This window comes from Mesoplodon bidens (assembly GCF_964165515.1).
Source record: "Mesoplodon bidens genome assembly, chromosome: 6".
NCBI classification, from domain to species: domain Eukaryota; kingdom Metazoa; phylum Chordata; class Mammalia; order Artiodactyla; family Ziphiidae; genus Mesoplodon; species Mesoplodon bidens.
Window position 1 is genome coordinate 71458619 of NC_138162.1, and position 136694 is coordinate 71595312.

A 136694-nucleotide genomic window follows, 5' to 3' on the forward strand; every position below is an offset into this window, starting at 1 on the left:
AAGCTCAGAGGTTGGGTAACTCGCTCACGATCCTACAACTATATAAGAACTCTCATCTGTGCATATTGATTTCCATGAGGTATGACAGGAAAGATACCCTAAAATTAATGGAGACTAACCAACTCTTTGAGTCTGGCCTCTCTGTTGGAATCATCTTCCAGCTCAGCTGAATTCCCCAGGCACTTCGCCTGTGGCCTGTGGCACCGAGCGCATGGAGCGCCCCCGCCCCGCGTCAACCAGAGATGGAGTAGGAGTAATTGAGAATGGAAGGCTCCGGGCGAGGAGCAGCTGTAGTCGGCCGAGGGCCTGAGGAGGGGGTAGGGAAAGGGGGAGGGGGGCGGGGTCTACCCCCGCCCCCGCCCTTCCGTTCACTCCCATTGGCCGAGCGTTTCCTGGCCGTATCCCACTGCCCACCCCCAGAACGACGCTTAAAGTGTGCGAAGCAGGTGCCTCGAGTGGAGTAACAACTTTGCGAGCGTGTCCGGGCTCTGCGCGGCACCCATTCATTGCCTCTGACCATCCATCCGTCCCTTCGGTTATCCAGCGGGGAGGGGCTCCAGCCACCCTGGGGCAGCCGCCACCCAGGGGACCGCGACCAGAAGAGGAGCCGAAAGCGTAGCTGACCCTCGCCGGCCTGGCAGGGGACGGTGACCACCACCATGCAGACGTGCGCCAGGGCCTGGGGGCTGCGTCTGGGTTGCAGAGTCGGGGGCGGCCGCCGCCTGACTGGAGGCGCGGGGCCTCGTTGGGCGCCGCGGGGCCGTGACAGCAGTAGCGGCGGCGGGGATAGCGGCGGGGCTGGGGCCTCGCGCCTCCTCGAGCGTCTCCTGCCCAGACACGACGACTTTGCTAGGAGGCATATCGGCCCCGGGGACAAAGACCAGAGGGAGATGCTACAGGCCCTGGGGCTGGCGGTAAGGACCCCAACCCGGCCCTCAGAGGCCTCACCCTGCGCCGCCCGGGTTCTGCCCGTACGGCCTCCCGGCCCCGCCAGAGCTCTGCTTCGCTCCGCGGGGGACCCGCACCCTGGCCCGGGGCCCCTGGTGTGGGAGCGAGCACGCGTGCTCGGTCCGCGTGCCCCAGCCTGCTCCCACCAGGTTACTTTCTCCTCCACCCGCTCTTCGCGCCTCAAAACCGTATATTTTTCAACCTAAGTCGCCCTGCAGATGAGCTCTCACTTTGCAAGAGAAGGACCTCCTGATTTATCCGATTATCTCCGGCTGCCCACTGAAATCCAACCCGGAGTGGTCGAATCCCTACCCCGACTTATTAGTTTTTTTCTCTAGTGATGTTTGGTTTGTTCAAAGTTGTTCTTTTTAAAAAGAAACCCTAATTAGACAATTTAAATGAAGTTTCCCACAAGCCTTTGTAGATGCAAAATACAGAGGTGACTTTTAACTGAGAAGCAATTTCCTCTGCCTTTAGTGTTCACGGACTTGCGTTTTAATTTTAGAGCATTGATGAACTGATCGAGAAGACCGTCCCCGCCAGCATCCGCTTGAAAAGACCCTTGAAAATGGATGACCCAGTCTGTAAGTGACCGGGAGACTCCGCTTGCTCTGGCCTATTTGTCTTCTGTGGTCTTTGAAAGTCCAGCTGTGGGTTAGGATTGCTCAGGAGGGAGAATGTTTATGAAAATAAATCAGCATTGGGTACCACACGGGGATGGAAGAGGGTGGAATAATTCAGTTCTTTATCTCAGCGAGGAGACAGCAAACTTCCCAGGGGAAGGCAGTGCACAAACACGTGTAGAGGACTCCCAACTTTCCAGGCACCTGTCCCAGGCCATGGTTCTCCCATCCTTTGGCTTGAGAGGTGTTATCACTTCTCTGCAGATCAGGAACTCAGAAAGGAAAAGGAATTGCCTACAGTCATGCAAACAGGGAAGTGACAAAAATAGGAAACCCAGACATCTGGCCTCCTACCCCAAGGTTCTTTATACCACAGTAGCTTCAGATTGTTCTCTCTCACATCCAAATTTTACTATTTATACCGACTGAAAGGCAGCAGTACTTTTAAAACCTGAATGATTTTTATAGAGAAACAGAAATAAGATTCATGCTTGATTAAGAAATCTTAGTTTACCCATAGACTCTCTTAGAATTTTATTATTTATTTATTTTTATTATTTATTTATTTATTAAAAAATTCAAACAGAAAGGGATTTTATTTTATATTTAAAATATTTTTAATGGTCTGAAGATTATTTGACTTCCATGGACTGAGCAAGAATCCACAAAAAAATTAAAGGTAAATAGGCAGAGCTGAAGAGCTTTTTTTTTTTTTATAAACAGGAAAGAATTCTCATGGTTTTGAATCATAAAAATGCTATCTCTTACTTCTGGAGTCAAGTGAAGAGAAGACAATTGGTTTGTTTTAGGTTTTAGAACAGAAAGGGTATGTGGAAGGCAAGCTTTATTTTGTTTTAAAGTATACAACTTGAGGTATGAAGCAGGTCCAGCTCCAGCTGGCTGATGCTGTAACTCAGGGTGTGCTGAGGGCTGCTCCTTTGTTAGTTTCAAATCTGAACCATTTCCCCTGACGGCAAGGACCTTGTTCATGGAAGAAAATGCGTGCTTATCATCTAATTGAACTGATTGAGACTTGGGGATAGCTGGAAGCCTTATCTATTTCAGCTTTAGGAAATCAGAATCCTGATTAATTGAATGTTTAGAGTGAAGAGTTATATATTTTTGAAGCAAGACATCGGTGAATATTTGAACAAGTAAATGCCCTCCTGAGACTTTCGAAGTCAGGACATGTTAGGTCAGCCCTTTTACCATATACTCTAAAATAAAATGTTCCTGAAGAACATTAGCGTCTAGGAGCCATGTGAAAGCCATCTAGCCTTTTTTAGTTCAGGTGCTTGTTTCCAGCTGACTAATTTGAACCTTGGGGGATTCCATTTCTCCTCCTCTCCTCTTTAGAAGCAGATTTCTGATAAGTAATTTGCAATTTAAGTGTAAACTTTAAACCCAGCTTCTGTGAGACTTGGGGCTGGTTCCATCTGGTTAGTCTGAGGTGACTCAGAAAATATTGCACAGTCAGGAGTCCCCCCTTGCCCTGAAGTGGGCTGGCTCACCAGCAAAGCTACTTGGAGGTGAGCTAGGGGCGGAACTGGGGGGGAGGGGGAGGTGGTGGTGGGTGGCACAGAAGGCATCAGTGTTTTCCTCTGAGGTGTGCACATGTCATGGGTAATGAATGTGTTCCACGTGAGGAGAGCAAATTGGTACAGGTAACCTCTAGCAGAGGCATTTTCATTTAACAGTGGAGCAGCATTATCCAAACTTGGTTTCACGTGAATGCTGAATGCCTGTGTTCTACTGTAGTCAGAGGAATTCTACACCAAATATTTGTTCAATGCATACAGAGAAAACTAATAAGAGCTAGTTAGATGAGTCTTAAATCCCTCACTGCTGAGGCAAAGGAAGATTGTGAGAGCTGTAAGCATCATGGAGATACTTGGGTTAGTTCTTACGCATAACTGTATAATCTCAAATCTTTATGTAGTGCTTACCATGTACTGGGCACTTTAAAAAGTGTATTTCATGTATTAATTTAATCCTTATTACAACCCGGAGGGGTAACTACCATTAACAACTCTGTTTTAAAGATGAAGAAACCATGGCATACAGAGGGTAAGAATCCTGCTCAAGGTCACCACTGGTAAGCTGTGAAGGCAGAATTCATCCCACACAGACCAGCTGCTGTTCACACTCCAGCCATCAGTCTACATTGTCTTCGTTGTGTCCTCTGCAAGGGGGGTGGGTGTATAAAGTAGAAAACTCCTGTCCTGACTCTTCCAAAGCATCCAGCTTATCGGTATGCACAAGGCCAATCACACTGGAATCACTCTGCTGTTTGCCAACTGCCCTAGTGGAAATGCAGCGTCAGGCTGAGAGCACAGGTGTGAGGACACTCAGGCCCGCTGCCAGGGCGAGGGAAGGTATGACAAAAGTTCAGGACTAGGGCTGGGTATCGAAGGGTGAGTAGTTATGCTCTGCTGGACAAGGCTGGGGGAACCTGCTGGAGCTAAAGGGACCAGCTTATACAGGACAGAGTGGCCTGACAGAGTCAGGGAGGTACAGACGGTTCAGCTGTCCTGCAGGATGCTCCCCCTCCCCTTGGACACTTCAGGAAGTGCCTTGAAAGAATACTTTCATCATTAGTTGGCTTCACAGTAAGCCATACTTTAGAGAAACAAGCAAAGATATTCAGTTCAAAACCCTATCAGATTCATCTAGTCAAGTGCATTCTCCATCCCTCACTGACACACACAAAGAACAAAAAAACTAGAAGGATATAATGTCAGTGGGAACATTTGTTTCTCTGGATGGTGCCATTATAGATGATTTTAGATTTCTTTTTATTCCTTTGCTTTTTCTGGATTTTCTACAATAACTATGTATTTATTTTGTTATTAATACAAAATTTAAATACTTTATGAACCATGCCAATCACTTTCGGCTATGATATGCCTCTCTGTATAGTATTTTCAGTGAAGCCATCTCAAGTGAACCAGACTGAACTAGCCTGTAACTTCACAGAAGCAGGGTTTAAAGTTTACACAAAATTGCACATTGCTTATTGTGAGCATGCTTAGGAAGAGAGAGGAGACACTAAACCCTTTAATGTTCAAGTTATTCAACCAGAACTGAGCGGCTGAGCTGTCAGAATGAGACTTTTGATGGTCTTGTGAGAACTTAATGTTCTAAGAGATAGTGTTTAGAGTGATTTTAATAAATGGTTAATGGAGGGCAGTGAGCAGAGGGAGGAGGTGTTGTGTAACGCAGCGGCAGGTGGTGACTGTCACCCAGGTGGGGTTGGGCACTCTTCCTTTTTTTTTTTTTTTGACTGTTGGGTCTTCGTTGCTGCATACAGGCTTTCTCTAGTTGCAGCGAGCAGAGGCTGCTCTTCGTTGTGGTGCACGAGCTTCTCATTGCGGTGGCTTCTCTTGTTGAAGAGCACGGGCTCTAGGTGTGCGGGCTTCAGCAGTTGCAGCACACGGGCTCAGTAGTTGGGGCACATGGGCCCTAGAGCTCATGGGCTTCAGTAGTTGTGGTGTGTGGGCTCAGTGGTTGCAGTGCACAGGCTCAGTAGTTGCGGCTCATGGGCTCTAGAGTGCAGGCTCAGTAGTTGTGGCACATGCTGTTAGTTGCTCTGCAGCATATAGGATCTTCCCAGACCAGGTATTGAACCCGTGTCCCCTGCATTGGCAGGCAGATTCTTAACCACTGCGCCACCAGGGAAGTCCATGGGCACTCTTCTGAACTGACCCCAAGGACACCTACAGAGCAGTTGTTCCCCTGGCTGTGGACGCCAGTTATCTTTCAGCTGGATTAAGTCTATTGTGAGGTGCAACCTGTAAACTCTTAAGTCTGTGACAAATCTCTCCTTTGGCCATTCCTAGCTCCTTCAGTTCCCAGCACATATGAAATATTATTTCATCTTTAGGATAATTCCAATGGATTTTCATTATACAACTGTGGAAATAAATAAAGACCAGCCAAATGAGAAAAGCAAAGGCTGTTTATTCTGAACTTGCTCCAGGAGTCAGCCTTTTGTTTTGCAGAGGAGTGGGAAGACCTCATAGTGAAATAAAGGAAAGGCTTCAGGTGTGCCCTGCTGGCCTGGGCAAGTACGTTGGCCTGGGCAAGTACGTGGGCCAATTAAAGCAGGGCTTCCTATGTGATTGGTTAGGGGTGCTTGTTTGGCTTTGGTTGGTCCTAAATTGGAAGCAAGGACCAGGAGTAGGGAAGCTGTCAGTTATTAATCAAGTCCTGGCCTTTTGGGCCAATTGTTATAGAAGTTATCATTCATTTTCCTCCATTGTCACTGGAGATAGCAAAAGATGGCTTTCTGCAAGTCTGATCTGTAGCAGGCTGAGTTCAGAGGTGGTTTATTGTAGATAAGGGGGTTGGTTTCCTGATTAGGTTGCTGCAGGTTGTGGGTGAAAGTTCTGTGGTCTGGCTATTCCTTATTTATATGTTTAGACTCTCACAGCAGTCTGTTGTCCTTATATTTTTATCATAAATTCTTGTTAGGCAGACCCCTGCTGATCTGACTGATACCTTGGACAGTCAACCTATTGCCTAAATTGTAAGTGTCTATGGCTGTTTACTAAGGAACTGTGAGGATAAATGTATGTAAAAACAGTCACTATCCTCAAGGAGCTTACATCTTAACATAAATTGATTCAGAAAGTTAAAGTGTCCAAGATGTCATAAGAAACATGAATAAAATGCTGTGAGTGTACAGAAGTGATGTGAAATTGGATAGAAAAACAGGGATTTCTGAAAACAATGTGAAAAGTTGAAGTATCTCTTTTCCTGTTAGAAACAAAGACAAAATCTTTACATTGACTATGTTTTCTTTGTGTGTAAATATGTTATTATAAGAAGGGAAAAATTCAAAAAGGCAGCTCCTTCATTGAGAAAAAGAAAATGGCAAAATGCAATGTGTGAAGCATAATTACGGAATTATTTGAGTATTGTTATAGTCTCATCCTGGATGGAATCTTAATAGAATAGTTATGCTGTCAATGATTTGGGGGATTCTGGAGTGTTTTCCAACACCACCGAGCAGCCAACTGGTTGTCCTACAATTTAACTCACTTCTGATACTGTCTACCTGCATATAGCATCAGAGCTCACAGATTAAGTCCCCCAAAACTGCCCCCACTTCAGATGCCAGTTACAAGTTAGGGTTGTCACCTGGGCTTCTGACCAACAAGCTATAAATTGGACCCCCTCCTCTGGTTCAATTAATTTTCTAGAGCAGCTCACAGAACACTAACATTTCCTTACATTTACTAGTTTATTATAAAGGATATTATAAGAGATACAGGTGAACACCCAAATGAAGAGGTACAGAGGGTAGGGTCTGGAAGTGTCCCGAGCACAGGAGCTTTAGTCCCCAAGGAACTGGGGTGGACCACTTTCCTAGCACAGGGATGTATTAGCCCAGAAGCTCATCAAATCTGCTGTTTTTATAGAGCTTATCCTGCAACCCGTCGCCCCTTCCTTTTCCCAGAGGTCAGTTGGTGGGCCTGAAAGTTCCAGCCCTCTAATCACTTGGTTATTTGCTGACCAGCCCCATCCTGAGGCTATTTAGGGACCCCACCCTTATCACTTTATTAGCAGATACTCAGGTGTGCTCAAAAGGACTTGAGTATGAATAACACAAGATACTCTTGTCACTCAGGAAATACCAAAGACCAGAGATATTTCTTATTATACTACAGGGGTATTTCAGAAAAATATGTGGTGGTATATCCCGATAAAAGTGGAGAGGTGAAAATATTTATTTTAAAAGAGGTGAATCCTAAAATAAATTGTGATCAGTTTTTTCCCCTTCCTTTTGAAACTAGAACACCAAACGAGAAATCTCCGTCTTTGTAAAGTATCATTTTTAAGCATTAACATGTTTTGAACTATCAGTCTAAATAAGGACGTAAACTGAAACAAGCTCAAATTACCAGAAATTTGAGTTTATTTGGGAATAGCAGAGGAATTGCAATTTAGGAGACGTGCTGTAGAAGCTGCAAACAAGGTATTGAGGGTCTGGGGCAGGTTGTGTTTGTGGGCAGGGAGCACAAAGAGAAGAACATCCAGCCAGAACCCAGCCAGTTCATTGGCTTGAGTATGGAGAGATTCTTGGTGGATGTTCATTGGTCTGGAGATAAGTCTCAGTCTTCTGTAAATCAGGCGTTTACAGGAAATCAGTCTCTCAGTTCTTAAGTTCCGTTCTTCTGAGGGAGCATGTGTGAGAGTCTCCATTTCATATCCTTGGGTTCCATTTTTTTTTTTAATAGTCCTTTTTCTGCTGATAGCACCTTATCTTCATTTGGCTTAATGAGTCCCATCCTTTTCCTCTTCAACTTTTATGTTTCTGCTATCTCAAATTGTTCCTTTTTTTTTTTTTGTGGACAGGCCACGTGGCTTGTGGGATCTGAGTTCCCTGACCAGGGATTGAACCTGGGCCACAGCAGTGGCCACCAGGGAACTCCCCTTGGGTTCCATTTTGGATTGAAATCCTTTCACAGGACTTGCTTATTTTTTGACATGCAAGGATACAAACATGCTGACATATGGTGATGAGGGGCCAAATAGGTCATGTGATTGAGACAAATAACGTAAAATGTAAAACAACTTTTTTCTCTTCATTTTGTTAAAGGATCATGGAATTCATCCAGCACCATCAAAGATTTTATGTAAATGGAATTCTTTAACAATATTTTTAAAAATTGGCACTTTTTTGGCAAAGTTACTGTATCAGTTATCTCTTGCTTTGTAAGAAATTACTACAAAACTGTGGCTTAAAACAACAATGAACATTTATTATCCTCACAGTTTCCGTGGGTCAAGAATCCAGGAGCAACTCAGCTAGGTGGTTCTGGCTGAGTCACTCATGAGGTTGTGGTCGCACATTGGTGGATGCTCAACCAGGGCTGGAGGAGCCACTTCCAAGGTGGCTCATAAACATGGCTGGCAAGTTGGTGCTGGCTGTTAGCGGGAGGCCCCGGTGCCTATCCACAGACTGCTTGAGTGTCCTCACAGCATGGCAGCTGGATTCCTGCAGAGCCAGTGATTCAGGAGAGAAGGAAAGCCAGGCAGAAACTATTCTTTTTATGACCTAGTCTTGGAAGTTCTATAGTATCATTTAGATCATATGCTGTTCATAAGAGTGAGGCACTAAGACTGGCCCAAATTCAAGGGAAGGGGAATTAGTTTACACCTTTTGAAGGGAGGAGTGTAAACAAGATTGCACATATAATTTTTTTTAATAGACGTTCCTTTTTAGAGCAGTTTTAGGTTCACAGCAACATTGAGCAGAAAGTACAGAGAATTCCCCTATACCCCTTGCCTCCACCTATGCACAGCCTCCCTCATTATCAACATCCCCCACCAGAGGGGTACATTTGTTACCACTGATGAACCTACGTTGATACATCATCATCACCCAGAGTCCGTAGTGTACATTAGGGCTCACTCTTGGTGTTGTACATTCTGTGGGTTTGAACAAGTGTATAATGACATGTATCCACCATTATAGTAGCATACAGGGTGTTTTCACTGCCCTAAAAATCTTGTGCATAGATATTTTTAAAACTACCACATTCATCTAAATTAGCATATACTTGCTATCATAAATTATAATGAATTTTATCTAACTTTTAAAAGTATTCAATGCTATCAAAATAAAATATACTATGCTTTAAATATGATATTGCTCTTGAGGACTATTGAGGTACATAGGGCCATTTGCCCATACACTAAATGCCCCAACCTACTCCCCTTTGTCACCATTGGGTTATAAGCCACTATCACCAAATCTATGCCCCAGCCTACTCCCCTTTGTCACCATTGGGTTATAAGCCACTATCACCAAATCTATGTCTACAGCCTCCTCCATCTACTTTCATTCCTTGAGAGACTTCAGTAGAAAATACAATACTGCTTTAGGCACTGAGGGTGCAAGAATCAGGAAGTAAAGGGTGATAAAGATATGGTCCCTGACTGTAGGTTAAAACTGATAGGGAGATAGATACTGAATAGCTCCTTAGGTTTGCAAATAGGATGAATGATTTAGCTGAGGTTATGGCATGAGCAGAGGCTTGGAAGTGTGGACATGCCTCAAATAACCTAGCATGGTTATTTGAGGATGGTGAGTAGACCATGTGTGTAGAATACTGAGCTGCAGAGAGGTATGGATGTATGGAGGGCCCAAAGCCATGATAAAGGATTTGTTTTCCTCTACTTAATGGGGAGACATTAGCAGTTATTACAGAGGGAAGTGACATATTCAAACTGTGTTTTGCAGAGTGCCACTGAGATAGAGGCAAGGAGACCAGCTGGGAGATTGTTGGAGATTTTATTTATTTATTTTATTTTGGGCTGCCTTGGGTCTTCGTTGCTGCGCGAAGGCTTTCTCTAGTTGCGGTAAGCGGAGGCTACTCTTCGTTGCACAGCACAGGCTCTAGGCACGCGGGCTTCAGTAGTTGTGGCTTGTGGGCTCAGTAGTTGTGCCTCACAGGCTCTAGAGCGCAGGCTCAGTAGTTGTGGCGCACGGGCTTAGTTGCTCCGCACGGGCTTAGTTGCTCTGTGGCATGTGGGATCTTTCTGGACCAGGGCTCGAACCCATGTCCCCTGCATTGACAGGCGGATTCTTAACCACTGTGCCACCAGGGAAGCCCTGTTGGAGATTTTAGAGGTGAGATTTTAAATGTGTCTACCAGGAAGCAGTCACCAAGATGATATTAGATATGTAAGAGTGGGAGCATTGAGAAGGCAGGGGAGCCTTTAGACTGTGATGCAGGTCTGACCCTGGTGGAGGGGAGAAGGATGGAAGAATTGGGTAAGAAGAATCATAGACTGCAGCACAGATCTAAAAAGTTTTGGTCAGACTGAGCAGAGTCCTTGAAGCAAAGTCACCCATCAGAGGAGTCCCACATCTTACAGGAATGGGTCTGCATTAGTTCTTCTGCTGGGCTTAGTATCAATAATTGCCTGGGAGCAGCCTGTGGGAAGTATGGTTGTGGTACAAACATGGTGGTCGGTCCAGAGAGGCAGCAGGTAGGACTGTCAGTCAGTTTCCAGGCTGAGTGTCTTGGGGTGATGGAGATGTCATTAACAGAGAGCAAACAGGGAGAAGAGGAGGGTCCTAGAGGAAGACGAGATCATGGGTGTTGTTTGAGCAGAACTGAATTTGAGGTACTCAGGAACATGCATTTGAAAAAGCTGAATCAGTAGCTGGAAATAACGCGTCTAGAGCTCAAGAGAGAGATTAGAGATGGAGTTGCAGATTTAGTGAGTCTTCTGAATGAATTAATGAGAATGAGTGAGATTTCCTATGGATGGAGTGTCCGGAAGAAAGTGGAAACCAGGATATTGGGAAATAGAGCATGGAAAAGGACACAGGTAGGGCAGCCTGAGATGAAGTAATCCAAGAGGCCAGAGGATACATTTTAAGTCAGGGGTTTGTGGACCTCATTATCATATTCTGGACCTTTCTTAGGCATAAGAGAGAAGAAAGTCCACATGATGACATAAGGACACTCCAAGGTGGGAGGAGTTTAGGGGCTGCCTGTCTGATGATCTAAGTGAGAGGCAGGAAGGGTGAGACTGAGCATTAGAAAAGCGAGAAAGTGATCGTCTGGGTAGTGAGGGGCCTAGATCACCCTGCATGGAAGACCTGCTGAGATGTAATGGCTTGAATCTGTAAGGTTTGCTAGGATCCCCTCACCCAGCATCATTTAGTGACCTGGGAGCAGGAACAGAGAAATGGGGTGCCTGAGTTTAGCTTAGTTTGAGGATTGGTAAAGTCAAGGGGCCAAGGACTTCAAGGTCCACACAGGCTGGCTGGGGTGGGAGACAGGTGAGGCAGTCCCATCCGTCCACATTGGGATGGGAGCTCAGTGAGCACCTCATGGGAATGGGCGTGGGGGGCCTGACCTGCTACACCTCTGAGTCAGCTCGGGAGCCTGAAGGGGGGTGGCCCACAATGAGGTTGTGTGCTGCTTGCAGGAGGGTGAGTGTTCTGGCTTCTATTCCTCATGTCCTCTTTTCACCCCACCGAATGGCACTGTGCTTTGCTTTTAGAAATCTCTGTTATATGATGTGTGAAGAACTTTGATCTCATTTTGACTGCTCAGGTTTGTTTTACTTGTTAAACCTGAAGTATTTTAATAAAAATGCAAACTGGGAATTTTAGTAAGGATTCTCAATGTCCATATCATCCAATCTACTAACTGATTAAACAATAAGGAAACAAAAGTTTGGAGAACATGAAATTATTGTAGGCACTGTATTATTTCACAGAACTTGCTTAATAGCTGCAAGTTTCCCTTTAGAAATGTTTCTCTGAAGCTCATGCCTTTAGGGATGTGAGAACAGTTTGCACATTGATTTGTCATTGTGGATTCTGTGATAGGTGAGTTATTGTGAATATTGAGCTAACTATATGTGGGAGTTTAGGGGAATTTCCATTCACTTGTATTTTCTGAGCACCTAGTATGTACCTAGCAACCACTATGCCCCTGTCCACAAAGAGATTATAATTTAGTTGGTGAGATTCTGGGCTGGATTACAAATTTCTCCATATGCCTGTACTCCTTTGATCTATAAAAATTCTCTCTTTCCTGCAAACGTGTTAAATTGTTTGAGTTGGAGTCAATACATATTTGTCCCTTCTTGTTCTTGCTCTGCTGGCCATGACAAGCTACTCACAGGGCAGCAAAGAGGAAAAACAAACACTCCAGGACTTCCACTCTGATTCTCATTTCAAATTGACCATTTGGCCTGCTTACGTAGGTCAACTGGTGTTCCAGGTAAATAATATGAGTTGTAATGTTTCTCTGTACACTTCTTTTGTAAATGTTTACAGATGGAATGAAAAGGGGCGGCTGACGAGGTCTCCCACAGAAAGTAGTGTGACCCAAGTCCCAGAAGTAAATAACAGACATGTCCCCACTACCCCGCCATGGGATGCTCTTCTGGCTTTTCTACAGCTGCTATAAAGATCTTGAACCTGTATATCTCTTGGGTGAGCAGGCAGAGCTCTAGAGACTGCTCACTCCTGTGGAGACGAGGGACCATGGAGCCATCAGAAACACGGATTGGACGTGCCTTGGCCCCTCTCGGCTGGAAGTGCCTGGCCAGGGGTTCTAATTCCCGAGATTCATGAGGGGCTGGGTGAGCTGGGGTATTAATTGGCTGAGCAAGAAGATGGGAAAGAGCCTGGCAGGATTAGGGTTGGGGGGCCAGAGCCCCAGGTCAGGGCTGTGTGGTGCTGCCCAGACCACATCCTGACGCATGGGGTGGGCGCCCCTCTGCCAGTCTTGAAGCATTTTCAATTCAAAGAGTTTCCATGTCATTATTCTGCAGTAACGAGCTTATAGGTTGGTTTGCCTTCCTGGACTGAACAAATTCTATAATTCAGCCGACTGTGGTTGTGAAACCCTCCTTTACTAGGGAAAGAAACTTGACAAATAAGAGGGAGTAGGGTTTAATGGGCTGGGTAAGTGGGGTTAAGCCATGCTTAAGCCCACTTATTTATGGGGGAGGGAGAGAGGTGCTGCAAATGATTAGACGAAGTTAGAAAAAGGCTACACATTAGGATGGAGTTTGTAGGCAAATTCTGGCTTCCACTCAAGAAATCAGAAAATCCTGATATATGCTATCATCCATGGTTTGTTTATCTTGAGACCCCGGACCCCACGCCATGGTTCCTGAGCAGCTTTGGCAAGAAAAATGCTAAAACAGTCTCTGTCCTCACATTCTAGCCCCAGCTCTTCCCTTCAGCCTCTGGCAGAAAAAGCCCTTTCTGGGAAATTCAAATACGAGTTTGTTGGTTTTCAGTCCTGATGATTTCCTTGGAGTCCTTTTCTGAGAATCTTGCAAAGCACATGAAAGGCAGGGAGTGGGAGGGGGGCTCTGTTGCTGGTTGAGTGGCTGCTCCATGCTGGGTGTTGCTGGGCTGCCTGGAAAATGCTCTGTGGACAGCCAGCCACTGTGGGGACAGCAGATGTCCGCACCCATGTATTTCACAAGCAGGATTTTGTTCTGGGTGTAACATTTTAACTCAATTTAAATATTTTGAATAAATAACACAGGCATATTATCCAAAATTCAAAAGCATGAAAAGGTATACAGGGTAAGCAAGACCCCTTCTCACTTATCAGTTTCTTAAGAATCATCCCAGAGATATTCTGTTAATATACAACATATCCATATATATTTATTTTTTAATATAAATGGTAGAATAATATATACTCTGTGGAAACTTAGGCATAATATTTTTAGATTGTCAGAAAAGCAAAAGCAAAGCATGGATACATTTTTCCATATAATTGTGGCAAAAAAAAATTGTGTTTGGGAATGGGTTAAGGGTGGAGAACAGTGTGTGTGTGTGTGTGTGTGTGTGTGTGTTGGGGTGTAGCAGGTATCTTGACCCATTAGCCTGCCTGTTTATTCTAATAACATTCTCCTAGTTCTTGTCCAAGTTCACATGTATGGGAAATTAAAACCTAGGTAGGCCTAGAAATTTAACAGCTAAATCAGCTTATTCCTACCAGAAAGTACATTTGGGGAAGTGGTTGGTACAGAATTCTCCTTGACGTTTTAGGTGCAAGTGACAAGGGAGTTACTATTGGAAAGGCTCTTATATGGAATTATGTAAGGAGGAAGCATTCATTCTGAATTCTGAGAAGCAGGAACATTGTGAGACCCACCTGTAGTTTCTTAGGGAATGGTGCCCAGGTCACTGAACTCTGTTCTTGGTACATTAGGACCAGGACGTTATGCAACGTGCTGAGGTAGAGGAATAAACAAGGTCAGAAGCAGGTACTTATTCCACAAGAAAAGAACCGCTTAGATCGCTAAAGGATTGAGGGCTTTCATGGCTGGGAGGACACAGTAAAGCAAGGTCTGGCTGCTCTTTGAGGCTGTAGGCAGATGTCTGGAGAATGACAGTTTGTCTCCAAGTGTTTTGTTATTTATTTATTTATTTTATTGAAGTATAGTTGATTTGCAATGTTGTGTTAGTTTCTGGTTTACAGCAAAGTGATTCAGATATATATATATATATATATATATAGTTTTTCATATTTTGTATATATGTATATCTATCTATCTATCTATCTAGATATAGTTTTTTTATATTCTTTTCCATTATGGTTTCTTACAGAATATTGAATATAGTCCCCTGTACTATACAGTAGGACCTTGTTGTTTATCCATCCAAGTGTTTTTTAATGGACATTCCCTTTCTCATTCTGTCTCATTTCCTCCCTGGTTTGTTTCATTGTCCTTCATATTCAGGAAGATAGTTACTGGAATTGGGCCTGTTAACAGGAGGAAGCTGTTTTTGTCAAGTTGGAAGGACAAGAGTGAGGAATGTGCACTGCTGTGGGGCTCACTCTGGGGGGAAGCTGATCATTTTCCTCTCTCCTCTTTGTTCACACAGCTTTCCTGGGGCTGTGCTACCCAGGGTTTGGATGACACAATTGCCTTTTTAAAATGCTTCTCTTACTACGTAGGTGGAAAAGACTGCCACTTTGGACTTAAGGATCCCACACTATTTCTCTACAAAGGCATTCTTTTCCAAGGGAGAAAGGAATCTAAATCTATTGTGAAGTACATTGGGGATATTGCATGGTTAGGATTTGGGCTTTTATTTAGACCAATCATGCCCCAAAACTTGCTCTTAGAGACTGCTTCTGCTATGTTCCATTTCAGAGAGGTTCAGCGGTAGACCTCTGATTGTGGACTTTTCCCTCTTCTCCCCTTTTCTCCATGTCCATTGGATCTTGGCATTATTTAACATAGTAACTCAAACTCTGGGCTCCTAAATGTACTAGGTTGGCTCTTCTGCTGATTGGACCAAAGTCAGATTTCATTAGTAGGTATGAGAAATGGTGACCAGTGAACAAACATTAGAAATAATCCAGACACTCACTAAGTTGTGTTTTTGGGGAGTGTTTTTATTAAGTGTGACTGGTAAAGCCTGAGGTCTAGATTTTTTAAAATTTATTTATTTTTATTGACATATAGTTGATTTACAATGCATCAGGTATAAAGTGATTCAGTTATATACATATAACTGAATTATTTTACATTATAGGTTATTAGAAGACACTGAATATAGTTCCTTGTGCTATATAGTAGGTCCTTGTTGTTTATCTATTTATATATAGTAATGTGTATCTGTTAATCCCAAATTCCTGATTTATCCCCCCTTCCCCTTTCCCTTTTGGTAACTATAAGTTTGTCTCCTGTGTCTGTGAGTCTATTTCTATTCTGTAAATAAGTTCATTTGTATCATTTTTTAGATTCCACATATAACTGATATCATGTGGTATTTGTCTTTCTCTTTCTGACTTCACTTAGTATGATAATCTCTAGGTGAGGTCTTGATTTTATCACAGTAAGAAGCAGTTTAACTCTCTGTTCTTCAAGTCACAGACTGTCTTGACTTCTAGGTTGTCATGATGAGCAATGGATGAGTGAATGGTAAAGGTTTCTCAGACCATTATAACTTTCAGAAGCATGGCCAAGTACCTACCCTACTCTTGATGGGTCATGAGCGTCCATTAGCTTGGTGTACAGAGGACTACTCACTCTGTTAACTCACTTTGTTCCCAATAGAATGTAAAATTGGTTGTCAAGACCAGGTTATGATGAGGGCCAATCAGGGAATACAGTTGTCCCTCAGTATCCAGGAGGGATTGGCTTCAGGCGCCCCCTTACCCCCACCCTCCACCATACCAAAATCCTTGGATGCTCAAGTCCCTTATATAAAATGGTGCAGCATTTGCATATAACCTACGCACAATCTCCCCATATACTTTAAATCATCCCTAGATTACTTATAATACCTAATACAATGTAAATGCTGTGTAAATAGTTTTAATACAAGGTAAATTCTATGTAAATAGTTGTAAATACAATGTAAATGATATGTAAATAGTTGCCAACACTGGCAAATTCAAGTTTTGCTTTTTGGAACTTTATGAAAATTTTTTTTCTGAATATTTTTGATTCTTGGTTGAAATCCACATATTTGGAAGCTGTGGGTCCTGGAGGGCCTGCTCTATTTGTATTAGCTCTATCTGGGTAGGGGCAGAGCCCACAGGTGCTTGGAAAATTTGGTCCCATAGGGACTAGAGTATATCTGTTATAGGATTATTTGGTTGCACTGGGTCTTAGTTGCAGCAGGCAGGCTCCATATAGGTGGCATGCGAACTCTTAGTTGTGGCATGAATGTGGAATCTAGTTCCCTGAGCAGGGATTGAATCCTGGCCCCCTGCATTGGGAGCATGGAGTCTTAACCACTGCACCACCAGGGAAGTCTCCTCTGTTACAGGATTAAAAACTTGTGTGTCTCAAGTTTGAACATTTTTATGCTTCTGGGTCTTATCTATAATTATTTTTTTTGCTCTTCTTTTATGCTAATTGGCCTTTAAATTTTTTCAAGTGTTTTATCCAAGTGTGTAGGATGTTGGCAACTATGAGGGATGATGATATGTATTGATATATGGACACCCTGAACTGATGTGGGATGTGGCAGTGGGCTCCTGGCTAGTCTGCAGTGGTGAAGGCAGATGGACAGGATAGGCTGCAGAATGGGTGAGAAAGGAACTGGGCTCTAACTGAGGCTCTTTCACTGGGCACACGAACTTGTACTAACATCCTCAGCCCTGCTGGGAGGTATGAGAGAATGGGTTTTCTTGCAAAAGGAAGAATCAGGTTCCCCCACCATTCTAGTTGAGAGTTTAGGGTCTCCAGATAAATATCAACATCTCTCCTAGCAGTCACTGATGTTTTATGTACTTGTTTAGGTACCTGGGGTTAGGACTTAAACGTATCTCTTTAGAGGATACAGTTTAACCCTTTAACTCATAACACTCCCTGGACCAACTCCCTCCTGGACTATTGTGCTGGCCTCTTCCATATCCCCCTGTTTCCAGAGTCTCCTCTCTGACCTATCCACACTACCAATAGAATTATCTTTCTGTAATATAGAAAAAAAATCATATTACTCAATACTCTGTGACTCTCAAAGGTTAAACTCTTAATTTGACAAAGTCCTTCAAAGACTGTTCTCATTTGAGAGCTGGACCTTTTGTCCTCATGGCATAATATGGAACAGGGACCTGTCCCTCTTGCACAGGATCTTAATTGAAGCTGGCCTTGCTGAATTGGGTGCGAGCCAGGCACTGCTAATTTCCCCTCCTACTGGGCTTCTTAATCACTCTGCCCTAAGAAGACTTTGGGAAGTGATTGGATTTCTTGCATGATTGTTCCTAAGGATGCTGTACTTGCGTATCTCCTAAGATATTGTTTTATTGTACTTTCACCTATAGTTCCTAAATCTTCTGTGGAAGAAGGCAAGATTGTCCATCATAAGGCAGTAGGGTTGTATTTACTCATGAAACCGATACTTGTAAACTGATACTTAATCCTCTCTTTTGTTAGCCTAGTCTGGCAAAATGACACATCTCTTGTGAATTTATTTACTGTGAAAGCAAGTGGGGTGGGAGGGTAGGATGGAAGGTGACAGTGTTTTCAATGAAGATAAAGAGGGATTAATGAGAATAGCAGTCACAGAGTTCAGTAGAATTAAAACATTGTGAAGCATCTTCCTAGCCAGTTTGCCATTTTAGAGATTGCTGTACCTAGATTTGTAACAATAAAATCAATCAGTTCCAAGATTTAGTGGCTGAGTCCCTAATTTTTTTTTTTGTGGCTATGTCGGGTTTTTGTTGAGGCACGTGGGATCTTTTGTTGTGGCACGTGGGCTTCTCTCTAGTTGTGGTGTGCGGGTTTTCTGTCTCTAGTTGTGGCGCATGGGCTCTGTAGTTGTGGTGCACAGGGTCCAGAGCATGTGGGCTCTGTAGTTTGTGGCTCGTGGGCTCTAGTTGAGGCGCTCAGGCTCAGTAGTTGTGGTATGCGGGCTTACTTGCCCCGTGGCATGTGGGATCTTAGTCCCCCAACCAGGAATTGAACCTGCATCCCCTGCATTGGAAGGTGGATTCTTTACCACTGGACCACCAGGGAAGTCCCTGAGTCTGTAAGACCTTAAAGGGGGCAGACATTTGCCTAAGTAGTTAAATCTCAGTTAAATTTTAGTAGCATGATCTAACTATATGCAGAGGGGCAGAGAAAGAACCAGGTAAGGTCATTTGTATCTAGAAAGTATCTTTCAGTATAAGTGCTATACATGTAGCAGATCGAAATCCGGCCCATTCAGGAAAGTGTGGAAGATGGAGTTAGGCTGGGTAGCTAATTTAAAACCGTGTAGCCTTAGGTGAGTGGTTCTCTTCAAGCCTTAGTTTCCAAAGCGATGTGGAAAGCATTTGGTACAGTTCCTGGCAAAGAGGAAGTGCTCAAAGTGTCAGATGCTTTTATTACATGCATGACCCCAAACAGGGTCTCATCTGCATCCGAGTACTTTTATAATTCCTCCTAATTACTTAGTTCCCTAATGAAAATGCTGGTTAAGACTTTCCTGGTGGTCCAGTGGTGAAGAATCCGCCTTCCAGTACAGGGGACGCAGGTTCATCCCTGGTCAGGGAACTAAGATCCCACACGCCGCAGGGCAACTAAGCCCGGACCCCACAACTATTGAGCTCACGCGCCTCAATGAGAGAGCCCTTGTGCCGCAAACAACATAGCCCATGCGCCCTGGAGCCCGCACGCCACAACTAGGGAGAAGCCTGAGTGCCACAACTAGAGAAAAGCCCATGCGCCACAACAAAGAGCCTGGGCACTGTAACGAAAGATCCCGCATGCCTCATGCCTCAACGAAAATACCATGTGCTGCAACTAAGACCCTGACGCAGCCAAAAAAAAAAACCAAAAGGGGAAAAAATAAGGAAAATAAATAAATATAAAAAAAAACCCTGCATGTGGGTCTTTTATTATAACTTATATTTTCTTGGTTGGGTGAAGGGCCTTTTATAAGTAGCCCTTTCAGTGACACACAGGAAAAAGTGTCAGAATTAGCATGGCAATTTTAGAGAAAAATGTACATCATGTGTTATTTAACACATACCAACTATTGGTATAAGGCAATTTAAAAGGGAAAACAGGGCTTCCCTGGTGGCGCAGTGGTTGAGAGTCCGCCTGCCGATGCAGGGGACACGGGTTCGTGCCCTGGTCTGGGAAGATCCCACATGCCGCTGAGCAGCTGGGCCCGTGAGCCATGGCTGCTGAGCTTGCGCGTCCGGAGCCTGTGCTCCGCAACGGGAGAGGCCACAACAGTGAGAGGCCGGCGTACCGCCAAAAAAAAAAAAAAAAAAAAAGGGTAAACAGGGCTTCCCTGGTGGTGCAGTGGTTGAGAATCCGCCTGCCAATGCAGGGGACACGGGTTCGAGCCCTGGTCCGGGAAGATCCCACATGCCGCAGAGCAGCTAAGCCTGTGTGCCACAACTACTGAGCCTGTGCTCGAGAGCCCACGAGCCACAACTACTGAAGCCTGCGCGCCTAGAGCCTGTGCTCCGCAACAAGAGAAGCCACCACAGTGAGAAGCCCGTGCGCTGCAACGAAGAGAAGCCCCGCTCTCTGCAACTAGAGAAAGCCCATGTGCAGCAATAGAGACCCAACGCGGCCAAAAATAAATAAAATAAATTAACCCCCCCCAAAAAAATGAATAAAAGGAAAAATATTTTACCAGGAGCAGAATTTTTATTTGGTGTAAATAAAACATGTGAAGGGAACAGAAGAAAACTGGAATGAGGCAGGTGTCAAAACTGGGAAATTCTGACAAAGCCAAAAAAAGAAGAGCCAAAAAAAATTATGAGGAACCAACCTTGAGGAGTAACTGAGTGCTGTTTGGGGATTTTTCAGGTTCCTGCATCTAGTACTTAGTGTTGCTGAGAGGATGATTCTTATATTTTCCATATAGCTGTTCTCCTTATGTCAATATTCAAACAAAACTAGGGCTTTAAACTATAACTAGAGTTCTCTTTTGAGACATTTTCTCTCTGTAACATATCTCTCTTTCCCACAATCAGGTGAAAATGAAATCCTTGCAACTCTGCATGCCATTTCCAGCAAGAACCAGATCTGGAGATCATATATTGGCATGGGCTATTATAACTGCTCAGTGCCACAGACAATTTTGCGGAACTTACTGGAGAACTCAGGATGGTAATGTATTTCTTGATGAAAAGCAGGAGTGCTGTGACTTGATTTGCATGACTCTTTCTGTGTCCCTACCCCCCAAAGCCTCAGAACTTGCCCACTGACACCCATACTCTAGTGCTATCCCTAACCTGCAGGAACCTACCTGGCTTTCTCTGGCTTGGGAGATTTCCTTATTCAAATGTAGAGGACTTAGAAGCTTCTTTCCACTTTTATTCCCATAAAATAATCCAGAGCTCAAAATTGTGGATGCTGGGCATCTCTTCTTCTTGCTGACTCCATGTTTGTTCTCAGTGAGCATTTTTGAGCAAGATATCAAACCTGCAGGTGGGCAGATTCAGGGCTTTATTCTTTGGAGACACTAGGATTTTAGGCTGTCTGAGATTATACTCAGTGAGTCAAAATCTTGGTCCATTGTCGTCTCTCAGGATTTTAGGAGCTACAGTTAATTATACCCCCCTCCCCTGCCCGCTGCCCCAAACCAATATTCTGGGCTTATGACCAACTGAAAAAAGAAGACATTGTATCAGGTAGATGGAGATGAAAATGTTAGCTTTATTACTTAGCACTTTGTAGAGAAAGAGAGAACATGTGTATTCTGTGAACAGGCTCTTCTAGAAACCATCAAAGACAAGGCTGAGCTGTTAATGCTGTTACTTGTTCTGCCTCCACCTCACCTATCAGGTAACTCATTCCTAGTCCTCTAGGGGGTGGGGTAGGGGGTGTTCTTGTCCCTGCCCACTCTGGCTGCCACAGGTTGCACAAAATGAAAATGTTTCTCCTGCACTTGAGAAAAACTTCCATGCTATCTTGCTTTTCCATTCCTGTTTGCTGTATGGTAGAAAGAAGGAAACAGAGGTTCACGTCCTAGTATACACTAAACAAGAAAACACTTTGGGTACTTCTTAACGGGCAAAGACCATGGCTTCAAAGGTGCCTGAGAGCAGATCAGAGCAACTGCCTCTTCTGCCCACTGGGAAATACTGTCTGACTATGGAGGAGGAAAGATGGGGACTCCTGGGCCTTTCTTTCTCTTGTTTTTGGATCAGTGCCATTGTATACACCAGCATCTTTGAATTGAAACTTTATTTCAACGGATAACCTTATCTCCAAAGGAATGTGTGCACTTACCATCTCTAGCATAGAAACAAACCAAGCCTGGGAAGGCTTTGATACTTCCTGGGTGATTTTTTTTTTTTTTTTTTTAACTTGGTTGGTGTACAAGGTAAATTTAATAGGACCATTATTATGCAAGGACAGAGTAAGTGATTGCCTCTGCAATTCAAAGGTATTTATAGCAAGATGCAGAGACTATCTTTTAGGTTAGCATATAGACAAAAAGTCAACTTTAGTAAAGGGAATGTGGACCCCCCCATGGGAAAGCACGGAATTGCCTCCTTTGAAATACTAAGTACATGCTCCACAGCAATATATCTTAAGCATTTGCTGAACAGTTCACATCTGTTTTAAAAATAGGTGTTATTTAATAAAATTCTGTCAGAGTTAATTTGAATCAAGTGACCAAAATTCTCATTTCAGTATAATCGCCTCATATAAGAAGCTGTCCACCTGCCATCCTATGACAGACTATTGAGACATCTGTTAGTCCATTTTTTTCCTCAAAAACAGAAGTAAGGGGCTTCCCTGGTGGCGCAGTGGTTGAGAGTCTGCCTGCTGATGCAGGGGACACAGGTTTGTGCCCCGGTCCGGGAAGATCCCACATGCCGCGGAGCAGCTGGGCCCGTGAGCCATGGCCACTGAGCCTGCGCGTCCTGAGCCTGTGCTCCTCAACGGGAGAGGCCACAACAGTGAGAGGCCAGAGTACCGCAAAAACAAAAACAAAAACAAAAAACCACACAAAAAAAGAGAAGTAAGTGCCTGCCTGAGAAGACTCAAAGCTACCCCCCAAATTTACTGTTTGTTCTAGTCAACTCCTGAAGATGGGGTCCGTTGTCTCCCAGTTTCTGTGGTTGGGTAGGAGCCTAACTTCTATGAGCACCAGTTAGCAAACCCAGATGGGTTTCATGTGGACGGCCCCCTTCCTGTTTTTGTAAATTTTCATTTCCCAGACTCTACTGAGTCCCTGCTCATTCTCCTCCCCACTCCCTCATTCTCCCTTTAAAACATCTAGTCACCTCTAAAACACACACACACACACACACACAAACACACAGAAATATGCAGCCCCATCTAAGATTACAAATTTTGACAATTTTGACATTTTAGAGAGTAAACCTGATACCCTACGTAATTTTAAACTTTGCACAAAGCATTCTTAGAACTAGGAATAGAGGTACTGTTTTGACTACTTACCATATGTGAACTTACACTCTGAACTTACACTCTGTTTGAACTTACACTCAAACAGACATAGCGGTTTCTGTGTGTTTGAGTCTGTGAGTGAATATGTGTTGGGCCGTCAGCACAGCGGGCCTTCATCTGGTGCCTAAAGCCCAGACCTGTAGGTCTGAGGACCAAGGCATGTGTGTAGCTCAGGGCATAGGTTAGACTGGGTGGGAAGCACAGCGCCTTTGCATCTTTTGTCTGCTTTTGCATAAGTGCAGAGGTAGTCCTGGTTGGTGAGGGTATTTGTCCTAGATGCAGTGATTCACGTCCCTCATTATAGAAGCCAGATCTCTTGGCCTAATCACTCCTGCATTGCTTTTGGTTTCAATATGCTCCATTTCTTTATTAATAGGAGAACAGGAATGAACTGTCAAAGAAGTAGTTTTTCTGCTTTGTGTGTGTGTGTGTGAACGCGTGTGGAGGTATTTGTATTGCTGAGGGCTTCTTTTCCCCTGGGGTATTGGTAAAAGTTTGGATGGTAAACTCCAAGTTTGATTTCAAAAGCAAATGGCCTGTCTCCTTCTTACAAAACAAGCCTCCTAAGTACATGAACGGGCTGCAGCATTCCAGCCGTCTGAATACTGGCCAGCTGTCTTCACTCTTGGTGGCCGCACAGAATATTCACCATATTGCTTCCTGGCTGTGAGTGGATATGTTCATTTACTTTAGGATCCGCCAGAGTTTTGAGAGGGAGACAGTGTTGTTCTTTGCTTTTCAGTTCTGGTTTTGGGGTGCATTTTAAGTTTTGTTCTTTGCATTCTCCGAAAGCTGATCTGAAACAGAGGGTGACGCTGGCCCTTGCCAGCCCTGATAGAGAGGGCTGTGCACATGAGCTTGGGTAGACTTCACATTATCACCCTTCTGAATGGTTGCCATAGAGATGGAACCAACAAATTCCGGTGACGTGAGGTGAAAATAAATGGGTAACATAGCCTCCAGAGAATACAAACATTTGGGCTCTTACAAGAAGACTTACATTAGGCCTAGAATATATTTTATGGCGTCTACTTTTTGAAATTTTCGATTGCTAATAATATCAGTTAACTAATATCAAAACACATTTCCCTTGTGACTATTTCTGTTTTGTGTAATGTTGGCACTGGGATTAAATGAGAGAATCTCATGAATGTTTGTCTTCCTGCAACTCCCCCACGCCTTTTTTGGTTAAAATCGTAGAGAATACTGATTATTTTGGAATAAATGTTAATGCCATGTTGAATATATCATGCATCCTTTTTGAGCGGAACAGAATGCCTTCTTGGATATGCAGATACTTTTTGGTTTTTAATATTAAAATATATCTAGAAACAGAAATCAATTGAGTTAAATATCAGTTGGAACATAGAAATTGTAGATTACAGACATTTTCTTGATCACTGTTTTGCCTGAGGCAACTAAACCCTTTTATTCAGGATGGCAGGCCCTGTGCTAGCATTTTTCTCCTGAAATGAGGGTTTATTTAGTATCTCCAGGCTTGAGACTCACCAGTCCATCTCCATTAATAGTTGATTTTTAAGACCATTTATGTCTATTAGTGTAAAAAAAAAAGTGTGGATTATAAAAGAAGTTTACAAGTAAAAGAAGTAGGATCATGTATTTGTCATCTTTGCAAGAAAAGTTTTAAAGCTCTCTCCTTTTAGCAGTGCTAATTAGCATCAGCCTAAGCTTGGACTTTGAGCAAGGAGAGAAAGGCTGAACGAAGGAGGGGGAATATTAAATCCCAAAGTCTGTGAGCAAAGGAAGAGCATGGTCTCAGGTATGAAGGACTGTGTTTGGGAGGTTTGGGGCTGTTTCTTGCAGGTAACTGGGGAGCCATCCCCATTTGAGCAGGAAAGTCAAACACATACATTTGCACCAGAAATATTAGATAATTTCCTATTTTAATCACTGTGCTAGGCTAGTAAGGCATCAAAGGGGTGGATATAGGACTTCGGAAGGAAGACTAATGGCAATTGGTCATCATTTGGGCCTAAAAATATCTGGAGTTTTTACCTTGAGAATTGGCATGATAGTGGTAACTTTGAAGGAATAAGAATATTTAAGAAAAGAAACTTACCTTCTTTGGCGATCTGGTTGGAGGAAGGATAGGGAATGTGATGCTGACATGGGATGTGATGAATTTCCAGAAAGAAATTGTTTCCAAGTAGAAATATCTAATAATATCTGAATAGAAGTTTGAATAAATCCTTTGGAAGAAGTCTATGAGTGTTTAAAAAAAAACTTCTAAGATGGGAACAGAGGATAAATCTTTTTCAAAACAACCAGCATTTGGGAAGGACTTTACCATTTCCAAAATGCTTTATGTATGTTAATTGGACTTGAGTGTTAAGATAATATCTGATATGGGTGATGTTATCTCCGTTGATGGCCAAGAGGAATTGGCAGGGAGAGGTTTAGTGACTTGTCCCAGTTCACAGGTAATAAATTAGAGAATTTAGGTTGACACCCAGAGCTTCTTAATACTTAGCATTGGTGAAGATACAGGGAAACCTGTGAATCACTGTATTACTTAAGGGAATACAGAATGGTGTGAACTGTCTAGAGAAAAACATGGCATATGTACCGAAAGATTTGAAATTGATTATCGTACACCTTATGATCTGAAATTCCATATCTGAGGATTTATCCTAAGGAAATAATACAAATAAGGATGTTCACTGTTATGCTATTTCTAATATTTAAAAACCAAAAGTGATATTCAACTTGAGGGGAATTTATCCTAAGGAAATAATACAAAGATAGGAATCTAGGAATTTATCCTAAGGAAATAATGCAAAGATAAGGATGTTCACTGTTATGCTATTTCTAATATTTAAAAAACAAAAGTAATGTTCAACTTGAGGGGACTTGTTAAATAAATTATGATAAATGATTTAATAACACATAATCAAATGCATATTTCTGAATAATATTTAAAGTTATTAGAAATTGTCCATGGAATAATGTTAACAGAAAAAAAATCGAGACGCAACTTTATACAGAGTGCCATCTTACTTTGAAGTATAAATATGATTGTGATGTCAAAAAGAGACTGAAATTAATTAACCTGATTGTGGTAGTCATTTCACAAAGTATACGTATATCAAAGCATCATGTTGTGCACTTTTAATATACACAGTTTTGTGAATTATACTTCAGTAAAGCTAGAGAAAAAAAAGAGTGTATATAGAAAAGTCACAAATTAACAAGAAAAGGGGCAAACAACACAACAGAAAAATGAGCAGAAGAAGAAAAAGAAAAAAAGACTGAAAAGAAATGTACCTAAATGTTAACTATTGTTATCTTGGAGTTCTGGGATTATGGGTGATTTTATTTTCTCAGTAGTTATCTCAATTTTCCAACTTTTTACAAAGAGCATGCATCACATAATCAGCAAAAAAAGGTTGTAAATATGTTCCTGACACACAGAAGATGGTTAATAAATGGTAGCCAATGTCTTTAAAATTTAGAACATATAATAAAAAGAAAGTAAAAATTATGGTTAATCTTGCCACCCAGAGAAGATAACTGTTTACATTTTGGTTCACATTTTTACAAATTTACAAAAATAGGATTGTAGTATTTTACATTTTACTTTTTAAATTAATGTATCATGAGCATCTTCTGTGTCAGAAAATATTTTTACATATCATTTTCACAATCCATAGTATTATATGCATATTGTCTAATTTATTTAATCATTTTCCTTTTAATAGAGAGTTTGTTGCTCATTTTTCAACATTCTGTTCAGTGCTGTGATGAATTCTTTGGATGAACTAGCTGATACATATGCATGCTTATTTGTGTATGTGTGTGTATAAGTTTGTGTGTCTGTCCATATGCCAAATAATGATTTGAGTAAAATGAAAATTTCATGTTAGCCAGGCTATCTAAGCATGTGTCTTTGTGGTGGCAGACTATGCTGTGTATGAAGATCTTATCTGATCTGAGGTCACAGTGGCCCCTTGCCTGTGCCTTTTGTGCGCCATTTCTGCTTAGATTCCCTTTCTACTTAGTCTGCGTTATGTATTATGTGCTTCATTTATTCCAGTTCACCACCTGCTTAGAATTTGGCAAACTGATTTACAGTTGCTAAGCCAGGCTGTTCAAGGAATTAATTGAAGCAAAAACATACTCTGCTGTACAAACACACACACACACAACTATACCAATGAAAGTTTCAGGGAAATTATTTCGAAGTCTTGACATTGTACTGCTTGGTAAAGCAATCTCCCTGACTCTATTCCCCTTCAAAGGTAAGAAGACATTGATTTCAAAGCCTTCAGAAAAGAAAAAAGAAAAAAAAAAGGTGGAAATATCCTGAACGTGATTACCAGATCAGGAGAGAAAGGAAAAGGGGTTGAAAAAAATTTTTTTTCCTAATACTCTTCAGGCTTGGAAGAACGAAAACAATAGAGATATGAAACAGCGTTACTCTCATGTGGGAGCCTAGACCCCAATCTGACACACTTTGGTAGTACAGTAATGGATTCTTGGTGAAAAGATAGAAGCTCTTTCCAAGTGCTCAGCCACCCTCTCTCCTCTTATTTTATTTTCTTTAAAATATTTATCACTCTGAAATGATCTTATGTATTTTTTATCTCTTTTTCCCCACTACAATATATTTTCCTTGAGATCAGGGACTGTTACCCATCTTGCTTATGATGTGCCACCAGAACTTATCATAGTTTTTGGCACTTGGTAGACATGCAGTAAATATTTGTAGGATGAGTGAATGAATGAAGGGCTGAAAAAGTGATGAAGTCACTAAGTGGGTTAACTCTCATACCTAAAGACACATTTTTGGCTAATAACTGGAGGATTTTAAGGTTAGAATTCATGTCTATGCTGCCTTCTAACCATTAGTATTCTTGAATTTTGATAGGTATGGAGTTTACTTCCACAGACTTTTAATAACTGGATAGTGACAATTCTTTTTTTTTTTGGCTGTGCCACACGTCTTGTGGGATCCTAGTTCCCTGACCAGGGATTGAACCCGGGCCCTTGGCAGTGAAAGTGCGGAATCCCAACCACTGGACCGCCAGGGAATTCCCGACAATTCTTAAATAGACATCTATTAATTTTTTAGGAGCACATAGAACTTCTGGTTAGTATAAACAAAGCTCCTCTCCCCCAAAACCAAAAGTTTCAAGTATTAGATATTAGATTCTTGGATACTTTTCTGTTGTGAACCATGGTTGTGGTGAGCTTTTTTTTTTATTTATTTATAATACCATAGGCAGTCTCAAGTGGATTTTAAGAGCCAACTTACAATACAACGTACTTATGATAAGATCATTAAAATAGAAATGTAAGATTAAGTAATTTAGAGGGATAGAAAAGTAAGTACTGATTATCCCCAAAGGATAATATTGTTACTATGATTTAATGCTGAGCTTCCTTACAAAAGACAAAAAGGAAGCTTATTGTTGTATTATATGATTCTCAAGAGAGGCAAACTTAATTTTCAGATACTGAATTCTATAATGAAGATATTTCATGAGCTTTTTCTGAATAGTGGATGCACAGTTTGGACATAGTGTTTTGGGTCCCTTACAGGATCACCCAGTATACTCCGTACCAGCCAGAGGTGTCTCAGGGGAGACTGGAGAGTTTACTCAATTACCAGACCATGGTGTGTGACATCACAGGCATGGACATGGCTAATGCATCCCTGCTGGATGAGGCCACCGCGGCTGCAGAGGCAATGCAGCTCTGCCACAGGTGAGAGGCCCAGCATGAGATTCCCTCAGGGGGAGGGACGTCTTCCAGTCTCACAACTGCTGTGCAGGCGGGGGTTTCCCTGCTCTGGTCAGTACCCAGTGACTTTGTCCCTCTTTCCCTCTCTCTCTCTCTTTCTCTTCCCCACCCCCTCTTTCTGTCTATCACACACATACACACACATTTGTGTCTATGAGATATGTTGTATCAGTATCATTATACCAGTTAGTTGAGGTAACAAACAGATGTGAAATATAGTGCATTTAAAAAGCCACTGCTGTTTATTGTTTAACATTATGTAAGAAAGACATTTTGCTCTTCACATACATAATGGTAAGTTCAGGAATGTTACAGCAACTCCGAGATAGTATCAAGGACCAATGCCCCTCTCTCTTTGCCATCTGTAATGCGAGGCTTTCATCCTGTAGACTGAAGAAAAACATACAACCTAAAAGTTGCAGGTTAAGTTTTATTTGGGGATCTTACTAAGGATGAGAGCCCCAGAGACAGTCTCTCACACAGCTCTGAGGAACTGCCCTGAAGGGGTCAGGGAGGAGCCAGAACATGTAGGAGGTTTTTGCTGGAAAAAAACCATGCAGTCGAACATCCAAAGATTACTGCTAATCACAAAGAACAGACATCTCAGGTTAATGTTAGTGCTTTTCAATATATGGGAAGATGCTAGAGTTTGGGCTCCTTGAAATTATTCCTTAGAAATGCATCTTAACTATCTTGGGCCAGTCTCCAAAGCAAATAATACTTCCTGTTTTTCTCCATCCTGAATTCCTCTCAGGGTGCACCATCAGTGGGCAGCTGCAGTGGCTAATGGCTTGATCCTTGTAGAACTGGGATGGTGGGCAACATTTTTTGTTTACCGCAATGGCAGACCACAGTCCCGTCCACAGCCCTCCTGGTCACAAGATGACTGCTGGAGCTCTAGCCATGACGCCTGCATTCAGGAAGAAGTAAAGGGTACTTCTAGCGAAATAAGCTCTCTTTAAATAGTGTTTTGGAAGCCTCCACTCAACAATTTACTTATGCTTCATTGACCACCCCTACCTACAAGTGACCTGGGGAAATGCAGTTTTTGTCAGATGGGCACATTGCTGCCCCCTACATATTGGGGTTCTGTTACTATGGGTGACAGAATGGATATTGGGTAGGAACTAGCAATCTGCAATGTAATACGTAAATAAGTATCACCCTATTTTATGAAGAATATTCTTCTCAGGTTGTATTTAATGTTTTATAGCTTGTTTTCTTTTTCTATTTAACAATATTTTGTGAACATTTCCCCATTTCTTTAGTCAGCTTTCTAAACTGTGGCTTTTATTGGCTACATAGCAATATTCATTTGCATGGAAGTACCACAATTTATGTAACCTCACCTCTATTGTTATACATTGTTTGTTCCCATTTTTCACTGTTATTAATGGTATTTTTGTGCATCTGTAGGATAAATCTTTGTCAAAAGTTCTGATTATTTCCTGAGGATGCATTTCTAGAAGTAGAATTGCCGGGTCATGGTTAACTTTGGTTAATATTTAGTTAATAATCGTTCTCCAGCTCCTCACCTCCTTTTGTTCTTTGCCTTGAGAATACCTTTGACTTTACCTTCCAGGTAGAATTCTCATGTACATGGTCATCTGGTAGGGAAATCTGCCCATATTGATGATGTGTCTGTCTGAGGTTTTGGGGGGCTGGCCCTAGTCGACTGACTGGGTGACTGCAGTGTCTAACGGCTTGATCCTTGTGGAATTGGCGGGCAACATTCTTTGTTTACACTCTGAATGCCCATGTAAGTCTCTTTCTTGGCTTCCGCAGACTTGAGGGGTGGTTAAATTGATTCTGGTACCAATTCCAGTCAGGGAGGGGGGTTCCTCTCACACTGGAAAACAAACGAACAAACATCTGCTAGTGTCTGAGAATTCAGCTCAATCCTGACACCATCTACCTGGAGATAGCATCAGATTCCACAGGTCAAGGGCTCAGTTTTATAAAACTGCACCCCACCTCTCCGCCCCTGCCCTACTTAAGCTGCAAGTCGCAAGCCCAGGTTGTTGCTTGTGCCTCTGACCAACTGGCTATAGATTGGGGTTCCAACAACCCCCTCCAACTCAGGATGCCATTCTCAAGTACAGGTTGTTACCTGTATTCAATCGACTGGAGTTTTCATGACCCCCTCCTCAGAGCAGCACACAGAACTCAAAGAAACATTTTACTTACTAGAACGAGTTTATTATCAAATGATATAACTCAGGAACAGCCAGACAGAAGGGATGCATAGGGGCTGGGTATGTTGAAAGGGCTCAGAGCTTCCACGCTCCCTCAGAGATCCCCATTCTTCCCAAATCTCCTCACGTTCACCCGTCCAGAAGCTCTCCAAATCCTACCCTTTGGGTTTTTTATGGAGGCTTCATTACATAGACACAATTGATTAAATCTTGGCCATTGGCAATTGATTCAGCCTCCAGCCCCTCTTCCTTCTCTGGAGCTCAGGGTGTAGAACTGAAAGTTCCAACTCTCTAATCACACGCTTGGCTCCTTTAGCAACCAGCCCCCATTCCTCTGAGGGATGCAAAAGTCACCTCATTAACATTACAAATGACACCTTGATCACTTTTCACACTTAGAAAATTCCAATGGTTTTGGGAGCTGTGAGCCAGGAACTGTGGACAAAGACCAAATATATATGAGAAGTATATCTTGGTCATCTGAATGATCAAATATTTATTTCCTGTAAATCACAGTGTTGCAGTTGTGAACCTTGAACTCACTGGGCAGATATGGAGACCTCTAAGTTCCAGGCCCTTCTGCTTCCCAAGCAGTCCCAGGGGTGGGTTCAGGCTCTTCTTCCTGTCATCTTAGGGACAGCGGGAAAGGAATGCCGTTCCTAGTCTATTTTCAGCTTTTCACTCCTTTTCACCTTCTCTCTTCCTCATCCACCTTCTCGCTGCTCTCCCATCCCCCACCTCCATCCCCTTTTTCTGAGTAAGAGCTTTCATCTCACACTTGCAGAAGCTGAGACCTTTGTAGTTGATGGGTCAGGGGTTCCCTCCTGAACTTAATAGAGTCTCGGGACTACGCCCACTCTGCAAGTGCTTGATTTGCTTCCTCTCTCTTAATTCTCATACCTTCCATCCTGCATTTAATTTTACCCTTGAGAAGCAGCCTTGTGTTTCTTATCTTTAGGAAATGTTTTCTTCAATAGCAGTGTTTTTGTTTCCATCCGAGGTCATTTAGGCTTAGATAGCTCTTCTCTCCAGAGTTATTTAGATATAGACTTTGAAGAGCTTTGTGCATTGGACAGTTAATTTTGTATCTCCCAACTCTACTTACTCTATTGAATTTATGCTTATTATAAGAATAATACCTGTTCATAGTGGAAAATTTCAAATAGTAGAGAAGGATATAATGACAAGTAAAACCTTGCTGTTTCTCAGTCCCATTCCATTGAGAAACTTGCCGTTAACTGGTCATGTGGATCTTTCTTTTTATACAATATACTTGTATCCTCCACTCATTTCTTTTTACCCAGATGCGCTTGTGATACACAAAATGTTATGCATCCCCATCAGTTTTGTTTCCTGGAACTATGGACTGTTAGAGAACTTCCTGAATTTGGGTCTTAGACCCAATGCAGTTCCTTTCATAGCTGTGTGGCACCTGCACGTATCACAACCTATCTGAGTTCTTCTCTGCTTCCTTTGAATGAGGACACTCGGTTTGGATAATCTCTAAATGCTCTTTTGGCAATAAACTTCTCAGATGATTTTATCTAGAAGACTTAGTTTTTTGTTCCTACTCACACCTAATCACTACCCTTTTCTTTCTTTTTCCTCATAGTATATTTTTAAAAATTTAAACCAGTTTAAGATTGATTTTGCTAAATAGGGTTAAAATGGGAATTGGATTTCAGCGAAATTCTAATCAGGAAATGTCACTGTTAGTTATTAATGACTCATTATTTTTTATCCTATGCTCAGACTTCCTTAAGTACCATCTTTGCTTTGCATTCTTAGAAGATACTCTGATTTCTTTAATGTTCATGTTCGAATTGTGATTTTTCTTTTCAACAGACACAACAAGAGGAGGAAGTTTTTTGTTGACCCTCGTTGCCACTCGCAGACGATAGCTGTCGTCCAGACTCGAGCCAAGTAATTAATTTTATTTGTATTTTGAACTCAGGGATAATATTATGCTCATCTCTGCTGTTTCTTCCTCTAATTTCCAAACTGACTGGAGTTGAACCTGGTTTGAGCTGGGGTTACTGAATTTTACTTTCCCTCCCACTTTCTTCCCATGACCTCACTGGTAAGTAAGATGTGTCAGAATTTAGGAAAAAATACACAGTGGGTTTGGTCGCCTTTGCTTTATATTTTACAAAAAGAACACATTGTTTTGTGTTTTTTTTAAAAAAAAAGAAAATTAAGAATATTAAAATAGTTTCAACAGTGTTTGGAAAGTTTGAAAAGCACAGGGTAAAAATGGAACTCTCACACAACTGTTATGATTTTGTATATATTCCTGCAAACATGGCCCATAGGGAATCCACATAATACCTAGTTTAGTATGATGTAGATGAAAGCATATTATATATTTTAAGTGCTCTAATCAGATAAAACAAACACAGCACAACTACCACATGTGGGTGTGTTTATTTGCTTTCTCCTTGTAAAAGCCTTTCCCCCATCCCATACCACCATTCCTTCAGAAGTGGTTTTCTGACATATGATAGGAATTAGGTAGTTTCAGGAACCTAAGGAAGGTCTTCTTCCTTGTCTTACTGAGGTTTTCCATTCACCTGAGACCTATCCAAGGTCAAAGTGGCAATGGCTGTGTAGTTACAGGTAGTGGTTGTTTAGCCCTAGGAAGGCATGTTTCTGCTCTTGTCTCAGGCACAGGTTCTGACAGGAAGGCGGGAGGGGAGGTGCTAACAGTGGCTGCAGGTGAGCTGGTGTGAAGCACAGTTACCACTGAAGGGCTGGGTGTGGGATGGGGTGTGTGCGTGTTGGGATAGGGTAGGGGGTGGTGGCACTGAGGAAGGACACAGCATACGCATGCTCTATCGTGGAAAAGAAACTGTAGATGATTTGACTTTCCCTGTAAACCAAAAGCATGGTGGTTCTTTGTCTTCTGTCTTTTCAGGTATGCTGGAGTCCTCATTGAGCTGAAGTTACCCCATGAAATGGACTTCAGTGGAAAAGATGTCAGTGGAGCGCTGTTCCAGTACCCAGACACCGAGGGGAAGGTGGAAGACTTCACGGAGCTCGTGGAGAGAGCCCATCAGGCTGGGGTAGGCAAACCTTTCCTTGTGGGGGGTCCATGGAGGTGTGTCTCAACTTTGAATTATTATTGTTACTCTTTTTAGCATGATTTTTAAAAACTTTTATTTAATTTCTTTTTGGCTGTGTTGGGGCTTCGTTGCTGCACATGGGCTTTCTCTAGTTGCGGCGAGCGGGAGCTACTCTTTGTTGCGGTGCAAGGGCTTTCATTGCGGTGGCTTCTCTTGTGCGGAGCACAGGCTCTAGGCGCACAGGCTTCAGTAGCTGTGGCTCTCCGGCTCTAGAGCGCAGGCTCAGTAGTTGTGGCGCACGGGCTTAGTTGCTCTGCGGCATGTGGGATCTTTCTGGACCAGGGCTCGAACCCATGTCCCCTGCATTAGCAGGTGGATTCTTAACCCCTGCGCCACCAGGGAAGCCCTATTATTGTTACTCTTTTTGGTGTGTTTTAATTTCCACACCTTTATTGCTTGGTAAGGTAAAACTGCCTCCTTCCGACCTCCTTTTTTCAAGTTTGTTTTCTTCACTGGTTCCTGGCACATAGTAAGCACTCAGTAAATATTTTAAATGAATGAATGAGTAAATAAATTTCACAGGATACAAACCAACTCTGCCAGTCTGCCTATAATGGAGATAATTTGCTATCCTTCCACTGGTCTCAGGGAAGGTCACAACCTTATCCATTTTCTCTTGTTTCCTTTCTAGAGCTTGGCCTGCTGTGCTACTGACCTTCTAGCTCTGTGTATCCTGAGGCCTCCCGGAGAATTTGGGGTGGACGTTACCCTGGGCAGCTCACAGAGATTTGGGGTGCCTCTGGGCTATGGCGGACCACATGCAGCCTTTTTTGCTGTCAGAGAAAGTTTGGTGAGGATGATGCCTGGAAGAATGGTGGGGGTAACAAGGTAAAGCAGCTCATGTTTCTACCCTTTTATTGTGGTTATGGTTTTCCCTGATCCTTCTCTTGATCACAAAAGTTGTTGATTTCTCTTTGAATTTAACTGGGCCATTTTGGGTTGAATTTAACTGGGCCATTTTGGGTCGATTAAGGAAATGTAAACATAGAGTCAGAAGAGAGAATGTATTTGGGGTATGAATGTTTGGGGTATCAATGCCCTACCTACTCCCCAACCCCATCCCAACACACACACACACACACACACACACCACACACCCCCGCCCCCCCATTATTCCATACCTGGCCCTTCTCAAATGCCATGTACCTCTCCTCGAATGCCATGAATTTGTGCATATTTGGAAAGGTATGTGTACAATTTATAGCATATTTGTATTGAAGTCATAGAAAGGAATTTTAGATTGATGAAAGTCTTGAGAGACTGAATATTTTAAGTGTGTTTTATATCTAACTAGTTTCTTTCTCAAAAGTATTAACATGCCACATGGCTATGTAAAGACAAGTGCAATAAGAGATTACCATGCATACATTGGGTGTGACCTACCTTATTTCCTAGAGGCCTGCCCTTTGGCCATTTGAGTAATTTCCAAATGTACTTCTTTGAGTGCTTCTCATTGATGAAAATCCTCGGGTTAAGAATTGAGATGAATGCCATGATTATTACTGTGGAACTTTAGCATACTGTTTTGGTTTTTTTTTTTTGGTTTTTTTTTGTTTGTTTTTTTGAGATACACGGGCCTCTCACTGTTGTGGCCTCTCCCATTGTGGAGCACAGGCTCCAGATGCGCAGGCTCAGCGGCCATGGCTCACGGGCCCAGCCGCTCCACGGCATGTGGGATCCTCCCGGACCGGGGCACGAACCCGCGTCCCCTGCATCAGCAGGTGGACTCTCAACCACTGCGCCACCAGGGAAGCCCTAGCATACTGTTTTTGACCTTTCATAAAGCTGGGCTATTAATGTAAATGAAGAGTCTGAATTAGTGAATGATGTGCTGGTGATGAGAGGTTCTGAAATACTTTCACTTTGTCACATGATAGCAAAAGGCACTTTGCTTTTTAATGTAAAAAATAATAGTTTCGGGCCTCCCTGGTGGCGCAGTGGTTGAGAGTCCGCCTGCCGATGCAGGGGATACGGGTTCGTGCCCCGGTCCGGGAGGATCCCACATGCCGCGGAGCGGCTGGGCCCGTGAGCCATGGCCGCTGAGCCTGCGCATCTGGAGCCTGTGCTCCGCAACGGGAGAGGCCACAACAGTGAGAGGCCCGCATACCACAAAAAAAAAAAAAAATAATAGTTTCTTTAAGTATTCTTACATTACATTTTCGTTCAATGATGTCTCTTCACCAGATGAGATGAGACAGAGGGTTTTCTAATTTAAAAGGGTTTCATATATCAGTTATCATCTTCTGATTTTTGTATTTTACTTCTTATCTTTCTGGAAAGTGGACCTGAGAGTTTGATGAAATAAAGGCTAAGACTGCTGAATCTTTGTGGTTATCTAGATTTTTAATTGTATTAAGAAAGGAGAAATTTTATTAGAGACAAGTGTTAGGTTGTTAACATCCTTTATTTATAGCCATATAGTTGCTTTAGATTTCTAGTATAGAAATCCTGTTTCCTTTGTCAGGTATTTCCCTTTTCTCTGAGTCTGCCAAGAAGCTCTGAGTGAAGTTTATTCCTCAATTACCATCATTTTATTAGGCTTGGTGATTCCTGGAAAATTGTCTTTTAAAGTTCCCAGCTTATTGTATATATCTCAGTGCCTCAAATCCTCAAATTACAAACTGAAAATTAACAGTCCCCTTTAGAAGAAGATGGTTTGGAAATTGTTTCTTTATGGCCTTGCACCTAAGTAACTTTGCTGAATTGACTTAAAGGTGGGAAGGAAAGAAGCAGTTCTGTTTATGGCAACTCCTGGTGCTATGATGATCTGTACTAACCGGATGTTTTATTCTTGGTCCAGAGATGCCAGTGGAAAAGAAGTGTATCGTCTTGCTCTTCAAACCAGGGAGCAACACATCCGGAGAGACAAGGCTACCAGCAACATCTGTACAGCTCAGGTAGATCACATACCTGACCTGCTCAATGAATGTCTTACAGTCTATAGCAATGAGCTACTTGTTCATTTACTGAGTTGTTGCTTCATTCATCACTGAGCAGGGTGCACACCAAAAATGTCAAGATCTTGTTGGTAGAGAAGCCTTGTGGTCTTGTCAGAACGCCAATACAATGTATTTTACTGTGGCTCCATGTATGCATACCCTTCACCCGTTAGGGTCTCTGGCCTTCTTGGCCACAGGGCAGGTCCATTATGGGTGGTGACTGGGGCACCTTCTCTTAGAGCTGAGATGGAGGCCCTCCAGGTTAGTGTGAGGAAGGCAAGGTGAAGGTGCTTGAGGTGACTGTACTGAGGGGATAGTCCAGATTGGCCAGCCGGTGGTGGCCATGGGGTACTCTTACTGGGAACTCATGAGAGACATTTCTGCAATGTATGGGATAAAAGAGAAGGAGTTACCTGAACATTGCCCAAGGTCTCAGGTTAGAGGGAGCAGTGTTTTCTGACATCCAGCCAGTTCCTAGGATCAGGTGGAGGACCACTCCTGAGCATATAATCCATTCTCGGTTCTCTTCCATTAGGGGTCAGGGAAAGGGAGAGATCTCACAGATAGCTCAGTAGGCAGTGCAGTGTTCTTCCCCTCAGGGCATTGGCTCACAGCACCACTGCCAGCTTTTAGAAAGCCTCTCCAGGGAGGGAGTAGACGATAAGGTCTTCCTATACTTTACTCCATATCCATTGGTCGTTGAAATAGTTTCCTCAGTTGGTTTTCCTGTATTATTTTTTTTGTCTCAGGGAGGTGGCTGCTTTTCAGGGAAGAGCTCCTCTAGTATCGCAGGAAGGAGCCAGTTGTCACAAGCTTGTCCTCTGTTGACAGCAAATTGATCTTTATGTGATGCCTTTACTTTCTGTAGTTTACCTTTCATTTGTTGAATTCCCTGCTTACATATCTTCCCTTCCTCTGCTGCTTTCTGCTCATGTTCTTCCAGAACCTGTCTCTCTGATCATAAGTGCACTAAGGGCTTTCTGCTTCAAGGTTTGAATTAATTTTCCAGGTTAACTTGGGCTATCTACAATGAGCAAAAGTTACATTTCTACTTCTTTTTTCCTTCCAGTTCATGGATAGCTGATATTTCATTATTTAACTTGGATCGTAAGAGGTCTCTGTTTTTCAGCAATGAATAACATGATGTTTGCCCTAGAGACAGTCATACCCTGTCTTCTCTGATTTTCACTTTCTTATTCTGGAGATTTTCTAACTCTCCATTGTCTATTTCATCTCATGTGTTTCTTCTCATAACTGGTTGCATGAAACAATTGCTTGTGACGCCAGTGTCATTTTCTTTGTAGGCCTATAATTATTCTCTTTTGTTCAGAGATGACTGATATTTTTTAAGCGGCTCCTTGAGCACTCTATGTCATTACTCCAGCCTTCTTCTTGTAGCACCTCTTCCATGTTCTTCTCAAGGCTGCCCCATTCCTCTTGAGTGTTGTAGGGTCCACACTGGACTTCTCTTAGTTTTGCATCACGGATGGTGCAGAACTTTTTTTTTTTTAATCTCTGAAAATGCATTACTGAATTCTGTAAAAAAAATCTTTCTGTAAACCTGTGACATTTCTACAGGTGTCTGAATTTGCATCATGTCTTCTTCTTTATATTCTCTTATTTCTCAACTTCTACCCCAAGCTTTCATTAGCTTTTTCTAAAGTCCAGGGGTATTGATGTATAATTTACATTTCATTAGCTCTTTTATTGGGATATAACTCTCCATATAATTCACCCATTTAAAGTACACCGTTCAATGGTTGATAGTATTTTCACGAAGTTGTGTAACCATCACCAGCATTTCATTTCTGGATATTTTCATCACCCCTAAAAGAAACTTGTTCCCATTAAACAGTCACTTCCTATCCTTCTCCCCTCCCTTCAGCCCCTGGTGACCACTTATCTCCTTTCTGTCTCTATGGATTTGCCTGTTCTGGATATTTCATATAAATGAGATCATACAATATGTGGCCTTTTGTGCCTGGTTTCTTTCATTTGAGATAATGTTTTCAAGGTTCATCCACGTTGTAGAATTGGGAAGGAAAAAAATTTTTTTCGTCTAACCTTCTAGGTTCTTTTAGCTGATCTAAGAATTAAATTGGTATGAGACAGATTAACAGGAGAAAATAACATTTTATACATACATACAGGATCCCCACATATATGAGAGGCTCAGAGACCCCACATACATGAGAGGTTAAAGGACAGAAAAGTAAATAAGGTTATACATGTCATCCTGGGCTAAGGAATGGGATAGGGGCCAGGTGCTTCCAAGCATGGGAGGGCCATTCACTGGATGATAAGAAGAAGAACAAGATGTTTGGTAATTAGTTGTTTGGTCTGCCATATAGATGGGGCCACTTAGATAAAATTTATCTTTGGTAATAACTCCTTTTCTGGGAAAAATCCTCAATATAAATTCTTCTGGGCAGTTAAGGGAGGAGCAGTAGTTTCTCTTGAGCCCAGAAGGTCTCCATTGCCTGAACTCAAAATAATCCACATGCTAAAGTGACACATCTTAGGGAGGCCTGTTTGGAACCCCTACAGTATCATGAATCAATACTTCATTCTTTTTTATGGCTGAAGAATATCCCATTGTATGGATATATCATATTTTGTTAATCCATTCATCAATTGATGGGCATTTAGGTTGCTTCCACTTTGGGGTACTTTGAATAAGGCTGCTATGCACATTTGTGTATAAGTTTTTGTGGGGACATATATTTTCAGTTCTCTTGGGTATATTCCTAGAAATAGAATTTCTGGGTCGTTGGTAACTCTATGTTGAGCTATTTGAGGAACTTCCAGACTCTTTTCTGAAGTGGCTGCACCATTTTACATTCCCTCCACCAATATATGAGGGTTCTAATTTCTCCACATTTTCACCTCTACTTGTTATTGTTCCTCTTTTTGGTTATAGGTGTCCTAGTGGGTGTGAAGTGGTATCTCACTGTGGGATTGATTTGCAGTTACCTAATAACTAATGTTTTGAGCATCCTTTCATGATTCACTTTTTAAAAAAAATAAATTTATTTATTTTATTTATTTATTTTTGGCTGCGTTGGGTCTTCATTGCTGCACGCGGGCTTTCTCTAGTTGCGGCGAGCGGGGACTACTCTTCGTTGCGGCACACGGGCTTTTCATCGTGGTGGCTTCTCTTGTTGCGGAGCACGGGCTCTAGGTGCGTGGGCTTCAGTAGTTGTGGCACGTGGGCTCAGTAGTTGTGGCTTGCGGGCTCTAGAGCGTGGGCTCAGTAGTTGTGGTGCACGGGCTCGTGGGATCTTCCTGGACCAGGGCTCAAACCCGTGTCCCCTGCATTGGCAGGTGGATTCTTAGCCACTGCGCCACCAGGGAAGTCCCCATGATTCACTTTTGATTACTTTAAGTATCCTAATTATGTTGTTTGTCAGATTATCAAAGAAATCTGAATCTTCTTGGTCTCTCTGTTTCTCTGAACTTCCTTTGATATTCTAATGCCTTACCAAGATTTCTAAAAGTGACTTCATACTTTTCATTAATTTGTTGGTCAGTTGGTTGATATAGTCTCCTGTTTGTAGAAAGAATGATCTCTAGTTTAAAAAGTGACATGAACCAACCTCCACAAGGCTTCTGTGATGGGAGGCTTCCAGAGCATTCTGTGAACATCAAGCCTGAGTTTTTATTCCCAGGCAGCATAACCATGAGCCATGATACACTATATTATGGATGTTTTACTTCAGACATGCCCTCTCCATAGCTATAACGTGTTGTGGTTCTTCCGTATTTATTTCTAATTGTTATACAGAGTCCACAAGAGTGTCTGTACTCTCTCTGGCGCTTGGTCCAAGAAAGTCTACTGCTGTGTTCTCTGATGTCTTCTTTTCCTCATTTTCTTTATTGACTCTGATTTCACTTTCTGGCACTTTGGCAGTGACCCCAGAGAGATTCCTTCTAACAGCCTCACAGAGGAAATGTGTACCTAACAAAATAGATCTGATATTGAACATCATCCAACTTTAAAGCACTGTATTTCTCAGCTGAGTAGTGTTTCTGTTCTGTAATGTGCCCCTTCCCACCTTGGGATGATTGAACATGAAGGTGGACCTTGAACTGCTGACCTAGTACATTAGGACAAAAGTCACTTTAGTGGGACTGGAAACTCATAGAAACCATGGTGCTAGACCAGTGAGATGGGAGGGGCTGTGGGAGAATTGAATGGACTAAACAGGTGAGGAGTCTGAGACTAGAGTTTGGGTCAGTTACCTAGGGTGATATTGCATGGTTAGAAGGCTGCTGGTTGGTAGGATCTAGGGTGGAAAAGCAGGTGAGGGATAGGGCCAAAAGGCGGAGAGACAGGAGGTGGCCCTCCATGATTTTCCCCCACATTGGCACTCATTTTGGTTTCTGACCCTTGCCATCCTCTTTTTATCCTCCTCCCTGACCCAAGATGCCACCACAGTGGTCCCTTCCTTGCTCCCTATGCTGGATTCCCTCCCTGAGTCTCTGAGAGATTCTAGTGCCATTCTTTCCTATTCTCTGTCACACTAGAATACACACTTCCCTGTAAATATTTTTGTGAAACTTCAATCAACAGTCAGGAGAGATATCTGTACCTGAGAAAGTGACCTTACTGTCAGCAGGGAATAAGCCAGTAGTTTCTGGTTTTCCCTTCCTAATATATCTCCTGCCAACTCATTTTGGTTTTATTCCCCTGCGTCCTGCATTTTCATCTTTGGTGGTCCTTTGCATAGATTCACCATTCACCTCTTGGTTGGCTGAAATTCAGTTTCTAGTGCTTTATTTAAGGCTTCAAGAGAATTATACTCCCTGAGTTCTTGTGTGTTTGAAAATTTTTGTTGCTTTTATCCTTGAAGAACTGTATTATTGAGCATAAAATTCTTAGATCTCACTTTTTTCCCCTGAGGTCTTTGTTGTTCCACTATCTTCTAACATTAAATATTTCATCTCCATGTCTGATGACAGCCTGATCTTCCCCTTTATGGGATGATTATGTTGCATGGATGGAACGCCTTACTAATGGTCACATTCAAAGGTTTAGTATAGTGACGCTAGGGTGTCTTGGATGCTGTATTTACCCCTCAGATGGTTGGGCAGATTATAAATGGTCTCCAGCTATCATAGAGAAGGCAGGGAGTCTGATCATTTTGCTTTGTACCTGCTTTTAGTTTTGGCATCTCAAGTCAGAAAAACAGTCCCTCCCACTGATCATCTTCCTGATATCACATTGTTGAACATGATTCTTTAAATGCTTTTTTGTCATTTTAGGCTCTCTTGGCGAATATGGCTGCAATGTTTGCAATCTACCATGGGTCCCACGGGCTGGAACATATTGCTAGGAGGGTACATAATGCCACTTTGATTTTGTCTGAAGGTGAGTCAGTTTTCTGTTTTAAAACTTTTGGTTATAACAAGACCGATACATGTGAGTAAATAAAATTGAAAACTCACTGCATGTCTAATACTACATGCAAAGTTAAAAGTCAAATAAAAACCTAGGAATAATATTTTCAACATCTATGAGAGACTGAGTGTTAATATATTTAATATATTGAGCTCTTCCTCAGTCCCCCCACCCCATACACAAGAAGAATGAACACCCTGAGAGAAAACTGGACAAAGGACATTAAATAAATGTAATTTTAAAAGAAAGTATACAGATGAACATATATAATTTCAACCTCACTATAATCAAAGAAGTGTAAATTGAAAGAATAAAATAGTGTTTCTCTCATTACATTGGCAGAGTTTAAAAAGAATGCTGATATTGGTATGACTTTTATGAGGGCTCATAAACAGTATGTGTCAAAAGCTTTTAAAATGTGCCTACAATTTGATACAGAAATTCTAGGAATGTATCTAAAGGAAATAATCAGATAACGATGTAAAGGGTGTGCATTGAAACATTATTTACAATAGCACAACCTTGGAAACAGCCTAAACGTCCAATAATAAGTAATTGGTTAAATTATGGTACATAATTTAAGTTTGAATATTACATAGCCATTAAAAATAATGATAGGTGTTATGATCTGAAGAAAAGCAAAATCTTCATGATACATTAAATTTTTTAAAAAAAGGTGAAGAAGTATATGTATGTGATATATTACACACACACACACACCCACACACACACCCACACACACCCCCTTCTATACCAAGAAGTAACCACTAGGTATTTCTGGATGGTGAGTATGGTGATTTTTTCCTCCATTTTTATATGTATTTCACAACTTTCTATAGCATAATAATAAACATTTACCTTTTTAAAAAAAATTAATTTATTACTTTATTTTTGGCTGTGTTGGGTCTTCGTTGCTGCACGCGGGCTTTCTCGAGTTGCGGCAAGCAGGGGCTACTCTTTGTTGCGATGCGCAGGCTTCTTATTGTGGTGGCTTCTCTTGTTGTGGAGCACGGGCTCTAGGTGCATGGGCTTCAGCAGTTGTGGCACGCAGGCTCAGTAGTTGTGGCTCTCAGGCTCTAGAGCGCAGGCTCAGTAGTTGTGGTGCATGGGCTTAGTTGCCCTGTGGCATGTGGGATCATCCCGGACCAGGGCTCGAACCCGTGTACCCTGCATTGGCAGGTGGATTCTTAACCACTGTGCCACCAGGGAAGTCCTACTTTTTTTTAAGAAAGCACCGACCAAAACACTGGGTAGGAACAGACCGTAGTAGGATTTACCTCTTTACTTCTGTGAAGCGTCAGTGGCAGAGGGTCTGGTTTCTACATAGAGAGCCGTGGCTATCCTATCTTGTCTAGGTCTCAAGAGAGCAGGACACCAACTCCAGCATGACTTGTTCTTTGACACTTTGAAGATTCAGTGTGGCTGCTCAGTGAAGGAGGTCTTGGGCAGGGCTGCTCAGCGGCAAATAAATATTCGGCTGTTTGAGGATCACACAGTAAGTCAGACTTTCAGTTTTGTATGTTTGTTTGTTGTACAAATTCTATAAAGTTTTATGACTTTTCTCACTAAAATTTATCTTTATTTAAAAAAAAATCAGTATTGGACCTTTGGGCACAACTTCTTTGTAAACAATTTTCATTTCTGGTTTGGAACATTGTGACCTTTTAAATGATAATCCATTGTCAGCTTTCCTTAAGATGTGTTTTCATATATGGGACTCTTAGGCACATATTTTGCTCATAATACTCCTTCGTTCACAATATGACTGTTCAAGGTAAAGGCTATGATAAGTGATATGATAAGGTAAGTTAAGGGAAGAAAAAAGTGAGCATATCTAGTACCAAAAGGAATGCCCTGCAGCCATCTGCACTCTTTTAGAGTCCAGAAGTGGCTGTAAAACTCTCAATCTTTTCACGTTTGGGACTGGTCTAGCCTACTTTGCCCAAGGGCCAACTTGGACATAATGATACCCTGTTATTTTAGAACAACTGAGAGTTTTGTCCAGCCCTTTCTCCCCTTTGACCTCTCTTGGAATTTCTGCACTGATCTTGGCATTTACAGCTGATGTTTTCCCTTTCATTTTCATTTCTATAGCTTGGTATTTCTCTTGATGAAACAGTCAGTGAAAAAGATCTGGATGACTTGTTGTGGATCTTCGGCTGTGAGTCATCTGCAGTAAGTAAATCAGAATTCACATTCCTCATAATGACTATTTGAGGAGGTGTCACAGATGGCTTTGCCTCTTATGGGCCTGAGTGTGAGGGAGAGGGGGTGCAGGAATGACATTAGGTGGCCTGCGTTAAAATTTTGCCACCGATTGTCCCTTGCTACTGTGGCTGCTGATAGTTAGAGGTTACTGCCGTGGGCCCTAGCCAGGACTGAGCAGCAAGGCTAGTTGGAAGGATTGTTAATGGTGTTTAATTTAAACTATTCCTAATACAAAGATTCATGACATTGGCATCTTGGTTATGTTGATTCTGGGAAAACTGACCTAATATGTGCCAGGTCTTCTGCTGTACCCTGAGGCTAGTGGTAAATCAGACATACTTCCCTCCCTTTTGGAGCTTATAGTCTAATGAGGATTCAAACAGGCACAAGACTGCAATCCAGATGATATACTATGATGGGCACTGTCCAAAGATGCTCTGTGAGCACAGAGTGGAGGGGGCTTCTCACCAACACTTGGAAGACACTGTCCTAAGCTGAGACCTGAGAGAGGAGTAGGAGCTATCCAGACACAAGTGAGAAGAAGGAGGATGGGGCCAGAGGTGTTCCAGACACTGGGAAAAGCAGCCACAAAGGCTAGGAGGAGAGAGGTTATATGAGAACTAGAAACAGTTCAGTGAGACTGAGTTGGTTTCTAAAATGATGAAATAGCAGGGACGTGTGAGCAGGAGAGTCTGTGGGATGGAAGAGAGATGTCAGCTACCTAGACCTGTGGCATGGTGCTCATCACAGCACTCTACAATGCCTGGAGCATAGGAGCCACTTAATAAATATCTGTTAAATGAATCAATGAAAGGAAACAGAAATAGGTTCCAGAGTGTTGATCAGTGCTGTCCTGGTTGTCTAAGTCCTCTTTGAGAGATGAGTTCAGTATCAGATAACAAATGTAAATCGTCAAAAAAGTATTATACTGTTCTCTTTTAATCTTTAATTAATAGACAAGACTGAATAATATCTTCCCTCTAGAACTCTGCAGTACATTTAATCACAGATATTTGTTCCATGCATTTGAAGAATATTTACAGAGCAACCACTGAGGGCTCTCATACTACCGGCCTGGAGCAGAATGAGGAGCAAACCATGTATTTCATTATATATTCTGGATATTAAATGCTTATCAGATATATGATTTGCAAATATTTTCCCCCATTCTGTGGGTTATCTGTTAATTCTCTTGATAGTGTCCTTTAATGCACAAAAGTGCACTTTATTTTTTCTTGTGTTGCTCATGCTTTTGGTGTCATATTTAAGACACCATTGCCAAATCCAAGGTCATGCAGATTTGCCCCTATACTTTCTTCTAAGAGTTTTGTAGTTTTAGCTTGTAAATTTAGGTCCTTAATCCATTTTTTTAAAAATTTATTTATTTATTTATTTATTTTTGGCTGAGTTGGCTCTTAGTTGCTGCCCGCGGGCTTTCTCTAGTTGGCAGCGAGCAGGGGCTACTCTTCGTTGCGGTGCACAGGCTTCTCATTGTGGTGGCTTCTCTTGTTGTGGAGCACAGGCTCTAGGCGCGAGGGCTTCCATAGTTGTGACACATGGGCTCAGTAGTTGTGGCACACGGGCTTAGTTGCTCCACGGCATGTGGGATCTTCCCGGACCAGGGCTCGAACCCGTGTCCCCTGCATTGGCAGACGGATTCTTTTTTTTTTTTTTTTTTTTTTTGCGGTACGCGGGCCTCTCACTGTTGTGGCCTCTCCCGTTGCGGAGCACAGGCTCCGGACGCACAGGCTCAGCGGCCATGGCTCACGGGCCCAGCTGCTCCGCAGCATGTGGGATCTTCCCGGACCGGGACACGAACCCGTGTCCCCTGCATCGGCAGGCGGACTCTCAACCACTGCGCCACCAGGGAAACCCGGCAAGCGGATTCTTAACCACTGCGCCACCAAGGAAGTCCCCTTAATCCATTTTGAATTAGTTTTTGTATATTCTATAAGATAAGGATCCAACTTCATTCTTTTGCATGTGTATGTCAAGTTTTCTCAGCACGATTGTTGAAGAGACTGTCCTTTCTCCCACTGAATGGTCTTGGCACTTGTATTTTATTAGAATTGTTCTCAAAGATAAAAGAGCAATGTCAAGTGAGAATCTTTACTTGAGTGTTATCATGGTCATCACTTTTTAGATAGCCCTTTAAAATAGTTTACTGGAACTTGCTTCATTATTCAAGGAACATGCAGGGGATGTCAACTCTTTTTTCTTTGGCAGTAAAAATTGTTCACTTTTCTTTGTTCACTGTGGCTAAGTTCAACAGAACTTAAAAACAGTGTTTTGGAGAATTGCCACAATGCATGACCCCTGACATCTGTCATTGCACTGTGCCAGATATCCCTGGGGTGGGTGGTCAGGGAGGTGGGAGGTTGGATGGTAGGGAATTTCTGGTGCTCTGTCAGAATACACGCTGAATGGAAGCCTTCTTTACATGTGGTTCCAGGCATGCTTCCTGCCTTTCAGTTTCTGTGGTCTCTCCATGCAGGAGCTGGTTGCTGAAAGCATGGGTGAGGAACGGAGAGGTATTCTAGGGACTGCCTTCAAGAGAACTAGTCCATTCCTCACACATCAAGTGTTCAACAGGTTTGTGTGACTTCTGCATTGTGTGTTGTGGCTTGGGATCATGGTAGAGAGTGGCTTCTACTATGGCATTCTGACATGGCCTGGTTTATTGTGGCTCAGCCTGACTCACTACTAAATCCCAATTCTAACCTGGGCAAAGCACACCTTATTTCCTGGTGGCTGTGCTCCCTTGACACTATAACCCCTAATTCTACTCTCAAGAAGATGGGAGTTTCGAGGCATAGTCTCCAGGCTGAAGATCATACCCAGGAACTCAACATCCTCTTCTTTCCAGCTCTTCCTCTCACGCCCACAGGCAGCTTTTTGTCCTAGGGCATCCTCTGAGCTTCATGGGGGGTACACGCCCTTCCATCTGATGCTTTGTTGGCATGTTGTCCATGGCCTAATTTGATCTGTATGTTGAAGGTAGATCTCAGTGTGTCTTACCTTTTAGAAGGATGTGTATGGGCTCTTACCTAACTATATTGGCCTAAACCATGTGTTTTGTGTTCACAGCTATCACTCAGAAACAAATATTGTCCGATATATGAAGAGATTGGAAAACAAAGACATTTCCCTTGTTCATAGCATGATTCCACTGGTAAATTATTGGCTTTATTTCCATTTCCCACCCTACCCTGAACCCACCTCTTTGGGTCACATCTAATATGCTGCAAGAGGGATGAATGGGTGACCATTCGGGGAGATGGGAGGGCCTATCAGATAGACCATAGGATGTCACTAATGTAATACACTTTGGCTGTGCTTCTTAAAGGGGTCCTGTACCATGAAGCTCAACAGTTCATCTGAACTCACAGTAAGTAGGTCACTTCTATTAAAAGGGAACTTAGCAGAAACAGTGTCTTGGTTTATACATAAGCAGATAACTAGAGAAAGCTGCTACTGGGACTGTGATTTAATAACTGCTTTAGTAATCCTTTACCTTGCTCTTCAACAATCTTGGCAGAAACCCTAACTTTATCACAACCTGATCATTTAAATTTATGGGTGAAATTATTTTTAAATCTTAAAATAATTAAACATATAGTGTTTATGTCTTCCTACCTTCCCCAACTCCCCCCACCACCCTTTTAAACCTGCCATGTTGAAAGCTTTTATCAATTTGTAGTTGTTAAGCTCAGATAGAATTAAGAACCATAAGCCTTCTTTCTAGAAATCCTTTCTCAGTGCCAGAAAGGTAGAGATTTGAGGCTTTAATTTATTTCTTGTATCAACAGAAGATTTGTGTCCCCTGCTATGGTGTTTGGTAAGTATCTCTACTAGGCTAGGATGTTTCTTTTTTTCCATAGGATTAGTCTGATATGACAAATCACATCAGGCAAAGAAAATCATTTTTATTCTCATAGGAGGATTTTCCCCATTTGCTTTTATGTTGGTGTTTTGTTCTGCTTCATGAAAAAAGAATGATATATGTGCTATGTAAGAGTTTGAGTAAACCATGCCTGAAACAACTCATTGGGTTTCATGGATATAAATCTATTCAGGGGCCTTTTTGTTCCTGAAAAAATAGGAAATGGTTATACTTTTGTATAAGTTCCCTTTCTGGGCCTCTGTGACCCACTTGTAAAATGAAGACAGTAATAGTACTTACCCCACAAGATTATGGTAAGAGTTAAATGAATGAATGTATTTAAAGTGCTTAGAACAGTGCCTGGCACATAGTAAGCACTCTTTGTGTTAGCTGTTGCTATCATTATCATCATTATTAAAGTTAGTCTTGTTATTACTATTACAATATGTACATATGTGTATGTTTCCTCCCTTCTTGCTCTTCAGCCTATCACGTGGAAAGAATTTGCAAACATCCACCCCTTTGTGCCTCTGGACCAAGCTCAAGGGTACCAGCAGCTTTTTCGAGAGCTTGAGAAGGATTTGTGTGAACTCACAGGCTATGACCGAATCTCTTTCCAGCCTAACAGGTAAGGGGATTTCTTCTTCTGTCTTTTCAGTTATCTCTTGTAGTATAATACCCACTGGGATGGATGACTAGAAGGTCCAAAGTGGCCTCATTCACATAACTGGGAAGGTAGTGATGGCTGTTGTCTGGGAGCTCAGTTAAGGGTGTTGACCTGGGCCTTGGTTCTTCCCCATGTGGACCTCTCCAGTGGTTGCTTGAGCTCCCTCACAGAATTGGGTCTGGGTTCAAAGTGGAGTGTTCCAAGATGGAAGGACGTGGATGCTGCAAACTTCTTAAAGGCTCAGCCTCTGGAGTTACACAACATCACTTCAGAGCATTCTATCTCTCACAGCAAGTTTCAGGGCCAGCCCAGATTGAAAGTGGGAAGGGGACAACACGTGGGTGTGAATGTCAAGAGTCCTGGTTCATTGCAGACCATCTTTGGAAGCTAGTTACTACATCCATCTTATAGTGTAAGAATCAGAATCGAGCACACGTGTTAACTCCTTATAAGCAGTAATGCCTCAATCTAGTAAGGCCAGGAGAGTCCGGATCCTAGTTTGTTCTGTCACTAACTTTGAAAGTTCCCTTCCTCTTTTCTGTCCTCGGTCTCTGTCTGTAAAGTAAAAACATTTGAGCAACAGTGATTTTCAAAAGCAAAGGGCTCTTGCAGCATCTCCTGGGTACTTGTTTAAAAAATATAAATTCCTGGGCCCCACTTTAGAAGTACTGATCTCCAGGGGTTGGGACTAAAAGCCTTTGTTTTTAAGAAGCAACCGAGTGATTCTGATGTAGTATAGTCAACCTGGATCCACTGGATTTGTGATCTTTCTGTCTTCATGGGGATAACTAGACAGACAGACATGTCATCAGCATGTGAATTAACATCTGGGGATACCTTCAGAGGAGGAGTCTGGTATCTGCCCCGAGGTTCTCTACCTCCCACTGCTCAGTGTGGTTCTCCACCAGCAGTCTCAGCATTGGCAGCACCTAGAAGCTTGTTAGAAATGCCAGATTTCTATTTCAAGATACAAAAATCAAAGGATTTTTAAAACTGAGACATTTATTGTCTCATTTTCTGAGACAGAAAGTGATCAGATCTTAGTCAGTTACTATCAAGCCCTCCCTCCTGTTTGGAAACATAGGTAACACAGCAAAGCCATGCACTTTGTGAAAACAATATACCCCATACAGGACAAACCCTTTAGGAAGAGGACATGTGACAGATGAAAGGACACAGAGCTTTTTTAATATTAGTCTCTCAAACTCTCATTTCATAAATAGGGAGGAACTGACGTTTATGAAAGTCAGGCTGTAGTATACCTTCATTAAAATGTCATCATGCAGCTTTGCTTTTTTTTTTTTTTTAATTAAGGGAGGAACCTGAGTAAATTAACCTGAGGCAATACCTTAATTAAGTGTTGACAATGAAGAAACTGCCCTCTAGTGATGGAATATGGTCACATCTTCTGTATTGTACTGGAGAGCAATTTTTCAAGACCATTTTAACTTTTTAAAGTCATTAGCTCTTTTTTTTTTTTTTTTTTAAAGTCATTAGCTCTTGCAGTAAATTGAGGTCCCGGGCAGGGTCTCCAGAAGACTGACTGAAGGATGAGGAAGCTCTTCTTCCCATAAAGCAGTGGTTCCCAGGCCTGGAAATTAGACTCACATGGTGAGTCTATAAGAAATCCTGATGTCCAGATCACAGTCCCAGATAGAATAATAATCTCGATGGGGAAAGAGTAGGGTGAGGGAAGGATGCAGGCATGGGTATATCTTTAAAGCTCCCCAGGTAATTCCAGCTTGCAGCCAAGGTTGAAAACCATCATCTTAGAAGTTTCTCTGTTCTCCTCAGTTTACCTAATGCTTTTTCTCTGTCTTACTCGCCTCATTTGTATGATTGTCAGTCTCTATCCCAGTCTTGGAGGGAAAGGAATCTTTATCATTTTGTAGCTCCTGGCAGTGATGCCTTCTCCAGTTCCAGGGATTCCCAGATATACCACCCATTTCCAAGAGCTGACTTGAGTGTTACAGAGGCTGTGTTGAGGCTTAGTAGAGGGATATTTCTGGTTCTGAGCAGAGGCTGCTATGACAGATAGGGAAATACCTTACTCTTTGTTGGGAAAATACAGGGGCTATGCTTCCAGTGAGTAAGGAAATTTGATGTCTAATTTGGGAAAAGAGGAAGGGATGCACCACATATTCTATGTGAGTGACTTTAGTTTTGGCTCTTCATAACCTCCATCTTGGTTTATTTGTGGTAATCTTTTCTCCATAGGTGGATTATAAATCCCAGGTCTTATAATTCTATATTCCAGCTCTCAGAGTCAGTCTACCACAGGGCTAACTACTTACTGGTTCATTAGTCATGATTTACTGCTGGCTAGTGTCCACTGAAATCTAAGGGACCAATGTAGGCTTTATAGTTATTGTAAGGAGAAACACAAGTTTTCTTGACTACTCTGCACAGAAAAAGAATTTAGTGTACCATGTCAGCCACTGAAGTTATACTCATAACATAGAGGGTGTAGTAACCTCTTTTATCAAGGGACCATTTCCTGGTGTTTTTATTTATACCTGACGAGTTGGAATTGGTCAGTGTGTCTATAGAGTTCTAGAGTCCAGTCACCAAAACTTGGGAATCTAAATATATTTCCCTTCCTTTTTTGTTACTGCATGTTACTGCATGTTACTGCATGTTACTGCATGTTACTGCATTTAAAATATAACTATGGCATACTTTTTAGGAAGTAGCATTAGTAATATTTTATAACTTAATTTTTTATTGTGGTAAAATATACATAATATAAAATTTACTATTTTAACCATTTTTAACTGTCCAGTTCAATGGCATTCATTACATTCACATCATTGTACAACCATCAACTCTGTCTAGCCCCAGAACTTTTTTTTTTTTTTTTTTGTGGTATGCGGGCCTCTCACTGTTGTGGCCTCTCCCATTGCGGAGCACAGGCTCTGGACGCGCAGGCTCAGTGGCCATGGCTCACGGGCCCAGCCGCTCCGCGGCATGTGGGATCTTCCCGGACCGGGGCACGAACCCGCATCCCCTGCATCGGCAGGCGGACTCTCAACCACTGCGCCACCAGGGAAGCCCCCCAGAACTTTTTTATCTTCCCAAATCGAAGCTCTGTACCCATTAAACAATATTTCCTCATTTACCCCCCTTACCCCAGCGCCTGGCAACTGTGATTCTACTTTCTGTCACTATTAACTTGACCACTCTACGTACAGCACATAAATGGAATCATACAATATTTGTCATTTTGTGTCTGGCTTATTTCACTTAGCATAATGTCTTCAGGGTTCATCCATGTTGTGACATGTCAGCATTTCCCTCCTTTTAAAATATTCCATTGTATGTATGAACCACATTCTGTTTATCCATTCTTCCATCAATGGACATTTGGGTTGTTTCAACCTTTTGGTTATAAGGAATAATGCTGCTATGAGTGTTGGTGTACAAATACCTGTTTGAGTCCCTGCCTTCAGTTCTTTTGGGTGTATAGCCAGACATGAGATTGTTGGATATATGGTAATTCTGTTTAATTTTTTTTTTTTTTTTTTTTTTTTTTTTCGGTACGCGGGCCTCTCACCGCTGTGGCCTCTCCCGCCGCGGAGCACAGGCTCCGGACGCGCAGGCCCAGCGCCCACGGCTCACGGGCCCAGCCGCTCCGCGGCACGTGGGATCCTCCCGGACGGGGGCACGAACCCGTGTCCCCCGCATCGGCAGGCGGACTCCCAACCACTGCGCCACCAGGGAAGCCCCTGTTTAATTTTATAAGGAACTACCATACTGTTTTACAGATCAAAGCAGAGGCATAGATGGAAAGAGAATCAAAGGATGGACACCCAAATAGTTATCTCAAGGTGGTAGAATTTCAAGTGACTTTTACTTTTTGTCCTTATGCTATTTTAGTTTATAAAAATGTTTTTTAACCACAATATATGTTATTTTAATACAATCCAAAAATAAGTTACTTTTATTGTGGGGAACATGCATATTATGAAACAATGAAATTCTTGATAAGATGCTTACAGATTCATTTCCACCCTGACTCTCCTGATCTCAGGGGGTTTGGCCATCAGCTGATAGCATAGTGAAGTTGGCTTTGAACTTGCCTTGGGGTTGAGGCAAACTACTGGTCTTCCTTTGTAGCAAAGCTGTACTCAAAGTGAGGAAGGTTTGCAACAAAGGGCAAAAGAGCCAAACTCTGTAGAATAGAGTAATATTTAACATCAAGTGGACTCACAATACAACTCTCTGGTTCTAAAATGCCTAAGTAGGAAAACTGCAATTTTCAGGCATAAACCTGAGTGTTTCTGCCTGTTTTCCTGATGGCTCCGCCTCATCTGTGCTGCTGGGCCCTCACATAATGTCTTCCAGTCCAGAGCAGTTCTATGTTATGCCCACAGAAGGTTTTTATTCTTTCTCTCTTTTTCTAATAGTTCCTGCCTAGATAAAGACTGCCACAGGGCCTTTGTCTTCAGTGCACTTTTTTCTGAGGGTAAACCAGCAGCTCAGAGGAGAGGTTAGCTAGCACCCAGGATGTGTGAGGCCTCCAGAGCTCTGTCATGTGGCTTCCTCCCTAGTTGTGATGTAGGTTTCTCTCCTATATGGCAAGAAAGGGAACACTACCTTATTGATTTGCGATTTAATTGAGGGATGGATGATAAAGGATTTTGTAACCAAAAACTGTGGTGTGAAATCTTTGGTTCATATAGCCAAGCCTTCACTTGGTCTATTCCTGGGACAGTTAGATCCCAAAGTTGTTTAAAGGACTTGAAACAAAAATGTCAAGAAACTTGTCCCCATTTCTCTTACTTATTTGCTCAATCTATAAACCTGGAGAGCATTTCCAGCTTAGTGGAGAACATATAGCCAGATAATATTTAATTACCTTTCCATTTCCTACTGTGCCCAGCGCAGCTTGCTTCGGCTTGCTCCCCGTATCACTGTGACACTCTTAAAATCATTCAGCAGCACACAAATACACTCTAGGAATTGCTAGGTTAGAATTATGATGTAATGTTTAAGGCAGACAGAAACAGCAATTAACACCTTCCACGGATATCTAAAATGAAAGACAAGCTGGAATTATTATTAGCTCACTTGGCTTATAAAAGTGAGGAAGTTGTTTTTGTCTTTAAGAACTGTAAACTGTGATCTTGAGTGCAGATTAGAGCTAGCGGTTGCTTTCCCAGAATCTCCTCCTGGTAAGGTTCTTAAATGAGGTGTGAACAGGGCCCAATCAATGACTCTCAAACTTTATTGTGCATGAGAATCACCTGTAGGGCTTGTGAAATTGCTAAGCCCCACCGCCAGAGTTTCTGATTTAATGAGTCTGGATTGAGGCCTGAGAATTTGTATTTCTAATATAATCCTGGGTGACGAGCTTGTGCTGGTTTGGCTACCACACTGTGAAAACCACGGGCTGCAGGGGTTCTCAGTCCTGGCTGCCTATTAGAATTCCTGGGGAGCCTTTGAGGTATGCCATGCCCTCCCCACCGCGCAAACTAGCTACATCGGAATCTCCTCCAGGGGCAGTACCCAGGCGTCACAGGGTTTTTAAAAAGCTCCTCAGGTGATTCTAATGTGCATCACTTGGTTGCAAAGTGTGTTGACCTGGAGGAACACCAAAGAGGGAGGTTTAGTTAGATGACTAATATCTTCCAGTGGAGTGAACTTTAAAACTGGCCTTTGCAGGCCAAGTCATGACGGTCATGTGCAGATCACATTGTTTACAACAAAGAGAGTCAAACCCCTGATATTGGCCATGTCCCTCTCCTTCTTTGCTGAGCTCATGGTCAGTGTCATTGAGTAGACTTACCTCATTGATAACTTCTGATTCGCTTTCCTACTGGGCCTAGTGCAGCTTCAGAGCCCTCCCCTACAGAGAGCTCTGAGAAACCAGATATTAGAGACCCTCTCTGATGAGTGACTGATTTCCCAAGGAGACACTCAGAGTGCCAGCAAGAAAAAGAAGGGTGAAGGATGATAAGAGCCACTTTTGGAGAAATATAAAGCAATGAGAAGGATCTCCACTTCCCCAGCTTTCTTGACTCTCAAGGGTATATTTGGATTTTTGCAGTTTGTAAGGCTTTGAAGAAGTGGTTCTCACATTGGGCTGTACCCACAGAATTTCTGATTCAGTACTCCTGGGGTGCAATCCAAGCATTTATAGTTCTAACAAGTCCCCAGGTGATGCTGATATTTGGGGATTTTGAGTTTGAAAACCATTGCTTTAAGGTGCTCTTGAGATACCAGAAAGGTTAGAGTGGCTGGATCCATCTAGATGTTTTTTGCCCAGAATTCAAAGGTTAAGCACAGAATTTAGCTTATGTCAAATTAGATACAGGTTGGTAAGAACATGTTGAGGGAGTGTTACTTTAAGCTACTAGAAGCAGAGATCTAGGTAGTGTTTGGAATATTTGAGTTATGCAACAAAGAGTTTGATTGAATTTTAATTGCTTCCAAGATATGGAAGCATATCGTGTTTATCCTGTCTGTAAGATAGGAGTCAGCACTAATTCTACCTTGTTTTCTTGAGAGTGGTCCTCTGAGGTTGCCATGCACTGATTCAGGTCATTTTTGACACACTGGCTGTTTTGTTGATCATTTTACTGTGATTAGTTTTAGCATAATGTCAGTTTCTTAGCTAACATTTCACTTGGATCATTTTTGTTCCTAACCACTCGTTGGTGGTATTTTTAAAGTAAAGAAGGGTTTGGATGAGGACAGTTTGGCATTAGAATGTCCAACATCAAAACATTATGTATCACAAGAAATTATTAATAGCGCTTCTTTCTGGAGAGTAAGACTGGGAAGAATTTGGGGGGGGGGTTGCTTTCTTTCTTTTTTTTTTTTTTTACTGTAAGCTTCATCCCTTCTGCATTGATGGAATTAAAAAAAAATCAGACAAACATATTACTTTTTTTTTTTTTTTTTCGGTACGCGGGCCTCTCACTGTTGTGGCCTCTCCCGTTGCGGAGCACAGGCTCCGGACGCACAGGCTCAGCGGCCATGGCTCATGGGCCCAGCCGCTCCGCGGCATGTGGGATCTTCCCGGACCAGGGCACGAACCCGTGTCCCCTGCATCGGCAGGCGGACTCTCAACCACTGTGCCACCAGGGAAGCCCAACATATTACTTTCATAATACAAATTTTAAATTCATCTGTAAATTAGGTGGCATATCCCAATGAGACAGATGAAAGTAAGATCCAGAGGGGCTCAGGGTAAAACTGCTTGAAAAGGGATAGCAAATCAAGGAAGGCTTTGATATTAGGGGCAAGAGAAACTCCAGGATGGCCCCATCTCTTTGTTAGACCTGCCTAGGAATGAGTGACTTTAAAATGCTGTGTTATAGGAGAAATTTAGTAATCCCCTCCTGCCCCATGACACCATCATTAAGTAAAGGTTCTTAGGTGCAACAACAGAAGATGGGTTGGCCTAATTTAAGCAGAAAAGCAATCTACAGGGTGAAGATATTGGGTGCTTCCCAGAATTGATGCAAACACTGGAGAATGGGGCTTCAAAAGTGAGAAAGACCCAAGGGAAGTTGGCAGCAGAGAACAAATCAAGGTCACTCCAGGGGAAGCATCACCACCACCACTGTGACTGCCCTTTTCCTAGGGTCACTCCCTCCAGATTCATGAAGTCCCAGGCTGGAGTATCCAATAGGTTGAGACTGGGTTACATGTCTAGCACCTCGTTCATGGGTAGTGTTTGGGAATATCTGGTCCCTTTCTGCTTCCATAGGGGGTTTTAGGACCCTGCCTTTTCCTAGACTCACACAAAAGGGGAAATTCCCCTTTTAAGGGGACTGAAAGGCTGAGCATTTCTACATATACACCCATGAAAAGAGCAATAATGAGAACCTGCAAATCTCCAACATCCTAATGTAACTCTTCCTTTCTATTTCTCAGCATATTCACATGTTTGATCATCACAGCACCATTTTCTAATTGAATTGCCTTTGTTTTTTTACTGTTTGTTATGTAGTTTGTTTGTTACTGTTTTTTACTGTTTATATGTAGTTTGCAGATATTTTCTCCCAATCTGTAGCGTGTCTTTTCATCTTCTTAACAGGGTCTTTTGCAGAGCAAAAGTTTTTAACTATGATGAAGTTCAATTTATCCATTTTTCCTTTTATGAATTGTGCGTTTGATTTCAAGTCAAAGAACTCTTTGACTAGCTCTAAATTTCAAAGATTTTCTTCTGTTTAATCCTAAAAGTTTTATCATTTTATGTTTTACATTTAAGTCCATGATCTATTTTGAGATAGTTTTTGTATAAGGTATGAGACTTAGGTTGACCTATGGAACTCTAATTGTTCCAGCATTATTTGTTGAAAAGGCTGTCTTTCCTCTATTGAAATACTTTTGCAATTTTGTCAAAAATCAGTTGGGTTTATATATGTGAATTTATTTCTGGTTTCTATATTCTATTCCATTGATCTACAAGTATATCCTTCCATTAATAATACACTATTTATTACAGTAACTATATAATAAGTCTTGGCATCAGACTGATTCTTCTTACTTTTTTCTTTTTCAAAATGAAGCTATTTCAGTTACTTTGCCTTTATGTATAAATTTTAGAATAATCTTACGTCTACAAAAATCTTGGTTTTATTCGATAATGATGCATATTTTAGCTCCTAAATATAGTTTTGGGACTTCCCTGGTGGCGCAGTGGTCAAGACTCCACGTTCCCAATGCAGAGGGCCCGGGTTCGAACCCTGGTCAGGGAACTAGATCCCACATGCATGCCGCAACCAAGAGTTCACATGCCGCAACTAAGGAGCTGGTGAGGTGCAACTAAGGAGCCCGTGAGCCACGACTAGGGAGCCTGCATGCTGCAACTGAGACCCAGTGCAACCAAAATAAATAAATACTTTAAAAAAAAAGTTTTTACAATAGGCTAGATGTTAGATATTATAGGTGGTTGAAGGGAAACAATTCACTTCGTATTTAAATTTACAGTTGATCACTCAAAGAAACCTTTTCATGAGAAATCTTTTTAAATGTAATAATTTAAAAAACATTATAAGAAACTTCTTAAGAAGTTCAGATATTATTAGAAATAAAATAGGCCCACTGACTTGTAGACAGCTTAAAAGAAAACTTCTCTGAAACTGCACACTAAATGTGGCCATTAGTGTGTGAATTACAATGGTGTGTTAAAAACTATGATTAAAAATGATTTTCAGAAGACTAGAGAAAATTAAAACAAAAAGATTTGGTAAATCTCGATACTTGATAGTTCCAAAAAATTGTATAAATCTTAAATTATCAGCACCCAGAATTTTAAATGTTATGATCCATAACATGATCATTTTCTTTAAGGCACTATTTTTTTAAATTAATTAATTAATTTATTTATTTATTTTTGGCTGTGTTGGGTCTTTGTTGCTGTGCTCGGGCTTTCTCTAGATGTGGCGAGCGGGGGCTACTCTTCGTTGTGGTGCTCAGGCTTCTCATTGTGGTGGCTTCTCTTGTTGTGGAGCATGGGCTCTAGGTGTGCAGGTTTCATTAGTTGTGACCTCCGGGCTCTGTAGTTGTGGCTCGCGGACTCTAGAGCACAGGCTCAGTAGTTGTGGCACACGAGCTTGGTTGCTCCGCGGCATGTGGGATCTTCCCGGACCAGGGCTCGAACCCGCGTCCCCTGCATTGGCAGGCAGATTCTTAACCACTGTGCCACCAGGGAAGTCCCTAGGGCACATTTTTAACACCTTTTGACTTGTATAAATATAATATCCCACTTTGACTTGTATAAATAAAACATCCTACTGTTTTCTCAGTTCAATTTATAGTACAATTCAACAGGAATTTTGGTGACTGCTGGGCTTCACACTAAGTCATGAATTGTAGCGTATTCTGCAGTCACGCAAATGGGTTCTATGTTACTTTTTTTTTTTTTCTTTTTTTTTTTTTTTTTTTTTTTGCGGTATGTGGGCCTCTCACTGCTGTGGCCTCTCCCATTGCGGAGCACAGGCTCCGGACGCGCAGGCCCAGCGGCCATGGCTCACGGGCCCAGCCGCTCCGCGGCATATGGGATCCTCCCAGACCGGGGCACGAACCCGTATCCCCTGCATCGGCAGGCGGACTCCCAACCACTGCGCCACCAGGGAGGCCCTATGTTACTTTTTTGTAAGCAGAAATCTTTCTCTTAAAAACAGCAGCTACAATAATCCATCTTCAAATATTCCCAAGCAGCCAACTTCTGAGGAATTTCTTATGGTATATATAAAGTCAGCCACTGTATTCCTTAGGTGGAACAAAGAGGTTATTTCATGACTGGTTGAGGATGACTTCTGCAATCAGTGACAAAGGTACTCAGTAACTGACCAAAAATTCTGCTTTATAGGATGCAATTCACTTATAATCTTATGCTTAAATTTTATGCTTAAAAAGTGCTGTGCTTTCCACCTGTGACTATTGGCCATGCATATCATTCTGCAAAATCATCTGTAGGAGCAGGCCATCTATGTTCCTTCTTCATCATAGATAGACATATCTGCAGTTATACTTCTAAAATCTAGTGGAAGTTTCCAAGTGTCCCTTGGGATTTATTTTGTGTGATAGTCCAATAAAAATTTGTTCCAAAGATCTAAAAGTTTAACCTTTCCAGATAGAACTAAATTGTAATATTTCTTAATCTTAACCTTTGCTCAATGCTCTTAGCAAAGGTAAAGGTAAAATGATAAAAATCTTTGAAGTTTATTTTTTCCTTCTTGCTCTAATCTTAGCAAAAGAGCTGAACTATCACTCTAGCTGTGTTATGCCATCTTCAAATTCCACCCCCCCCTTAATTAATTTTTTTGCCAAATTCACATTGAATAGCTGCCCTGAAATCCCACACTTACAATGATACACTGACACTAATAGGGTCTAGGTTTAAATCATTACAAAACTGTTGAATCCCATCAACTCCAATTTATTTTCACCTCGTGGGTCATTGTACTTGCTATACAGTTGTTCTAGCTTCGTCTAGTCTACTGGATTTCTCATGGATTCTTTGTAGAATGAGTCTGGGTTTTGGAAGAAGTTGCTAGTTCTCACTCATTCTGTGTTAAACAGTACAATATGTCGCAGTTTTTTCACCAGCCTGAGTAAATGCCATGACTGGGGGCCTTGTTTTTCTCAGACAGTTTAAGCTTATGCCTACCTGGCACTTCTAAGTGGGTCTGAGGCTCCCCATTCACTGGCATCCTCCTCACTGTGGCTGGCTCTGCAGGTCCAGGCCACTAGCCACTTCATTTTAAATAGATGTCAGAAGACCAGTATCCTAGCTGCCCCTCCACAGGTGGTACTTTTCTGATGGGTTCTCAGTCTGGGTTATGCATATAAGCACTTACTTTTCATAATACTTTTCCACCAACAGGTGGCACTAATAATTCCCCTTATTTCCATAGTACCCCAGGAATAAGACTTGTGTGGCATTTAGAACATATCTTTTGTACTTTTTTGAGTTGAAACATGGCTGATTTTTAAGAGGATCTAAGGCAGAAAACACCCAGCATTCCTGATCAAGTCTTTAGCATGTTGCCTTTCTCCTGGATTACTGGCTTCTAGCTCCAGTCTCTTCTTTCACTTCTAGTCTAAACACCTTGGTTCGTCTTCCAACAAAACAAGATGAGTAGAAGTCATGAGAAAATCACAGAGAGAAATACAAAATCCATATGCTGAAGTCCCTTTCCATGGGGGAAAGGATGACATTAATGTTGATTGTCTGGACTGGAGAAGAACTCAATTTTGAACAAATGGACTAAACATTTATTGCAGAGCTACTCCATGCATAGTACTATTCTATATATTCCCTGTGAATGTATAGAATTCTAATACCTAAGATCCTATTCTCAAAGCCTATACCCTAATTGAGATAAAATAGGCACACGAAGTACATGTGAGATCTATAATAATTTTCAATGTACAGTGTATGAATAGGATGGTATTATCAGAAGAACGAGTAGAGTAAAATACTACGTGAGTTTGGAGGAGGTAAAGGATAGTCAGTCAGTCAGTCAATCAATCAGTATTTATTGAACACCCCCTATGTCAGTGTTCTTGGCGTACAGAATACAATGTTGATAAAGACAGATAAGATTTCTGCCCTCAGGGAAGGCCTCTCTGAGGAGGTGACACTTGAGCTGAGGCCTAAATACTGAGAAGAAGCCAGATATTTGAAGAACTAAAGGAGGAGCTTTCCAAGCAGAAGGAACATTTAGTGAAAAGCCCCAAGGCAGACATTGGTTTGGTCTGTTTCAGGGAAGGAAGAAGGCTTGGGTGGCTGGAGGATAGTGAGCAAGGAGAGGATGGCAGAAGACATGGGTGTAGAGGTGGGTGGAAGTCACAGATCATGTTGGGGGATTTGTAGGCCATGGTGAGGAACTGGATTTGTGACTTTGGGGAAGGCTTTATAGAAGAGGCAGAACTTGAGTTGGGACAGTTGAAAAATGGTGGATTTGGCTTGTTGGAGGGAAAGGAGAGGGTGATAGAGGTTGAGGGTTGTGGAAGTGCTCATTCAAATGCTGTGGTAGCCCATCCTCAGCCCATCCTGAGTCACAGAGTGATGAGGACTGCTGCCTGAAGATGGTGATGATGATGATGATGACGTTGATGATAGTGATGATAGTTGCCAGTACTTAATGAGTGTTTACCTAGTGCCAGGCACTGTGAAAAGCCCTTTACCATGGATCATCTCATGTCTTACCATATCTGCCCTTCGAGTTGGGTGCAATTATTATGCACACTTCAGAGGTGAGAACACAGAGAGGCTAAGTAAATAGTGGTGTAAGTGGTTTGCTAAAATGTGGCATATTCATTTTCCTGTTCTCAAAATAAAGAACATCAAATGAGCTAGAACTTGTTTTTCAGAAGCCAGGAAAATAGAAGCCCAGTGTTTGCCTCCCTCCCTGGAAGAGAGAGGAGAGAGGCAAAGCTCACTCAGTGTGGGTGATGAGGAAATGGGTGCCCCAGGTCTTATGGGGACAGGCCTTTTACATGGAGCTAAACCTCCTAGTTCTGTCAGTCACACAAGGGTTCTGTGAAGCAAAGCCAGCGTTTGCTGCCATGACTCTCAATCCTTTGGGAAGCACAGCGTGCTCAGAGGAGCCTCACTGCTTACAAGTGAAGCACGAGGCCCCTTAAGACAGGCCAACTTGTATCAATGTCTCCGGCTGTCACTGTTGGCCGGTTGGGCATGTAATACTCTGACTCAGTTTCTTCATGTGCAAAATGAAGACAATGGTACCTACCTTGTGGGGGTATTAGGAGGATTAAATAAGATGATGTAAAATGCTTGGTGGTGACAACAACAATGTTTCCCATTTACCTGTGTTTACTCCGTGCACAGTGCCTGGTAAAGAGGAAGTGCCTAATTAATGGAGCAGTTTATACGTATTGTTATTATTATTATTCCCTAACTCATCTAGTCTCTTCTGTTGCTCTGTGACACCCACACTGTGGAAATCACCACTTTCCTTCCTTTCCTCCAGCCAGGCTCTACGCCCTGCGCACCCAGCTGTTTCCCTGTTCTCTGTCCTTTTCTCATGCTGAGACCTGAATCGTCAATTCTGCCGTCTCCTGACACCAAACCATCAATGCCCCTATGCTAGTTTGCAGATATTTCAAATTCAACTGGTTCTATCCCAGTGTTCTCTCAAAAAATGTTTTCCAATGCTCAAAATTTTAGCTTTTAGTTTAGAAATTAAACAGTTTATCTAATTTATTCTTAAGCCTTGTGCTTTTTTAGAGTATGATCTCAATATTACGGGGTGACCAGAAGCAATGAATGCCAAAACCACCGTGCCTTCCACAGAGTCAAAAGATGGTGTAATTTTGTGAAATGGAGGAAATATGCATTTTGAATGGGATTAAAAAAACCTATTACTCACTTCCTTTCCTTCCTGCAGAGAGTACTGAGAACATTAAGTAACAGTTTATGACTGACTCAGCATCCCTCCCTGGAATGTTAGTCATTAAGTGTTCTCTAAAAGTAGTGTCTTCAAGGACTGCTGAGACGGGGATGGCCAGCCTCTAGCAGCCATGAGCATTAGGGCTTGGGAAAGCCAACCCTGAGACTGTCAGGAATGGTGCCACACTCAAAGTGTACAGTTCCTTTGGGGTAATCTGATCATTGACTAAACATTTGGTGATGTTAAGAAATTGTTCATTGCTTTAGGTGTAATAATTAGTTATCTTGGGCTTCCCTGGTGGCGCAGTCGTTGAGAGTCCGCCTGCCGATGCAGGGGACACGGGTTCGTGCCCCGGTGCGGGAGGATCCTATGTGCCGCGGAGCGGCTGGGCCCGTGAGCCATGGCCGCTGAGCCTGCGCGTCCGGAGCCTGTGCTCTGCAATGGGAGAGGCCACAACAGTGAGAGACCCGCATACCGCAAAAAAAAAAAAAAAAAATTAGCTATCTTTTGTATTTATTTATTTATTTATTTATGCATGCATGCACGCCGCGCCATGTGGCATGTGGGATCTTAGTTCCCCAACCAGGATCAAACCCGTGCCCACTGCAGTGGAAGCATGGAGTCTTAACCACTGGACCACCAGGGAATTCCCTACAGTTATCTTTTAAAAATAATTCTTATCTTTGAAAGATACATATTGAAGATTGAATTGATGAAATGATATGATGCTTGAGTTCTGCTTCAAAATAATCTAGTTCAGAGTGAGGGATATAGGTGGAAACAAGATTGACCATAATCTAATCATTTTTAAATCTGGGTGATAGGTATAATGTGATGGTTCCTTATATTCTTTCTACTTTTCTATAATTTTGGAATTTTCCATAATAAAAAAAAATTTTTTAGGTGCATGGGTAAGCTTTCGTGCACAGACCAGGTACTGTTCTGGTTGCTCAAGACTTTAGGCTTATGCAGGGGTCCTAGGTGAGCTTTTAGTGTCACATGTTGGTGAACACACAGCCTGTGCCTGATGAATATTGAATGAGTAAATGAAAGCAGAGAGGCATAAAGCTCTGACCCTTTTCTTCCTGTCTTTGCAGCGGAGCCCAGGGGGAATACGCTGGGCTGGCCACTATCCGAGCTTACTTAGACGGGAAAGGAGAGAGACACAGAACAGTGAGTGTGGACGGTTTGCTCACCACTGGGGGGTGGGGGGAGGGCAGCAGGTTCAGCTTTAGGGTCCCTTTCATTCTGTGGGACACTCCCTCCAAGTCTTCTTGGAAGAAGCTGGGGAAACATATAATCAAGAAACAAATGTCTATGAACTGGCTATTACGATCCTTGCCTCCAAGACGTTTCACTGGACCATTTTGAGGGAAAACATTTGGAGATAAAAGGCTTTCTCTCAAAGCCAGTCTGTAAAAGTCAGCCAGTTGGCTGTGGACCTGCTCCCCGCAGGGAGCAAAGGGAGGAAGGGGCAGGAATGTTGCCATTCCAAGCCTCCCTCCTTGGCTCAGCCCTGGACAGAGGGCAGAGACTGAGCTTTCATTCTTCTGTAACTCCTACTGTGCCTGAGCACAGTTCTTGTCATATGTATGCTCAGAAAATATTTATTGAATAAATAATTTCCCTATTAAGTGATTCTCAGCTCTGAGCAACAAAAGAAGACACGGGACATGGAGCAGAGTTCACGGTTCTGCTTCTTTGTTTGCTTTGGGTGAGAGTCTAGTCTCCAGGGTCCAAACTGCTTTTGGGGGGCCCTTGTGTGGCCAGCAGCTGCTAATGGGCTCGCTAGGCCTCCACTAATCCCCAAAGGCAGTGCCTTTAGCAGATGACCTAACAACACAGGCTTCAGATTGTGGCTGAAGGAGGTCTGTGTTCCTGGGACCTTCATTTTGGTGATGGCCACGCTAAACTTGAACTGCATGAGCTGTGGAGGTGGTGTTAGAGGGAGCAGTGGGTAGGAGCCAGGAGCAGGTCGAAGCGTCTGCCCAGCCCAGGAGAGTTAGAGGAAAAGGTGCTGTGGTGGTCTGGCTGCCCACATAAGTGGGGTGCAGTGGGTGGTAGTCCAATCTTAGTCTATTCCTGGTTTTATTAAAGCTGGAAGATTGTTTATGGCCAGTTGCCTGGATTTTGCAGTGAAGAATTTAAATACTATTTCACTTCCCTTTCACAAAAGGGGAGAAAAAAAATTTTCTCCCACCTTCCCTTGCTTATCCATCCTGATTACACAGGTGTGTTTTCCCAGGCCTTCATCCTGGTTGGGGAATAGAATTGATTTTCAAAGACCTTTTGGAAAACAGGACATTTATTCCTTGAATAAGTTATTGAAGACTGGCCACATGCAAGGTACTGTGTGTGCCAGTCCAGAGAGAGATCAAGCGATAAATCAGACAGACACAGTCCCTGATATTTCAACTTTTTTTTTTTCGCTTGGGTATTGAATTCTTTAACTTTCTAAGGAAGGGTTAGTTTGGAATTACAATTGTTCTTTGGACCTCAGAATCTCAGCACTGTCATAGAGTCAGAAAGGAAACGCTGGGACTCCAGTGAGAGGATGCCAGATGACTGACATTTAAAGTTGCTTTTTCTATTTTTCCTCCGTGGCTTCCATGTACTCAGTAGCCCCTGGAACTTCCCATTGTTATGTTCTTTAACCATGAGGTGTCTGGGACTCCTGGGGAGGGAGCCATTCATCCTGTGTAACCCTCTTCATGTCGCTCCTGCTTTATGGAGAGGTTGCCGAGATCTACACTGTGGTGCTTGTGGAAGGCCAGTGAGCAGCTAGCGAGAAAAGGCCAGCTAAAACCCAGGTCTGTCCACTCTGTGATACTTCCCATCCCTCCTTGGTTCCCTGCTCTTTAGTCTGACACCCAGAGCTATCTGTGAATGTCTAGGAGTTGGGACCAAACCAGAAAGGTCAAGGAAGAAGGATGAGAGACGTTTTGATTGGGCCTGGGCAGAGTTCTTCTGTGACTCATGGATCCTTTTTAGCTCCTTTTCCTTCTTTGTTTTTTCCAGTCCTCCCTTCTCTCTCAGTCCCCTTGTGTGTGACTTTTCTTCTGGCACCACTGTTCACACTACCATCACTGAAATGTTGGGAGAGGTTATTCCACTGAAGGACAGAGAGGAGTGGGATGCTGCATTTTGGGGGGTGGATGAGGGGAGGCAGGGAAGGCTACCCAGTCACTGAGCTTGTAGAAGTACAGAACTCTTAAGTTTGGAAATGTTGGCATCCTTTCTAGATTAAAGATTTTAATTAAACCTGACTTTCTTAGTTAGAGAAAAAGAAAATGACTTTTTTTTTTTTTTTGCGGTAGGCGGGCCTCTCACTGTTGTGGCCTCTCCCGTTGCGGAGCACAGGCTCCGGACACGCAGGCTCAGCGGCCATGGCTCACGGGCCCAGCCGCTCCGCGGCATGTGGGATCTTCCCGGACCGGGGCACGAACCCGTGTCCCCTGCATTGGCAGGCGGACTCTCAACCACTGCGCCACCAGGGAAGCCCCAGAAAATGACTTATTATTCAAATTGTCAGGGAGGATTTTTCAACATCAGAGATGTCTAAGGCAGCTGCTTCCATACAGCAGACCCTAATGGAATCTATAAAATATATCCTTCTTTTGAAAAAAAAAAAAAGAATGTGGGGAAGTCATGTGCTACAGAACCTCCCGGGTTCCTGATGATTCTCTTATTTCAAGCTGTTTTGGAAGTTATTTTCACATTTACTCTTAGGTTAAATTTCAGAGGTTCCTAAAATGCAATGGCCAAGTTCTTGATTTACCAGTTTAACTTGAGAGAATACAAATTATTTAACAAACACTTATATAGAAATTACCCTGTGCCAGGCATTGTCCTAAACACTTTATAATTATTAACTCAATTTGCCTGTCAAATACTAACTCAGGTTTGTTGATCAGAGACTGAACTTTCTATACAAAGGGAAAACACTGACCAAAAACCCCCCCAAAAAACAAAAAAAAACACTGCCAAAAAACACTGCCAAAACCTGTATGTATTTTTCTTTTCTCAGCTGCCTGAGGCAAAGGAGTGGCCTTTTGTTTTTGGATTTTACCTGTGGTAAGACATTGATTTCCCTTGCAAAGGAGCCCTCCTCCTTAATCTGTCACTCATTCAGCAAATCTTTTTTTTTTATAGATTTATTTTATTTATTTATTCATTTGTTTTTTGACTGCCTTGGGTCTTCCGTTGCTGTGTGCTGGTTTTCTCTGGTTGTTGCAAGTGGGGGCTACTTTTCGTTGCAGTGAGTGGGCTTCTCATTGCGGTGGCTTCTCTTGTTGCAGAGCACAGGCTCTAGGTGCGCAGGCTTCAGTAGTTGTGGCACACGGGCTTCAGTAGTTGTGGCTCGCGGGCTTAGTTGCTCTGCGGCATGTGGGATCTTACCAGACCAGGGCTTGAACCCGTGTCCCCTGCATTGGCAGATGGATTCTTAACCACTGCACCACCAGGGAAGCCCCCAGCAAGTCTTTGAGGATGAGCTATGTTGGGTCTGTACCAGGTGCATTGGGGGGTTAGAAAAACACAGCATCCACCTAAACACTAACCAAAGAGGGTTAGTGTTGATAAAATATCAGATCTGGGTACTGTTATTTCCAAGTCCTTTGCAACGCCACAATTTTTAAAGTGAGGATCCACATAGAAAATCAGAAACATCTAACAGCAAGAAATCCCTGACAAAACCACTGAGACCTTTTCTTCCCGCTAATCCTTATATCAGGATGTGTATTAGTTTCCCACGGCTACTGTAACAAATTACTACAAACTTAGTGGCTTAGAACAACACAGATTTATTTTCTTATAGTTATGGAGGCTAGAAGTCTGAAATTGGTTTCACTTGGCTAAAGTCAGTGTGTTGGCAGGGCTCGTTCCTTCTGGGGGATCCAGGAGAGAATCTGTTTCTTTGCCTTTCCTAGTTTCTGGAGGCCTCCTACATTCCTTGACTCATGGCCCCTTCCTGCCATCACTCCAACCCCTTGTTCAGTTATCACATCTTCTACCTTCTCTGTAGTCAAAGCTTCCCCTGGTTCCTTATCATGCGAACACTTGTGAATGCATTTAGGGTCCAGCCTATAATCCAGATTTCAAGATCCCATCTCAAGATCCTCAATTTCTCACCTCAAGATCCTTAATTTAATCACACCAGCAAAATCCCTTTTGCCAAATAAAGTCACACTCGTAGACTCTGGGATTAGAATGTGGACACATTTGGATGCTATTCAGTGTATCGCAAGATGAGTGACATTTTTAGCTTGGATGTTTTTGTTTCCTCATAACTCCTCTGGTATGAATTCTTCATTGAGGCCTTTAACAAATATTTTATATTCATTTTTAAATATTCACCTTTCCCCTCCTTGATCAGTGTTCTGCCCAGAAGGTATCCTTTTATCCAAAGATCCTTTGGTAGAATAAAACTCTCTTGTGAGAAAGGAAAAATAACTCCATCTTTGGTCCTGAGAAATTAAAGGATTTAATACAAAAGCGAAACATTTAAACAAGAAGAAGGATGTGAGGACAACACAGCATAATCAGCATGAGACCAGTAACCATTCAAAAGAGGCACTAACTTTCTGTCTGCAGAAGAACAACAAAGTAATTTCATGTTTGCCTCTGTTTGTAGTTCTCTTTGGATCACATGCATTTTGCTTAAGTAGATGGCTTTGCTGTTTCTGAGGAAACGGCTGTATGTAAGCTAAATTTCCCCTTCATAAGCCCATTTTTATGATGCCCATCCATTTCTCTTCAAGGGGTGTCAGTATTGGTTCTGGGATTAAAAAAAATTAAAAACAGGATTGTTTTCAGGGTCAATATTGCTTCTTCTTGTTGCTTTCTGTTGGAGGGAACTCCATGAGGCCCTTTCCTGTAGTGGGGCACCATCAGATCATACAGAGCACCTGTGTTCACATGATTTGGGGGCAGGAAATGAAAATGATTTAAATCTGGGGATTTTTTTTTTTTTTTTTTTGCGGTACGCGGGCCTCTCACTGTTGTGGCCTCTCCCGTTGTGGAGCACAGGCTCCGGACGTGCAGGCTCAGCGGCCATGGCTCACAGGCCCAGCCGCTCCACGGCATGTGGGATCTTCCTGGACCGGGGCACGAACCCATGTCCCCTGCATCAGCAGGCGGACTCTCAACCACTGCGCCACCAGGGAAGCCCTAAATCTGGGAATTTTAACGTTGTGTGTGCCTACCATCCGCCTTCCATAAGAATTCAGCACATCTTTAAGCTCTGACTTAGGTACTAGCTCTTGAAATACTTTCTCTTGATCTCTTCATCTTGAAGTGGCACCCCATTATTCTGAGTTCCTTTGGTACCTGTGGGCTCTAGACATTTTTTTTTAAAGAATTTTTATTTCCCCAATTATACTGACAACAACAAGATGCTTTGGAAAGAGAGGAACGGCTTCCTCAGATAAGGGAGGAGGAAATGTTTCCATTGGCCAAGGAGACTAGGTTGAGGTGATGTAGTCCCTGTTTAAAGGGTCCTTTTATTTATTTATTTATTTTTATTTTTTAACCTGACCGCACCGCCTGGCATGTGGGATCTTAGTTCCCCAACCAGGGATCGAACCCGCGTCCCATGCATTGGAAGCACGGAGTCTTAGCCACTGGACCTCCAGGGAAGTCCTTCTAGACATTTATTTATATGGATGCCAGCCTTGTCAGTGAATGCAGTGTGTGAGCACAGGGCAGGGGCTGATCGGCATTTGTGCTTAGTTATGATTCTCATGGCAACTAACAATTCATTGCACAGAGTGAGCATCCAATAATGAAGTAGTCATTGGTGTGTTGGCACTGGGAGGCCTTGGAATATGTCGACTATTACTTCTCCTGGTGTCAGTAGAGCCAAGCAGAGCACTGGAGCTGTGATGTGTGCATTTGAGTCCTAGAGTTTAACTTCCAATCTCATGTTCTTGTGAGGTGCTTTCTATATATTACAGCTGAGACAAGGTTAGGATAAGCCTAGGCCTGTTTTTGGTGTTGCTGGGATAAGGGAGGAGAGTATTAATATTCTGAAAGTCTTGAGGGAACAGTATTTGGGGATTCAAGTGTAAACTGCTGTTGGACATTGTTTTGCAATACAGTAATAATGAAATTGTAGTGAACTTTAAGGCACTACTGGTCAATTTAAATAGAGCATGTGGCACCTATTGAATTTATGCTCCAAGTATTTTGTAGGACTTTTCTGTCATTATGAATAGCCTGGTGATTTTTCTCTCCTTCCTTCGTTTCATTCCATTCCTAAGGTTTGCCTCATTCCAAAATCCGCACATGGAACCAATCCTGCAAGTGCCCACATGGCAGGCATGAAGATTCAGCCTGTGGAGGTGGATAAATATGGGAATATCGATGCAGCTCACCTCAAGGCTATGGTACTCATCTTCCACTTAACAGATGGGGAGGTCTGGGTTGGAAAGAAGTTGTGGGGATCAGGGATGGTTTATCTTCTTTTGCCTTCTAATTACAAGACTGCAGTTCCTCCTCTGAATGAGTCTAGGGAGAATGGCATAAAATCAGAAAACCTAGCCGACTCTATAAGAAAAATAAAAGCAAGAGTCACATTTCTGGTCCAGAATAAAGCTGACCACAGTCTATTTTACCTCTTCCTTCTCTAACAGGGAGAAGGTCCTTTATGCTGAAATCCCATCATATAATGTGTGCATGTGTAAGAAACTGAATGAATTATTCATGCTGGTAGTAAGGATACTCCTTGCAGGATCTACCTGCCTCCTTCTGCCCAACCTTCCCCTCCTTCCCCCATTAACAGTCAAACTGGAAGTCACTGGTATTCTCAATCTTTGTGTTGGGAATTAAAACATAAATGTAGATTTTGCAGATGCTTGTGATGACCCCAGCCGTTACCTGCTGAATTTCAGGCAATATTCCATCTTCCTTCTTGCAGCACCAATCCCCACTCCCAACCTCCCAACCTCCAGGAAGAGGTTGCCTAGCAACCATATCTGCTTTCCACTGGTGGACTGGAGGCTGCATCTTAAGAGGGAAGGAAATCACTTGAATAGCAATGTGATTTTGTCAGGGTTATTAGGTATGGAGACTGAGAACTTCATGTAACTACCTCAAAGGGAAGATGAAAACACACAACGCTGCTCATCTCTCCCATCCACCCTCCTGCTTCCATAGCTCCATAAAGTTTTTACTGATAAATATTCTGGGCCAGTAGTTATAATTATTAAGTCTCTCCAAAATAAGATATGACCTTAAAACATTTTTTTTTCATTTCCACATGAGCCTGTTCACTGACTTGCTGGTCAAAAAAACAGGAACATGCCTTTTATATATGCTTGCCTTCTGTCAAAAGGAAAAACGATGGAGTTTTTTTTTAATCACAGCAGAACGCTCCTAGTGGGAATTCTAATTTCAGTAGAATGGGAGGGAAAGGGGATAAGGGTGGATATGGCAAGATGAGCAGAGAGAGATTAACTGTGAGAATCAACTTGTCTGGAACCAAAAAGATCTGAAATAATTATTGAGATGATTTGAACCAAAGGAAAACCACGTTAGAGAGTTGAGCCCAAAATACCCAAAAATCTTCTGAACAGTTTTTTGGTTTTGACGATGGAGACCTATCCTGAAGGGATCTTGTTATTTCTTTGGAATGATTTACAAAGGGAGTAATGGCTGTGGATCTTCTATTAGCGTCCTCCTACATTGAGACAGTTCCAGAAATGAAAAGAACAAGTCTTTGTCTTTCTTAATCCTTTAAAATAAAAAGCGAGGGATTGGCTAAGAAAGAAACATTCCCTCTCATTGTCTCCCTCTGCCCTTTTTTATCTTTCAGGTGGATAAACACAAGGAGAACCTGGCAGCAATCATGATTACATACCCATCCACCAATGGAGTGTTTGAAGAGAACATCAGAGATGTGTGTGACCTGATCCACAAACACGGAGGACAGGTCTACCTGGACGGAGCAAATATGAATGCTCAGGTGGGCAGTGTGAGAGGGCTCCCTGAGAAAATGGTTAAGTACAAAAAAATAAAAATTCATTTTCTTTGATTTCTTGCCAGTTGTCTTAAAACATGACACTGAATTCAGAACAGAGACTGACTTTCTATATTGCCAAATCAAACAAAGTATGTACCACAATTTCACTGAGATTACAGACCCTAAGGAGGTCATGGGGGATGCTGAGGAGGAGGTAAAAAGGTTGACGGGAAGCAGGGAGTGAGCTGAATGTCCTTAGCTTGTCACAGGGTGTTATCCCTCTGGGGGTACTAAAGGCAATGAGGTCGCCTGACTCCCTTCCTGAGGGAATTTAGACCCAAGTTTTGGCCACTGGTAGCTGTTGATCTCCCATGGCCTTGGACTAGCTTCAGCTTCATCAGTGTGAAACAGCTGAATAGCTCTGTCCCTGAAGGGCTGATCCTGACTTCTTGGCAGGGCTTGGGGGGTGTGGTGGTGGTCTGTGTGATGTGTACCTTTGAGGAAATGCGTTAGGGAGACTGGAGGACAGGGACTTATCATCTTTTTAAGTGTCTTCTCAGCTTCCTCCTCTCCTTTTTTTAAAAAAAATAAATAAATTTATTTATTTATTTATTTATTTTGGTCTGCATTGGGTCTTTGTTATGGCGCGCTGGCTTTCTCTAGTTGCGGCGAGCGGGGGTTACTCTTTGTTGCTGTGCACGGGCTTCTCATTGCAGTGGCTTCTCTTTGTTGCGGAGCATGGGCTCGAGGTGCACGGGCTTCAGTAGTTGTGGCACATGGGCTCGGTAGTTGTGGCTTGCGGGCTCTAGAGCGCAGGCTTAGTAGTTGTAGTGCATGGGCTTAGTTGCTCCGTGGCATGTGGGATCTTCCCAGACAAGGGCTGGAACCTGTATCCCCTGCATTGGCAGCTGGATTCTTAACCACTGCGCCACCAGGGAAGTCCCTTTTTAAAAAAAATTTTTTTAAAACCATTTCAGACTCTCTGCTTTTCTTTGCTCCTGTCTCATTTCTTTTGAGTAGTCCAGGGATTCTATTGCTTCAATAGCATAAATGGATTCTTTATCTTTGACCACATTCACAATTAGTCCAAATGCCAAAGTGGCAGGAACACCCATTGAATGTTGTGGCCGGTACCAGGATGGTCCAGGAAAACTGTCAGCCTCCCTTTCTCTCCCTTGGCTCAGTATTCTCTCCAACAGCCTTCCAGCCCTTTATAGCCACGTGCCCTAAGGGGCCCTTTGGTAAAGTGCATGATACCCAAAGCAGGGGTGCTAGAAATTGCCTGTTTCAGTAGAAGGGAGGTACTATCTTTTCTTGCGCTAGGGGTGCTTCCTCTTCTCCTTCTTGGGGTGAATACTTAGGAATTGACTGTATATTCAAATCTGTATTTTAAAATCTAAATTAGGCTAAAAAGTCAGTTGCAGTTTCCATAGAAACCACAAGCCACGCTGCCTGTGGGATGCCAGGTTTTGGTTGCATTATTTTTTTTTTAACATCTTTATTGGAGTATAATTGCTTTACAATGTTGTGTTAGTTTCTGCTGTATAAAAAAGTGAATCAGCTATATGTATACATATATCCCCATATCCACCCCCCTCTTGTGTCTCCCTCCCGCCCTCCCCATCCCACCCTTCTAGGTGGTCACAAAGCACCAAGCTGATCTCCCTGTGCTATGCAGCTGCTTCCCACTAGCTATCTGTTTTACATTTGGAAATGTATATATGTCCATGCCACTCTCTCACTTTGTCCCAGCTTACCCTTCCCCCTCCCCGTGTCCTCAAGTCTGTTCTCTACGTCTGCGTCCTTATTCCTGTCCTGCCCCTAGGTTCATCAGAACCATTTTTTTTTGTTTTTTTTTAAGATTCCATATAAATGTGTTAGCACACGGTATTTGTTTTTCTCTTTCTGACTTACACCACACTGTATGACAGACTCTAGGTCCATGCACCTCACTACAAATAGTTCAATTTCATTTCTTTTTATGGCTGAGTAATATTCCATTGTATATATGTGCTACATCTTCTTTATCCATTCATCTGTTGATGGACAGTTAGGTTGCTTCCATGTCCTGGCTATTGTAAATAGTGCTGCAATGAACGTTGTGGTACATGCCTCTTTCTTTCTTTTTTTTTTTTTTTTTTTTTTTTGCGGTACGCGGGCCTCTCACTGCTGTGGCCTCTCCCGTTGTGGAACACAGGCTCCGGACGTGCAGGCTCAGTGGCCTTGGCTCACGGGCCCAGCCGCTCCATGGCATGTGGGATCTTCCCGGACCGGGGCACGAACCCATGTCCCCTGCATCGGCAGGTGGACTCTCAACCACTGCGCCACCAGGGAAGTCCCATGCCTCTTTTTGAATTATGGTTTTCTCAGGGTATATGCCCAGTAGTGGGATTGCTGGGTCATATGGTAGTTCTATTTTTAGTTTTTTAAGGAACCTCCATACTGTTCTCCATAGTGGCTGTATCAATTTACATTCCCACCAACAGTGCAAGAGGGTTCCCTTTTCTCTACACCCTCTCCAGCATTTATTGTTTGTAGATTTTTTGATGATGGCCATTCTGACTGGTGTGAGGTGATACCTCATTGTAGTTTTGATTTGCATTTCTCTAATGGTTAGTGATGTTGAGCATCCTTTCATGTGTTTGTTGGCAATCTGTATATCTTCTTTGGAAAAATGTCTATTTAGGTCTTCTGCCCATTTTTGGATTGGGTTGTTTGTTTTTTTTGATATTGAGCTGCATGAGCTGCTTGTATATTTTGGAGATTAATCCTTTGTCCGTTGCTTTGTTTACAAATATTTTCTCCCATTCTGAGGGCTGTCTTTTCGTCTTGTTTATGTTTTCCTTTGCTGTGCAAAAGCTTTTAAGTTTTACTGGGTCCCATTTGTTTATTTTTGTTTTTATTTCCATTTCTCTAGGAGGTGGGTCAAAAAGGATCTTGCTGTGATTTATGTCACAGAGTGTTCTGCCTATGTTTTCCCCTAAGAGTTTTATAGTGTCTGGCCTTAAATTTAGGTCTTTAATCCATTTGGAGTTTATTTTTGTATACAGTGTTAGGGCGTGTTCTAATTTCATTCTTTTACATGTAGCTGTCCAGTTTTCCCAGCACCACTTATTGAAGACACTGTCTTTTCTCCATTGTATATTCTTGCCTCCTTTATCAAAGATAAGGTGATCATATGTGTGTGGGTTTATCTCTGGGCTTTCTATCCTGTTCCATTGATCTATATTTCTGTTTTTGTGCCAGTACCATACTGTCTTGATTACTGTAGCTTTGTAGTAGAGTCTGAAGTCAGGGAGCCTGATTCCTCCAGCCCCGTTTTTCCTTCTCAAGATTGCTTTGGCTCTTCGGGGTCTTTTGTGTTTCCATACAAATTGTGAAATTTTTTGTTCTAGTTCTGTGAAAAATGCCATTGGTAGTTTGATAGGGATTACACTGAATCTGTAGATTGCTTTGGGTAGTAGAGTCATTTTCACAATGTTGATTCTTCCAATCAAGAACATGATGTATCTCTCCATCTCTTTGTATGTCTTTAATTTTTTTCATCAGTGTCTTATAATTTTCTGCATACAGGTCTTTTGTCTCCTTAGGTAAGTTTATTCCTAGGTATTTTATTGTTTTTGTTGCAATGGTAAATGGGAGTGTTTCCTTAATTTCTCTTTCAGATTTTTCATCATTAGTGTATAGGAATGCAAGAGATTTCTGTGCATTAATTTTGTATTCTGCTGCTTTACCAAATTCATTGATTAGCTCTTGTAGTTTTCTGGTAGCATCTTTAGGATTCTCTATGTATAGTGTCATGTCATCTGCAAACAGTGACAGTTTTTCTTTTCCAATTTGGATTCCTTTTATTTCTTTTTCTTCTCTGATTGCTGTGGCTAAAACTTCCAAAACTGTGTTGAATAATAGCAATGAGAGTGGGCAAACTTGTCTTGTTCCTGATCTTAGAGGAACTGGTTTCAGTTTTTCACCATTGAGAACGATGTTGTCTGTGGATTTGTCATATATGGCCTTTATTATGTTGAGGTAGGTTCCCTCTATGCCTACTTTCTGGAGGGTTTTTATCATAAATGGGTGTTGACTTTTTGGAAAGCTTTCTCTGCATCTATTGAGATGATCATATGGTTTTTCTCCTTCAATTTGTTAATATGGTGTATCACGTTGATTGATTGCATATATTGAAGAATCTTTGCATTCCTGGGATAAACCCCACTTGATCATGGTGTATGATCCTTTTAATGTGTTGTTGGATTCTGTTTGCTAGTATTTTGTTGAGGATTTTTGCATCTATGTTCATCAGTGATATTGGCCTGTAGTTTTCCTTTTTTGTGGCATCTTTGTCTGGTTTTGGTATCAGGGTGATGGTGGCCTTGTTGAATGAGTTTGGGAGTGTTCCTCCCTCTGCTATATTTTGGAAGAGTTTGAGAAGGATAGGTGTTAGCTCTTCTCTAAATGTTTGATAGAATTTGCCTGTGAAGCCATCTGGTCCTGGGCTTTTGTTTGTTGTAAGATTTTTAATCACAGTCTCAATTTCAGTGCTTGTGATTGGTCTGTTCATATTTTCTATTTCTTCTCGGTTCAGTCTCAGAAGGTTGTGCTTTTCTAAGAATTTGTCCATTTCTTCCAGGTTCTCCATTTTATTGGCATATATAGTTGCTTGTAGTAATCTCTCATGATCCTTTGTATTTCTGCAGTGTCAGCTGTTACTTCTCCTTTTTCATTTCTAATTCTATTGATTTGAGTCTTCTCCCTTTTTTTCTTGATGTGTCTGGCTAATGGTTTATCAATTTTGTTTATCTTCTCAAAGTACCAGCTTTTAGTTTTATTGATCTTTGCTATTGTGTCCTTCATTTCTTTTTCATTTATTTCTGATCTGATCTTTATGATTTCTTTGCTTTTGCTAACTTTGGGTTTTTTTGGTTCTTCTTCCTCTAATTGCTTTAGGTGTAAGGTTAGGTTGTTTATTTGAGATTTTTCTTGTTTCTTGAGGTAGGATTGTATTGCTATAAACTTCCCTCTTAGAACTGCTTTTGTTGCGTCCCATAGGTTTTGGGTCATCGTGTTTTCATTGTCTTTTGTTTCTAGGTAGTTTTTGATTTCCTCTTTGATTTCTTCAGTAATCTCTTGGTTATTTAGTAGCATATTGTTTAGCTTACATGTGTTTGTATTTTTTATAGTTTTTTTCCTGTAACTGATACCTAGTCTCATAGCACTGTGGTCAGAAAAGATACTTGATACAATTTCAATTTTCTTAAATTTACCAAGGCTTGATTTGTGACCCAAGGTATGATCTATCCTGGAGAGTGTTCCATGAGCACTTGAGAAGAAAGTATATTCTGTTGTTTTGGGATGGAATGTCCTATAAATGTCAATTAAGTCCATTTTGTTTAATGTGTCATTTAAAGCTTATGTTTCCTTATTTATTTTCATTTTGGATGATCTGTCTATTGGTGAAAGTGGGGTGTTAAAGTCCCCTGCTATTACTGTGTTACTGTTGATTTTCCCTTTTATGGCTGTTAGCATTTGCCTTACGTATTGAGGTGCTCCTATGTTGGGTGCATACATATTTATAATTGTTATATCTTCTCTTGGATTGATCCCTTGATCATTCTGTAGTGTCCTTCTTTGTCTCTTGTAATAGTCTTTATTTTAAAGTCTATTTTGTCTGATATGGGAATTGCTACTCCAGCTTTCTTTTGATTCCCATTTGCATGGAATATCTTTTTCCATCCCCTCACTTTCAGTCTGTATGTGTCCCTAGGTCTGAAGTGGATCTCTTGTAGACAGCATATATAAAGGTCTTGTTTTTGTATCCATTCAGCCAGTCTGTGTCTTTTGGTTGGAGCATTAAACCATTTACATTTAAGGTAATTACTGATGTGTATGTTCCTATTATCATTTTCTTAATTGTATTGGGTTTGTTATTGTAGGTCTTTTTCTTCTCTTGTATTTCCTGCCTAGAGAAGTTCCTTTAGCATTTGTTGTAAAGCTGGTTTGGTGGTGCTGCATTCTTTTACAGCTTTTACTTGTCTGTAAAAGTTTTAATTTCTCCGTCGAATCTGAATGAGATCCTTGCTAGGTAGAGTAATCTTGGTTGCAGGCTTTTCCCTTTCATCACTTTAAATATGTCCTGCCACTCCCTTCTGGCTTGCAGATTTCTGCTGAAAGATCAGCTCTTAACCTTATGGGGATTCCCTTGTATGTTTTTTGTTGATTTTCCCTTGCTGCTTGTAATGTTTTTTTCTTTGTATTTAATTTTTGTTAGTTTGATTAATATGTGTCTTGGCGTGTTTCTCCTTGGATTTTTCCTGTATGGGACTCTCTGTGCTTCCTGGCCTTGATTGACTATTTCCTTTCCCATGTTCGGGAAGTTTTCAACTATAATCTCTTCAGTTATTTTCTCAGTCCCTTTCTTTTTCTCTTCTTCTGGGACCCCTATCATTCGAATGTTGGTGCATTTAATGTTGTCCCAGAGGACTCTGAGACTGTCGTCAATTCTTTTCATTCTTTTTTCTTTATTCTGCTCTGCAGTAGTTATTTCCACTATTTTATCTTCCAGGTCACTTATCCGTTCTTCTGCCTCAGTTATTCTGCTATTGATCCCTTCTAGAGAATTTTAAATTTCATTTATTGTGTTGTTCATCATTGTTTGTTTGCTCTTTAGTTCTTCTGGGTCCTTGTTAAACGTTTCTTGTATTTTCTCCATTCTATTTCCAAGATTCTGGATCATCTTTACTATCATTACTCTGAATTCTTTTTCAGGTAGACTGCCTATTTCCTCTTCACCTGTTTGGTCTGGTGAGTTTTTACCTTGCTCCTTCATCTGCTGTGTGTTTCTCTGTCTTCTCATCTTGTTTAACTTGCTCTGTTTGGGGGTCTCCTTTTTGCAGGCTGCAGGTTCATAGTTCCCATTGTTTTTGGTGTCTGCCCCCAGTGGGTGAGGTTGGTTCAGTGGCTTGTGTAGGCTTCCTGGTGGAGGGGATTGGTGCCTGTGTTCTGGTGGATGAGGCTGGATCTTGTCTTTCTGGTGGGCAGGGCCACGTCCGGTGATGTGTCTTGGGGTGTCTGTGAACTTAGTATGATTTTAGGCAGCGTCTCTGCTAATGGGTGGCTTGTGTTCCTGTCTTGCTAGTTCATTGGCATGGGCATCCAGCACTGGAGCTTGCTGGCTGTTGGGTGGAGCTGGGTCTTAGCACTGAGATGGAGATCTCTGGGAGAGCTGTTGCTGATTGATATTACGTGGGCTGGGAGGTCTCTGGTGGACCAATGTCCTGAACTTGGCTTTCCTACCTCAGAGGCTCAGGCCTGATACCAGGCCAGAGCACCGAGACCTTGTCAGCCACACCGCAGGTAGGAGACAGCTAAATATGCAAGTATCTCAGTGGCTTCTTAAATGATGGGAAGATGTGATGCATGAAGGACACCAACTCAAGTCTCACGGCTTAGTTCTGTGATCTTGGACCAGGCAGTTAACTTCTCTGTGCCTCAGATTTCCTTTTGTGCAGTACCTCCTCGCCCCAGAGGCCCCGTCAGGTGGGAGGGAAGGGCTGTCGCTCACAGGCTGTGCTGGGAGGAAGCCCGGGAGGCTGGCGCAGGACTGCCAGAGCAATCATATGCCTGGCACAGTATTAGATGTTCAAGATACATGAGTGAACGAGAGAGATGATATACTTTGGTCTCCTGAAGTTTATATCCAGTTGTATTTATATCGAGTAGGGCATATAATTTCCTTGTCTCAATTCTCTCATCTGTGGAGGGAGAAGAGACAGGCACTGTGTCCCACTCACTGCGTTCTTGGGGAACGTGCTCCGCCTCCTTGGCCTTGGGAAGGCCTTGCACCATCATGTGTAGGGCGAGGGTGGGGTACCTAGTGCCCAGAGGCCTGCCTCCTTGCAGCATTTGGGAGGTAAAGGGGGGCCGCTTTACCTCCCAACAGGAAACTCAGCGCCCCTGTCCCCAGCCGAGGAACCGGCAGTTTAAAGGCCACGGGCACATGGAGGGTGAAGGCTGCTGGTGGGGGCGGCCTGGTTGTAGTATTAAGTATGTTTCTGTGAACAGCTCCATCTGCCTTTCCTCTCAGGGGGAAAAGAATGGCCGCCTCTCCAGAATACACCTTCGAGCTCTTGACTTTTGCTTTTGGCTCTTTCCCTTTGTGGTAGGTGGGAATCTGTCGTCCTGGAGACGTTGGGTCTGATGTCTCACACCTAAATCTTCACAAGACCTTCTGCATTCCCCATGGCGGAGGTGGCCCTGGCATGGGGCCCATCGGAGTGTGAGTTCTGGGCCCTGGTTTCAGGATGGCTTTGAAGACTGAGAATCAAAGATTGGTCTCAAACTCTCTGTTCTTCTCATCGAGGTCTTCAAGTGTCAGGATACCTTCACATGTGGCGTGCCTATAAGGGCTGGGTGAGGAGCAGTGAAAGGGGTGCTTTTAGGGTTTGTCTAAGGAGAAACATACTTAGATTTTATTAACCACAGTGTGTGACCTCACTCAGCTCCCAGTCACGCATAGACAAAGCAGGATTATTAACAGAGTAATGAATAGGGACCTTTACTGAGCATTATGGCTGAGAACTGGCATATTAGCACCTAGAAGTGCCTCTCAGACTTTAATTTAGACTTCTAAGCAGCTTTTCTTTATTTCTTTTTAAAATCAGCTGATGGTTACATCTGAGGATCTAACATATAACATGGTGACCATAGTTGATAACACTATTGTATAATTGAAATTTGCTAAGAGAGTAGAACTTAAATGCCCCCCCCCAAAAAGAAAGTGAATTGGGTGTAAGATGTTGAACACTTTGCAGCCTGAATTCTTATTACATCTGAGATAAGTAAGAAGGAAACAGACGTTATTACTAGAAATAATTGGATGAAGTCAGAATAAGACTAAAGCAGTATCTTGTAGCAGTTGATAACTTTACACTGTGAAGCCAAATCATCTCATGAAAATGATGCTGAGCAGCCATTTCCTGAGCATCTTCATTTTTCCAAAACTGTGCCGCAGGGGTCAGTCTTCAGGAATGCTGCGAGCCTGGCCCCCTTGCTTTCTTCTTCTTTCCTTTTTGATTACTATTATTTATAGTAAGTGAAGGAGGCCCAGTGCCTCAGCTGTGGGGGAGGCAGGGTGGCTGACGTTCACATGCTGGCCTCTGATGTGTTACCCCATGGGGCTTCTTCTCAGCAGCATCCTTCTATATCCCTTAGATGCCTTGGGAAAGAGTGTGGGAGCCGGGGCTGAGAGGGAGAGGGTGTGTAGGGCTGGGATGTCACCACATTCTTGTGAGCCCATGGCCCTGCATACTATTCCAGGCTGCTTGTCTCTGCCAGATTTGCCGCCACGGTTCTTGGGTGAGCTGCTGGGATGCTGATGGCTGCTGAGCCATGCCTCCAGCAGAGGAGGAAGGAAGGAACACTTCCTGAACATCTGCCCCTTAGCAGGTGCCGGGTCCCTCCCATGTCAGAGTTCCTCTGCTAGGAATAGAGCTTCCTGAGAGGGCCCAGCACCTGCCTGTTTGGTTAGACTGGATCTTGTTACAGCTTCTAAATTTGTATTAAAAAAAACAATACAGGAAGAAGCATCTTGTCCCTTTTCTGCCTGACCATCCCATCATTTCGGTAAAGCCAAGCGAAGATGCCCGGCCTTTGGGTACCATCAGCGCGGCCCCTTGGGGCTCCAGTTCCATCTTGCCCATTTCATGGGCTTATATTAAGGTGAGGCCTATGGATGTGTGTTAGAGGGGTGGGGGGATGTGATGTGTGGGTGGGGAACTGAGACTGCAGACTTGAAAATTGCTGGCTTGAGTGGAAGAAACCTTCTTAAAGGGATCAGCTAAAACTCATTTTGTCTCTTCTTCATCAGGCTGTTTTCCTTTGGGTTCTCATAGTGGGTTTAACACCAGAGGAACTGACATGCCAGATATATTTTTCCAGACAGAGTTAAGTACCATGAGTCATATGGATGTTCTGGCCACGTCATTTGGTTTCCTGTAGGATTTGTATGGCCCCTCGCAAGTGAAAAACAGTGCACATACTAATTATTACACTTGGTTGAGATCCTGGGATAAATTTTAGGACTACATCTCATTTCGCTTTATATTTCTTGGGAGCCTGGAGGATAAGATGAAAATAGCAGAAATTTGCTTATCTGGTGGTTTCCCAAAGCTCTTTGCCCTTTAGGGCCTGTGGAACTATACTCTCGGGGGTAATTAGACTTTGTCAGAGAACAGGCTTCCTTCCTTTGTGTTTTTCCAAGAAACACTATGGCCTGAGTTTATTTTATCCAGCTCTTGTTCAAACTGTCCTGCTTACCTCCTGGGCTGAGAAGACCGTGCATTGGATAGGAGCACTTCTTCAGCCGCTAATTAGAGCAGCCTTCCCCAACTGGCTCCCCTCCTTAGAGGAAGGGAGGATTCTGGTGAAATACACCCCTAACTCAGCTATGCAAATCACACCAGATGACTCTTTGGGCTGGTTGTTATTCTTGAACAGTGTCGCATTTATGATTCTTAATGAAAACTTTCTGGGAAGCTGGAGCAACACTTCTGTACCCCAGAGACTAAAACCTGCTTTTTGAAATGATACTCCAGTTAGTTTGCAAGCAGTAAAAACAAAAACAATCATAATAAAGGTCTGCTTCTTTGCAAACAGAATCTAATTTACAGCTTCCTTTTGGTCTCTACAAACCTGAGTTGTTTGTTATGGAACGTTATTTGGGATGGAGATGAATCACATATAGAAAATAAATGCCCCAAGGCTGGTTTGGCCATATGCCAGGAACACCAGACAGAGCCTCAGTTTAAAAATGAAATAAATAAAGTAGGGTTTAAGCCACGCCTCTGACCTAGGGCCCTTCCTTTATTTCAGGCTGTTGTTACTTATCACCTGGACTCTAGAATTATCTTCTCTCCCTGCTGCAGTCCCTCTTGGAGACTCCCTACAGGACTGCTAGATTCCCACCAGGGCTCTGCATCCTCTCCTCGCTTCCCTTTGCCTCTACCACTGGATCTCCCTAGCCTAGCCTGCACAAAATCTTTAGGGGATTCCTCCAAAATGCACTTGCCTAGGGCCCATCCCAGAGAGAATCAAATTCAGCATATGCAGGTTAGGACTTGGGCCATCAAGCTGCTCAGAGACTCTGATGCACAGGCTGAGAGGCAGTGGCTGGCTGAACCAAGTCCAGGTCCTTCCCAGCAAGGGTTTGGGGCTTGTGAGAGGTAGTCACAGCCTACCTGGCTCTACAGCACCTCCCAAGCTGCAGCCATGTGCCTTCCATTCCCTACCTTTGTTTCTGCCGTTCTTCTCACTTGGAGTGTCGTCCCCTTTCTCTTTGTCTATCCACATTCTACCCATTTTCAAGTTTCCACTCAAGTTCTAACTCTTACTCTAGGAACCCTTCTTTGACCAAAATGTGTCCTCTCCTTACTTTGGACTTTGGTGTCCCTGCTCTTTTACTTGGTGCTTTCTCATTTGCTTTACGTTAGTTATGTCTTAATACACATCAAGCCTCCATCATATGAGGTGTTCTGGGAAGAAAGTAGTGAGTAAAAATTGGTGCAGTCCTGGTTTTAAGCTCTTTGCTGCTAATGGCATTCACCCCATCTAATCACAGGGACTTATGAACCACCAGAAAAGAATAAGATTGAACCTGGCAGTTGTTAAACATAAAGGCCTCAAATGTGGACAATTGGAAGACAAACCATACAAAATGGATTCAGTGGGGATTTTGGCCAAGATCCCATGAGATTCCTGGCAATTATCAAGGCATCTCAAATTCACAATGAACAACCAAACAAAACCTCCCCCAAATGCACGTAACCTAAAAACAATTCTTTTTCTTTGGTAGATAACACAATAGTCAGCAGTTAGTTTTGCCCTGTTCTAAGCTTTGTAACTACAATAAGAAGCATAAAATTACTGTTCAAAGGAGGAAACCAAAAATTATTTCAGGCTTAGAGAGGATTGACAGATATTCTTGTTAGGATATTTCACTCATCTGCAATCCAGAGAGTGATGGTAGGCTGACTTCCTTTGTGAGTGGGATTTATCTGGGGATACCTTTGGTTAGTGTCCATTGGGTTTCCCTGTTCCGTGGTTGATGGCTCTTTTTTCCTCTGTTGCAGATGATGGGAGGCAAGGGCCTTAAACAGGCCACAGAAATTGCTATATTAAATGCCAACTACATGGCCAAGAGATTAGAAAAACACTACAGAGTCCTTTTCCGGGGTGCAAGAGGCAAGTATGAACTTTAGTCTGTATTCACCTTGGTTTTCTTCCTTGGCCAAACCAAGTTGGACCTAGTGGATGAGGCTTTCAGAAGAGGGTGGGGAACTTCTGTTTCTTAGCACAGACCAGAGAAAAGCCTAGAGTTACTGGAAAGCACTTAAGTTTAGTAAACAGGATATCACTACTTGCGAGGCTCTGCCATGCACTAGTGTCTGAAGCGCAGGCCAACACGGAGCCCACACCACTGAGAGACGTATACATAAATACCAGGCACTCATTACCTCCTCCAGTTCCATGGGAATGAGTGGAGTAATTCAGACTGGGCAGAGGCAGGGCAGAATAGTTGGGAGAACCTTCTGGGAGGAGCCGTTTGAGATAAGCCTGAAAGGAAGAGTAGCAGAACCCCAGTAAACAGAGATACAGGAGCAAGCCGGAGAGAAAGGAGCTGTCTGGGTGGCAGGAGTGTCGGGTGGGTTGAGGGATGGGATAGGAGGAAAGGGAGCAGATGAGGATGAGGCTGGAGAGGTAGCATGGGGCTTGGAAGGCCTTGGAAGGCTCTGGACTCTACAGCTGGGCCAGAAGGGTTGTTGAGCAGGGTAATGACAGGATTAAGAGGATGTTAATATCAGTAAGGCAGTGGGAGGAGATGCACATGCTGTTAGAAGTAGAATCAGGGGAGTTAGTTACTAATTAGTTGAGAGTGAAGAAATGTTAGGTAAGCCTCCCTCTTGGAGTAAGAGATGGAGGAACAAGCTCTCCCTGGAAGTGATGGGAGAGGCTGGAGCAGGTAGACTTGCAGAGATGTGGCTCTGGGCACAGAATCTGAAAGCAGCCTCTTGGAAATGGTGGGACCCAAGGAAACAGTGTTGAGAAGCCAGAGCAAAACCCCTGAAGCAGATGGCTACATGGAGTGGGTGCAGGAAAAGTGGCATCTGGTGAGGGGGCCTCTGTGCCGAGGCAGCTTTAGATGCCCCCCTTCCCAACCCCCAGCATATGTCATGGCGCCTGTCCTTCCTGCCTCTGCTCTGGCCCCACCTCCTCCCTGAGGCTGCCCTTTCCTTTCCCGGTGGCGAGAACTGCTCCTCTCGGCTCCCTCCTCCGCGGAGGCTTCTCCCACTCCGTTTATCATCTGGCTGTCTCCTGCAGACCTTGAGCTCCTGCCCGGTGGAGGCTGTGGCTGCCTCGGTCCCTGGCATCGTGTCAGCACAACACGCACAGTCAGCACATGTGGGTGGTCTTACGTGACATGGAGGGACAGGCTGAAGAGCAGGTGGCTTAAAAAGACTCAGGTCTTATGAGTCTTAAAAAGCACCATTGCCTTTCACAATTAGGAAGCCTTTGGTCACCTTCGAAAGCAGTTAGGGCCCAACAGTGCGGTAGATGCTAGATGGAAATGGGCTGAGAAGTAGGCTGAGGTTGGGAGAAGGGAGAAGCTTTCATGGTTTGGGGGGTTTGGTGGTGAAGGGGGACAGGAGCTGCTTCAATAGGATGCAGCTTTTTTTTTTTTTTTTTTTTTTTTTTTTTTGCTGTACGCGGGCCTCTCACTGCTGCGGCCTCTCCCGTTGTGGAGCACAGGCTCCGGGCGTGCAGGCTCAGCAGCCATGGCTCACGGGCCCAGCCGCTTCGCGGCATGTGGGATCTTCCCGGACCGGGGCATGAACCCGTGTCCCCTGCATCGGCAGGTGGACTCTCAACCACTGTGCCACCAGGGAAGCCCAGCTTTGTTTGTTTTTAAATAAGAGAACAAGATGATTTTAAGCTGCCAGGGAAAAGGCTGTGAAGAGGGGAGAGTGAAGCTACAATAGAGGGAATAATAGAAGGGGGAGTCAAGTCACCCTGGAGGTGATGGGAGGGTGGCGCTAAGAGGCAGGTGGACAGGCGGCGCAGGGGCTGTGGGCACGGAATCTGAGACCAGGGGGCCACAGGTCTTGAACTTGGGGCAGAGAGAGCAGAGAGCCGTCAGTAACCAGCGCCCAGACCCAGGGCCACGGGTATGAGGCGACGCTTTGGCTCTTAGTGTCTCCAGCCCAGGGAAGTGTGCATCTCCACCTGTGATCTTTAATTTAAAGGCTGATCTTGCTTTGTAAATATGTATCCAAAAGGGTGGTTCTGGAGTTTGAAAATAGAAAAGAACTAAATAATCGGGAGCTCTGGTTAACAATGCTCCCCAGAGAGTAGGAAAGAAAAGTTGTGGGTAATATGTCTCTAAGCAACACAATGAAATGCTTGTGTTGGGTATGAAAGAAGCTACAAGAGCTACTAATTAATTCAAATATAGCTCCTGTGCTGTGAGATGCATCCTGCTTATGTATTGGCCTTCAGGATTAGCATCAGTATTGGTTTTGTCTGATTATGTAAGTCATGTACATATGCTCAATATAGAAAATTTGGACAATAAAAGAGTTTGAGGAAGAAAATATAAATGATCCATGGTTCCATCAAACAGACATTACCACTGAATATTTTGCTGTATTCCTTCCCACCTTACTTTTAGACAATTGAGATCATATTATAAACACAGTGTGTATCCTGTTTTTTAACTTTATTTTATATTGCGATTATTTTCTAGTCATTAAAGGTGCTTTGAAAGTTGCTACATCGATTCTATCATATATACCATGATTTAAGTAATTGTAGGGGTCCCCCCCACACCTCCTGCCCACCATGTTATTTGCATTTGTAACAATGCTGCAATGAACATCTTTGACCTAGATTTTTTTTTTTAATGTCCTTGACTATTTCTGTAGAAGAGAAGTTATCTCAGAGGATCTGAATGCATTTAAGCTCTTGAAATGTATGGCCTTGTTTCCCCTCAGAGACAATAGCAATTGATTTCATTCTAACAGCATAAGAGTGACCATCGCACTGGGGCCCAGTGAGCACCAAGTGCCAGGCTGGGAAAGCAACACAAACCAAACCCAAAATGTCTTTGCCAATTTGATGGGTGAAAATAATCTTTTTGCTTTAATCTACAAGGTTTAGGGTTTTTTTTCTTCTAATTGTTATTTTTTATTTAATACTTCCTTAGGATTAAGTTTATTTAACAACTTCATTGAGATAGGATTCACATACCATACACATCACCCACTGAATTTCAGTGGTTTTTAGTGTGCTCACAGAGTTGTGCGATGCAAGCCTGAGTTCTTTAGAGCGAGAACAAATGTGGTGTGGACCGCATGGGGATGCATGGCACTCCAGGAGGGGAAAGTGAATGAGCACCTGTTGCTCAGGTGCCTGTCGTGTGCTTGGCATCACGTGACTGGTTCGGGCAGAGACTGTCCCAGGAGATTTGCAACACAAAGATGGATGAAATTTCCATTTGTTTTGACATTTTATCCAAGAATTAAATAATGAATTGTATTTCTCATCCCAAGCAGAAAGAGATTGATGATTACAGACTTTCTTACCCAATCCCAAAGTTCACGAAACCAAAAATTGTCTTGTGTTTGGTCTGGTAAACACATTCATTATACGATCGGAGGCTTAGTATTTTAGGGCCTAAAAAAGAATGATTGCCATACCTCCTGAGAGCCCAAAATAGAAATGTTCTTAATAAACACATTGTATTCCAAAATGTCTAATGGCAATATTAGAAGACGTTACTCATCTTAATCATATTTACCAGCTCTAAATAAGACTGGAATCATGGACGACTGTGAGGCAATAATTTTAATGAACTCCAGCCTTCCCTTTATGAACCATTTCTTTGAGAGATTTGAAAATACCAGCGAAACTTGTTGAGGCTTCGTGTTTTGTGAAACAAGGAAGTGATAGCGAAGAACTGGGATGGGGAAGCAGCAGTAGTATTTATTCTGCTAGGAGAAGGAAAGAAATTACCTCAGGTAGGGTGAGGCATTTTTAAAGGAGGAACTGAAAAAATTCACAGGTGTCTGCTCTTGTGGGAGGCTAGGCTCACTGTTTGACCCAAGTAGAGTTCCCATCAGTGGATAGGCCATTTTGTTAGTAGCCCAGTGTTTTATTTATGTTTTAATTTCTTAAATGCTTATCTCTTTTTGACCTTAGGCAAACCTAACTCTGCCTGGAAATTCCTGTCCCTGAAGAGGTTTCCCGGTGGCCTTTATGGGCAGGTGGACATGGGCCTTAGAGGCTGGACCCTCACATCCCTGGCTGGGAAGTGACCTCCTGAGGCTAGGGGGGGTGGCCCACCTACTTGACCTCATTCCCAGGGAAACAGGAGTCTTGATGCTGTTAGTTGTGGTCCCTGGGTTGCAAATGAAAAGCTTGACCAAGCGTTGATTGCCCACCCAAGCTTTCTAATTAGCTAGTGAGTTCCATTTATTTCTGGGCACTCACTCTGAGGATGCAGGATAAGAAGTTTTAAGTGCCTGCTCTCAAGGAGGGTTTTGGGAAGCCTTATCTTTCTGTAGCACTTTCCCATGTCATCTTCAGCCTTGTAAGATAATTAACACATGAAGGGTTGGGAGGGGGGATGTTCCAAGCTTAGAGCCAAGGCACTTTCTTTCTTTCTTTTTTTTTTTTTTTTTTAATTGGGGTATAGTTGCTTTACAAATCTGTGTTAGTTTCTTCTGTACAGCAAAGTGAATCAGCAATATGTATATATATATATCCCCTCTTTTTTGGATTTCCTTCCCATTTAGGTCACCACAGAGCATACAGTTCCCTGTGCTACACAATCTGTTATTAGTTAGTTATCTGTTTTACACTTAGTAGTGTATATATGTCAATTCCAATCTCCCCATTCATCCCACCCACCCCTTACCCCATAGTATCCATACGTTTGTTCTCTATGTCCGTGTCTCTATTTCTGCTTTGTAAATAAGATTGTCTATACCAGTTTTTTTCAGATTCCACATATATGTGTTAATATATGATATCTGACTTACTTCACTCTGTATGACAGTCTCTAGGTCCATCCATGTCTCTACAAATGACCCAATTTCGTTCCTTTTTATGGCTGAGTAATATTCCATTGTATATATGTACCACATCTTTATCCATGCATCTGTTGATGGACATTTAGGTTGCTTCCATGTCCTGGCTGTTGTAAATAGTGCTGCAGTGAACATTGGGGTACATATATCTTTTTGAATTAGTTTTTAATCTTTTCCAGATATATACTCAAGAGTGGAATTGCTAGATGATAGTTCTATTTTTTTTTTTTTTTTTTTTGGTGGTACGCGGGCCTCTCACTGTTGCGGCCTCTCCCGTTGCAGAGCACAGGCTCCGGACGCGCAGGCTCAGCGGCCATGGCTCACGGGCCCAGCTGCTCCGCAGCATGTGGGATCTTCCCGGACCGGGGCACGAACCTGTGTCCCCTGCATTGGCAGGCGGACTCTCAACCACTGCGCCACCAGGGAAGCCCTGATAGTTCTATTTTTAGTTTTTAAGGAACCTCCATACTGTTCTCCATAGTGGCTGTATCAATTTACATTCCCACCAACAATGCATGAGGGTTCCCTTTTCTCCACACCCTCTCCAGCATTTATTGTTTGTGGATGATGGCCATTTTGACTGGTGTGAGGTGATACCTCACTGTAGTTTTGACTTGCATTTCTCTAATAATTAGTGATGTTGAGCATCTTTTCAAATGTTTGTTGACCATCTGTATATTTTCTTTGGAGAAATGTCTATTTAGGTCTTCTGCCCATTTTTTTGATTGGGTTGTTTTTTTTGATATTGAGCTGCATGAGCTGTTTGTATGTTTTGGAGATTAATCCTTTGTCAGTTGCTTCATTTGCAAATATTTTCTCCCATTCTGAGGGTTGTCTTTTCGTCTTGTTTATGGTTTCCTTGGCTGTGCAAAAGCTTTTAAGTTTCATGAGGTCCCACTTGTTTATTTCTGTTTTTATTTCCATTTCTCTAGGAGGTGGGTCAAAAAAGATCTTGCTGTAATTTATGTCAGAGAGTGTTTTGCCTATGTTTTCCTCTAAGGGTTTTATAGTGTCTGGCCTTACATTTAGGTCTTTACTCCATTTTGAGTTTATTTTTGTGTATGCTGTTAGGGAGTGTTCTAATTTCATTCTCTTACATGTAGCTGTCCAGTTTTCCCAGCACCACTTATTGAAAAGGCTGTCTGTGCTCCATTGTATATTCTGGCCTCCTTTTTCATAGATTAGGTGACCACAGGTGTGTGGGTTATCTCTGGGCTTTCTATCTTGTACCACTGATCTATATTTCTGTTGTTGTGCCAGTACCATACTGTCTAGAGCCAAGCCACTTTTATTTTACTCTTCTATCATCCCCCCGACCCTTCTTCTTTCCTTGCTCCTTCAACTTATCCTTTCAGACTCTCAGCTATAGTCATGGTTAGACCCAGAGGAAACACATACTCACTGAAAATTAAAACTTGCACTGATCAGTTTATACAATTTCTACTTCAGATTACTCTGACTCACCATATGCCATATATTTGTATATTTTTTCTCCTTAAAAACTGCAAACAAAGATGAACATCTTGGGATCTGGCCTCCAAGAACAACCAAGTTTAAATTTCACCCCTTTTCAGCCTCAAGTAGAGAGAGAGAGAGAGAGAGAGAGAGAGAGAGATGCTGAAATCCCACTACAGTTTCCATTTGAATGTATTAGAATATGGACTTAGAAAATAACATCTGAACCTCATTTTGAAAATGGAGCTCTTCCCAAACCACTTGGCTGTGGCGGGGCCTCTGCAGATGAAGTCTTGCTTTAGCAGCACTGGGCTGGGCTTGGCTTGATGCGGCCTTTCAGCTATTACTGAACCTCTGCTTGAAAGACTGTGCTGTCTGCCCGCCAGCAAGAGAGACTCCTCCCCACCGTGTGTCCGTCTCCTCCTCCCCTCCTGATGGCTGAGTGTTCTTCAGAGCAGTGAGCTCCATTAGCCTTCTTCTTCGAGTCATTGTCATGGTGTTGGGATGGCTGCCAGAGCCTCAGAAAAGAAAGGTCGAAGCTTGAGGTTGGGCTCCCCAAATGGGGTAGTGTCGTTGGGCATTTAGCATTCCTGAAATTAATAGTTGATGAGGATTTAAATAATGTCATGATTTTCCCCCTGAACATTCCAGCTGGTCATTTCTTTTAGGCACTTTTTTTGGGTCTAAGTTTATCTACCTCTGAATACACCTTTCTACTTTTTTTTTTTTTTTTTTTTTTTTTTTTTTTTGCAGTACGCGGGCCTCTCACTGTTGTGGCCTCTCCCGTTGCGGAGCACAGGCTCCGGCTGCGCAGGCTCAGCGGCCATGGCTCACGGGCCCAGCCGCTCCGCGGCATGTGGGATCTTCCCAGACCGGGGCACGAACCCGTGTCCCCTGCATCGGCAGGCGGACTCTCAACCACTGCGCCACCAGGGAAGCCCACCTTTCTACTTTTGAACCACACTCCTTACAATTGAATCCTCATCACAGTTAGAAAGCTTGTTTTAAAAATATGCAGTGACAGTATATTCAAAGTCTCAGGTTCTCCTACTTTTGTTTTCAAACAAAGCCAATCCCTTCACATGTGTTCATCACACAAGAAGCAGAGCAGTACACATACTAGATCTTCAGGGGCTGTTAATGACTGGAGCTTTTCTTCTCAGGCTTGAGGAGTTATGTCTGCTCCAAGTATCTGTAAGTAGATTCACTGTTTGCTGAGGCTCAGGATAGCGGGTTAAGAAGGAGTTCATTATTTTCACCTGAGTAGATACTTTCTTTGAAGGAAATTCATCAGTTGTGTGGGCCATGGAATTTGGGAAGCTCCCGGGAATGTTGTTCTATTTAAGAAAATGCTGACTTACTCCGTGGTTTATTCTAGATGTTGGATGGGTGGTCAACAAGTCATGCTGGGGAGATGGCGGCCTGAGGCTAGAGAGGCAATTGGTTTACAAATTAGAACAAAGTGAACTGACCCCCACAAGACTTCGGCCTCATCAGCTCCTTGCCACTTGTGGTGTGCTGTTTGACAGCCCTTATTTCTAATTCTCAGCCTGAAGCCTGAAACCAAAACCTCAAAAGCCCCTTTGAAGAATCAAATAAAATTCTGTGTCTTATGGATATTTGTTTAGTATGTATTTACACACACACACAGAAGAAACCGTTATTTGATGTTGGGAGCAATGTTGTTGAAAAGGGTGTCAATGTACCTTTAACTCTAGAAATATTTTATATAAAAGGATCAGGCCCATGATGACATGTTTAACTGTTGCAAGTAGATTTTAGGTCCTTTGAGTAGAAATGGTCTCATCCCCTGGGACCTCAACAAGTCTTCCAGCTCCTGTTCAACCTCCCACCAGCCTCCTGGCTCATGGGTGTGTTGAGCACTGAGGACTGGACATATTGGCCCAACATGTTAACAATTTTTATATGTAATAAGAGCAGATGAAATCTTTGTTGTCAACTATAAACTTACCAAATGCCCATGGTTTCTTAGACCTCAATGATATGCATTAAAAAGCTGGTTTATTTGTTCATTTGCTTGGGTAAAACAACAAGCTGATGTTAATCTTGAGCTGAAATAATTTTCCTCAACAGGTTATGTGGCTCATGAGTTTATTTTGGATACCAGACCCTTCAAAAAGTCTGCAAATATTGAGGCCGTCGATGTGGCCAAGAGGCTTCAGGATTATGGTGAGTGGTCTCCCGCGAGTGACCCCTTGTAGGGGAACTTGGGTTTTTGACATTCACGTAGCTGCCCATGCTGGCTATGGACCACAGACTGAATGTGCAGGTACCATAGTAAACTGATCCACAGGCTAAATGGGGATCTGGGGGCTGTGGATAGAGAAAAAACTTTCCCCATGACTCCATTGGTACCATCCTTCAAAAGATATTAAATCACACATTTTGAATCCATCAGCAGCCAGGTAAAGAAGACTTTATAGTTAACAAAGTTAAAAATCCCAGAGAAAATGATCGCTGCTCTCTGCCCATGTTTCTGGTAAATCCTTCCACCTATCCTACTCCTGGTAAACAGAGAGGTCCATGAAAGAGAAGGAAGTGAAGCAGGCATCCTGTAGGAGTGTTAGAAAGATGAGTGGCATTTGAGTTTTATAGCCACCTCTATCATGGCGTAGCTGTTTTAGCTGCTCATAGAGATGAAGGAATAGGTGCACCTTGTTTCCACAGAGATGATGTGATTTTCTGTGAAGTCTTTTACCTGTGTGTTGTTAGTGGATGTTCACTCAGCACAGCCGTTATTAAAATACATTTTCTTAGTGACATTATTAATAGCATCACAGAACCTTCAATTCTCAGGAAGGCTAAGTTGGGGAGAACTTTGCCTTTTGATGGATGTGGAGTCCTATCTGAATTTTAAGATGATTTGAATGACTTCTTTTAATAAGGAATGTAAAAACTTTAATAATTTAATAGTTTTACTACCGTATCATAACGGGAGTCCCACGTGTGTCACTCATTTCTCTCGTGAATGAATGATCTTATTATGTAGAGTTACACTGATAATAAATGGGAAAACCAGAGACAGTTTTCATTAATGAAATTAGCAATTACCTCAAAATCTCCTGTTGGCTGCTCCTATGACCCGACTTAACTTCCCAGGCAATGGCTGAGTGATGGCTGATTCAGGTTAAGGCTTCCCTTCTGCGATGTGTGGTCTGTATCCCGCATCTGACTGCAGCATTTGCAGGGAGCGAGGTGGGGGATGGAGGTAGGAGGGAGGTGGTATTTGAAGTTACTGCCCAGTATTTCCAAGTTCTGCTCTATCTACAACCTTGATATTTTGATGTTTGATAGAGTGATGGCTGTGCTTGCCCTAAGCCCAGAATTGTCCAGGTGCCTGGCACTCAGAACAATTGTGCTTAATAAGTGAGAGAATGAATCAACGGCTAAGTAAAAAAAACAAGCAGTGAAAATGACAGCACAGATTCTGGGTCTAAATCACCTACTGAATCAGAATTACTGATTACACTAGGGGTGAGGCCTAGTAATCTGTGTTTACAAGCACTCTGTGGATGAGTCCTATCAGGTGAGTGTGGCGCATGCTGCCACACGGCAGAGATTTCCAAACTTAACCTGATTCTGATATGAGTTTTTAAAGGCTTATACCTTGGATTTCCTGAATCAGGGTTAAAATCCAGGAATCCATGTTTCCATGACAACTCAGATGGTTCCAGATATGGGAACCACTACAGCAGAAAATACTGGGCTGAATTTGCTCACACATGGAATTGAGGTCAGACTTAATGGGTAATGAGATCAGCTTGTTGTTTAAAAAAGAAATCCCTTTCTGATTTGGGTGACACAGTTGTAGGCATTTGTCAAAATTCATTAAATTGTACACTTAAAGATTTGTGTATTTCGCAATAAGTAAACTATCACAAAAATACGGGGACAGATATTGAATTCAGATATTGAATTCTAGCTAATATGCACGCTGAAGTGTTTAAGGGGGAAGTGTACTGATGACTGCAACATGCTTGGAAATGCATCAAAACTAAGATGGATGCCTTAGATATGTGATAGGCATAGATGACTAGATATGTGATAAAGCAAACAGAGCATCATTGTAGATTCTAGGTAGAAGGTGTATGGGTGTTCACTCTACAGTCCTTTCAACTTATCGGTATATTTGAACAATTTTATAATAAAATGTTGAGAAGACAATCCCTTAAAGAATGCAGGCATGACGCTATAAAGCACTCCAAGTAATGATGCACACCAGAATTGGGAACCATTGCCCTCCAGGGCCAACTTAGTTGACAGAAATATCAACCTGGGAGCTGTTCTTAATCTTTTTTTTTTTTTTTTTTTGCGGTACGCGGGCCTCTCACTGTTGTGGCCTCTCCCGTTGCGGAGCACAGGCTCCGGACGCGCAGGCTCAGCGGCCATGGCTCACGGGCCCAGCCGCTCTGCGGCATGTGGGATCTTCCCGGACCGGGGCACGAACCCGTGTCCCCTGCATCGGCAGGCGGACTCTCAACCACTGCGCCACCAGGGAAGCCCACTCTTTTAAAGTTTCATAGGAAAAAGTGTAAGAATTGGGAAAAAGTTGTTTTTGGCTTTTGTCCAGGAAATCTGTCTCTTGACCACGTGTCTTGTCGATTCATCTTAACATGTGAAAGCTTTTGGAAACATAGAAATACCTTCAGCCTGTATTCAGTGTAAAGGCAAAGACTTTCTACATCCTGGGCAAGCCTCAGTTTCCTCATCTGTAAAATAGGGACAGTAACGCTCACCCCAGGCTCCTTAATGCTTGTTACCTCATTATTTAACTTTTGATAGGCTATAATATTTTAATTTCTCTTAACTGAAAGTAATACATGAACATTATAAAAAGATTCTAAAACACAAAGTGAAATAAAAACCCTAGTCTCATTTTCTGGCAATAACCCTGTTAGAATTTTAGTATTTATTCTTCAAAGCAGCTTCCCTCATAAAATATACATACATATTTAAAGTGTATGTATATATATACACATACACACATATATGTGTATATATATAAATACTTTGCCATTTTAAAAATAGAAATGAGACAATATCATTAGGTAGCTTGCCTTTTTCACTTAAGTTGGGTAAACATTCAAAAATATTAACAAATATACATTTAAATACTAAGAATGGTTGCATATTTATTGTATGGAAGCCCAGTAAAATTTGCCTAACCAATCCTCTGTTGTTGGATGTTAGGTTATTTCCTAAGCTTTTCTTCCATAAATAGTGCTAAAATGAATCCCTAGATATATATGGTAGCAAATTTATCAGATTATTTTCCTTGGGATAAACTATAAGATGGGGAGGGTCTCTTCTTCACAACTGGAGAGGTCAAAATTAGTGACACAAGTTCCCCCATCTCCTTTGCAGGATTTCATGCCCCTACCATGTCCTGGCCAGTGGCAGGCACTCTCATGATTGAGCCCACTGAGTCGGAAGACAAGGCAGAGCTGGATAGGTTCTGTGATGCCATGATCAGCATTCGGCAGGAAATCGCCGACATTGAGGAGGGCCGCATTGACCCTAGGGTCAATCCACTGAAGGTACGTAGGCACTGGTACTTTATCTAAAATATCCCAGAGAGTAGAAAACAGTGTCTGGATGGTGTGCTGGCAACCTCTGAAGTCTTACAGGAAGATGATATTCTTGCCTAGAATAATGCCATTCTTCTGAGCAGACCATACGTTCATTACCTGGAAGTTTAAATCTTCTTGAATCAACACAACAGTCGTTACTCAAGTATAATGTGGTTATTTCTTTTCTTTTTCTTTTAAGATTTTTTTGATGTGGACCATTTTTAAAGTGTTTATTGAATTTGTTATAATATTGCTTCTGTTTTATGTTTCCGTTTTTTGGCCACGAGGCATGTGGGATCTTAGCTCCCTGTCCAGGGATGGAACCCACAACACCTGCATTGGAAGGCAAAGTCTTAACCACTGGACCTTCAGGGAAACCCCAAATGTGGTTATTTCTGATATGTTTTAACTTTATGTATGTGTTTGGTGGTTGCGGGAGCTATTTACCCCACAAGGACCCAGTTGGCTTCCAAAGGAGGGAGCAGAGGCTGAAGGACCCTATATAGTTGGAGAAGTCTTATCATTCTGTGTCTCTGTTTGATGCACTCTACTGAGATTATTATTATTATTTTTATTTATTTTTTATTTTTGCAGTACGCGGGCCTCTCCCGTTGTGGAGCACAGGCTCCGGACGCGCAGGCTCAGCAGCCATGGCTCACGGGCCCAGCCGCTCCGCGGCACGTGGGATCCTCCCAGACCGGGGCACGAACCCGTGTCCCCTGCATCGGCAGGTGGACTCCCAACCACTGCGCCACCAGGGAAGCCCTCTACTGAGATTATTTACCTTATAAACTCTGGATAAATATATTCTTTTATTGGAGTAGTTATCTCTTAGAACAAGCAGATTGGTACTTGGCCTGAATGTTTTACCATGTTTATGGCCTACAATGGAAACAAAATTGTTAGGCATTACTTCGCCTCTTCCAAGATATGTTCCTTTTATATCTGGTCAGACCTCTAAGTTCTGTATTAGGTCCAGACATTATTAAGCTGAGGGATCATGAACTGAGAATACCTCGAAGGCTGTGGTTCTGTTGTTATGGCTTCAAGCCAGAGGAGTATGAGATGTTCAGGGGAGCTCAGGCAAGTTCCAGAGCTGCCCAGCTGAAGGTGGAGTGCTGGGGCCAGTGGCTGGTGGGAGAAGGCCAGGACTGTGCTCAGTGTGAGTTTGACAGGGTAGTGGAGGAATATAATATGATTTGCTCTCATTATTATTTCTCTTTTCTCTGGATTCTTTCCGGGTTTAGGCAGTTTTTTTTTTAAAAATAGCAATAGACATCTAAAGAATACAGTACTGAGATACAAAAGCAAGTGGAGGATAATACTCACAGGATGATATAAGGTTTAGAAGTGTACCAAACTAGGCTCTATGCAGTTTATTAATATATGCAGTAATAGTATAAAAACATGATGAGAATTGTGCAACCAAATTCAAGATAGTGGTTATCGCTGGGGAGGGCCAGCAATAAGATGGAAGGGGATATGCAGGCAGCTTCAACTGTATCTGTAATGTTTCTTGTTTTAAAACGTTAAGAAATATGACAAAAATGTTGATTTGTGTTGGGTGCTTATTTTATTACTATAACTTTCTGATATTTGAAATATTTCACAGTAAAAATTTTCCTACCAAAATTTCCTTCCCCCCAAACTGAAACAAAACCACCACCCTCCGTCCATGGGCTTCCATCACCTCACTGGTTGATGTGACGTGTGGAAGGAAAAGGCAGTGTTCTGCTCTGACCCCTCTTCCCATCCATGTCTCTGTCTCAGATGTCTCCACACTCGTTGACCTGCGTCACGTCCTCCCACTGGGATCGGCCGTATTCCAGAGAGGTGGCAGCATTCCCACTCGTAAGTTCTCCTCTGAAACTGGATGTGCCAGCTGGTCCACGTTCATGTGTGTATGAGGGGCCATCACCTGCGCTGAAGGGCTCCCACTCTTGCTGTCTACTCACCATAGTGACCACACGTAGGACACCTTTGCAGAACAATGCAGAACACAGGAATTGGCTTTCAGAGCTCTGAGGTCAGAGTCAGAATGCCAACCAGGGGCCTGGGAATCCTCAGGGTGCACAGTGCAGGAAGACCAAACAGGAGTCCCTGTCAAGTGGATCGATGTTTTCTACCATCATCCAACAGAGAGATGGGCCCAAATGCAGTCTTTCTCCCCTTTGATTCTTAGGTGAAGGTGCTCTGTGGTATGCTCGGCAGAGTAGGGACAGGGGGATTCGGATGGACAGTAATGAAGGAGGTTGGATTTTAGCTTTTTATACTTCTTGAGTACTTGTTGGGCTAATGGTACCTCAGGCCGTGGGAATATCATTGCAGTTTCCTCTTCCCCACCAAGAGAAACCTCTCAGAATATCCCGGAAGATTTCCATCTTTTGTCCCTTGCAGCCCTTCGTGAAACCAGAAAACAAATTCTGGCCAACCATTGCCCGGATTGATGACATCTATGGAGATCAGCACCTGGTTTGTACCTGCCCACCCATGGATGTTTACGAGTCCCCATTTTCTGAACAGAAGAGGGCCTCTTCTTAGTCTTCTCTCCCTAAGTTCAAGTGACTGATTTAATGGCTTTGGAGCGCCTGATAAAGAAATGTTTCACTTTCCACCACAGACTCAAGTAGGGGTTTTATATACTGTGTATATTTTTGTAATCTCTCTCAAGGTAAATGTAAATACAATTAGCATAGTGAGTGGAAGCCCATTGTTGGAAGATTGATTTGCTTTGGTGCCTCTGCTTTCACATGTAGCAGTTGATGTTCAGTTGCCTTGATTGGGACCACTTAGTTTTTTGCATAGAAAATTCGGGGTGTGCTAGTAACTTTAACTTCAATGTAGCAAGTTTGCAGTATAGAGACTATACTGAAGATCCGATAGACATATTTTTATTCCAAATAAGTCCTTGTGGACTGTGCCATCTGTGGGAAATCCCAGGGCAAATGTTTACATTTTGTATACACTGAAGAAACCTTTTTCCTCCTACTAATTTGCCTAATCTGTAATAGTATTTCTGAGTGTTCTCCTTTTTCCATGTGTGTAGTTTTTAAAAAATCTGCAATTAATAATATTCTAATAAAAGCACTGCAATTTGAAGAATGCCTTCTTGGTCCACTTTCCAATGTTAACTCCCATGTACCCTAGTTTCAAAGGAGTTTGAAGGGTAATGAGAATACCCAACCCAGTAGAATCATTACATTATTAGTTGTGTCTTTGGCTAAGGAAACAGTTTGTATGTCTCGGTTAGCAGTGAATGCCACTTTAGCCCTTTCTGCTAGAATTGTGTTTGGCTGCATATAACTGAAAAACAACCAACCACAGCAGGTTAATTAAATTAGCAGTTCATTTTTTTTCTCATTTAACAGTTAGTCTAGAGGTAATAAGCCAAGGGGTAGTCTTCAGTCTTCTTGTTCTGCCTCCTTTGCATATAGTCTTCATCCTCACAGTCTTAAGATGGCTACTGCATACCCGGGCATCACATACCTATTCTAGGCAGGAAAAAGGAGGAAAAACAAAAGGCAGATTCCATCCAAGTCAGCTGCTTTTGAAATGCTTTCCCAGAGGTTCCACCCAGTAACTTCTGCTTACTTTTAACTGGCCAGGCTTGGTTCAAATTGCCACTCCTAGCTGCAAGGGAGTATGAGAAGGTCTTTTACCTGGGCATGTTACTGCCCCAAAGAAAACCAGAAGTTTGTTAATTGAAGAAAAGGAGAAGAATGAGTTTCAGGTAGGCAACTAGCACGCCTGCCACAAATAACTTTTCCTTAGAAATAGCAAATGCTTCATATGTTCTTCCCCAGAAGTTAATGAGCATCTGCTCTAACCCTGACTACTTGGTTCCTTGTTTGTTACTCAACCAACCATTATTCAAGCTATTATGATAGTGACCTGGACGAAAGGTCTGCGTGCTCTATTGAATGCTCTGCAAGCGGTCTACTCATTCTCACACTTAAAAGTTTGTATAACTGTTCATTTCAGCCTAAGCAGTAGCAAAGTGATGGGATCCATGGTTCCTTTTTTACATAATAATTAAATGATTAATATCTGTTGAGTACTTCTCAGGTACTATTCTAAGTGTTTATTATTTCATTGGAGCCTCACAACATTCCACTTTTACATGAGGGGGAAGGTATGGAGAGATGCCCAAGGTCACAAAGCTGGTGAGAAAGAACAGCCAGAATTTGAACCCAGGCTGAACAACTCCAGTTCCTACCAGTGTAAACTGGGTACCACACTGCCATGGTCACCACACACCTGGAGACTCTGCCCTTCCTGAGCTGGAAACCAGGCTCTCAACACAGACTGACCATCAGGGAATGGAGTAGCCCCTTCTGAGGAAGGACAAGCATGTGTAAGCAAACCATCAGAGTGAACAGCAATTCTTTTCTTTCTTATCAGACTGTAAAGTGTTAGTGGTCGAGTGCCCAAGTTGTTTCCACAGCTGGTCATCCACTGCTTGCCCTGAAATATGTTAGGGGCAAAAGCAAGTGATTAAGAGAGTTGAAGTAAACTGTCTGTCTTCACTATTAAGTCGCTCATGCATTCACCTGAGGCTTGTGCCATCTTTCCCTGCTCTGGGTCTTTGCCTGCATGGTATCCTCCACCTGGAGCACTTGTCCCCGTCACCTTTGTTTTGCTGGCTCCCGTTTGTTCTTCATGTTCCAGCATCTCTTCAGGAGGTCTTCTGCATGTCTCCATGAAATGGGCTCTCTCTCTTATTTTCTAGCTTGGCACTCAGTTTGTTATCCTACACTCTTTGCACAGTTAGTAATTATTCTGTTTACTTGGTTTCTGTCTGCCTCATTAGACTAAGTTTTCTGAGAGCAGGGACCATATCTCATTCATCATTGGATTCCCAGTGCTGAGCAGGGGTCTTCCACATCGTATGTGTTCAACAAAGAAATATAAATTGAATGAATGAAGGAATGATCCTTGATCTCAAAGAGGGACACTGCCATGGAAACCAGTATTCCCAGTGCATGCTGTGAGGGTTCTATTAAAGCTAAGTACAAAATGCCAGGCCTGGGAGACACACCTCTGGACAGGCTTTGTGTAGTTCCCCCTCACCCCCACCTTGTGATAAAATTTACCATTTTAACCATTTTAAATTATTCAATTCAGGGGCATTAAGTACCTACAAAATGTTATGGAGAATATACCTTTTGAGCACTTCTGAAGATGAGGAGTCTGATGCAGACACACATATATCCTGTGAATTGGGCTTCCCCCTTGGCCTTCTCACAGCCCTGGGACAGGCCACAGGCCACTCCTGGAACAACCCTCACCTTGCAGCTGTGTGTCATAGAGGGGAAGGGCCCCAGCTCAGTCTGAAAACCCCATGAAGGATTTCCCTGGTGGTGCAGTGGTTAAGAATCCACCTGCCAATGCAGGGGACATGGATTTGAGCCCTGGTCCGGGAAGATCCCACGTGCCATGGAGCAACTAAGCCGTGCACCACAACTACTAGAGCCTGCGCTCTAGAGCCCGCGAGCCACAACTACTGAAGCCTGTGAGCCACAACTACTGAGCCCACACACCGAGAGCCCGTGCGGCGCAACAAGAGAAGCGGGCGCAACAAGAGAAGCCACTGCACTGGGAAGCCCGTGCGGCGCAACAAGAAAAGCCGGCGCAACAAGAAAAGCCGGCGCAACAAGAGAAGCCACCGCAGTGAGAAGCCCGCGCACTGCAACAAAGAGTAGTCCCCACTCGCTGCAACTAGAGAAAGCCCACGTGCAGCAATGAAGACCCAACACAGCCAAAAATAAATAAATAATAATAATTTTTAAAAAAACCATGAACCCTCTAGATACATATAGGGAATGTGTTTTCCAATGACCAAACTGGTGCCTTTCATCCAAATAAAGGAGGTAGGTGCCAGTTTTGGGTGCAAGAAGCCGTCTGGGACAAGCAGTTTGGAAGTTGAGATGTTAGCACTTTGAGAGGTTTGCAGGGCTCTGGGACAGAACGTTTGGCTCAGACATCAGCCAGGGTTAGGGATGTTACCTAGGGCAGTGGTTTTCAAACCTTAGTGTGTCTATATCACCAGAAGGGCTTATAGACAACAGAATGCTGAGCCCTGACGCATTTCTGATTCAGTACCCCTGGGGTAGGGCCAGAGAATTTGCATTTCTAACAAGTCCCAGGTTTTGTTGCCTCTCAGCTTTCTTTGTTCACATTTCAGAGACATTTCCAGAACTCTAAGCCTTTAAGGGATGGGTCTGGGGAGGCAGGTAGTGATGAGGAAGAGGCTGGACTTAGTCAACCTTGCATCTTTTATGCAAATCTTACCATTTTGAGAGGAAAATCCCTCTATGACCGGAGCAGGCTGTCCTAGAGCCGATGCCACCTGTGCTTCCGCCTGTCTGGCCTGCTAGGCTTGCTCCTGCCATTTGGAAAACAAATCAGCTTTATTATCAATAAGAAGCCAATTGGAGACTGTGGTTTTAGATCTCTAGCTGGAAGGGCTTGCTTCTCCATTTTTACCCCCATGCTTCGGCAATCTAAGCCCGGGGACACTCCACTCAAGAAAAAAGCTTGAGTCTGTAGAGCAGATACGCTAATCCAGAATTGCTGCCCTGTGCTGATCCCAGGTGAAGGGGGGAGATAAAAGGCGGGTGGCTTCCCCAGTGCTAGTGGAGTAACGTGGGTTCATCATCAATCACCTCACCTCCTCTGTGGAGAGCAGTAAGAGGTAAGGCAGGAGGCAGGAGTGTTACATCAGCTGAGGTCATTCCAGAATGTCCAGAAGAATCCAGGAAGCAGGAGTCGGTGCCCAACACAGAGCATAAGATCGTAAGTCTGTTTATTTTCCTGCTGGGTGTAGTGCAGGATAGCAACCAGAGTACTTGCTTTGTAGTCAACCTGCCTGGGGTGGTATCCCAGCTCCCCTGTATCGTACCTGTATGGCCTCAGAGAAGTTAATTAGCATCCCTGAGCCTCAGTCTCCTTATCTGTAAGATGACATTACCACTCTTAGGTGAGAGAGAATTCGATATATTGTTTGGAACCTGTGGCACAAAGTAATAAATGCTCCTAAATGTTAGCTCCTGTTATTATCCTCATCTTCACTTAGGATCTAGTGTCCTATTCTATACATCCTGCACTCCCTGTCCCAGCACAGAGTCCTGACTCCAGTTTGACTTACCTTGCATTCAGATCCATCTTCTTTCCCTTTCCATTCCTAACGGCCCTTTTCCTCTGGACCACCAGAGAAAGTGGGAGGAACATGAGCTGTGACTTCATACGGATCTGGATCAAATTCTCAGATATACCAACTGTTTTGAGAACACAGGCAAATTCACTTATCCTTTCTGCACTTCAGTTACTTAAGGTATAAAATAGCAATAATAAAAGTACTTACTTCAGTCAGCCTTGATTGTAAGGATTAAACAAGATAGAGTGAGCACTTGGCATAGTGTCTGTTACCTAGAAATCACTAACTTATTCAGCAAACTGACAGCCATTATGTACCAGGCACCATTCTAAATGACAGAGATACAAGATGAACAAGAAAGTTAAGTCCTCTTTCATGGGACATCAATTCTAGATGGACAAACACATCAAGACTTCACAGTATTAAATGTTCTTTAGAAAACAAAAACCAATGTGGTCTGTGGGTGGGTGGCGTTTGGGAATCCTTTACATTAGGTGACCAGGGAATGATTCTCTTACAAGGTGACTTTCAGGCTAAAATCTGAACAAAAAGAAGCCAGCCATGACTAGATGTGGAGAAGGGGCGAAGGGGGTGTTCAGGAAGAGGGAGAAGTATATTCGAAGGCCTTAATATCTGTATTCTCCATCTTATTTAGCATTTGGTTATTTTCAATCTCATATGTAAAGGGTTTTAAGAATCCCTGGGAAATAGGGAAGGAAGAAAGAAGATGAGGAATAAACGCTGGGGTCGAAGAAAGGTGTCCCAATCTTTCTGGAGTCAAGGGGGAGGAGGGGTTTGAGCCTAGAGTCGAGATCATAGGGAATGAAAATAGGGTCCAGAGAGGAAAAAAGGGACCCCGGCTCAGGATGGAGGGCTTTGAGGGAAAAGGAGAAAAGGTATTGGGGAGTGGGGGCGGTCCTTGGGTCAGGAAGGGAGGGAAGGATTTGTAATTGGGGAAGGAGGGAGGGAAGAGAACTGAAAGTGGGAAAAAGATGCAGGTTAGGAACAGGAAGGAAATGGGGGAGGAGGTAGTAGGGGTCTGTGGTAGGATGGGGAGAAGGATTCAGATGTGGAAGAGGAAAGAACATCATTAGCTCAGTGACACGGCAGATGAAAGAAATATTAGGGGGAAAGAAAAGCCAGGTGGGGGGGGTAGGGGAGGTGGGAGAAAGTTCTCCAGGGTAAGAAGAGAAGGGAGTCAAGAGCATGAACAATTGGCCCAATTAAGGAGGCAGGAGAGAACTCCCTCAAATGAGGAAGAGGAGAGAAATCAAGAGAATGGGGAAGGGCGATGGTTAAAAAGTTGACTTGAGAGCACAGCGTCTGACTAAAGGAAAGGGTGGAGGGCAGGAGGAAGCCCAAGCTTGAGAGGGAGGCCAGCAGTAAACAGAAGGTGGAGGAAGAGGAGAGAAGCAGTGTTGGATGGAGGGGGGGTGGCGAGTGGACAAAGAGACCTAGGGTCCAAGTTCCCTGGATGAGAAAGAGGCTGGGAGGGGGGCACCAGACACAGTGGAGTGGGAAGGCCACTCAATAAAGGGGTAGAGGGAGGACCCCATGATTAGGAGGGAAATGCGTGTGGGAGGGGAGGACGCTGAGAGAAGAGGAAGGACAAGGAAGCCTTTCTTAGAAACCAACTAGGCGGCAAGAGTTCTGAACTGAGGGAACCATACAGGAGCCAAACCTGAGGCCAGAGGTAAGGAAGAGGCAGGGGGGTGACTACCTCGGGGTTAGGATGTCTGTGAAGTTGAAAACTGAGTCCAGAGAGCAGCAAAGCCCTGAGGACAGGGCTGGTGGAAACCTCCCAGGAAGGGAGCCTGAGGGCCTGGAGGACCCTCCTGCTTATAACTGGCCACAGAAGCAGGCAGGGACCCTGCTGTGTATGACTAACCAAGATGTGTGGTCTGTGCGGGTGAGTGTATGATGTTCTTTTTCCTCTTTCTTGCTTCTCCTGTTCATATGTAATTCTTATCGCTTGCTTCATTGAGTACTTGATCTCTCCCTTCCCCGCTCCCCTAGCCCGCCCTGTTCCGGGGGGCCTCCCAGCTGTAGCTTTACCTTGCCAACTAACTTCCCAGCCTTCGTACACATTTCCATCTGGAGCTTTTCCCATGTCTTCTCCCCACCTCTCATATATATAACTTCCTCAGGAAGGGGAATAAGTCCCTGATATTAAAGAAGCTACAATCTCTGCCGTCAGATCACCCATCCTGAAGTTTGTTTTAGAACATGTAGTCTATCTAGGAGAGGGGGCAGTCTCTGGTGCCTGGAACTGGGAAGGGTTACTGGATACCTTTTCCGTAAAAGCAGTGCTGCTCAATTAGGGTTTTAAGAGGCTTTTGAAGGCTAACCTGGAAATCTACCTCTTTCCTCTGTATCACTGTTCCTACAGGAAATATTTGTACAAGTTCATAGAAGAGATTTCATTTTCAACCTACATTAAGTCACAGATTATGGCCATCATTCTTTGACAAATTAAGTTCTGAAATGCAGGTTGGAGATTGCCTATAATTTCTCCTGAATTCAAGAGAATCAATGGACAATGGAAGGTTGAAAAAAATCAACTACAAATTATTTTTTGAAATGGACCTACATGACTCTCTGGGGGTCTGGATCTCTTATAGAGGTCTAGGGTTTTCAGAACCAATGCAAGATAATTTTAGTGTGATTTTGATCTGTCTATTGCACTGTAAAAGCACTAGTAAAAGCGTTTGTAGACTTTGGGGTATGACATTTTCAATTTCCTACAAAAGCGCTTCTGAAGATCATTTGAAAAAAATAAAACAAAAAACTTGGTGAGATTCATAAAATTTAAGTGCTTTAAGTAACAGCCGAAGTTATAAATTCCCAGAAAACAGGGTGGAATCCAACAGCACCAGGAGTGATATCAGTCATCCTAAAAAAATGCAGAATTTCCCCCAACAGTGCTGCCACTGGGAACTTGATCCAAAATTGCTACTCACTGCAGTAGGAAGCAGCCAAAGTACAATTAGATTACAAACAGATTCTTTCTTAAAAGTCTGGCATAAAGAATGGAAAAAGATAACTTGCTTGCATTCAAGACATTTTATCCAACGTGAACTGCATAGGAATATTAAAGTTCCCCAAAATAGAAGAACTAGATGTTTTTATTGGTTAAGAGAAGCAGCTTCAATGCATTCCAAAAGACAATGAAGAAAATACTTTCCATGGAAGGAGACAGTTGGGTAGGCTGTTGCATAAACTTGCAAATAGCAAAGGAATGAGTATAGTGTGTGGTGCCAGCCATGTTGGCTGGGGGGTGGGGGGTGGGGGGGTAGAGAGGAGAGTCAGCACTATTTCTGCATTTTGTCAGAAAGACAGCCTTTAGCCTGGGACAGCGTCTGCCATTCACACCAGTGCTGTCAGTCTGAGGTCTAATGTTCCTGAGCAAGAGGCAGTTTGGGGACAAGAGGCTGAAAGGAGCCAGTTAAGCAGGCTCAGTATCATACTTAAGCAACTTCATTATTTCCTAGAAACTGGTTGCATTTAGGAATGAAGCCCATGGTTTTTACAGTATGAAAACGAGAAGAGTCTCTAAAAAGAAACAGGTGCCATGCAACAACCACTCAGACATTTTCAGATGAAATTCAGTCAGGTTACACACTGGCTCTCTTTAAAATAGTGTCCAAACCTGGTTTTCAAAGAGCAAAAGGATGTAATACAAAAATACTGGAGTAAATAATCAAACAACATAGTGAAGCAGAAAAAGTAGTGGAAAGTAACACAGCCCTGAGCTTAAATTCTAAATCTGCTCCTGACTACCATCAGTGACTTAGGATGCGTAACTCTATCATCTCCAGTATTTACCTCACAGGCTGTGCGAGTAGTAAGTTGGTATGAAAAATACCAACGGTGCTCAATTCTTTTTGGACACAGAATGTGAACATATACAGGAACTGTTGCTATCCCTGCTCCAAAGACATGGATATGCCAGTGAAATACTTCTCTTCCCCCCATTAAAAAACACACATAGGTTCTCAAGGGAGAAAAGGAAATCTCCACTTGGCAGAAATGAAGAGGGAACCCAAAGGACCTGACACTACGAGGCCCATGGAGGCGGCTGGACTGGATATGTGTCTTACGAATTGGGATTCCAAAGATGCCAGGGAACAGATGTTAGGAATCGAGGCTGCAGTTATAATGTATAGTAGGGATGGGTTATACTTAGAATCGGGAAAGTTCTTTTCCAATACCAGGACCGAAAAACTGGTATTTCTAGCTCAGGGTCACAGCAGGAAAACAAGCTTTCCCTCCCAGGCCACGGGTGGAAACAAAGTCACTAACAAGTATCTTTGCTACATGTGAATGCAGAAGCCAAATTCATACTAGTTGCATCGTGAAAGAGTCCCATTCAACAAAATTAACTGGTTCAGTTAAAAAGTGGGCTAGACTCAAAGAGAAAATTCAGTGAATTGGAAGATATAAGGAATCATTTAGACCACAGCAGAGTGGGTAAAGAGATGAAAGATGTAACAGATACTAAGGTATGGAGGGTAGACTGCTGCAAATGTCTAGGAGGTCAAGAGGAGATAGAAAAAAATGGAACAATTATTTTTAAAAGAAAAATTTTGAATTCCAGAACTGCATTTTCAATTTAAAGGAGTACAATGTATCCCAAAGCAAAGCAAACAGCAATTAATCCACACCTAGACAGATTTTAGTGAAACTCCAAAGTTATTGGGGGGGAAAAACATATATCCTTCAAACAAATCATCAAAATGACATCCAACTTTTTTCAGCAATAAAAGATGCCAGAACACAATGCAATACCTACAGGAAGAATAACTAGCAACCTAGAATTCTAAACCCAGCCAATTTATCTTTCTAAAATCAGTGTGAAAAAAAACATTTTCAGACCCACAAAGACTGAGAAAATTTACTGTTCATAGACTTTCACTGAAAAGTCTACAGTAAAAAAAATCTTGAAGTATTCAACAACAGTGAGTAAACAGACAAAACTTGTCAACTAAAACAGCAAGTCATATTTAAAGTAACTTGAGTTTTAAAAAATAAGTTATAATGAATACTAAACATTAATAGGTCAGAAAAGGTAATCTGAAGGGAAACAAAAATATATTTGTTTTATTCAGAAAAAGACTGAGCTATTGACCATTTTATAAATATCAATCATATCAATATGCTCTAAAGTGTAGGTAAGTTGAAAGGTTAAGGATGATCACAAAATGATAGAAACATTACCTTTCAGTCCAGCATGTGTGTGTGGAAGGGGTGGGGCGGGGAGGATCAAATCCTCTTCAATTATGAGAATATGGAGGAAAGTTAAGAATTACTCCTGCCTCCTCCGTAACAGTAAACAAACTGCAATGATAGGAATAAACATTCCAGTATAACACACATAAAGAGACTAAGTTTACCTATTAAGAGAAGACTATCTTAAAGCATAAAGTTCAATGAAATAAAATTTGCAGATTTTAACATTTGAAATACTATATTTTGTTTATGAATACCTAAGTATAAACAGAAAAGGCAACACTGAACTCATAATTTCTTGGGAGGGGGAGGGGAATGGGCAGGGTGACTGATGAAAGTATGTCTGCTTTGTTTATAGTATTTTACCCGTTTTTGAAAGGCTACTTGGAGGACTTTGAGTACCACACAAGATGGAGTAAATATATTTCATCTCATTCCTGCTGCTAAATATAACCAAAAACCCTGGACAAAATATATAAAGCAACTATCAAAAGGCTCTGAAAGGTGGAAAAAAGGTGGTAGCCTGGGTAGGCACTTTGGAACTTGAGGAATGACCTGAACGTTTCCTGGGGTTTTTCTTTTGCCACCTTTTTACTTTCCTGATTTGGCTGCAAGAAAAACCTAAAACCTGAAAACATCAATGGGTACAGATGAAGAAAACAAAAAGCCTGCTCTCATAAGCCAAAGGATGGGAAAAGGGTTACCTGTATGAAAAAATCCATTTGATTATACCTGCCCCATTCCATGTGAACACCCATCCCCCTACTCACTAGATGTGGCCAAGACTGTAGGGAAGAGCCCTGTGGACCATCCCTGCCCTGTACTGAGTGACCAGCTGCAAAGAGGCAGCATCTTAACCATCCCAACTAGAGGTTGAGGGAGGATTACAGAGAGAAAGAAGCTGGAGAAAGGGTTCCTTTAAATCTGTTAATGAAGTCTTGGGCAGACCCTCAAGCAGACCACGCATGAAACTGACCATAATCAACATGGCAAAGTGAACTATGGGTGGACTACTGCTGAGGTTTCAGATTGGTTTCTGGGTAGCATCCAAGTGGACATGGACCAGAATAGCAACGCAGAGGCTTTGAAAATTGACACTGAACCACAAAAGTGGGCCTGAACCCCGCTGAACCTAAACAGTTGCCCTTATAAAATAGAAGATTTAAATAGGAATAAGATTCTCATACTACTCAAAATGTCCAGGATCCAGCACAAAATTACTCATCATATAAACTTGAGTAAGAGATATGCGGAAGACCCAAGCAAATTTTAGAACTGAAAAATACAATAACCAAAATAGAAAAAACTTACTGGATGGGCTCAGTAGCAGAATATAGATGGCAGAGGAAATTATCAGTGGACCTGAGATCACTAAGAATTAATCTAATCTTAACGATAGAGACTATAAAGTGAGTAAAAATGAACAGAATCTCAGAGACTTGTGGGACAACAACAAACGAACATTCATGGCATTAAAGTTCTGAAGGAGAGAAGAAAAAGTACAGGGCTGAAATCACATTTGAAGAAAAAATGGCTGCAAAGTTTCCAAATTTGACAGAAGATATAATCTAGACTCAAGAAGCTGAATGAAACCAAAACAAGACAGACCTAAAGAAACTCATGCTCAGCCACATCATAATTGAACTTCTGAAAATTAAAGACAAAAAAAAATCTTGAAAGAGGCTAGAGAAAAACACCACATTACCCATAGGGGAAGAACAATGTGAATAACAGGATTTTTTTTTTGTTTTGGCTGCATTGGATGTTCATTGCTGAGTGCAGGCTTTCTCTAGTTGCAGCGAACGGGGGCTACTCTTCGTTGCAGCGTGTGGGCTTCTCATTGAGGTGGCTTCTCTTGTTGCGGAGCATGGGCTCTAGGCATGTGGGCTTCCGTAGTTGTGGAACGCAGGCTCAGTAGTTGTGGCGCACGGGCTTAGCTGCTCTGCGGCATGTGGGATCTTCCCGGACCAAGGCTCGAACCGCTCTCTCCTGCATTGGCAGGTGGATTCTTAACCACTGTGCCACCAGGGAAGCCCAACAGGATACTTCTTAACAGAAAGCATGGAGGCTCAAGCCTTGACTAGGGGAGAATCCAGTTCCATACTCACCTCCTCTGGCTTCAGGATCTTACTGGCTGTTGGGTGGAGACATCAGTTTCTTGCCACATGAGCCTCTCTAGAAGGTAGCTCAAAACATGCCAGCTAGCTTCTCTCAGAAAGAGCAAGAGAGGGTGCCCAAGTGGAAGCCACAGTATCTAACTGGAAGTGACATCCCATCACTTCTATTCACTACGTTACATGAGTAGAATAAAAGCATTCCAGCCCACACTCACCGAGAGTAGATTACAACAGGGCATGAAGCCCAGGAGGTAGAGATCACTGGGGACCATCTTAGAGGTTGCCTACCATGTCACCAACCAATTTATCAATAGCTTTGTCAATTAATTTGGATAGTAAAGAATTCAGTTTAAAAACAGTAGACGTTCTAGTGCCAAAGTATTAAAAAGATCAATTAAATTCAATTTCATGTCTACTGGTAGGCTGAGGAATTTAGGAATGCTATCAGTCAGGAAAGGCTGGGCCATGTGTTAGCAACTCAAAAACCTTATGCTCTTAAAATTTACTTCACACTCACGTTGCATGTACATCACAAGTTGGCTGGGGACCCCACTCTGATAGAAAAGCTCTATTTAGATGTTACTGGTCTCCATGGAAGGGGAAAGAAAACTCTGGAGGGCAATGAAATGCTCTGCTTGGAAGTGACACATAGCATTTGTTACAACTAACTGACCAGCTGGTCACATGGCCCTGGCCAAGCACAAAGAGGTTGGGATGTATAATCCTAACACGTGCACTTGAGCCAGAAATACCTGGTGAAAAGTACAAATGACTACTAGAGTCATTCTGGTCACTAAATTTTCAACCCACTCTTGTCTCCTACAGAGACTACACACCCTCTCTGTCCAGAATGGTTATAATGAAAGAACAAAATGAAGTGTTAGTGAGATTGTGGCAACCTGAACTCTCATACACTGCTGGCAGTGTTAAACGGTACAAACTGCTTTAGAAATAGGTCTTCATTCTTCCTGAATAAATATTAATGTAATTGATGGGTTGTATGTTAAGCACATAATTAATTTTATAAGAAATGTCAAACTATTTTCGAAAGACAAAGGTTCACAGCAGCTTGCCTTATAATAGCGAAATCCTGGAAACAACCTATACATCAAGAGGTGCATAGACAGATTGCAGGATACTCATATAATGGATTACTCAGCAATACATTCAAATTCTGGCAGTGTCCATTCTGTTTTGTCTGTTGCATTTTGTTTTCACAGTCATGTTTATTTCAAAGAATTTTAATCTCAAGTTACTCTTTGCACAGCAGCTTGTTCTTACTCTATCAATACAATGCAATTTCATACTTGAGGATATAGTTGTAAAACTCTTATTCATTCATTCATTTTTTTCAATACATCATTTGGTCGGCCTGCTTGGTCCCTCTAGCTGGCTCTTGATTCCTTGTGTCCAGTGACTGGTGTTTAATCTTTTTTTTTTTTTTCCCCCTGTGTAGTGTCTGATTAACCCAGGTTACTAAGTATCAGTTCTTTCAGAGATTTAAAGGTCTGATGTGGGGACTAGTCAGCACTAGTCAGTGGACAAGCAAGGATAACTCTTCTCACTGTGAGCTGGTGCTGAGTGGGCCACCCAGTTCAATTTCCTCAAATTAAGACAGACAAATCAGACAGGTAGGCAGTAATGAGCTCTATCTTCAGGGTGTCCTGAAGAAGAATGGGGAAAGGTTTTGTCGCTGGTGCGCAAAGAGAAATAGACAGCGGGAAGTCAGAGCAGATCCCCAGCTCTTGTAAGTAGGATCTATACTGAGATCCAAAGCGTTAGGCTTTATATAGGGAGGGCCCCTTTATGTAAGCCAAACTGTCACAGCAGGGTTGTAAGACAGCTAAGGGTGTTTTTGATTGTCAGCTTCCAAAAGATTACCTAATACCCTTAAACATACTAGCATGCACATATTTGTTGAATGAACCGTATTATTTAGAAGTGAGTTCTAAAACTAGAGGATCTGCCTACTCTAACTAGAAAAAAGAAAACTCCTACCCTTATGAAAGTGGCTGAGTGCTCAGCAATCAGTATAACTTACTAAATGTAATAGAATCCAGTAAACCCCTCAGTTTTCAAACTTAAGCCCAAGAGACAACGAGACATTATTGTACCACCCTCCTGAAGGATGACCACACCACTTATGAGGACGTCTTGCTGCCCTCCATCCCCGCCACCCAATTCAAGCCTGAATTTGGTCAGTCTTGAATTCTACCTACCAACTTATAGAAACTAAAGAGAAGCAGGTTAAACTATACCACATGGTTATAACTGGCAAAATCTATTCTGTTTGAAAGGCTCCAGAACATTTCAAAATGCAAACTGTAAAAGGCAAAGGAAAAAAAAAAAGATTAAGGGGATATACACATATTAAAGATACTTACGAGATAGCAATTAGTAACAATGTAAAGTCCTTATTTGGATCCTGATTCAAACAAACTTAAATATCCATGTATGACATTTGAGACAATGGAAATTTGAACAAATATTTACTAGAATTGATGATATAATTAGTTAAAAAAATTTTTTACACGTGTGACAACATATTGTGGTTATGCTTTCTGAAAGTCTGTATCTTCTAGATACAAACTGAAATATTTATGTAAAAAAACTTGAAGTCTTTAGAAAAAAGTTTAAGAGTAATATAAAATTGCTTAGCTCTGGGACATTCTTGACACTTCTGAACATGTTAAGCTGTAATCAGCTTTTTTTCATAATCTATCATTTTATAGCAAAGTTAAAACAACATATAGCATAAATGTGGGAATCCCTTATTTCCCTAAAAAGTGGTAGAACAAATTCAAGTAGCTGAAACTGGAAGGTATTCCCCACCCTTCATGCAGCGATATGGCCAATGCCAGAGGAAATAAAATACTAGATGATGCAATTTAATGATTCATTTTCAATCTAATTTAAATTTGATCCTTCAAAATAAAAATGATTCTAATGTTTAAAACTAGCCCTAAGTGACAGTAGGTCCAATCACGGTGCTGTGTTTCCCAGAGCTGGTTTTGAGCTTAACTGAATGCAGGAAAAGCACTGAAACCAGTCTGGCTTATATTCAAATGTGAGAGTCTACATAGCCCAGAAGTAGATTGCCAGATCTGGACTCAGATAGCCTGTTTACAGCACAGTTCTGGCACTTCCTTGCCCTATGAACTTTGGCCAGTTTCTTAACCTTTCTGTGCCTTTGATAGTCATCCATAAGAAGAGGATAAGAAATCCTGCCTATTAGGACTGTCAGTAGAATTAAATAAATACACATGAACAAATGCAAAGCAAATATTCAATAAATATTGGCTATATTTATGGCTCTGAATTCAGGGGTAGGAAAACTGATTCGATAATATTAAAAGTTTTATGAAAATTTAGTTTCAGAAATTAGAACTGTTTTAGAATATTCTCAGGTTTGTGAAATAAGTAGCACTGATTATGCTTAAATTGAACATAAGACTTGGTTGTTATAGATAAAAGAATAGTCACTAGGTTCTTAATTTGAAACATTTTCCCCATTCAGTTAAAAAAAACCCAAAAGATCAAACCCAGGGTGAAATCTGTCCCTTAGTGCTTAAGATTTCATACTAGTTCTCAATACCAAAAATTAAGAGTAAAAAATTGTGCAAAATGTTTCAGTAAAAACACACAATGAAATACTCTGGAAATGACTGATTCTTAAAAACACCTACAAATATAAGCCAGACAAATGTAAAAAAAGTGAAACAAGATGAACTATTTTTCTGGTCATAAAATATTTATTAAGGTATATTTTTTCGGGAATATAGTGAATATAAAATTTAGGATCACAATATGAAGCAATTTCAATCCTCTCAAAAAGTCAGCCCAGTCCTCAATGCTCTGCAGATGTAAAACCACTGGTGAGACTCACTAAAAGCAGTTTGACTAGTACAGAAGAGGCTTTTCACATGAACATTTACAACTAGATCATCTGAATACCTCTTTTAAGTGCAAAACCACACCACATTACACTAATGCAGCAACAATGCATTCATATTGTTTTCATTAGTAGTCAGCTTGCATAAAACACCAGAAAAAAGCACAATGGAGCTCACAAAATTGGCTAAAAAAATGAACCTGTCCTGCAAAACACACACTGTAATGGAAGAAGACATTAAAAATGTATTATGCACACTACAGAAGCTGCGTTCATTCCAACAATCTCAAGTGTCACTTTCTTTTCTGAAAATCAAATTACATGAACCAGGCACAACTAATATTTGGGAGGCAGTGTGTAGCTAAAATTTCATTTAACTAATTATTCAATGATTTAAAAAATCCCCATAAATCTTTTCTGTCCTGAGGTAGTTGCAAAATAAATCATAACTTGGATATCAACTAGAGCTGAGGCTTTGACTTTTTACTCATTAAAACTAGTTGTTAAACTGACAAGAACTACCTTTTGATATTTAAAAGACAGTTGAGAAATGGGCCTCTTACTACACACACAAGATGATGGCTACGTAGGAAAGAGGAGTAGCTGCTTCAGAACGTGAGAGATATGGTCCACCATTGCTTCCACCCCCACCCCACCCCAACCATTTTAGATTCTTTATTGTCCAAAAAGCCACGGGGAGCAACACAGTAGAAGTAGACAAATCATCGTCCTTTGCTGTAGCCAGGGAAGAAAAGGTCAAGTAGAGTCTGCAGAACCTCATTGGGAATCATGATGTAATTCTGGCCAAGATCGTGCCGGCAAGCAGGGCAGGAGAACACTTGAGCCTTAAAGGAGCGCTGTAAGCAATCCTAAGGCAAAACCAAAACCAAAATGAAACAAAATAAAAAAACACCTAATTTCATCTGAGGGTAAAGCATATAGAAAGTACTCAACAACTTAGGCTTTTAAACAGAACTAGAAACTTACTGTTTGGCAACAAGAGAAACATAAAACATGAACAACTGTCAAGGCCTGAATCTGCACTATGAAAATTAACCTACAGATGTGGCTTTAGTTCCACCTCTAACACATACTGTGAGACTGCAGGTAAATGACCACTTTTGTATACATTAATTTCCTCATCCAGTAAAAATGAATGTTAGAATTCTGCATGTTTCCACTAGCCTCACCTTCTAGGTTGGATTTTAATCCTGATCTTTCCTGATAGAGCACAAAAGAAAAACAACTCAGGAATCCCCTGCTTAAAACTAAATTATGTTGGGCCTCCCTGGTGGCGCAGTGGTTGAGAGTCCGCCTGCCGATGCAGGGGATACGGGTTCGTGCCCCGGTCTGGGAGGATCCCATATGCCGCGGAGCGGCTGGGCCCGTGAGCCATGGCCGCTGGGCCTGCGCGTCCGGAGCCTGTGCTCCGCAACGGGAGAGGCCACAGGAGTGAGAGGCCCGCATACCGCAAAAAGAAAAAAAAAAAAAAAAAAAAAAAAACTAAATTATGTATCTATTTTATGAAGTCAATGTATAATGTGCTTTCCAAAAATATATTTAGCTCTACTTAACTGACTCAAGGTCACATACAAACACTTATGTGGAAGGTCGGTTTCCATTTTACAAAAGAAACTAAGTTCAGAAGTTAGGTCAGGGCACATAACCACCAGTCAGTAGAACAAGATTCCAACCTTGGTTTGACTGAAATTCCAATGCCTTTTACACCACACTGATAAGACAATATTCAACTCCTCTGGGCATGCTGCCAGACTGAATCTGTTCTAGGTTCCCTCAAGTACACGAAATTATTTCAGTTTGCACTATAATATATGAAACATACATAAGCTGTAACAGAAAATAGCAACAACACATTACTTTCTTCTCTATTTCAACCCCTCCTCAATAATTTCAAACATGATAGAATGTTGAGACTATACAGATTTGAATTACTATAGAATTAAAACATGGATTCACCACCAAGATGTAATTAAGTGCTTCCTAACCAGCAAGGTTCCTTATCTATTCTGCTTCATGAAAAAAATGCTTGTTCACGTGCTGAAAAGAGGTTTGGAGGTTAGTGTGCCTTCTGGCCTAACAAGGGAAAATGAGAAAGGAGTTCTACTTACTTTACAGACATTGTGGAGGCAATCTGTTGTCACAGGCTGGTAAACTAGCTCCTGGCAGCAGACACACATAAAAGATTGTTCCAATTTTTTCAGAAAATTCTAGAATGGTACCCAAGGAGAAGAAAAAAAGGTTAGCATTTCATAATATATTAAAAGAATTCCAAATAATTGGGCAAAAAAGTGTCAATCCCATTTAGTATGTTTTCTATTAAGAAAAAAATCAAGTAGTGATTGTAACTACAAGCAAATGTGTAATAGGAAACTGCAGAAATCCCATCCATAAGATAAACACATTAGTTTTTAAATCTTAGGATTGAGTTGCAAAGGTTGCAAAGTCAGGACATATGGCTTTAAAAAGTAAACTTCATATTCCAGAGATTACTATTTTTCACTTAAAAAAATCATGAACAGCCTGTCTCAGGTCATTACATACAGATCTATTTTCAAAAAGCTCCATGGTATTCTAATATATCTATATATATTCAATCTTTTTCTCTTACAAAACTTTAATACTTATATAAAGCACTGGGCAATAATACTCTAGTATTTAAGACCCCAAAGAATCAACGTATTTATTTACCTAGAATAATTTTCTGTGATATTTTGCCCCAATCCCCAATCCCATATTTTCCTGGTGCTACTGTTTACTCAAATTGGGACTAAATTACAGAAGGTCGAGCTTTATAAAGCAAACATGATCAGATGGGTAGTCTATAATCTTCAAAAGCCATTACTGGGTTCCATCTTATCCAAGCTGTTTGTTTAACCTAGAAGGAAAAGTAGTTTTTTGAATAGTCACCAGGATAATCCTCCACTCAGTTATTTTTTGGTAGTAGGGGAGTATATTTTATGTTTGTTCTTTATGTTAATAAAAAAAAGTAGAATCTACAGGAATTTCAAGTAAAAAAAAAAAACCAAAGATTCCATTTCATAGTTATGTCTTGATAATAACTTATTTTTAAGCATGGATTATAAAGCTCAAGTGAATTATCAATGAAGTGTTATTCAACACACTAGAAGAATATACCAGTTAGGGGGAGATGCGGAAAAAACTTAACTTTAATACCAGGTACCTTCTCTCTGACAAACTACTTTGTTAATGACTGATATTTCCCTAGTACCTCCACAGTGCCTGTAATATGAGCATATTTAGTATCAACATTTTGAGTTCCTACAATGTGCCAGGCACTCATCTACATAGCAGTAATAAAAAGGCCAAGTCTCTGCTCTCATGGAACTTTATAGTCCTTTAGGAGAGCAGATTTTTAAAAACTCAACTTCAGATAGTAGTATCTGAGGAAACAAGGCAAATTAAAGCAACAGAGTGAGGAGGGTCTATTTTAGAAAGGATAGCCAGGGAAGGCCTCTCTGAGGAGTGTAGTATTTTGCAGAGACTTACAAGATATGAAGGAATGAGCCACATGAAGATACAGAGAGGAGAATTCTAGTCAGAGAGATAGTATAAAGGCCTAGGAACAGGAACAGGTTGAGTGTGTTTGAATAGCACAGATGTCACTGTGGCTAAAGCAGTTTGGGCCTGAGAGAGCAGCAAGAGAAGAATTCAGAGGTAGGTAGGGATGGATGCCAGATCATATAGGGCCTTGGGAAGGTGTCTGGATATAAGCATACATATGTAATATATGCATTTATTTAAAAGTCACTGCTGGCCAAAACCTGATTTTTCTGGCTTACTAAATGTGTTCCTGGTTTATCTGAAAAGAATGGGCATGAAACCTACGCAGGGCAATAGTACATAAATGTTCAGAGTAACCACTAGCAGCAAGGTCACAGTCACCTGACCTAGGTATAGGTGTGTAAGATCCTGCCAACAGGGGTAGGATTTTTATTGTTTTTGTTTGTTTGAGAACTGTCGGTTGGTGACTTTCACATAAAAGTTACATTGAAGGAAGAGGTTGAAAAGTATACTTGATTTGCACATACCTACCAAGTCTTGCAGGATTTGACCACTTCAATAATTTGTTAAAATTGATAAACAGGATATATGAAAAGCCGCAGATTGAAGCCTAATACACATGTCCAACCCAGACAACAGACGCACAAAAGAGAACTTCCATGTGCACTCAGGTGGCATTATCCTTCACCTGTATCTGCTACTTTGTCTTCTGCCCACTCACAGCTGGAACTCACCTGAGTTATCGCTAACCAGCTGTATCCTCTCCAACCAGAAAATAATCAGACCATGACCAACAACTGCTTGCTGTTTCTTACTTGCTCTCAGTGAAAAAGAATCTGATGTACCAGAGTCAGACTCTCCATATGCCTGGTTCTCTTGGCTAAAAAGCAAGTAACACTTCTCACAGAGCTAACTCACTTTTCTCTGTCCTCTAAACATGTGAGTCTCATTCTACCCAAGGACAACCCAAAATATCACATTTATAGACGAAACAAAGAAAAAAAACCCCTCCAGTATCAATCCAAAGGGTATCTGATAAACCTCATTCTTTCTAAGTCTACAAACTGTATCAGGAAGATGTTTCCATAATGATGACTATTTGTCAAACAAAAAGCAACACAAAAACTATGAGAGTTCCCTCTAAATCCACATAAAAGGGGCATATAGATATGCATTAACACCATTTCAGACACAAGAAGTTCTGGCCAATGTACTCAGAAAAATGAAGAAAACATTGGAAGGGAGAAATTACTAAAAAATGGCAAAGTGAAATTTCAAGAGAGGATACTAGACCTCACCCACAAAACAGCAGCTTTTCTTTTTGAAGGAAAGAAAGCAGAAGAGGAACCGATATTACACATGACAAGGGGCTAATATCTAAGAAAACGGAAGAATCAAATTTATAAGCAAAATTAGAGACAATAAGAGCAGTGAGCAAAGAATGAACAGACAATTTACATTTGAAACCCCTACCTTTTGGGATTTGATAAGAAAGCTTCATTGCAAAACACAGCTTAACACAAAACCCAGACGTCAGTTAACCTTAAAATTCCTTTTCACTTTAAAATTTTATCATTACCAAAAAAAAAAAAAATGGAAAAAAAAATCCAAAACATAAGAAATACTTAAATAAATGCTGGTTTATTTTACTCCTAGGTTGAACATGTGGGCATTGAAAATTATGCTGAATTGCTTAAGACTTGTTCTATCAGGTAACTTTGAGCTATAACAAACCTTTCCTGATGAGTTTTAGATTAAACTGAATGTGTTCCACAACTGAAAATTCTTCCTATGAACAGCACCTCACCATAAATTATGAAGTTCAAGCACAGAAAGGTCAAAAAACCAATATCTAAGAGGACTAAAATCCATTTAAAAGCATCAAGTGCTGCCTCATTTCTGAAAGGTGGCCGTACTGGGTGAGAAGATTGGATAAAAGGATCAAGTTTTAACTGACTTGTGAAAATGATAATTCATAGGGAAAATATTTTTCATCATTTGTTAATATTAGAAACTTGTTAAAAAATATTTACATACTGGTCCTTCCCCAAGAGATGCAAGAACTTCATCCCATAGCTTCTGGTTTTGATGATCTTCTCTGATTAGATGTTGTTGTTGAGGGGTTAGTTGGAAAGCCTCAACTGCTTCTGCTGAATCTGATGCTTTCGGTACTTTGGAGGCACTTGGACAATCATCTAGATTTATTTAAAAATACATCAGCACACTACAAGTGGTTCTAAGCAGAACTATGAAACGAAAGAGTAAACTGGCACCAATTATGTTTAGCATGAAGATAACCAGAGTAGAGCAGCATTTAACTTTCCCATATAGTTTAGGATACTTTGTTTAGGCTCTGACACTATTAAGATACACAAAAATCTCACCCCACCCCACCCCACCCCCACCAAAAAAAAAACCTTTCATTTTTTAAAATTTCTTATGAGTTTTCAATTTACTCTCTTAATGTTTCTCTTTATTAGAAACTATGCTATTCAGATTTATGTCCTGCAATCATTACCTACCATCTGTAGATGGCCTTTTTGAGGCTCCACTGGCCTTCTTTGACTGTCCTTTAGTAGTCTTCTTCCCTTCTTTATCTGAAGGGTAACCTACTGGATACTGACGAGGGAAAAAAGTACAATGTAGATTTAAGCTTCACAGAGAAGAGGGGCTCTAGATCCTTGTCAGAAATTTAAAAAGGGGAATGGGGAGGAATCTATACTTTCCCTAAATTGAAAAGATTTATATAAAGGACACAGACGTTTAAAGAAACAGAATTCAAAGGACATAAGACTATTAAAAATCCCCAATTCAGTGTAAAACCATGTAGCTTTGACTGTTAAAGATATTCCATTTTATAATGTGATGATCTTAGTTTCAGATCAAAAAGAAGAAAGAACTTTTTAGGAGTTGTGACTAGGGGGCTTAAAAAGTTTGAGGAAGAAAGGAAAGTAGAATTAGATATGAAGGTAAGTGAAGATCAACCAAAGAGCACAATAGAGATACTCATATAGTTGGGGTTACACTAAGTTATGGAGCCAATCTTAAAAACAAAAAACCCCATGAAGGGCCAAATTTCTATCTCCCCAAATTAAGAGGCAGGGGTGGGGTGGGGCGGGAGAGCTTTTAGAAGACCTAAAGCCACTAAATTACGGAATTCTTTATCAACTAAAAGGTTAGACTTTAAGGAATAAATTCTACCTTATTACCCTTGTGTGTTATTGGCTATGCTTTCTTTTGGACATGCTTTGTGATAACACTCATATTTAAAAGCTCAATATGTTATACAGGCCTCATCGATGATATTAACTCATCATAGCTGAGTGGCTTATATGCTTCGTTCTGCTCAACTCTTTCAAATTTAACCTATCTAGAACACTGCTCTGCTGAACAGTAGACCTGAAAAAAAAATCCTTTGAAAATGGATTCAACAATAGGTTTTAAAAATATTTACTTAAAAAAGGAATTATTTTGGCAGTTATTTTAGCAGCTGATGGGTCTCATTTAAACAATTCTATGAGTTTAAAAAGAAAACAAAAACAGAAACAGACTTGCACTAGAAGAGACACACTCACCTGCCTGGGTGGTCAGACACTTGCCCATAGTTCAGCCCCTACACATGCAGTGTGGGCAGAGCCAGGGGAAATGACAAAGCTGGTAGTCTTTACGAGAAGCACAGCGATGGGGAATGATGGAGGATGAACTCAAACCATGCTCTGAAGTCAGTGTCAGGGACAAAGTCTAGGGTGTATAGGTAGTGGAGGGGAAATGTAGCCATACCATCCATTATGCACAAAAAACCAACAAAGTCTTATATGGGTTAACAGCTGAGCATGGGCAAAGGGAAAAAAAAAAAAGGCAAAGCACTAAAGGTGGTGACAGGACAAGGAAGCAGCTTTGAGGGGGAAGAGAGAAAAGGGGTGAGGAAAAGTGAGAAGGGTAGAAAGCAGACCACTCTTATAAGCCACCTCCCCCCTTCCCCTACCAGAGACACACCCCCTGTGCCCTCTAGGATAAACTTCCCTTCTCAAGGCCTCTTATATCTAAATTTTAGGTATCCCTTTCCCTCATACTTCAAGTCCAGATTGAACTGGAAATACAGCTGACCCTTGAACAACACAGGGGGTTAGGGCGGGGCCAATCCTCTCAAGTTGAAAATCCCTGTGTAACTTATAGTTGGCCCTCCACATCTGCAGATTCAACCAACCACAGATATGTATTGAAATATTTGCTATTGAAAAAAATCCATGTATAACTGGACGCATGTAGTTCAAACCCATGGTGTTCAAGGGTCAACTGCATTTTACATTTCATTGTCAAGCCCAGCTTTCCCCAAGCACAATTCTTGGTCTTAGGGCAGTTTGACACCTAGGATGCTACTTTTTTACTTCTTTTCTTTCTGTATACTTGCATGATCTCATTACTCACCCCTTACAGTCCACTGACCAACTGCTGTGGGTTATATCCAGTGTTAAGGCACATAGATAGTACAGAGGCGTACGTTTTTATGAAAATACAAGTAGCCTAGACAAATGTAATCTAACCTGTAAACGTAGACATAGTCTCCTTGACCGTTCTATTCCTTCTGAGGTCCAAGGAGCAGGTTCAACATCATCTCTCCTTAAAAGATAGCGCCAAACCAAGAATCCATGGCTTGATGAAATCTCTGGCCAGTATTTCACCACCTAAATTGTAATATTTCAGTACTAGTTTGAAATGTAAAGTTTAGACTTATTCATAATGTCATATTAGTGTTTTAAGTAAACTTGGCAGAACTAAATGCAACTTTGAAAGATACTTGCTCTGCTGTAATAGTAAGTAAAAAAATATGCACTTAAATATTGTTTTGACCTTATTTCTTAATTATGATAATTCCCGTTAAGTACAGATTGCTATAAATTTGAAGTAGCAGCAAGATTATGCTCATTAATTAATAGAATTTTGCATAATAGTATATAAAAATGGTGGCAGTAGATGTCTTCATTTTTAAAACAAAGAATGCAACCTATTTTCAAAATTATGATGTGCTCCGCTTCGAAAAATCTATTAAAACTAGAATCATTCTGGAAGATATAAGAATCAATATCTACAATGGCCAAGTTATTTGAACAGTTTTATCATAAGAGAATATATACTTGTAAAAAAAACTTAACCCAAAATATAACTCTGCCTTTAGGGACTTCAGATAAGCCTTAAAAGACAAGTGTCAAAATTAAGAGATCATTTTGTACATGTTGTATTTCCAGAAAAAGTAGAAAGACCAACTAAGATGGTCTATTGTTTCCTTTAGCCCACCCACAGTAGAGCAGTTCCCTGTGGCAACCCTGTCTTGAAAGCCCAGGAAGAATGACTAACAAGATGTCATGCCAGATAGAGCACCTTATAAATGCCATCATATCTGTTGCCTTCTTCAGGAGCATATTTGCTGATCTTCCTCCCTTTAAAACTGCGTATCACTCTGACTGGCTTACCAGCTCTCCAATTCCGAGACTCTGCTCCAATTTTATCATCCAATGGAGCATCACAGTTTAGGGCCAATGCCCTAAAAAATAAAACAAAGTCTTTATACCAAGTAATCTTTCTTCAAGTATATAATCGCATCATTAGCTCAATTAAAAGGTGAATTATGCCTTACCTGATGGTTAAGATTCTATGATTCTTTCCATATTATTCCAGATAATAGGATTATGCTTTCCCCCACCAGCAGAGAAGACAAATCAGTTTTCTGATGTCACCCCCAAGCCAGGGGATTGGTTCTCAGATAGCCTGTAGGGTTCTTCTGAAAGTAATAACATCTGTGCCACGTATAATAGAAAACAACTAGAAATACATGGAATTTTCTTTAAATAACGTTTGTTGAGGGAAGGGAGAAAGTTGGAAAACTAAAGCAAGTGATTGTTGTAATAGTTATTTTTGATAAGGGAATGAGGTAAATTGCTGGAGAAATGTAGAAAGAAATCCAGAAAAATAAATTTGTCAGCAAGGTATGAATGACCTTTCTAGGTCTACTTTCCACATTCCAGACAATAGAGATTCCTTAAAGTTTAGAAGATAATAAGAACAAGTTTAATATGAGAATATCCTTTAAAGACTTCCAGTAAAAAGGTAAGTTTAAATAAAACTGAAGCATTCAAACACCTGTGCTAAATCATGACAATAAAGATTTTTGGCTGCTCAAGATCACTACATTTTACTGATGACACATGAACAAGGAGGAACACTGAGCTGGAAGCAGCACTGGATTTAGCTGAAGCTTCCTTAGTATGTGTACTCACCTAGTAGTAATTAATCAGTAAGGTTAATAGACGTTAGAAGACCTTCCTTGGGGAAACTTAGTCCTGCTCCCCAAAAGACAAACTAGAATGTATTTAAAGTTAGTATTTTTCCTCTAAGACACCTATATCCTAAGTGAAAAGAATCCACTAAGAACATTTAAGGTTAAAAAAAAGATACCCTCCCCTCAAATCTGGTAAAATCAGATATGATACAACATGCTTTTTCAGGGTATAGTTCTTTTTATGCAAGCTCAAAAACAAACAAACAAAAAACCCCCCAAACAAAGACCTTAAGACTAAATGACTAATCTACCATAATCTTTCTATCATAGATCAAGTAAATGAACTTAAGTGTTTTGTTAAAAAAATTTTTTAATAGACGTGGTCAGAGTTAAAGGTCACCAAGTTATCTTTTTTATCTCAAATAGGAGATGAATTAAAACTCTGAGGTAGAAGAAAATGTAGCCATCAATTCTAGGGCTGGTATTATTTATGGAATACCTATTGAGATACATATACTTCATCCTCTTAAAGAGCTAAGAAAGAGATATGTACTATCTTCACATTAATGAGCGGAATGCTTTGGTGCTCACAGGTACCTTCCATCATAATGACTGCACCATTAACTGGAATTATTAACTCACTTCTAGCTTCACATAAGTATGCAGTCTGTTCAAGTTTGTGTAAAGAGTCCAAGAGGATGAAACTAGGCAAAACAACAAGGCTTTTCCATTATTCTATCCACAGCTCAATCGATTGCCTCTAAACGCCCTGATAAAGGATGGCCAGGTTACCTGCTGCCCTCTTCAGTTTCATAAAGTGGAAGAGCTGAGAAGAAACAGGAACAAACTTCTCAAAAGCAAAAAGCAGGTATCAAACTACCTCTTAGTAGAGAAACAAAAAAGGAATTAGACCATATACACGTCAGGAAAGAGTATACTATGGGTCAGAGCTTTCACCTCAGCTTTCGTGTTTATAAAACATATAGGTACCTTTGCCTAAGAGGCCTTTACAATCACAAGGTGTACTCACAGCTTAATGTATAAATTACCTGAGGGAATGTTAGAGTCTCTGTGATAAGTCAATCCTAAATTGTTTTGAGTTTCTATTTCATTTTCACTACCTTCCTTATTAATATAAACATTTTTACTACTTGTCAATTATTTTCTGAGATTGTGACATGATAAACGGTATATTTATAGATTCTTCAAAAGCTTGACAAGAATCTATCATGTACATTACAAGTGCAGGTAGTTACAAAGGAAGTTTCATTCAAGCCAAATAATGTTATTATTAAAGGGAAAATATAATTTTCAGATTTGACAACATGAAAAAGCCCCTCTGCAAATTCAAGATACATTTTCATTGACAATACACATCGAAATATTTCTAATTCCTTTTAAGATCATTCTTCCTAAAGAGTTGCTTTCTTGTTAGAAAAAGACTGTGTAGGGGTTGGACTCCTACCTCAGCAATGTTTTCACCAGCAAATCTGACCTGTCTCCTCTGCTGGTTCAATAAAATAATCCTACTGTCAGAAATAATATAGAAGGAAGACATAAAAACAGATTCTATGTAACTTGGTATGCAACAAAGTCTTGAAATCATAAAGTATATTCTTTACTTCACATGGTAATCAGAAATTAAGGACACACTACTTAAAACTGAGTGATTTAGACTCAGGAAAGCGAAAAATACTCACTTTTACTCAGTATTCCACAAAATACCCTTAATAATAGGATACAAAAAATTTCAACTTCATGATCACAAAATTATCAGTATGACAAGTTATAATGTGGTCATTGATATCTGATGGTTTGGGTTACTTAATTATTGGTATTAGCATGCACTTACGAAATAAAACATTTTGAAGTTATTAAATTTTCTATTCCCATGGAAGCTGGAATATCATGAATATTTCTATAGAATAAAGTCAGCACAAGGTGGCTCTTTTGTACCTAAACATTCTCTTTTTTAACAGTTAAAAGACATTTTATCATAAATCCTAAAAGCATCTTGTGTAGTTCTGATTAAGTTATCTGATGTTTCACTTATGCACATAAATGTGGCTCCCAAACATAACCCTATTTCACATTAGTCTCCTCTAAAAAGAAGTTTGTCACTTTAAAAGATAAATTTGTGTTTAGTAGAACATAACTTTGACCTATGTGGTAGTAGATAAGCCACCTTGTCCTCAATTTCATTAAATTATATAGGTTCCTTTCCTTTAAAGGTTTCAATATGTTTCCAAATGCAAAGCACACGTATTAAGACTGGGAATTATTTCATTTAAAAAAATGATACTAAGAAATAAGTTAGGAAGCTTATAAGTAATTATATACTAATCAGGTAATAGGATTTGTATTTTAGCTATATTAACTCACAATTTAAGATTCTCCTCTACAGTGTAAGTTATAAATTATAGTCCTATAATCCAACTTTTACACAAAGCCCAAATTCTAAACAGTCTTTACAAACTAACAATATAGAGTACCTGTTCATGTTTGTTAATGTTTGATCAGCCGATGGTGCACCAATTCTTTTATTACCAGCAAGATTTTTACCACCACTCCCAGTGTATGTGAATTCATCACCTCGGTCCTGCAGAAGAACATTTTTGGCATTAAAACCTAAATTATACCTAATTATACCAGGTATAATTCACCAATTCTTGTTTCAGAGTCAGAACTTTTGGTTCAGATGTTATAAGTTGACATGTTCTCTCAAGGTATCTACCAAAATAAGGCAAAATTCAAATGCAATCTTGTGTGTAATATACCTTCAAGCTGTATCACTTGATCTAAAGATTTCATTTTAAAGTTATAGCTTCCAACACCTCCAAACATAGTATTCTTATACAAATAACTTATAGAATGTTACAAAATAAGGTCTTATGGGTTGGGAATATTGTTTAGTTTAATTCAATGTTATTAAAATCAACGTATCAATATTAATTTGTAGGTTCTTTACAGGGCACCATTTTAATAAATACTCCAAAACTGATTTCCCAACAGCAATCTATACCACATCCAAGGCTTGTTTTTTTTTTTTTTTTAAACATCTTTATTGGAGTATAATTGCTTTACAGTGGTGTGTTACATTTCTGCTTTATAACAAAGTGAATCACCATATCCAAGTTTGCTGCTAAATTTCAAACTTAAAAATCGTAACAGCATTGTAAGTTCCCCACATTTTACAGTCTATGCAAATTATATTGGCATAAAACAATTACCTATCATTAAGAAAGTTAGAAAAGAATTGGATACTATAAGTTGTATAGCATCTACTAAATGTGAAAAAAAACACGCCCAAAGAAGATATTAAAAACTAGCTCCACAAGTATTTTTATAGTAGCTACAAATTTATATTGCTATTGTTTTTGCCTCATTCAGTACTTAAACCGAGAAAAGTAACTATCAGTATGTAAATTAATTCTACTAACACTATCTCAATAGTGGTTCTTCTTCAATGCAAGATTATTTTAACTAGTTCAGACTGAACTTAAGATAATGAAGTTTTCTCTACTTAATTCTTGCTTGTAATAAAGGTCAATTATTTTGCATCTAGTTTTTCCTTTGATTAAAAGTCATAACTAAAAATCTCATGGTTTTAAGTGTTTCTATATGTCCTAAAACCTTCATTCAATTCACTTTGTTGACCCAAAATTGAGGTCTATATTTTAAAGAATAAGGTGTTAAGGAATTTCATCTTCAGTGTATACTCCATTTGAAGGAATTCTAATAAATAAGTACATCTAAAACAGTCCAGAATACTTCTTAAATTGATCAGATACAGTCTTCCAAATGGTATCTGGATTGACTTCACAATGCTCATATTTATAACCTTGTCGACTTTTAAAGTTGTAACTGTGGTAGTGCTATAAAGGAAAAAGTAGTGTGAACTAGGTAGGAGAGAGCATAATAGGGACAACCTAAGTTCAACAGTGTTTGAAACATAAGAACAAAAACATTTCTGATTATTCTTCAAGCAGCAAATAATCATGTAAAAATAGTTAAATTTTATGTCATTAACTCATCTATACTTGAATTCATCATTATACCATGAAAGCACACAGATGAAACAGACTGGGAGAAAATACCTGCAAACTACACATCCAATGAACAGTAAAAACAAACAAAACCCACAACCCAATTAGAAAATGGGCAAAAGACCTGAAGAGCTACACCACCCAAGAGGATATACACATAGCAAATAAATAAATCATGTCCAACACTCTTAGCCATTAGGGAAATGTCAATTAAAACTACAATAAGCTGGGCTTCCCTGGTGGTGCAGTGGTTGAGAGTCCACCTGCCGATGCAGGGGACACGGGTTCGTGCCCCGGTCTGGGAAGATCCCACATGCCGCGGAGCGGCTAGGCCCGTGAGCCATGGCTGCTGAGCCTGCGCGTCCGGAGCCTGTGCTCCGCAAGGGGAGAGGCCACAACAGTGAGAGGCCCGCCTACCGCAAAAAAAAAAAAAAACTACAATGAGCTATATCTACATACCTATCAGAATGGCTAAAAGAAAGCAACAACACTGAATGCTGGTGAGGATGCAGAGAAACTGAATCACTCATACACTGCTGATAAGAACAAGAAGTGGTACAGTCACTCTGGAAAGTACTTCAGCAGTTTCTTTTTTTCCATCTTTTTTTTTTTTTTTTTGGCAGTTTCTTAAAGAACTAGTCATGCAACTACCATACAACCCAGCAATTACACTTCTGGGCATTTATCCCAAAGAAATGAACACTCATATTTACAAAAAAACCTGTACACAATTTTTAATGCAGCATTATTTGCTGGAAATAACCAATATGTTCTTCAATGGGTGAATGGTTGTACTGTGGTACACCTATATCCATGGAACACTACTCAGCAATAAAAAGGAATGAACTATTGACACATGCCACGATTTGAGGATTATGCTGAGTGAAAAAAAGCCAATCCCAAAGGTTATACACTATACGATTCCATTTATAAAAATTTTTAAAGTGACAAAATCATGTGGGATCCTTGTTGTAAGGGAAATGTTCAGTGTCCTGAATGTATCAATGTCAGTATCCTGGTTGTGATATTAAACTATAGTTTTGCAAGATGTTACCACTGGCTGAACCTGAATAAAGGGCAAAGACATCTCTGTATTATTTCTAATGCTACATGTCAATCTACAATTATGAAAAATGTAAATGAGCCCAAAATTAAAAATGAGCTCTAAAGAAAATGTGACTATTTTCACTGCAATAATCAGTACACACAAAGATTAAAGACTGCCAATTGATTTACTTTTTAACTGGTAAAAAACTGACCACTTCAACATAAAAACGACGCTAGAAGAGATGCGATTTATCCTGGACAAAGCTTCTGTATTTTACTGAATGATCAAGACAGGTTCTAAAGAACAAGCTTGTATCATGACTTACTACTTCATCAGCAAATCCACCAGCCAGGACAAGAGAGTAAGCGCCATCATTACTTCGACCATGAATTCCACCAACATGGGGCCTATGGACACCCGCTTCGCTCACCTATAACATCAAGAGAGACTTAAAATACCTTTGAACAGTTCGTTAAGTTACATTTACAAAATGGTTTCACAATGTTATTGTATCCTAAAAGCTTCAACTAAGAACTGAATATCACACAGAATTCTAAGTTTTGCTCACAGACTACTTCTCCCCAACTATATATCCTTCAGGTACTGAACTCTTAAAACTGCTCAGGCCTAGAATTGTGAGTTTCAAAATAACTATTAAATAATTATTATCCTACGTCTATTGGTGATTCCAGCTCAATTTGGGCAAAAAATAATTTACTGTAAGTGCTCTAGATCTCTTTTTTCTCATTTCTCATCTTTCATTATGGCACTGTTCCCTAGCCAAGTCAAAAAGGCAAGAGTCATTTCAGCCTCATTCTTCTGTATTCTTCAAACACATCTGGTCGCAAATATTGCTGATTTGATCGCCTAAATCTCTCAAAACCATCTTTTTCTACTTTCACTGATATAAGCCTAGTTTGAGTATGAATACTTAAAACATACCCTTTTTCACTGCCTCCAGCAGTTTTGTTCCTTCAAACTCATTCTACCTATCACAAACAGAATGATCCTTTTAAGAACATATCTGCTTTTACTTTTCAACTGCTTAACATGTATTTAACAGTCTTAATAGTATATTAAGCCCAAGTTAAGTATTACATATTACCCTCTCTCAACCGGGCTCCTATCTACTTTCCCAGCCTTATCTTCGGCTTCTCCAGTATGGAGCCTATACATCTGAGCCCAACTACTCAATGATAAATATACTACCCATTTTTAGTTTATTCATGTAATTCTTCTATTTCAATGGCCTACTACTTTTCCCCATGTATCTTCAATTCTGGCTCACTTAAACGTAAGTGTCACTTCTTTGTGTACTTCAAACTCCCTAAGAGAAGTATTCTAATTCATTTGTTTATCACACAACTGTTCTTAGCAGAGTAAATCCAAGCCTGTATAGTGGGCTAGGTAAAGAGGCATATTAGAAGTTGATGAGAAGCTGATAAGAGCAACAGAACCTGGATTTAGGCCTTGGAAACACTTAGGTACTTTAGAGCATAGGACCATTTGATTCCCAACCTCACCAACCCCGATAATAAATCATGCTGAATCTTCCCTACTTCCTAAACTGCAAATCTGTCCTCCTAAATGCTTAGGCCAATGACCTCAGTCATCTTAGACCATTATTAATGAGGCTTTTACAATCTGGGAATGAATGACAGGCATACAAAAAAAGAAGCAAACAAAGAACAAGGCAATTAAAAATACACTAAGTGTATTTTATTATAATTTTTATTTCATATATAAATATTATAAATAATACATAGTATAAAAAATAAATCTTATTTATTATTGTACAGGCATACCTCAGAGATATTTCTGGTTTGGTTCCAGACCACTACAATAAAATAAATATTGCAATAAAGCAAGTCACACAAATTTTCTGGTTTCCCAGTACATATAAAAGTCATATTTACACTATGCTGTAGTCTTAAGTGTATGACAGCATAATGTCTAAAAAACGTACACACCTTAATTAAAAAATAATGCTGTCGGAAAAATGGCGCCTATCGACTTGCTTGACGCAGGGTTGCCAAAAAGCTACAATTTGTAAAAAACACAGTATTTGTGAAGTACAATGAAGCAAAGCACAATGCAATGAGGTATGCCTGAACTCAGTTTTTTTTTTTTACTGTATGTATAGATCCAAAGTCATAATATAAGCCTTGAAAATTGATTTATTCAAAATTATGATATAACCATTGCAAGGATGAGAGGACAGAGTGTGTTAAACTAAATTCTTGTCTTCCATAGAAAGAGATTAATAAAACCAAAATATAAAGACAAAAGCCATACAAACATGTTATTTATAAATAAAGAGGTAAATTCAGAAAAAGTAACTTTAAATTGATTGCCTCTTAGAAAATGGTGAAAAAAGAGGGTAGGTTTTTAAAATATAAATCATACTCTAGTATTTAACTTTCCATGTTATGCATATGTATTACATTATTTTAACCTTAATTTTTTTTTTTTTTTTTTTTGCGGTACGCGGGCCTCTCACTGTTGTGGCCTCTCCCGTTGCGGAGCACAGGCTTCGGACGCTCAGGCTCAGCGGCCATGGCTCACGGGCCTAGCTGCTCCGCAGCATGTGGGATCTTCCCGAACTGGGGCACGAACCTGTGTCCCCTGCCTCGGCAGGCGGACTCTCAACCACTGCGCCACCAGGGAAGCCCTTAAAATTTTTAATAATGGTCTAAGCACCAGTGCTATTCGACTCTTAAAGTTCAGAATCCTGTCTAATTGGAAACTGCTCTTTACCTAAGATATTTTTTTTCCATATTAAATTTTCCATAATGAAAAAATTACCTTTCTAAAGAAGAAATTAGAAAAATACAAGAGTTTTCTTCAAGAGGAAAAGAGAAGTAATTTAATCCTTGGATTATCTGACATTTCCTCTAACCAATATCTTAACATTCATTCAAGAGGATAATCCCCAAAGAAAACATCCTAAGTGAGCTTCCTTGCAGATCAATGACATTAAATGAGAACTTACTGCATGACTTAAAGATCTATTTCAAATATTAAATTCTTGGCAAGGAAAGTTCTTCAGAACACTTAATAACTTTAACTACCATAACTATAACAGAATAGTAAAACGAAGTGATTCAAAGGCCTAGAGGAAGCCTAATTCCATGATGTGTGCTCCTCTGTCTGCTAAGCTATGAGCAAGAGTCTACCCATCCTATAGGAAATCTTTCATTCTAACAACTGAATGCCATGTGATACTACCTAGGTTAGTCCATTTAGAATCAATCGACACTAACACTGCTACAATTTGAACTATACCCGATTTTACCCTTTCAACTAAGCCAATTTAAAACATACCTGAACTCTAAATCTCCAAGTCGATCCAACAGGAATTCCAGGAATAGGTCCATAATGATTAGAAGGAACAATAGTACATTCTCTAGTGCGACCAACACAGGCCATTCCCTACAAGGTACCGAACAAACTGAGAAATCAGTTATGTTAAATCTTAAAGAAAGCCCTTAATTCCCATAAAATGCAGATAAAATAAAAACCTAACAATGTATATGACTAATATTTAACAATTTATATGATTAATCAATATAGTTATTTGTTAACATTTCAGATTAACATCATTTATACCATTACTACTATTGGAACTAAAACACTGTAACTTGCGTCATAGTTATAAACATTATAACTAGGAAGAAAAAGAGACTTCCTTCTTTACCCTGCCCCAGTCTCTTCGGCTTTCAGTACTAGCTGATGGCATCTTTGCTTTCTTTTTACTCATCTTGAGTCTTTCACCAGCCTTTACAACTTCACTAGAATCAGTTTTACAGGAAGGACAATACCTTAAAAAAAAAGAAGAAAAGGAATTTTGATAATATTATATTGAAGCCAATAACAGAATAATGGCCTTTCTAGGTTAGAACAAGTTTTAAGATGTAATATTTGGTGTATATTACAGAGTTTCAGTTGGCATTTCAGTATTAAGCTTTTCAAAATATTTACATGATTAAGCTCACTGAAAAAAACTTGTCATTCTTTTAGAGAACTTAAAAGATTTTATTATCAAATTCTCAAATGCAGTGCAAAAGCCAAACAAGGCTGTCCAATTTAAATGGCACCATAAACTCTGATCTTATCACTAATCCTTAGAATAGAAATTATTCATTTGAAGTTTTTATCATTAAAGCAAAAGTCTTAAGAATAGATGATTCTAGACTGAACAATGATCCATGCAACTGATATATCTCCCCATCTAAATTGGTTATTAGAATTCTCAGATTCAAAAATGTATAGTCTAATCGCAGTCTATACAAAAATGTATAGTCTAATTGATATTTGCGTGCTGAATGGGTGGCCTGTCACCTTGCTAAAATCACATATTACCTCCAGAAAGCTTTCCGTAGATATTTTATGATTTTTCTAATTAGAGAATATTGCTGCAAATAAAATGTTCCCCCCCTGAAAAAAGTATAGTTTATTATAACAAGTACACTGGATTCAAGGATGCTTGCTTATATTAGCTTTATCTCTAGCTCAATTTCAATTCTCTATACTTGTTTGTCCTTTAGCCTATCTGTAGTTGGTCATTCTACTGTAACTTGTACACCACTATAATCTGCCTTATATCATTTCTAAAAAGCAAAGCATAAGTATGTCTATAGAATGAGATGGGACTATTCTTGAGTCACCAAGGAATGGAAACTTTGAGTATATCCAAAGATCAACTGGTCACTCCCCCATTAGTCTTAGATTTCTTTTTCTATACTTCCCATTTTATAATGATCTATGCCACGTGGCCTATAGAGTAAAGAAGATGACACCTGTATCCACTAGTTAATTTTGACTGCCTAATTATGAGACATGTAAACAACTTGGTCCCTGAGAAAATTAGTAGGGCAGTGAGATACAGAAACAAATTCAAGGTAAAATAATGTATGATACGGCAATAAATACTATCAAGTAAAATCCCTACTAATTTGGAAATCAGGAAGGCTTCCAAAAATTAATTTGTTGTAAGAAAGATTGTATTTTACCTGATGTGCTAACCCTATAATTTTATCAAAGACCTTATGGTGAAAGCAGATATTATCTCTGATGAGAAAATGAGTTCAGAGGTTAAATATCCAGATAACATGATTTGGAGAAGTGGAAAAGAAGATTTAAGGTTAAGGAATTCCAGGTAAAGTGAAGGACCTCGATATGAACGTAGAAATACTCCATAGGGTAATCTAAGACAGTGTTCTAGTTATAGTCATCCCTGGGATCCATCTTTTCATCAGGTTTGTTAAGAACCCAGGCACTATTTTGGCGCTGCGTAGGGATAAATGTTTGTGATCAAAATATTTGTGAACAGTTAAGGAAAACTAGTACATACAATGAAACAATTTCATAAAGTGGTAGATGCTATAAAGGAAATACATCAGGGTTACGTGGGTGATAATAGTGATTAGAAATGTTATGTGTCTTTAGATACAATAGTTAAAGCTTCTGAGGTGGAATTCCAGCTGAGATTCCTATCAAGAAGCCAGGTAAGACAATCCACGCAAAGAGGTGTTAAATGTAAAGGTCCTGAGGCATAGTAAGGAATGGTAAGTTCTGAAGAACATAAAAGTAGTCAGGGGGCAGGCCACAGATGGCAAGGGTTGAGATTTTATCCTAACGCAAAAGACATTAGGGGGTTTTAAACAGGCGAGTAACCTGATTCAGGACTCAGATCATTCTGCTGCTGTGGCAAGAAGGATAGCTGGTAGACAATGTGAAAGCAAGACTAGTTAGGCATTTACTATACAGTTCAGGGTAGAGATAGTGGTGTGAACTGGGTGGTGAGAGTACAGAAACATTATGGAGAACTGTAAGACTTGCTCATGTGTTATTGGATGTGAGTGGGGAGAAGAGAGAATCAAAATTAAGTTTAGCTTTTTGGCCCTCAATAAGTGGATGAGAAGATCGTATTACCTACTGAAAATTAGGTGAGGAGTGGGATTTTAGGGGACACGTTTGTGGAAATCAAGATCTCTATTTGGACTCACTAGTTTTGTGATACTAGTGAAGCAGGCAGTTGAATATAGGGAATATAAAGCTCAGGGAAGACTGGATCTGAAAGTATAAATTCCAAGCTGTTTGCCTGGTATTTAAAGTCTCATGATTACATGAGGTCATCTAGGGAGCAAGGATGAAGAGAGAAAACCTGGGTAGTGCTTTGGGAAACTCTGAAATGTGGTAGATGAGAGAAAACCAACAAGAGACCAAGGAAAGGCCAGTGAAGCTGGAGGAAAATGAGATTAGACGATATCATACCAACTACAAAAACAGAGTTAGCAGGTAAGCAGGACGGTAACGAGAAGACTCAGAAGTGACCCTTGGGTTTGGCAACATAAAATGTGTAAGCCTAATATAAGCAGATATAGTTGAGTAGTGAGAGGGAAGGTCAGACTGGAGGAGAGCAAATAGAAAAATAATCAGTGGAGACAGCTCTGAGAAGCAAGGAAGTGGGCAGCTTTCTCCCACAATACACAGGTGGGAGAAATGGGACCTAGGAAAGAGTGTGTATGCGCATGTGTTGTGAAAACAAGAGATTCTAGGATACTAATGAGAATAACCCAGTAATGGCAATTCGGGAGAGGAATTAACTGCAAGAGTGAAGTTCCTCAAAATGCAAAAGGATACGAAACTGTGAGAGCAGGAAGAAAGGTTCGCATTTAGTGAAGCAGGAACATATCGTCCACAGAAACAAAGAGGAAGAAGCACATGAGACTTCAGAGGAAATATAATTACTGGTGATGGTAAAATGCAGGGTGTGACCATGCAAAGTAGTGGCAGAGGGTTAAAGGAAGAAGTTCTATCCTTTTTCTTCTTCCCCCACCCCTACAGCCTCTGCTGTAATACAACAACCTTCCCAACAGGTCGGGAGAGACCAAAGGAATGGAGAACAATCTATTCTTCACAATGGTTATCAGCTACGTAATGGTGATGTTAGTATTTCTGAGTACAGTCTGTCATCCCTCTAACTTAATCCTCCATGCTAACAACATGAACCGTAGTCTAAAAAGAAAAAACTTCCTAATATGACATCTTAAATAGCGTATTATAACTTTAACTGGGAACATTTTCCCCCAGTCTCTTTTCTAATCCTTTCTCTCTGTAGCTAACACTACTCAGTAGAAGTATAGATTTTGGCAAGTATATTTGACCTTGGTGCCTGGTTCTACTATTAACCTCATACGATTAAGTATGATAATCCAT

At 41.4% G+C, this 136694-nt stretch overlaps 2 protein-coding genes and 1 pseudogene across 7 annotated transcripts in view; 1 reads left to right on the plus strand and 2 right to left on the minus strand.

The window, feature by feature from the left end:
- The first annotated feature begins 463 nt into the window (after positions 1-463).
- On the plus strand, positions 464-101583 carry GLDC (glycine decarboxylase). 4 transcript variants are annotated; one of them, XM_081236980.1, is made up of 25 exons: positions 464-914; positions 1454-1532; positions 20516-20651; positions 28530-28694; positions 32771-32848; positions 33840-33987; positions 34679-34875; positions 36848-36944; positions 42252-42357; positions 43743-43882; positions 44482-44562; positions 47090-47187; positions 47683-47767; positions 47942-47983; positions 48964-49106; positions 64120-64195; positions 70282-70407; positions 71835-71984; positions 80141-80253; positions 81554-81695; positions 84104-84215; positions 92669-92764; positions 95960-96132; positions 97936-98016; positions 98563-101583. In XM_081236980.1, the coding sequence occupies exons 1-25, from the start codon at positions 660-662 to the stop codon at positions 98704-98706; spliced, it is 3063 nt and encodes a 1020-aa protein (XP_081093106.1). In that variant the 5' UTR covers positions 464-659; the 3' UTR covers positions 98707-101583. The 4 variants fall into 4 exon arrangements, with proteins under 4 accessions (XP_081093106.1, XP_081093105.1, XP_081093107.1 ...); XM_081236979.1 differs by lacking the exon at positions 98563-101583 and having other exon boundaries at positions 97936-98556; XM_081236981.1 differs by lacking the exons at positions 84104-84215; positions 97936-98016; positions 98563-101583 and having other exon boundaries at positions 95960-96093.
- On the minus strand, positions 58107-61344 carry LOC308619072 (DCN1-like protein 2; annotated as a pseudogene). The gene has a single exon. The product of its transcript is annotated as a DCN1-like protein 2 (transcript).
- A 12814-nt stretch (positions 101584-114397) lies between the features above and the next one.
- The window catches only part of UHRF2 (ubiquitin like with PHD and ring finger domains 2), a 75583-nt gene continuing 53286 nt past the window's right edge, over positions 114398-136694 (minus strand). For both annotated transcript variants that reach the window (XM_081238453.1, XM_081238452.1), the window contains 10 exons: positions 133171-133294; positions 132798-132905; positions 129799-129903; positions 126872-126978; positions 123482-123644; positions 122647-122787; positions 120625-120721; positions 120140-120297; positions 116689-116787; positions 114398-115428 (listed from right to left, as the gene is read on the minus strand). In XM_081238453.1, the coding sequence (XP_081094579.1) occupies positions 115282-115428; positions 116689-116787; positions 120140-120297; positions 120625-120721; positions 122647-122787; positions 123482-123644; positions 126872-126978; positions 129799-129903; positions 132798-132905; positions 133171-133294 (1249 nt within the window). In that variant the 3' untranslated portion in view covers positions 114398-115281. The remainder of the gene's footprint in view (positions 115429-116688; positions 116788-120139; positions 120298-120624; positions 120722-122646; positions 122788-123481; positions 123645-126871; positions 126979-129798; positions 129904-132797; positions 132906-133170; positions 133295-136694) is intronic.

What these genes read in the sequence shown, in the direction of transcription:
- GLDC (XM_081236979.1), top strand. Translation starts at nt 660, where the DNA reads ATGCAGACGTGCGCCAGGGCCTGGGGGCTGCGTCTGGGTTGCAGAGTC. An exon ending in TACAGGCCCTGGGGCTGGCG is followed by an intron (nt 915 to 1,453) that starts GTAAGGACCCCA and finishes TTTTAATTTTAG; the next exon opens with AGCATTGATGAACTGATCGA. An exon ending in GCAACATCTGTACAGCTCAG is followed by an intron (nt 36,945 to 42,251) that starts GTAGATCACATA and finishes TTGTCATTTTAG; the next exon opens with GCTCTCTTGGCGAATATGGC.